We start from the raw sequence: 142,919 nt of genomic DNA, 5'->3' as shown, positions 1-142,919 counted from the left end.
TATTGGATATCACTCTTTTGGTAGTTTCAGATGTGATCAGATGGTGAGAAATTAGTATACTGCCCTATACCTAGATATACAAAGAATTAGTAGCTATAAACACCTGAATAAACAAAACTCCACTTGGACAAACATAATTGTACACCCAAAACATTTACTGAGGTATCTCTGCTTCCTAATAGTAGTGGGAGATGTCACATTACCCACCAGAGGGAGCTCATACAGTCAAATGTAAGGGTATCTTTTACAGACTTAAACTAATGAGAGCTATTTAAAAGGTTATAAACAGATTTAAGCACATTTTTAGCAGTTAATGCATAGCTGGATGTAATTTATATTAGGTAGGAACTTTAATATGTTTTTTTTTTCTTGAAAGAATAGTCCTTTTTTGAAATTATTTCAAAAATAAGTGTTCATATACTTCTTGGTGCAGATGACTTCATAATGAGGTACTGTTTCATATATGAGTAGTGGGCTTTTTTTTCTAATTAGACACACAACCAGGGAATGAGCTCCCTGAATAACCCTAATATTTAGAACAGTATTTATAGGAGTTTGTTTGAATGTGCCTCTGTCTTCCATGAATATTAACACTTGCCTTGTATTATTTTGTATGGACATCTAATCAGCAAAACTATATACTGATGTACTTGCATAACATGAATACAAAAGGGTCTGACCACAAGACAGTCAAGGTTTTTAGCAGGTAATGTTTTTAAATGATGCATTTGCTTCTGACTACTCTTAAAAATTCAGATCGGTGGACTTATTCCAGCTATCCGAGCACAGCAGAGGAGTGTGAAAAGCAAGAGTCAAAGGATCAAGCTGGGGCGAGCACTGCAATGCAGTGGCTGTGGAGGAAGTCTGTAGGCACAGGGCAATCTGGGTTGTGTGCTGAGATGTGTCATACACTTGTAGGAAAGTCACAAGACAGAGGTGGAAGTTTTGCGATCACGGAACATTACATCACTATTCCTTCGTGTGGGTAATTGGGGATCTAGTTAATAAAAGCACCAAACCCTACCTGCGTGATGAAAGCAGCAAAAGCCCATTAGTGGGGATGCATTTCTTTCAGTACTGAAGTGCTCTAGCTTCAGTGTAGTTTTCACTATACATAGGCTATTTATCAAGGCTGTAATTTATTTATCTTTAATGCAAATACAGCAGCTGGCATGGTATTGGGCTCAATGATCCTTATGGGTCCCTTCCAACTTGAGATATTCTATGATGATTCTATGATTAGGACAAGAGTCATATACTGATGCTGGTTATTCCTCTTTCTGTAGAGGAACCATCTGCAATGCTGTGAGCATCTTTATTGCAGTATAGCTCTGTTGATACTAGACATATTAGACAAAAACATAACTTTAATGAAGTAAATATTCCAGTACAGAATGTTTGCATAGACTAGGCTTGGAAAAGCCTTGGGAAACCTCCAAACAAAAGCTTCTTAATGTTGAGCTAAGGACAACAGCCTATACATGTCACTGGTGCAAGCCATAAAAAGCGAGAAAGCAAGCAGTTAAGGCACACAGCTCACTCACCAGTTCCTCTTCCTAGCTCTAACTACTTCCTTTCCATCACTTACAGTTCTCATATCACTTTAGTCATCCTGAGCACCCAAGGCACAGTCTGGCATCTGGCCACACATTTGTGACATCAGCACACACATCCTCATTTCATTTCCTTAATTTCTGTATTAAAATCTAATACAAAATTCAGACAAATCACTAAATCCACAGACCACCTGCTCTCATATTTTCCTAACCAGTTCAAAGAAAGCAAGCATACCTCATAGCCAGCACCTGCATGCTGGCAGAGTGCCTTGCTGCCGTATACCAGCACCGAATCGCAAACTTTGTACAACTGTAATGTTTGGAAACCATCTCAAGCACACGGCGATCATCAGACTACGTCACGAGATCACCAGTCAACTGGATCTGAGCTCTAGACTGATGCTGCCTACCCAGTAAGGGGTACAGATGCATGGGGTTGTGGTTGGGGCAGGGAGGGGATTAGAGGAACTGAGGTTTGGAAGGGGGAACTGATGATTGGTGTGTAGAAAAGCCGAGTGACTCATATGCTAAATCTTGTGCTTTCTACGGTGTAAACACCATACTGTGCAGTCTAGAAAGCCTGGGCTGAGGTTAACAGTCTTTTGTGAACGATTGTTATCTTTCATTCATGCAGGTATGAGTAACGCATGACATCCCTTGTAAGGAGCACTGAAGAACCTAGAGGTGACTGGCACTGTCCCAAGCAAGGTAGATTTTTTTTCATTCTTATAAAAGAATCGACTTCTTTGAATTTAAAATGCCTGTTCATGTCCCAGAGAAGCCCAGCAGGATGGACAATGGGGTCCAGCTTTTCAGTACCTGTTCGGTAATAGCCCTAGGCCTTCATTGCTGCAGACCTTCCAGGTCTGTCATGAAGACAGTTTCATCATGGGCTTTCCAAGGATGTTCACCGTATTATCCATGCATATACATGCCAGGACACTCTAACAGGAGGGAGAAGACCCTCAGGGCTGTGGGTGTGCACGTATGTCTGTGGAAGTCTGTGCATGGGAGAGAAGAGTCATGCCAGCACCCAGGTTTTGTCAACTCTCCTCGCAATCCTGCTGGCCAGGGCCGGCGCTCCCCCTGCTACATCGCTGCCTGGACCTAACGAACTTCCTTTCCCTGCAACCCTCTTCTTCGGTCATTGCACACCTTGCACCTTCCACGAGGAGAGAGGCAAGGCTCCTCCAGACAGCAGCATCCCCCGCTCCTCTAGACACTTCCATCTTGTGTGTTGAACAAGCAAAGAATTTCATGCAGGAAAAACCTCCAAGTGACTCCGTGACTAAGACGGCGACTAGCTCATTTCTGCAAGGTGGTCTGTGACTGGGGTCCGAGCAGCAAATGGACACGTGCCAGAGCTCCTCAACCACATAGCCCAAAGGAAGGCTGAGAACACACCTCTGCCTTGTACCCTTGCATATTTGTACCTGCTGTGAACAGTGTGCAATGCTCACAAAGGCCTAGATGGCAGTAACGCCTCGGGGGTGGGTGTGTGACACACTTCCAAGGATTATTAATTCACAAAACCAGCCAAAATAAAGATGATCCTGGAAAAGGAAACATTAAAAAAAAAGCTGCCAAACCCAAACCTGCAGGTCCTTATCTTCCAGACTTTTTTCAAGTGTAAAATCACCCTAGCCTTTGGCTGTTTCAAGACTGCATGAGTCATATCCTTGCTAACTGGAATACTTAAATTGAGCTTGTTCAGCATTTGTTATGATGGAAGGAAGTTAGTTTGTAATAATAGGAAATGGAAAGCACAGGGCTTGTTTTTTTAAACCCATGTACTTCACTGTTTTCTTAAGTGGTCTGAAGCAAATGCATTTGTCATTGTAGTGGCCTGCTTACTTTTACTAACCTGAATAACCTGGATAATAGCAGGAAATAACCTTTATCTGTGTAACAGAATGTACCTATGTAGCTGTATGCATTTAGCAACTTCTTTTGTCATCTGAGCCTTTCACATGTCTTTCCTTGCCTTCTGACCACTGGTGAATTGCCAGCAAGAGCCTCGGACTGTGCTGTTGTTTTGCTGAATGCAACTGCAGTTGTCACAGGCTGTAGTCAGAAGTTATAAAATTGAACATTTCGTTGGCAGTTGAACTCAAAAGCTGAAACTGGCTTCTAAGTTCTTGGGTGAAATACAATGTAAAAACATTATTTGAAATAATTGTATAAACCTCTTTTTTACAGTGCTATACTTACAATGGACCTAGCTAGCAGACCAATTTAAGGTCTCCTCTCCAGAAGGACACAAATCATAACTGTCTGTTTGGAAAATACAGCATAAATACGACAAACAAATGTTTTCTTAAGAACTTAATTTCAGCTATTAAGTCAGCGGAGCTATGCAGTTTGAAGTAATATCTAAAGAAAAATTCAGCATGTCAAAATTGGAGATTTATTGAATATGAACATGTTTATCATTATTATGCTCTTGATAAAAAAATCAAGAGATGTATGATAGATACAGCAGTTACCTCTCAGAAGGTTGTTCTAGCCATTCTTACTCTTTGCAACACTTGAATGATCTTCTGGGTTATATTGACTTTTCTGCATTTTAATTTCACTTGCTTATGAATATTTTTGGAAAATTCCATTTATCTACCTTCCTGTCTTTAGAATCCCATTTCGCTGCTATTTTTTCTTTAAAAAAAATGTTTTTGTGAGATACTTTAATTTTTCATCCTTGGTACTTCTATTTCAGTTTTACTCATTTGGATTGTGATGCAATTTCTCTGAGTCACTATTCTCAGGCACATAAGCATCCATGCTGGCAGGCAAATATATTGATACAAAGCAGTTATTTTTTACTTTCACCATAACTAAAAGTAAGAGGAAAAATTTGACTACAATTAGCCAGAGTCCGGATCAAATACAGATCTCTGACTTCAATTAGTTTGGGATGTTTTAAGAGTTCCATATTTAGCCAGACTGGTAGCTGGACCACACCACAGATTTGGTGTCTGTACACCTGTAAAAATGTTTTCTGAAGACTACCATACTGGTCAGTCTCTAGAGGTTAGAAAAGCCATATTCCCTGGCTACTCTCAAATCGCTGTGTGTCACAAACGATGCCCAGCTTTCCTTCTCCACATGACTTTGGCTCTTCCTCAGGTTTTTCTCAAAGAGTATGATCTGATATTATTCTGACATCTAAAACATAATGGCTGCACTTAAATAGAAAATTTAAAGGTGAACAAAGTTATCTATAAGTAAAGTTCTGCTGTCTGATCTATCTGCCTCCAAAGTCACTCTGCTAATGAAATAATTTTATGTACTTTGTGCAGTTTCCAATGAATTCACTGAAATCACCAGACTGGCTGTTTCCAAAGCTAGATAGAAAAATCTGTGACTAAATCAGCAAATTAATTTTTAAAACGACAATCTTGTTGTTCAAAACACATAAATACAGATAAAAAATATATATCTCAGATTATGCAGCATCCTGTGCTCAAAGCAAAATCCTGAAGTCTGTACAGGTTATGTTTCCCATCAGCGCAAAACTCGGACAAGGCTTTTCCGGCATTCCCAGGCTTGCTATCCTAAGTGCTTTTTATTCATTATGTTTTTTTCTCTTCAACTTTCACAAGATACAGTAAACACTGGACCCTCAGATAACAAAGAAAGAGGAATAAATACAGAGTTATACTGCCTGCAGAGCATCCCAGCAGAAAGCACATGCCTCAGAACGGGCGATTTCCCTTTGTGTCTCCGGAGTGGCCAGGCTAAGGGAGTAAGCAGTGCCCCTGCCCCTGTGGCTCAGGAGGAGAAGTGGAGACAAGGCTGTCTTCTCCCGCTACCTCCTCATACTCTCCTACTGCAGTGTCAACTGCTTGTAGTAATGCGGAGACTGTTTTCATCTGCAGGGAATACTGTAGGTAGTTATCACAGAGAAATAAAGGGCAGCTGTATTTTTTTGTCCCCTTTGCTGCTGGAATTACAGGGGAACAATTTGATGTCAAAAGACTTTCCCAGGAATTGTTCTGATTAACAGAAAATCCCATTTTTATAATAGATTAGTGATAATAATCAAAGCAAAAGTTCTGGCAGAAATCTTAAGTTCCCAGTTTTCAATTACTAAGACACATTTCAGTACTAATGACACATCAAGTTGAATTCCAACCTCATGAAGATGTAACAAGCTGCATCTGTGAAGCAGAGTTAAAAATACAGGGTGATTTAAGAACATTCAGAACATAAAATGGCTTTTCTGTATCCGCTTTTAATGAAAAAAATACTGTATGAATAGAAATGGAAGTATAACAAAGAATTTTCAGTTGATCTAGGAAAATACAGGGATAAATAGAGCAAGTAAAACTAACATTTTACTTCCAGGTCATTTGTATATCACGGAATTCCTGTCCCTACTTACAGCCATTTATGTTTCAAAACAGATGGGAAAATAAGAACAAAATATCCTCACAGTACTTTTACTGACATATTCTCCGTGGAAACTATGATGTGATACTCATATATTAATTTTTCATTTCTTGCATGCCAAAAAGTACAATAAAGAGACTTTCAAGCTATCTTTATGCTTGAGGAAGGAAAGGTTGATCTCATCTGCTTCCTTTTAATTTCATAACTTGCAAACTATTACTGCCAGTACTCTCATTTGATAAAAAATAATTATGTTACTTCAATTTTTAATGTGCAATGTCTCAGATTTTATACAACAACGTAAAGTCGACATGGAATAATGAAGTATAATTTTTACCAGTGAGGAAGATCTGTGTTAAGATAACTTCAAAACACTTTAGGCATGAGGAAAATAATTAAAAAAATCTTCACCATACTAAAATTAACATACATGTATTCCATATATTAACATTGTCCCTGCTGTATGCCTTAGTATGGTCCAAATTCCCAACACAGAGACTATTTATATCATTTTCTAGTGTGTCCATATCTTCTTAAATTGGAAGAAATATGTTTAGAAAGGAAACCTGATCTACTAGAACATATAATGAGGATAGATTAACTTCAATTATGTTACTTGAAATAAAATATCCATTATATAATGGATGAAATATCCATTATATTAAGCTACTGGCTGGCAAGCATTAAATCAAATATAGACTTCTACATACTCTGTATCTGTAGTAAAGTATTATAACATATTAAACAGACCTTTATTTTAAAATCTCTTTCCAGCACAGGACCAATCCTGTAGTAACTGCCTCACATAAGCTAGTTGCGAGTTATGAGGACCCCTGTCTTTTTTGGTACTGTATTCTGAGCTTTTCCAGTTGCTCTACACACTGCGTCTGGGCCAGCTTCAGTGTTCGGTTCTCCTCCGTCAGTTCTGCATACTCCTTCGCCAGCTGAGCAGCATCCATGCTTTCTTTTTCCACTTGTTCCAGCCTGGCAATCAGCTCCTTTCTGACAATTATGAAAAAAACCCAAAGATTAAAAATGGCAGCATGCAAAAATTTGTTGTCGTGTGTTAGGTTAAAGCTGAACTATAGGTGTTAACATGGTATTACTTGAGCTCTTGTGAAACAAAGACCTTGAAAATTAATTTGTTAGAGTCCTCCTTTTCCCTTTAAAAGATGAAGCTGCCAAAATCTCTGATAGGTTTGCTGTTCAGTGACCAAACCTGTAAAATGCTGTGGACCTTCAAGTATCTCTAACTTCAGTAAGAGTTGAATATGCAGTTCATAGGGGAGAATCAAGTTCTTGGAGACCACATGCTAATATTTTGCCTGAAGAATAACAAGTCATTTTTCTCTCAATACTAAACATGTCTGAAAGAGAGCCAGGGGGGGTTTTGCTCAGTTGGTTAGCTTTATCAGTAAATTCTGTGAAGTATGCCTGGTTTCCTTTTCTCTGCTACAAAGAAAAACGATTCTAGTAAATACTAGGCACATAAATCTGAACTACGTCTCTTGTTTCTATAATGTGTTTATGCTCAGACCTTAGCCCTACTGCTGAGGAAGAGTGATAGAGCTGCAAACCTGACCCCTCCTGGTCTTTTTAAGAGCAGACACAGGAGGATTCAAGCTATTGCTTCTTTCTGGAGTCACACAGTGCCCTGTATTCCCAGAGCTGGCCAGGAGCTGGAGTCTCCTGTACAGTATCAACTGAAATTACGTCAGCACAAGTTAAGATAAAAGAGCTTTTAAAACAAAACACACTGAAGGCATGAGTAACTCACAGGGTATCTAATCGCTCTCCACTTAGCTACCCAGCAGGCTAGCCTGGCCTCTGCTTTTTTCCCCCTTTAAGTCAAATCACTTATTCACCCCTGCTACAGGAAGTCTCTTCTAAAAGGTTCTTAGTTCTTCTGATCATTCTATCTCAGAGATTAGTTAATCTTTAACTGTTCATAGCCCTGTGACTTTATTTCTCAGTCATGTCAAAACAATGCTTGTAGATCATCAGTGGGAAGATGTAATGCCTTCAAAGTGGATAGCTTTTGCTGCAGTCTTTAAAGGAGCCCTCTTGTCAAGCTAGACCAGTGCTTTCAGACAGGAAATTCCTACAGATCAGTAACTCTATCGCCACAGGTCAGAGTATCCATGAAACGATAACATTTCAGTATTTGCTGATGGCTTACATTACTTACAGCTGCAAAACTACCACTTACAGCAGCAAAGCTGTAAGCACTGGGTTTTGAAAAACACTTCTGTGTGGCCTTCTTTTAGGATCGGTTTGATCTTCCTCTGTCTTTACTACAGCTTTCAGCGGTAGCAGTTTGCCCATGATTTAGCTGACTGTTTATGGTCACAGTAACTGCAGTTCAAGGAGACACAAGTTAGGAGAGACCGCCAGCACACTCATTTCTTCCAACTGTGTTTCCCATACAGAAAAACAGAAGGGAAGAATTAGCAGCCATTACAGCAATTTTAAATCATCCAGAAGTTGAAGTATATAGAAACCCTCCTGTAGCTAAATATGTTGGCTTTGTTTTATACCACTGAGCTAATGCATAGCAGCTATGCTGCAGCAAAGCCTCTTCTCTTCCCTTTCACCAGGTGAAAGGTATATTCAATCAGCTCTTCAAGAGAAAATATCAAGAGCATATTTTTGTTCAGCAGAATTCTCTTAACATTTGGCACAACAGAGTTGTAACAATTTTAAAAGCAGCAGGCCATTAACAAGTTCATTTCTCTTTGCTTGGGCCATGCTAGATCAACCAATTCTCAAATTGGCCAGGATGAACTGATCTTGCTAGACAGTTTGATATTCCAGCTCCTATTAATGGGACTATAGGCCACGAAGGAGTAATTGCATGTATGCTTTAAAGGGTGAGAAATGGATTTAGAGACAATGAGATTTTACAAGTCCAGCAGCCTTAATCACTTCAGTCTCTTAGGGCTTCCTCTAGAAGAATTTTGTCTCTTGGGACCAAAAGAGAGCTTCAGCAATATTTCTTTGCAGTTATTCTACTGGTGCAATGCCGGACTGAAGGATTAAATTAAGCTCTTTCAAATTACAGGCTGTTACTCAGAAGTGTTCCAAACAAATTAATTCAGAATCATTCTTTCATACTTTTCTTACACTTAACAAGGTTTTTAAAGGGAGATACAGTGAACACACTAATCAGTAATCAGCATCTTAAAAGCAGGTAAACCTTTTCCACAGGGACTTTTAGTAAGTGTAAAGGAAAGGTACTAACTACTCTATTCGGACTTGAGCCAGGAGTGGCACAGTGTGCAAACTCAGACAGCTCTATTAATGAATGTCAGTCCTGATTCGGTAAGATGAGGCTATGTGCAGGCATGGCTTTCATGCTGCTCTCCAGTAATACTCAAGCAACAGAGATAACTCTTTTGTCTCCTGGGATTTAGCTTTGCTATTAAACAAAATATAAATGCATTCAAATCAAAATATACTCATTGCTGTAGTCCACATTCTAGGGCCTCCCTCGCAGAAAACAGTTTCCTTGGACTGAGGGAGTAAAATTGCCCACTTCTGAGTCAGCAGAACCTACTTATTCCCTTCCCATCAGGATCAACACCTGTTTACAGGGTAGGGTGATGTTTCAGGCAAATACTGCCAGCCTGCCAGAGATCTAAAATTAGAGTACCAGGGAATTGCTAAATGTTATGAATGGTGTGGTTTATGAAGCTCACAAAAGGATAAGGACAGTAACTAACATTTGCTTCTGATCTAATCCAGGATTTGAACTTAGCTTCCAGAGGTTAAAGAACACCATACTAAGCTCTTGCACCATCTAGCCTTTGTTATGGATGCCTAATAAATACATCTAGCACTGTTTAATCTGTGTTTTCTGTTAATGGTTACCCTGAGTTTAAATATTAACAGCATTGATAAGGTATTTTCTAAAACGGTGCTGAGGTACTTGAAGCTTTGAGACAATCTGTAATGTATACTTTAAGTGTTCTTTTTTTCGGGATGGGTTTGGGTGGGAAGGGAAGTCAAATGTGATTTGCATCGTAAACCAATAAACCACAATCCACACCAGAGCAGGAGAAAAACCCAGTATGGTCTTAGGGAAATTATTTCTCTTGTCCTGGCTTTAATGACTGACCATGCAGATAACAGAAATCCTTTATAGTAACAGTCACAATGAATAGATACCAAGAAAAGTGACAGACGAAGCAGATAAACTATCTGGAGATTAAGTGTATTTGGAGATGGAGTGGACTCAAGGAAAACAGCTTCCACAGTGCAAAGAGGCAGACTTGACTTTCTCCTGTTGTGAACAACACATTCAGGATCATGCATCTGTGGTACTACCCATTTCTTCCCAGCTAACATGTACCTGTGTATTCTGGTGGCCATAAGGTCATTTACTCTTCCCATAGCTGACATGGCTTTCACGTCAGGAGGAATCGTGAGACCGTGCAAGGTAATTGCTGTCTGAGAAGACTGAACTTGCGTGTCCAAAGTCTACTAATTAATTTTTAAAACAATGAGACAGCCTTTTTTAATGTAAATGAAAATATGTCTCGGATGCCAGCACATAAAAGGTCCATAAAATATTCATCACTGCAATAGGGCAAGTTGAGGTTTCTCTTAGTATTAGAAAAGCTGTAAATTCCACTATTTGGCAAGCAACATGTATTTTGGATACATGTGAAATGATGAAAAATCAGGTCTAGAATGGGAAAATTATTAAGATAAAAGGTTGCCTGTATGGTTTACACCAATCTTTTTCTGCAGTACCTGAAAGTCTGAAGACTGCTTGTCTCAACAATGTCGTAAAAGACACTCCAGAAATAGCGTACCTGGAGAAGCCATCTGGACCTGAGACCTTAGAAACAGTCCTTTGGTCACAAGAGCATGCTAAAGTATACAGAAGGATCCCACAAAGTTAAGCAGACATCTCCACTGCATGTCTACTGTAATATGTGTGAAAGGAAGAAAAGAAATCATATCCATGGCAAAAAAAATTAGTGATCCTAAACCAGGTGGTGATCAAATGATATTTTCTGGAGAGTTATATTAGAATTGTCTGGGGGAGGAAAAAGAGAAAACCAGCCAGTGCTAAGAATATAAGATATAGCTAGCAACCATGGCAACTCTAATATTTAACTACATAATCCAGGGTCATTATCTAGTAATAGCAATATAACAAGTGCTCAAAATAACCAGCCATCCCATCCCTTTCACCCAAACTTAGATACCCAAAAACATCTGTTATGGAAATACATGTGTGTTTCTGGAACATAAATTAAATTACATTCTGTGACCTAAATGTGGTGTGTTCTCGCTTCCACACCCTTTTCTTCCTTTTCAATCCTGTCTTCCATTCCAGAGTGATTTTGTCCCTTGTACTAGATATTGCTGGCGTAAATGGGAAGGGTTAGAGTGAAGACAGCAAAGCAAGCTATGATTATTTATGTTATCAAAAAAATCTACACAATGTTCTTTTAAATTCTTTCGATTTCTTCCTTCCTTTTGTTTGTCTTCTTCCTGAGTAACTTCTTCTCCCTTTATTTGTTTTGTCCTTTGATTTTCCCTTTTTTGAATCTGCAGCCTCAGTTTCTCTCCCACATTTCCCATTTTCCTGTGAAATAGTTGTTGCCTTCTCTCACGCCCCCAGCCTAGCATATTCTCTTGCCATCTACATTGCATACAACAGAAATGAGCAAATAAGCTCTGCTCTTGCCTTGATGAAAAGCAACCCTCGTCGTTACACCACTGCCTTTCTATACTTCGGCCGTACTTGATCCTCACACTACAGTGAGAGACAAGTCAAGATAAGAAGAATCAAAAGCCTTTGAAAAGTTGCAAAAGAGTAAATGTTTTTTTGACTATTTTAAAAGAATGTTATTCAACTTTCTATTTCTTAAAGATGCCTCCTTTAGAAATATACTTGCATGTATTATTTCATCTATAAAAGGTTACACTGAACTTTGAAGGTTGGAATAAAAATTTAAAGTAGAATGAACACTATTCCAATTTTTGTTTTACTAAAAAGCTCCAATACCTGTACAGTCATTTATGTTAGGTTAACTTAACATTATTTCTTCCTTCTGACCAACAAATCAAAAATATTTGCTCAATTCATTTTCTGCTCTTTTCCTGACAATCATTGTCTTCAGTATTCTGTGTGCAGAGTGTACTACCAGTAGGCACCACAGGTGCACACACTGTGAGGTGAGACTTGACATTTTAATTCCACCAGTGAGTTGATCTGTGGAGAGGGATTTCAGAGCACTGGCAGGGTCCCATCCAACAGCACTTCTGGTTGCCTTTGGTAAAAATGTATGTTGAAGAACACTGCACAAATTTTTTGTTCCCATTACAAGGGATGAAACTCTATCTTTGTCCATTTTATAAAACCAATATTTAAAAGAAACTGACAATAGATAGTAGGTGTATTAGGGGATTGTGAATCTTTACTTCCTTACATTCAAATTCAAATGTAGAAGAAGATAAAGACACTTGCAAAAGGGGCAAATTTCAGAAAGCTGCAAACTCTATCTTTTCAATTTGATTGTAACTGCTTTTGAGGTTAAAATCTGTACATCTCATCAGACTTTTTAGAAAAGTCAAAGCATCCTCCCCTTCTGAGAATGGAATATTCAACATGCATGCCACACCAGCCATTGTAATCCACTGATCTTCTCTTCATTCAGCACATGCTACCCCATAAACTTCCTTTAACTTTCAAACTGTAACTGTTGAGAACATTTTTAGATATAAATCAGTGATCACTAAACCAAAACTCTCTTTTATGTCTTGCTTACTCCTTCACCTCCACACTTACACTCCCTTCCTATCTAGTTTTATATAAAAATCAAGGTTAATGTGTTCAGGTTGTATACGCTTACATGAGTGTACAGGTATATGTGTCCTAATAACTTTTTAATCCACCTTCCAATTTCAGCCAAACTTCATGTGCTGAAGAGGTCCCAATTAGTTTCTGGAAGGTTTTATAGAAACAAGCTGCTACCCAAAGGCGAAAGGCAGTATCATGAGACCTCCTCCAAAATACTAAAAAATGGAGAAGGTACCTGGAGGATGGAGTCATAAATAGTTCCCGTCTGGAGAAAAAAAAGCTTCTGTTGGCACTTGCAGCTTTTTAAACATCAAAATCAAATAACCACAGTGCACCAAGCTGCAGGAAATTAAGCATCTTCAATCCCAGTGCTTGTAGGATCACTTCTTCAGATTAAGAGATTTGGAAGGTGGTGAAAGGTGCTGCACTGATATTTGTCATGCTTAGCATTTCACAGCTACACAGCATGTGAATATCTAGGCCACAAATATGGAATTAGAAGGCACATAAGAATCACAATATCATTCTATATGCTGCCTTATTCAGCCACTCTTGTTTTAACATATATTTACTGGGGCATTAAATCTTCTATCCACAGAACAGATTCAGCAATGGTAGCAGTGGTGGAAGCTTCCTCACATTGTTTCACTGTTGACATCCACTGGTGGAATGAAGGAAAATGCCAGCCTGAAGCCCCTTAATTCATCCAGGATAACCACTGCTGAGAGCCTGACTTTTGGGCTCAGAGGTTGATCAGGATAGTTTTGAGCTAAGGTAAACAATTTTGTGCATTTAACTGCCATTCCCAAGGAGCAGAATATTTCTAATTCAGCTAGTACCACAGACTCCATAGGTAAACAAAATGGCTTTTTTTTTCCATTCTAGCAAATGCAAAAATATGTACACAAGTCTAGTTTTCAAGGGCTCCAAGTTTACTTTGTAAATGTGCATAACTGATTCAGGGATGTGTCAGTAAAAATAATGCATTTATATTAGTAGACTCTACAAACCAAATGATCTAAGGCTACCTTTTGAATTTATGCGTCTAAAGTTAAGTACTTAAACAACCATTTAATATTTTATATTCCATCTGGATTTTCAGAGAAGACAAACACACATGGTTTCCACTGAATTCACTTGGTTGCTAAATACACATGTAAGCAATCAAATTTGATAAATCATTGCAAAATTATTTGAATTAATTACCTTCTCTACATCTTTTTAAAAACACAAATTACTTTTGATTGGCCAAGTTTAATTAATGACAAATCAAATGCAAACACTGGGACAATGTAGTGTTAATCTCTTGTGGTTATTTTGTTGTCTTTTTTAACTTTTGCACCAGTCTGTCAGCAACGGAGTGCTATGCAGGTCCTACACTGGAAGGGGATTTGTAGTGGGAAACCTCAACTAGTTCCGACACTTTAGGCAACAACTAACTATTTTGTGCCTGTAGCCATCAACCTTGATAAAGACAAGTGTCACTTTCTTACCCTGCATAGTCTGGATTCAAGGACATCTTTGGCTATCTTGTAAGACTACAGGATTTCACCAGTTCCCCTCCCATCACTTTGCTTCTGCAGCTGAAGACTCCCATGGATGCAAAGTTGGCTGAACTGCATGGTCAGCTGTGTGAAGACTGCTATGAAACCGACACAGTGGTCCACCTTCTACTCAGAGCCCACTCTGCAACAGAGCTCTTTTTACCCCTGTTGCTATATTACAAGTGTTTCTGTTCAAGCAGGATCTGGAAGAATGATGGTGTGGTCTTAATTTGCACAAGTCTCAGAGATCAACACTTGAGGTAATTCCCTGAGGAAGACAACACTTCTTGAAGTCACCTTCCGTGTGAATGCAAAAATAAAAAAGCATTTGAAAGAGAAAGTTTACTTAGCAGTAACTGTTATTCCTCAGGGTTGGTTGTCTGTTAGAAACTTTCACTATTCACCTTCTTTTCTCTTTCTGAATTTGTTTAAGTTTCTTGTGGAAAGGGACCAAGAGTCATGGAGTGCACTTTGCCGTTTAACAGTCATGCAAAGATGACAAGGGTGTGAGTATAGACAAGAAAAAAAGTCTCCAGCTTATGCACTTTGGATATGAACACCTAAAATGTCAATGCACCTCACAGAAAAAATGTTTACTAATATTGTCAAGTACTCTAAACCTAACTCTAAACCTAACCTAATTATGTTCTTCATTAAAACATGTAAAGTTAAATGGAAAAAAATTTCCTAAAACTAAAAAGGGGACTCGCACCAGTTGAACTAGATTGTTATGTGACCTGGAGGCTGTCAATGAAGGTTTTAAGGGACATCTGTGTAACTGACGGCCCTGAACTATGACAACTCTGTGTCCTTAGTGGCCCCAGCTGATCCTATGGACCAATGGTCTAACTGTCGTGCTGTACTATGACTGTCAGGCAGATGGTATAAGGTCAGAAAATATCATGTGAAACCCCCATGTTTAAAACAGGATTTTACAAAGAGAATATACAACAGTAAATACTTCAGGAAAATTACTCACTTTCTTTCTTCCAGCAGAGCAATTTCTTTCTTGACCTCATGGTACTCTTCTGCTATTTTGCAGTGCTGTTTGTACACCTGCATAGATTCCTTAGAGTCATGACAAGGAGGCAGTGGCTTTAAGAAAATAATAAGAAAAAAAAATATATATGCTGCTTTTGAATGATACAATATTTATCATAATTCCTGTGGGAATATGTAAAGATTCCCATTCCCAACTGCAGGATACAGCCAAATATTCCTAGTGATAGCCTTTCATGGAAGGGAGAAAATCACTTCGCTGCATAAGAACATGCATAAACCTTCAAACCTTGTAAGGATTTTCAGAACTTTCCTTGTCAACTTTGCAAAGTATGCCTAAAGATTGTTCAAAAAAGATTTCTCCCTTACCTCCCTCTTTTTCAGCTACAGTGATATAGGAATGCTAAAGTCAGACCCATAAAATACACGAGCGTGTTTTCACTGCAGGAACTGCAGCCCTAAGCAGAAGGGTAATCTGAGTGCAAACAAGCTCTTATTCTCCAATTCTGCAAGATGAGAAGAAAAGACATGGAAAGCTATTGACTAAGCACTCTTTTTTTCATAGATGCAATGCTTATTCCAGTTTATTACTAAATGGGGCAGGACCATGAACTGGGACACTGGGGCTGATTCTGCTGGACTCAACAGGAGTTATACTGCTGACTCCAGTGAAGCCAAGATTTGACAACAGGTTCTATCTCAGAAATGCCTCAAGCTGTAAGTAGTTTGCTCAAGAACATACCCAGTTTTTCTGCATCTCTGTTTACTGTAGAAGAAGGGGATATACTTACTTAGCAGAAATGGTATGAGAGTTAAATCAGGTATATTTGCAAAGTGTTTCAAATTTCCATTAGAAGTGCAGGTGAGATTGAGAGTATAAGGATGACAACCATTAAAAAAAAAAAAATCAGATAAAAAAGACACAGTGAAGGCAAAAGCACTGTACCTCCTAAGCTAAATACCAACATTATTGCAGCAAGATTTTAATTTTTTTCAATGCACACTGGAGATAATAAATACGTTAAATAAAACCACTCTGTCCTGGGACTCCTGGTATAAATTTCAACCAAGATCTTGAAAATACAGTTTGGTTAAATGTCAGTGCTTTTTGTTCCTTATAAAGAATGCAATTTAGTTCAGACTTCAGGCTTGACTGTCACATTTTGGCTATAACACTTTCAGGAAGTGTAGTATTTTTAAGTTATTAGCCATGAAGCAATTGACTGTAAATGAACTCCAAATAGCATGCTTGAACCACCTGTTTGAAGCAAAAGGAAGCACTTAAAATAGTTCCTTTACTGTCCAGTTAAAGAACATCCAATTGCTTTTCACAATATAAGTAAATTATTTTTTATTTCTTGTTGTCCTACTTTGGCTCTTCTCTGTAGCATAATATTCCTTCAAAGTCATTGTTAGGAAAAGAAAAGCACAAGTCTTCAGACTTTTCCTATTTATGATCTTGTAAACCTTTGTTTTAGCTAAACTGGAAAGTTAAATTTTACTAAACATATTCAGAGACAAAAATTAAAAATATTTTTATCCAGGAGGCTGGGTAAGTTGGCTTCAGATATACCCCAATGAACAGACGTAACTAATGTATGGACCTTGCGAGTACTTGTAGACGGTATGTGGTTCTTCACTGAAATTTTAACACAGACACTCATTTTCCATGTTCTAAAAGTAAAAATGCTGTGGCAGAATTGCTTCATAGCATGTTGTTTCATTCTCTCTGAGCCTGGGGAATTTGGAAACCCGGGGAAAGGGCAGTCCATTACTTGATGAATCTGGTCCCTAGGAAAGGGCTTTTAATTACATTTCATTGTGGATGAGCAATAGGACCATTCATATAGCCACCGAAATAATAAGCATAAATTTAACAAGACAGAATATAGAAGTCTCAGTGCTCTAATCCAAGAATGCAAGGGTGAGCCAAAGTAGCATCTCTGGTATCTACCAGAGATCAGCAAACAACAAATGTGTCACAATAAAACAATTTTTAACAGTACCCAGGGGAAAGTCCCCAAACAGTGATACTTCAAAAGAAAAAAAACCTTCGCTTTTGCTTCCAACTTAGTTTCTGCAAATCTAGCTGTTTTAAACCAGTTTAAAAATTAAAGCAGCATTCAGTTTCTATATTCCAGCTTCCCACTCAAAAGATATATATAGAGAGCTAAAAATTATGTAGTTATGCTGAGACTTAGTATCTAATTCCCACTTAGAACCAGTTGGTGACTTTCAAACCCCTTCCTATCATTGTTTCCTCTTCAGTGTCCTTTTTTCTTACACTGATATTTTATCACTCAAAATAAACTGACAACAAAAGATACATTCAGTTTACTAATATTCTGTTCATACAATTCTTTTCGATCTTGTCTGATGCTATCAAGCACTATATCAAGAACTTTTAAAAAATTTTGAGTGTCTTTTTACTTTAAAATGTAAATTTGATTATGTTTTTATATGACTAGATGACCAGACAATTTGGTTTGCTCTTTTGTAATTTTGAAATTTCTAAGAAAGGTTTTGGAGATAGTACCTACAATGTCTATGAGTAATTTCTGGCCAGAAGGACATGAAACAGGCTTATGCATTCATTATTTAACAAACACCTCTGCTGCAATCACAAGAAAAAGTGGAGAGATACAAGCCTGGTCAGTTCTCTGCCACCCACCAGAAAATGCAAGCCAAAACAAAAGCACAGAGAAATTATTTTATCCATGTCTAACAGCCTACTTTTTTAACATAAACAAGAGTGCAAAGAATTAATGATACATCTGTTCCCACCAAGAGAAGCATTTTCAGAAGATGGCAGGGCAAACTCCTGAAAAACAAATGCAGCAACACAGGCAAAACTTGCTTGTTCCAAAGGGGTAACTCCAACTAGCCAGCAGACATTTACAGTATTAACATATTCTGCAGAAAAGAAAACAATAACAGAATAGTAACAGTTACTGGACTAGCCCATACTCATCTAAATGGGAACAGGAGGAACCTGCAAATTCAGAGAGTCCAGTCCCCTGCTGTCAGAAGCAAATCCTACAACTCACAGGCTTGCCCAGTTCTGTCTTAGAAAAACTGAAGTCCCCTGCCTCAGTTGTAAGACTGGTCCAGAGCCTCAACAAGGATTAGAAACATTTTTATCACTTCCAGTTTGGTTTTGTTGAAGACAGGTTTGTAAGTCTTTGATTGTGCCAGCACTACCTTTCATTCAAATGGTGGTTCTTTTTTCCTACCTGTTTTACCCGAGATGTACTTATAGAGGGCTGTCATATACTTTCTAAGACCTATGTCTTGGTAAAGCTGCATTCCTCTAAGCCGTCCTAGATGAAATTTCCATTTTCCCTAGCTTATTCAAGCAGACTTTCTCTGCTCCCCATTCCACCTGGCATGACGTTTTTGAATGCCTGTGGCCAGGCCATGGGAAGTGTTGCAGATGCTACCCTGATGGCATTCCCGTGGCAGAGAAGAAGAACTAGAATTCTCAGTAGAGAGCACTTTTCAACCGTGAAGCCTGTATCCTATTTTTTTGGTACGAGTTTGCTAGTTTACCCAGGTGACTAATTACAACAGACCTTAATAAAGTTCGACAAAGTATATATTTTTTTCACTCAGAAGCCAACAGCCATACTTTAATTTCTCCTTAGGACAGCCCGAACTTGTTACTTCATGAAGTATCTTGCCCATCCATAAATTAATATATATAAAAGCATAGCTGCTACATAAGCAAAAACCATTCCTGCCAAAGAAAGTTATATTTAATGGCAACAGTTGCTACTTTTAATCTTGCTTATTTCAGGCTTCAGTGTCATCCACCCTCATTTTCCTGTGCTGGCAAAATATGCGCACACAGCATCCCTGATTTTGTTCACAAAGCTAGTACAAAAGCTACAGCTTTCAGTCATACTAATGGTTTATCCTACTATGCCTGATTTTCAACAAGGTCTGATTTTTCCTTGTATTTTGTTGACTAACTCACTGTGACATTGACAAACAGAATCCAGCAAGTAGACATGAAGAGTTCCTGTTATAGGCTATTCTGTAGCTGCATATATGTATGTACATCTTTACAAGACATATGCACTGTTTATTTAGATTTTTTTGTTTGGAATCCAGATATGATAGATGTTGGAAGATGATATGCAAAGGCAGTTCATGAAGAAATAGAAAGCTGAGCTGTTCTGCCTGTTTTTCAAGATAGGTTGAAGGAGCTGTTCTAATTAAAATCTTTACTGGGGCACACAACAGGACAGTTTTCAGTAATTTTTTTGCTTTACTCACATGTCAAAGTGCGTTTTGCCTTACCATATGAATATCAGCATTCCATATCCACAAAAGTTGTATAGTTGATAGTGTCACCCAAGTGTTCAAAAACTTCAAAACAGTTTATTTTTTAATTCACCTTCATTTGTTTGCATTTACTTTTTGGTTCTACTGTGAAAAAAAATCAAAACTTTCTCCTGAAAAGGTTGAAGTTTGGAGAAAAAATTGTATCATGCAGTTTTGCCAGCTGAGCATGTGGACTCCTCTGGAAGGCAGTCTTTAGCACTAGTCTAAGTAAAGAGCGGTGTCTCACTTTTTGTAGATTTGGTAATTTTTAGCTAAACTATTCTGGAAAACCAGAAAGTTCAGTGCCAATATTTTGCACATGGCCTATGTTCACTATATGGCCTTGTGTACACCTCCATGATGGAAGAAATCACATTATTCCAAGCAAGAGTGATATCTGCACATTGCAGCTACTTTTTGTAGAGCAACTGGAACTTTTCAACCAGTTCCAGATATCTAGCCTAGGATATATCTAGTCTAGGATATATCTAGTTTAGTCTAGTTTTACTATGAAAGTAAGCAGTTCTCTTTCCTCCAAACAATTTGAGTCAACTGGATGAGAGCAACTGAGAGTTTTGCTCTCCTTTCCTGAGAGATTTTTCCATTCTTTCCTAACCTTAGTATGATGCTGTGACTTGTAAACATCCATGTCTTACATAATCTAATATAACATCATAGTTATCACAGCAGCATTACAGGAGACTTATCAAGTTCATAAGTAATCAGATCTAATTATAGAGTACCACAGTACTCTAGGAATTCTCTTGGAATTTAATACATATTAAAAAAATAGAGCATACCCTTTAAACACACAGTATACTTTTAAACTTTCTAAAATAATTTGTATGTGTCTAACAAGAGTCTTGGCAGTCAGCAGAAGCAATAGTTCTATTATTAAAGTTCCAGAGTAAACAAGGTTTCTGCTAAATGCTTGTATCACACATAACAAACTGTCCCTTTCATAATATTTTCATTGTTTTTTTGTATAGACATTTCTCACTAAAGCATGAAAAACTACCTCTTGAGTTAAAAAAATGATATTATAAATGCTTGGAGCCTTTTCTGGGTTGCAGCAATTTAACAGTCATCTAACTCCATTGATCTCAACAGATTACATAGTACAAATATGACATAAATGCCTCTCTCAAGCTCACGAATTCATGAGAAGTGATGATAAAGAATTACGGGACACTGTGTGCATCCGTATGTGACTTGTGTTCTTCCCTCTTCAGGATCAAACTACCGGCTGGAATAAAGAATTTGATGGAGAAGAGGGAGACGAACGGAGCAAGTCACAGGAAATGCTAGAACAGGACAGACAGCACACAGAGTAAAGCGGGTACTTAACACTAGATACCTTCCTCTGTATTCAGTGACCTAAACAAGGCGGCCTTGGATGCTGATGTAGGTGTCTAAATATAGCAGATGATAACCCGTAGTAGAGTGTCTGTCAGAGGGGCCACCACCCACTATGCAGTTAATCAAGGAAGGGCCTTCCAAGGCCCAGTCCAGCTTTTACACAGGGCAAAGGCTAATGTTTCCTAATAACAAACCGAGAAACGTAGCAAGCCTACCCTCGCTGCACTACCCACCACATTGCTTACATGAGGCCGGGGGGGAAATGACACTGAAGCCCAAATAAGTGCTTTTTCCTCATTCAAAGTGTTGTTCATCAGTGGGAAGCAAATAATTTCCAACACTGCAAACAAAAGGAATTGAAAAAAAGAAGTTTACCAATATAAGCTTTGTTTCACTGGTAGCATATCAGGAACTTCTTTGTAGTTTTTTTTTTTATATTAAAGCTGCAAAAGAGACCAGGCTTTTGCTGCATATGGCTTAAACTACTCTGTTCTTATATGCAGGGCTTTTGTGTCTAGTTGACCATACATTAATATTTTTTTTAAGTAAAAAAAAAACCCAACCAACAAAAGCAAAAATTTAAGTTAGAGAACTGATATTATTTTCTTACAAATTGCTTCTTGGAATTTCCTCCTCTCAGAGTAGGAGAAAAATGTAACATTCAAAAAGGTCTTGGAAAACACAACATTTTTGGTCTGAACCTAGCTAGTAGAGCAGAACACCAGACTGATCATTTCTATTCTTCAGAAAGAACCTGTAACTTCCAACTAGGATCATCCTCTAGTAAAAGTCCTTACAGAGAATTAGCTATTTGCAGTTAGTCTCCTAGAAATACCTTTTCTCCAGCCAATCCTACCTTTACCTCTGTAAAGTTGGCGCCGGTGCTTGAACAGCAGGGTTTATTACCCTGTCAGGGGGAGGCTGCACTGAACTTTGCCCTGCCATCGGATACCAGTGTCCAGGGAGTAGGTATGGTAGGATCGTGGTAGGAAAAGTGGGAACACTAGGTAATTCTGCTCAAACAGCCAAGTTGTCTGCCAGGGCCTAACATAGAAGGACAAGGGCTTGAAGCCTAAAACAGAGGTGCAAATTGCTTGGTACTCAGCCTGTGGTCTGCTGCCTGCATGCATAAAATTCTAAGGCTCTGATTTTCCAAGTCACTCGGTGAACTCACATAGCTTTTAAGCTGCTTTCAAAATCCAACCTGAAGATCAGCTAATTTGGCTTTTTGTTTGTTTTGTTTTGTTTTTAAAACATGTTTCAAAATTTTCCTTTGTATGTTTGAAACCTGGAAAATTATAACTTTTTTTTTTTTTTTTTTAAGTGTCTATTATTATATAGCCACCTACTCTGCATTTATAGTTTGCTTCTTTAAATAAAATACAAATGCTTTTGACTATATTTATGGCATGGTGATAAAAATCTTGTTGCTTTAGATGTGATATTTTTATTATGAAAATATGTACCAGCATTCTTACAAATTCAAGCATTTGAGGCTGCTATGCCACAGTCCATTGAAGGGTTCGTTTGCATGACACTTCATGTGTGCTGGTTTATGCTAGCTAACTTTGGGATAGAGAAAAGCATTGATGGAATGACAAGGGACACCACCATTCGGTACTTCTGCAGATCCTGGTGAAGCCCATGTTGTAGTTTGCTTCTGTAATACAGGAGGTACCTGTTTCAAAGATGGTATGGTTACATTAACATAAATTGCAACCACATGCTATACGGGAGTGACACACCCTTAGCAGTTCGGATTATGGCAATTTTAAAAAGAAATCAATAAGAAAATGTAACTAGCTAAATTATAACTTTATTACAGTTATTGCTTGTTTGACATTTAAAGTAGTATAAACGTAATGTAATTGCATTAAGTAGTTATAACTTTAAGCTGTGATCCAGATTGACAAAAGCAAGGAAATTCAAGTTTGCATTGCCAAAGCTAAATGCACTGTTATCTCTGCATCAGCTCAGAACCCATGTTGACTTAACTGCCTCTAGTTGAAAGGCATAAAGGCATCTAAATATAAATAAGCACATAAGCTTGAAAAGCTAAAGGATGAAGCACTACCACTAACTTCATACTTCTGAGTGGTTGAGTCAGCCAGAGAGTCCTCATAAGTTATCTTTTCAACTACCACAATATTACCAAACAGAGTTTCTGAAGGATAATAAAAAGAACATTATCTGAATCAAAGCCTTTGATTGTTCCTTTGAATTTGTTATCATATGGAGGTCATGAGAGTAAAGGAAGGTTCTCTTGAAAAAAATGTCAGGGACTTAACAGACCAAGAGGGTGTACTTAGTGGAATTGCTCTAGTGTGTACTTAAAAAACTTTTACTGAAGGGCTATCATTTATCCAGCAGACTTGAATGCTTCCAGAGGAGCAATTTCAGTCTATCGTGAAATTACATATTTAGAGTACATTGTATGTTCCAGAAATGGGTCATAAAAGTGCTAATAAAAAAATCATCACTTGGCCTGTAAAGTACCTACATCTAACACTAGTAATTTTGTTTTTATGTACTACCAGCAGTAATGATAATCATACTTTGCTCTTTTAGAGCAGTCTTCATCCACTGATCTCAACGATCTTTAATAAAAAAAAGGTAAAAATTATTAATCTCATTTCAGAGATGAGCAGAAGAATGAAGCAACTCCTCCAGGATCACACAATGTGTCACTGACAGAGTTGAAAACAGAATTCAGGTTCTTTACTTTCAATTCAGTGCTTTAGCCATGAAATGATATTGCTTTTCTCAAATTGAATTCTTCCGAGGGAAAAAAATATCAATCGTCTTCACTGCACTGGAAGATCAGTGGAATAAAAAGGCCAACATACTACCCTGTTCTTTCAGCCCAAATCTTAAGTTGCTATTCATTCCTTTAATCTTTCCTAGTTACGCCTATGGAACTTGCCCCTATTCTCAGGATTAGAGAGATAGAGCAAGAAGAGTCTCTGTCATCCTCAGTTCCTTCCCCAGTCATCCTTTTGATGAGAGCAGCAGGAGAGAAAAGTCAGTCCTTTAAGTCAGCAGCCCTCCAGTGTTGTCTCACTAGTTGATGGGGACAGGAAGGATGACATCATTGGACAACATGGTCTGCTAATGCCTTTCTCAATTTACACTCAGGAAACAACTGCCTTCATATTGAAATATCAGAGGAAGTCTAAATGCTCCTGGGAAACAGATAATCTGAAGTAGTTTACAAAAGCCAACAAACACTCCAGAACTGCTACAGAGGAAAGGGAAATAATCCCTGGATACAGAACTGGCTCTGTGCCTGGTGAGCCGCAGAGTTGCCATCAACTGCCATCTGATTATCCAGTATATCGGGGCTCCATTGCGCTATGCTGACAAATCGGACCAGTCACAAAAGGTTTCACCACTTGTAGCCTGTGCTGACTGCAGACACCTGCTAGGGCAACCATTAGGGTTGCTGGCTGTGCAGCATGAACTAGAGTAACTTTGAGGAGGCTCTCATCAATCCTGATGACTGGCTTTAGTTACGTAAGATTAGAGATAAGATGGCACTACAAAATACACCTTTACGTTCTCTTGGAATGTGCCAGAGAAAGCCGATTATACTGGTTTTACCACAGCCTGTAGGCATAAGAATATAAGAGCTGGCTCATTCCTTCTCCTGTCAAAACCACAGAACTCTTCATTGCAGTGCAGCAGTACGTGCTGTGTTTTGCACAGGAATTGCAAAAAAAAATTTAAAAAGCTGGTGAGATTGTTAAAATAGTAATTTCCCTGCAATTGATTAAAAATGCCAAATCAATTTTCCCGCAGATCTTGAAAAGACAATGTTTTCTTCTATGGAAATGTACAGTTTTGTTAAATGTTAATAGGTTAGAGAAGCACCACTGAAAACTTTCACTTTAGTGTAACAACCAGAGATTTTTTATCATAACAAATACAGTGAATGTGAAGCAGAACTGTAGTAAAAAAAAAGTTACCTGCAGCTGCTGATCTAGTTCTGGAAAAGCCAAAGGGAAATTTTCAGAGGAAGCATCATCTAAAAGGTAAACATGATGTTAAAAGTCAATGTCTACCAAAAAGAGCATTTCAAATGATCTGTTTAATATAGTTCTACATTGCATATATTCACAATAATATCAGGGTCCTGCAACCACCTCCGCATCTGCTTATCTTTCTACACTTGAGATCCCTTAATAGACTCCTTGAAAATACTAGTGGGTTGGCAATAAGAAAATGTTTAGGTGCTGGAAAGACAGAAAGCCTATTTTGTATTGCAGTAATTAAGAAACAAAACAAAGCCAGTTAGCACAGTAGAATGTGACAACTTAATAAATCCAAACAATTTTTCTTCCTGAGCTCTCCATTACACTGCAAAGTAAAGAACCTTCTTACTACCGAAGAGTTCATTACTTGAATGAAGGGAAAGATAACTTCCCCATCACAATACAATGACTTACCAGGGCTAAACCAAGAATAATAAAAACCTTTTCTCCCATCACTCAAAGGCAACCACAAGAACACACAAACCAGCCTGGCAACCCTGGAACTAGAAGACTGTTACCTACACAGACGTGATAGAACGGGAAAGACACCACAAATTTCTCAATACTGCAAAGAAATGCCTTTGCCCTAACCTGTAGATAACAATCTTTATGGCCTACAGTTAGTTCATTCATGACAACAAGCCAAACTGTGTCTTTATTTATTTCTTTATTTTTAGTACAAGCTTCAGCAAAGGTGGGACAGGCTGTGCAAGTTACGTCAGTGTTGTGATGTGGACACCTGCCCACTAGTAGCTGGACTGAGATCAGAAATATGAATCATACTTGGTAGCGTCACAGCTAGCCACTGCAATATTTCTTTCTCAGTGACTTTCACACTATCAGTTTTGCATTGGATTGTGATGACTGTTTATGCATCTTACTACAGGTTACCGGAGGTGAAGAGAGGGTTACTATTAGCTAGCTTACAGAGTCAGTTATTTGTAATGTGTCAAAATTAAACAAGGATGGCTCTCATAGGAGAAAATTGCTAACATAGGTCAGATCTGCAACCTGCTCTGTGCTGGCAGAGTTGTATGCTACAACAGAACCCCAACAAAATTAAAAGGACCACATATCAAAGCAGGATTCTGAATATACTTTAACAGTACAGACTAGGATTTAAATTATTTGTCAAATATTTGTTATCCCTTTATCCTTCCCTCAGTGGTACCATAGCAAAGTAGGTTAGAGAAAAAAAGTAAAATAAGTCACCTTATCTTGTGAAGAATAAACATACTGGCTAACATATGGTCAGAGCCTTACTTTAACTAATAGAGTTAGAGGTAGGCATCTCTAGGAAGGGGTGCCCAGAGAAGAAAAAAAATAGTGATACAGAGGGCAAAAGCAAATGCTGTTGAACTTCCTCAGGAAACAAAGTGAAGTTCTATATTTTCATCGGGTAGGGGTCTTGCCAGTATTATCAAAAAGTCATACCCGTCTGTCCATGTTCCCCCCCAGCTTCATTTTTCACACCATGTCCCAAACATGCCCATTCTGGAAAATAATTAAATAGCTTTAATTGTATAGAATTCTATCACACTGATATGCAGCTGTTTACCTTTAATTTGCTGTTGCTTTCTTGTACAATATTTAAAAATAGACTAATATTCTAAAAGAAGAAAGATGAATCACATAGCAAGGCTAAGAGGAAGGACGGAATAGGACTCAGTGCGACTAGGGGTACAGCTGCTCTACAAATATTTGGCTGAATAGCTGTTAAATATTCTGACAGAGATATTGGACCAGAGTCGTGGACAGCAGTTAAGCTGCTATTTGTTTTGACAATTCCAGCAGTACAATCTTTGGTACAGTAGCTTTAAGGAGAGACCTCAAACATTTTTAACTTAAGAAAAACAAAGCAAAAGCAACCCCAAGAATTTTAAAGAAGCATCAACCAATATTTAATTTTTCACTGCATCAGATCTTAATAATAAAACAAAATTAATGCAGTGTTGGAATATTAGAAAATATATTGGATTATCTTCAGAAAAGAACCAGTAAAGAAAAGATTGGAAATACTTTAAAAAGGATGGAATAGAGAAAGAAATTACTATAGAGGAAATCCTTTCAATAAACAGATGTTCCCTGCTTATTTTTTGAACTCAAGTGACTGAGTCAATGGTACTAAAAATAGAACATATTGGTATCCTAACCATTATGGCATACCATAGTACATTTTATAATGGGCCTGCCCTAGCATCTATTGAACAGCTGCTAGGTTTTTATTTAGTTATGCTAGTTTAAAACTTGTTTAAATCATCATCTGATATATAGAACATCTTCGAGAAAAGTTGGGGACTCCAGTGGTTTGAAATTTTTCTGAGTTTCTAATTCTCTTAGGCTCCTCTGACATTTTCAGCTGAAGTATTTAGTTTACAAAAATTAACAGAAATCCTCACAGCTAACTGCAATCTTGTTTTCCACAAGAAGAACAACAAAAAACTTTACCCACAGCTTCCAATGAAATAAACTACTGCATCAGGTCAGTCTGAATTTCACTGTTGTCAAAGTAACAACCACAACAACAACAAAAATCACTTGGTAAAAACTAAACACATTTAGATTTCACACAAGGGGAAAGCAAATGACATCAGCCATTTGCCTCCTAAATTTTTTTTTAATATGTTTTCAGAAAGTCAAGAGAAAAGATAAAAACTTGCATTTTCTTCCAAAAGAATCACTATTGCCCTTACAAGCCTGAATACTGGGTGTTACAGAGGAGATCAAACAAAATCACATTGGCTTCTAGCCTTAAAAATCTATGACTCTGAAAACCAGAAACATTGAAAGTGTCTGAAATGTCAAAGAAAATGTTCTGAAGATCAAAACACTCTCCTAACTATCTCCTTATCTGTCTGTATTTGTTCTTTTCTATTCTACATCTTCCTAACCAGACAATAGAATTCAGAAATATCTCTTTTTCTCCTTTTCTCAATTTATTATCAATATTTAATGAATGCCTAGATTGTTACAGGGAATCACGGATATAATCAAAGACCACCTTTATAATAGTTAGTGGCTTTTCAGTGCCACAAAACCCTGAAAATTATTAGGCTGATTCTTCACCAGATACAAACAGCATCTCACGCCTGTGGTTACTATTTTACTGCTCCCTTCCCTGTCACTCATAAAGAAAAAGGACTTATAATTCAAGCTGGTTGTTGAAAACACATTTTGTTTAAAAATAAAAAATTAAAAACTCAGACACTGCAACTTGCTGTACCTGAAAATGAGTCAAGATTCTGGTCAAAAGACAACAAGAAAGGAGGAAAAACATACACGTGAATGTCATGGCCACCCCAGCAAACTCAACAGCTCTAACTTGTGATGTGAAGGAGTCCGATCAGGGACTCTGTCACAGCCACCGAAGTTAAAGTATCTGTTGCATGATTTCTAAATGAGTAGCACTTCCTGATTTCCCATAGATCCCGAAACTAATTTTGAAGGTCTATATTTAAAAGTGCACTAAAAGTAAAGACCTGTACCCTGATTACGAGATGAACTCTCCGCACACACAGCTGATGTTTTTTTAACCAAAGACTTGGTTCATGTGTATGGAATAGTTTGACTTTCATGGTTGTTTCATCAGGTTCATACATACGCTTTGCTTGTTGCTGAAAACTGTGATTATAACAGAGAGAATCTTAATGGAGGGTCTCTGGGGAAATCACTTCCTCCTTTTGCTTTCCATCACTTGAGCTAAGACAAAGTACCCTCTATGTCAGAGCCAGCTCTCTAACCATTCCTACAGCAAAACTAACAGCATAACAAAAGAACAATCTCCCAAAGCATGCTGCCCAGCCAACGCACCTTCATGCTGAAATGGTGCAATAGGCAGCTTTGTGTAAGGACAGCAAGGCTAAGCTGCTCAGCCTTCGCTGCCCAGGTGAGCTCTTGTCTATCTGCTGACAGCACCTACTAATACAAACGTGAGGTGGGCTTCTGCTGTGTGGTACAGAGATCCACACAAGCCATCTGATTTAGAAAGCTGAACTGTATTAAGACTGATTGTCTTCATACAAAAGGCTTACTACTTATCAGTGATGTCTTGATGCATTCGGTCCCCTGGTACATGCTAACGTTGAACATTTAAGAATGAATCATGCTTTCTGGAAAAATTCACTTATTTAATCATGTTCTGGCCTTCTGGAGATTCCAATAGCCCAGACCTCCATCCTGTAGACAGACAAGCAAAATCCCTCACACTTCGCTGTCTGACTGACAGAATGTCCAGTACAATGAATATAATACCCCAGTCTCTTCCTATATGACTGCTCCATTCAGCTGAACTGTGGGCTATGGGCAATAGTTAATGAATAAATACTTCAAGAACAACATCTGATTTACTTGCGGTATAAACTCACAAATTACAGTTTCTCTGGGATCTTCACAAAGATAGACAGAAATAGAACATAAAAATGTAAATGTGTTGAAAGCACAATAAGGTTGCTAAATCAAGCACTCGAAATTTAGGAAATGCCAATCACAGCTCTGCTTCCTTGAGTGACTGAGTTATGATCCAGTCTTTAATTATACAATCAGGTACTATTTTTTTCTCCTACATGCGTGGGCAAGTGTATTCAGAACTCTTCCTCCTAAACTAAAGAATTAAATTGGTAACATAAGTAGGCTGTTATCCTGTAAGTGGATCAGCCCTTACACAGGAAAAGTGCTCAAACTCAACTGCAAGCTCTGCAACTCACAGTGGGACAACACTGGCAAACTGCATCGGGGTCCAGCCTTGGCCCTAGGAGGGCAGTGAGATCCAGCAGATCCAGCCCTGATTACTGACAGACATTCATAGACTCATCAAATTTGTCCTGGAAGGCTGTGTGGCTAAGTGACTGCGACTTGGCAGTGCTGCGTGAAGCTCCCAGGCTTCTATTCACAGCCCTGCCTGACATGACCTTACACAACCTCGCAGTTACCTCACTCATAAAATAGTGGGGAATGGTCACTGCCTGACCCAAGAATAGGCTATGAAGGCTTGCTCGATAATAAGAGTCGTGGACCTCCCAATAATAGAAATGGCCCATAACAGAAGAGATAGGAGCAAACCCCTCCTACTCCATATACCTTCACCTAAGCCTAAAGCTTCCCCTGATGAATGCACAGCCACTATCTATTGGAGGGTATCTCACCTAAGTTCCTGTCTAATTTCCAAAAGATCAAGCCACTTACTTGTAGGTTGGGTGTACTTTTAGAAAACCAGCTTTGTAAATTTTAGCCATATATGTTAGCAATTCCCACTGGTTTTCAACCAATACATGCTGGAAAGCCTCTGTTGCCATTACAACTAGAATGAGGACGGAGTAGGGATTTGAAGGTTGCTACTGAAGAAGCAACCATTGCAAAACAGTCTTCCATGATTAACTAAAAAAGCAAAAAATTCTTCATGGTCACTAGGATAACAAAGGCATAAAGAGGAGTAAAATAAGTCATTTGCTATGCTTGCAAAACTATTACACTGTTCCACTGTCTGCCAGTTTCATTAGAAGATGTATGTTTTGCCTTTGTTATCAGTGATTTTTCTGGAGAGTGCTATCAGAGGTAGACTAATTTCAAACAAAAGAAATTACTAATTTCAAACCCAGTCATTTATCACCACATGTCACTAGCAGAACTTTTCAGCTAGATTCAAGCTTTTATTCTAGGAGGGAAGATGAAGCAATGTTTACCTATAAACCTTCCTTTAGAACTATTACACAGAACAAATCCACTTGCCTAAATTTAATAAAGTTCCTGTTAAAATCATTGTATCTTAATATGTTCAGTAAATAAGAGTGGTACAAATTAGGACATATCAAATTTCATTGGTTTAATTAAATTCATGTTGATAAACTACAGTAAACTTTCTATTTGGGAACAGTTATTTAAATTTTGGAACACCATATTCAGTTCAACTTGCATTAGTTTCCAAATGATATAAGATAGGCTGAAATAATATGTTTCAAATTCATTAATTTAACCAGGTACCTTAAGTCAAACTGGTGCAATACGGTGTGCAGACACACCCTGGAAAACCTGTGTTTGATGCCAGCTTAGTGAACTTGAGTAAAAGAGACAAACATAGATATCTATATATACAGGAATAAGAGATACACAATAAAACTGTCTTCTTATATTGCACCCGCTGATGGACTGCTCCTGAGACTTTTAAGGAACTGGTTAGCCTACTTTCACATTAAAAATACTGCACAAAGCAGGCCAGGATTTCAGTCATCAGGTGTTGACTGACAAATACTGTAACAATTAAATTATTTCTTGTACACTCAGGATAAGCCAGCTCCGGTCTTGTAGCTCAGTTAACACAAAGTAATCTCTTCTCATGAGTTGAGAGCAGTTTCTCCTTTCACTGCTCCTCACACCCAGTGCTTGGTTACAATCCTAGCCAGTGAGATAATCACCACCCAGAAGAAACATTCCGTTTCCCCTTTTTATATCTACTTATGCTGTCAGTTCCTCCTAGTAAGCAGTTGTCCAGCCCCCGGAAGGAGAATGCAGCCTTTCTTGGTGAAATCTGTCACTGTGACCTTTCAAGTGAGGTAAAATTTAAGGAAAAGCTTAAATCAGATTCCCTCACCACTTAGCCCTGGTGAAGAACTTTTTGTATACATAACCCAGCAGTACACAAGCCTCACCTGATGCTCTACTATCACACTTACAGCAGGTAACTCCTGTTTGAACTGAAAACAAATATCCTTGTCAAGGAGAAAAAAAGATTCAAGAAATATAAAAAAATAAGGAGGGGGGGAAAAAGCGCCAAGTATAGAATACCTAAAGGTCTACCTGTTAAATGTTTTTGCAGCTCATCTTAAAAGAAAAAGTTCTAGATACTTATTTGTATTCTCTTGATTCAACTGTGGTTTGCTGGAAATTTTCAAACCTGATGAAAGTTTATTTCCTTTGCTTTCTTTAAACATATCGAATATAATAACCATGTTCAGGCTTATCACTAAGAGGAAGAGTGGAATTCTTGTGACATGGTAAAATGGTGTGCTGGTTTAGACCTGCTGGTAGCCCTCAAGGGGATGTGATGCAGAGAACATGGCACTCACTTTACTGGTTGCTATTTAGTTTTCTAGTACTCACAGAGATTCTGGATTGCCTACTTCAGGAACACTTGTATATATACATTAAAGGACTCAAAATTAAGGAAAAGTTTAACAAAATGTAGCAAAAAAAGATTAACTTTCTGTAACTGAGTTTATTTCTCTAAATGTTAAGAGAGAGGCTGGAATTATTAGCAGGATAGAAAAGTAAAAAATAAAATATGATGCAATGTTAAGGAAGCTAGGCTTCCTGCCTTTCATGTCCTCTTCTTCCAAGCTATTCACAACCTTGTCATTTCCTACTGCCATCTCTTGTCACAAACCACTCTACACTCCTTGATTTTCCCATGGTCTCAGCTTTCCCTGACTTGTTTTCAGTGTCTCACATAAGCATTCTTTTTCTGTAATTTGTAAGAGCACTCCCCTTTCTTTTATATCTCTCTTCAAGACCTACCTTTGCCATAATTCCTGTAAGAAATTTACCATGTTACTATATCTTGAGAGATGAGAATGATTCCTTATTGCTTTCTGTGATAATAATGTAATTACCAGATTATTTTAACTTGTGAAAAAGGGCACATAGATAGCCACATGTGCTTCTTTATATTCCTTGTCCCCATCTTTCTGTGTCAATCAACGTTATGAGCTGAAAATTATGCAATAATGTATGAAGATGTTTGTTTTTAAATTCCCTTGCTTAGGGAATGAGATTCTATTTCAGGCTTGTAGCTGCCAATTAATATTACACGACGATTAGCTAGGAAAGGTAATGCATATTCTAAAATATTTTTAAAATGAGAAAATTGTAGTCAAGCTGAGAGTCTATTCACAAAAAGCTCAGGAAGCAGCCTCACACATTATCCTACAATGCATACCGTCCCATAAAGCACTCATCAGCAGTGGGTTTCAGTTATGCTTATCAGAGATCCTTATATTTCATGCCATAAACACATCTCAACCCTGACTCCAGGCACTCACCTTTAGCAACAGCACAGCCAGCTTTTTTGGGGATGCTTCCCAGCTTCTGATTTACTTCATTTCATTCTGACTTCTACCATTTGGCAACAGCTCTCTAGACCTTAATATCTAAGGTGCAAACTAATAATATTCATCTATTTCAAAGGCCAAATGGTCCATGAATGTACAGGGTATGTTTGGGGAAATTAATGCTCTATCAGCACTAGCTAACAGGATAAACGTCAATGAGATTTCTGCCGGTTTCTCAGATGCTATGTGGGCATCCGTTTCCTGAAATCTTTCACCAAGCTGGGCATGTGTGGCACTTTCCAACCTTCCTGCTGAAAGGAAAGTCTCTTCTTGTTCTACTCTCATCCTCAGTACAAAATATCATTTCACTTTTCTGGTTTTAAAATTCCCTAAAATCAGACATACTGCATATGCAGATAAATTGGATGATAGTTAATTATAGTGCTAAGTATATTCCACAAACCACTAAAAGAAAGCTAAGATCTAAACTGTCAGTCTAGTGGTTTTAGTCTAACGAAATTGTTAATGGAAACATTAAAAGTTATCAGACAGGAAAACTGATCACATGCTATCACTCAGGAAAAAAATCCACCCATAACACTGCTCTTCATTTGATATTGTAAACACTGGTAAGAACATGTGAAATTTAAAAGCAATTATTTCATTGTGGTTTACTCCATAAATTAAACTGTACCTGGGGAGTCACTCAGGCTGAAGGCAATTCGTACTGGCTTATCAGCAGGTACCCTGGCGGTGGTGATCATGTGGGCACTTGAGTCAATGCTTTTACTTGTTTGTTCCAGCTGCAATAATACAAACAATACATTTATTACAGAGCATGTGACACCATTCAACAAATGAGTTTTAATGCCTTTCATGCATTCACAGCTACCTTTCTCATTCTAGCTAAGCAACGTTTAGAATCAAAGTCAAAGGAGCGCCATTTCGCTTTTCCATTTAAAAAGGATTTAAGTGAAATTCAGTGCAGAGACTGCCCTTCTTCTGCTATTTACAGATTAGAAAGAACAGTGGCAAAGGAAGCTTCCCCTCTCCTCACCTGCTTGCTCCCCGCCATTGCCCCTTCAGCAAGCCTTGACTCGTGGCAATGCTGCCTGGTTCTGAAGGTGAAGAAGGAAGAAGGGGTGGGGAGTTGAGAGTAACATGACCCCAAGCCTGCCATGTGATTGGAAACGTGCACACCACTCCACATGGTGTCGACCAGGAGGCACCCATCCTCCTACCTTCCACCCATGCTCCCCCAGTCACACTGTCCCTGGTAGTCACACACTCAATGGTCAGAAAGTTACTAGGTCTCCAAACCTTGGTGGTGATTCTTCAGTGGAACTCTGTGCACGTGTAGGGGTCTGTCTGCATGGGTTTGACTCCCGGATTGGGACCTTACTCAGTCCTCGGTCTTTCTTCTGAGACCACCAATTCCAAAAAGTGGTTTCAGTGAGATGAAACCCTGTCTGTTAAGAAAACTGCTAGTTCATTTCAAGCAGGACACTAGAGAATCGTTAGGCAACAAAAGAATTAGCTACTACTGATCCGTAATGGTGTAATTAAAGCATCTCTGAACACTCAAAAGTTGTACTCAGAGTTCTACTATGTATATTTAACCTTTTGAATGAATAGTTTTGGTTAAACTCTATTGAATAGAAGAACGCAAACTTAATCTCCTTGTATATCAAGCACAAAGCTGCTAAAATTCACAGATATTAAACTTCTGATTGGCTCCATGTGTGGAGAACATGAAGTCAGTGGGACTTCATGCATGCAAAAGATCTGCCCATAAAGAAATTATTTTAGGACTGAAGCCTGTGCTATCCAGAGTGCATTGTATCCATACCAACTATGTGTACAATTATGAGAGTAGCTTTTAAATTACCATAAAAACTCCTCAGTCAATTAGAAAACAAATTCTTCAGGAAAATACAATGAATTTACTAAAAGTTGTACCACATGTCAGTAGACAACGCAGCATTTAGCTAGTGAAAACATAAGCCAGTTTTCTAAGCCAATAGTCTTGCAGTTTTTCAGTAAAGAAGCTATTGTATTGCACGGAAATCTCACCAACTCATTCTAATTTACACTTAATTATTTGGCAGTCTCAGAAAGTCAATAGAACAGAACAATATTTCAGAATTATAATCTTCCATGGTGATGCACAAGTGAATCAAACACTTCCCTGGCATCACTGCCTTGCAATCAGTGGAAGAGAACCAAATTTGTATCTGGCCCACTAATTTCAGCATTTATTTTTTATTTGCTTTGTCTGGCTTAATATTTAGCTAGCAGAGTGATATGGTTACTCTGTAGCAATGCTACACAAGACATTGTTACTTGAAATGCAAAATCTTTTCTTAAAATAATAACAAATAATCTAAAATTATTACTTTGACTAAATCTTATTTGGAGCTCAGAGTGTCTCTTTCTACTAATACATGAACAATATCAGGGATCGTTCTTTATTCCCCATTACTGAGAATCAAGACACACAAAAATTGAACTGATATCTATTGGGCAGAGATGCAGAAAAGTCACCTAAATTGCCATGGTGTATGTTTTTGGACTCAGGAAAAGATCCTTGCAGACAAGTGAAACATTCTATTTTGAAGTGCATTGATCCAACTAAATAATTTTTACTGTCTGAGCATTATTGATCTCTTTTTTTCCCCCAGACCCTCACTTTATAAGAAACTTCTGAGACATCTCATTGTTTTTGAATAAATAAGAGACCTACTAATCCAAAATCCTTTATCATATTTCCTTTCCATACCTCCCAATAAAAGGTAAAGCAAAAAAAAAAAAAAAAAAAAAGAAGAGATTTTAAGTGATAAGCACATCCTTGAAACAAGGCTGTTCATCATTCTGTGTTGTTGGTACACATTCCCCTGACATCTGCTTACTATCTCAAGCGGTCTTCCACATAAGAGTATACTTAACATTTTGTATCATAGCCTAAGAAATTAAAATGATGCATTCTGCTAGAGGATTTAAAGTTGCCATAACAATATTGCTAGGAGTAAATCTGTTGTTTTATCCCAGTCACATACTCTGTGGTCTGTGATGTCTTTAAATTACCTCTTTTACCCACCTACTATGTGAGGGCAAAAATCAATACCCCTTCAATAAGCAACGGTGAATTCTATCATACCACAAAAGAGTGTTTTCATTTTATTCCAATCCATGAAAAGAAATCTCATCTTTATACACAGCAATTACCCTGCTATCCATTTTTTTTATATTGCATTTATCCCTGCACTCCTTTTTGTGCAGAATCCTCAAGATTTTCATCACAAAAAGCAATCAAAGAGAACAGAGAGGGATGGAAGCAGCCTGTGTGCAAACAGGGCGATACAGGAGACACACACTGACTGCCCCCAGTTCCCCACCTGCTTTCTCCATGCATGAAGAACAATATCTCTGTAGACAGAGATGAGGGTGAGTGGGCAACCTGGAATTTAATGAGCTTTAATGAGCAGCTCTCTTCTTCACAACAATTGCCTATAGAACTGGCTGCTGTTTCTCCATAAAAAATCTGCAGCAGAACTCAGATTAAGTGCTGTTACAGCTCTATCAATTTAGTTCAGTTTTCACACCTGTTGCCTTACCTCACTTAGCGGAGTGTCTGCACTTGTATAATCCAGGGCCAGCCACTGCCTTGGCTTGTCGTTGCCTTTATGGAGTAAAGCTTCAATAAAAGAAAAGGCTGCACCTGCTGCATAGCAACAAACTGACAAGGTCTGAGAAGCTGAGACAGCTGTCAGGGCAACATGCTGCTACCTGCACTTCCCATAGGCTTTGCTGTCCCAAAAGATCACCCTTTTCCGCTTTTCTCCACAATTCCGCTTTTCCTTCCTCTCCTTGCCAGTGACGAGGGATTATGATGCTGTCATGCTTCAGGGAGGAAAAAATCCTTCTGTCACAGGCATTATTAAGCAGCAAACTGTGGCGAGCCCAAGATTTTTAATTCATTAGTCCTGGCAAACCTAAAATACAAACAGACTTGCTTCATAGGACAGGAATGTTTTCAGCATGACCCAATCAGTGTCTGTGTCTATTCCAGCAAACTGGCAAAGATAGCATGACTCCAGTCAGCAAAAATGTCTGCAGCTCCAATCAGCTTGGGCTGACACTGCCAACTTGGACTGGCTACAAGCGAACTATCAAATGATAGCAGCAACTATCAAAGCTAACAATAAGGGATGGGCTTGGTGTGTTAGGCTTGGTTCATGTTGGCTTTGGTCAAGCCGGGCTTGTCTAATAGCAGATGATAGCTCTGCACTTCGGAGGAGGCAACGGCAAATTTTCAGAATGTGTACGCTGTGAAAGCAGATGTATTTATAGATGAGCTGATGATGGCAGTGATAGCTGAAGCTGACTAAATCAGAGATATGACTGAACTCAGAGGATTTCCTAGTGTGATTTTGGATAGCTTTTGTCAGTTTTGAAACCACAGGCAAGCAATTAATAGATAAACCTTGAAGTATCACAAGAAAGATTAATTTCTTCAGCTTAAACTTTTATTTTCTGTAGCTGTGTCATGCACATGTACTGCCTACATGATTTCTTTGATTGACTGCTATCACAGTCATTAGAACAAATGGAGAAAAGTAGAGAACAGTTATGGAATGATTATACAGAACCTTGATATTTATTGTTCTGTGCTTGAAAAGGGGGTTCTCCTCCTTTTATATTTCAAAATGTATTTTGAAGGTATATTTTATATTTTTAATTCCAAATGGGAAAGGTTTCTCTAACTCAGATATCCTGCACAGGCACAGGGCTAGATTTCTCTTGGCTCAGCTGAGATATGGAGAGGTTGCAGGACAGACAGAGACGTGAAAGTCTGAAGCCAAATTTTCATCCTTCCTCACTCTCTCACCTTCTGGCCCTAGCCCAGGATTGATCTAATCAGTGCAAATCTCAGGAAGCCAGTGGTTGCCCTTGTGGCCTCAAAAGACCTTTTTCATACTTTGAAATGACTAAACTGCAAAGAAATTCTACCCACACTGCCTTTCTCCCAGCAATGACCTGGGAGGGTATCAGACAGCTACACCATTAGTTAGGTAACTGGAGAGGTCGTCTTCTTAACTGCAGTGTGGTTTCAGAGCAGACTATGGGCTCTGGTTCAAAGACTTTGTGAAAAGCAGGACTGCACCTCTGACCGTGCTGACCATTTTCTCTTCTCTTGATGTGTTTCTGGAAAGACTGAGGGTTCCTCCCTATATGTCTCCTTTGGAAGGGGAGGGAGAGAGATTTGTCTCTGATCACAACCATTATTGCAAAAATAACATTCTACAGCTCAATACCATCAGCGGTTGATATTGATCTCCAGTTACAGGTCCAATTACTGTGAAAGTATTTGTTTGAAGATACAGAAAATCCTGGCTCCAGTGAAGTCACTAAACAGTTTCCATGGAGCCAGGGAAGTCACTAAACAGTTTCCATGGAGCCAGGGTTTCCCCCAAATGGTAAGATCCTCTTCTGCTTTGTATGGACAGATGGTATTTAGATGATATGAGTGCCTTCATTACATGCCACTACAGTAAAGCCTAAAAAAGGCTCTCTATGTAAAATCTTTAGACATGCAAAATCTTCAATAGCCATGACAGCAAGGGTCTTGGACAGAAATGATGTCTGAATAGCCCAGGGATAGTTTTTCCAGATGGCTCTGACACCACATTTCCAGACTGACACTTCAGTTGTACTCAGTTTAAATAGTATGTGCATTTGCAAATGGAGTTCATCATCATTTTATGTTTTGTATCCATTGTATACTTGTTTTTTAAATGTCAGTGTTTCTAGTTAATCTGTATTATTATACACACTTTACATAAGAAGGTGGAATCACCTGTACTTCACTTAATATGCACACTCCTTTTCTAGGGAGTGTGCTGCTTCTGAAAGCTGTGAATCATGTACTAAGATACCAAAACTGCACAAACCAAAAGGCCCCTGATTTGCATTTAAATATCAGTTCCGTGCTTTACACAATGATTAGTCACCTGAAACTACTATTATATGGAAGATAGCATATTTTTAAAATGTGAGAATATTATAGCACTCTGTATATAGAACATTGAATCTGAAGCATCAGGATGAATGATTCGACTGTAGTCATTTTATCATCTATTTATTATTGGGGCTATGGTGTTAAAACTCTCAACACTATGGATTTAAACAGCACATTTTAAAAGGTTCTCTAAATTAGTTTATAACAGTAAACTAGGGAAGATCTCAATTTTAAACAACAAACTGAAGTCCAGGATACTTCACTTCTGTGACTTGCTCAAATTAATAGCCAAAGGCACTGTAAATTTTGGGTACAGATAAATTCCACTTGTCTTATTCACTAAGTAGGTGAATAAAATCGGTGTATCTAAGAAAATTACTCTCCCATTTATTGCAACACAAAGAATACTTCTTATTAAGAGGCTGCACATACACCTTACAGTCACCTCTGTGAAAATTATGGAATGCTGGTAACTCCAGTTTTTTTGTGCAGGAGCACAGCCTGTCCTGCTTTCTTTCCAGGATAAACTTAGTCATCAGATACCTGGTACCCAAGCAAAATTCTTTCAATCCTGTATCACATTATGAAACTGGTGATATGCTAGAAGAGGATATCATGTTTTATTCATCAAAAACACCTTAAAGGAACATACTCTATAGTAGGAACACTGGGACTTTCTGATATTCAGTAGTAGAAACATCCAAATTTGTAACAATTTTTAGGATGAAGTATCAGTTATTCTACAGATGTAAAAAAAAGCCAATATCTGCTATCTAATAAAACACCTGTTGCCTACCCTTTTTTAGCTGTGCTACTTTCAATTCATCTCAGTTTCCTAGTATAAGTAGTATTTTAGTAGCATATGACCTCATTCTTGCTAAAATGGTGTTTCACAGATTGCCAGTCACCATTTAAAAATACACTTTAAATATTCTAGCATATGGAAGATGTTCCAAGAAGAAATTTAAAAAAAAAATAAAAATGCTTTGCCTAAAACTGCACACCGAGCAAAAGCTTCATTTTATAGATTCCTCTAAGAACAAACAGAGTCCCATTTTTGACAATTTCTGATGAACTTGTTTCTGCAGCAAAATTTGTTAAAAATTCCACTGTGGGAGGAATTTGGTCCCCTTTACTGACATTGGGGCTGATCAGGGTAAAGCTGATCCATACTACAGAGAATTGATTTTGAAAGCATAAACATTGGTGAGTCACATCCTTTAACTCCACTTTACCTGTAGAAATTCCAATATCACTTGGATTGCATGGCTCAGAATTTGCCAAATATTAAAAGCTAGATGGTACATTCCATTTGTCTGCCATGGTAATTGAATAAGTGCCCTCACACCAGCCACAAAAATAGAATTTCTTTGTTGACCTGATCTCTTCTGGCAGTCCGTAAGGAGAACCATTGCAAGTCTGCATGGAACTGGATAGAGAAGTGGTTTTTACTACAGCAGCAGTTATCCTAGTTGCGATCAGAAGAACATCCAATAGAATGTAATCAAATCACAATTTTCCCAGCCAGAAATCCAGAACCAGAGAAGAATACTTCATTCCTGTCTTTCAGATAATGGAAAGGTATAGATCAAATATACATTATTTAGTCTTGTCGCACCTCACTCACAACATAACATCCCAAGTCCTGACAAGTGAAGCAGTCAACAGAGCACTTCATTACTGTTCTTAGATACTACCTCCAGCCTCCTTGCCTAGGTAGTATTTTAGCACAGGCAAAATAATGCAATCTCCCCCAAGCTCTACACTCACAAATGGCTGAACGCTATCAGATTAAACTAAGTTATTAAAACCAGCATGAAACATACATTGAGCACTGGCTTAAAAAATAGTACATAAGAAACTTTATAAATAATGGCAAAATGATATGCAATAGCTGAATTCAGTTATACAGTTCATACAGACCTAATGAAGGAGATTATTGCAGAGAAATTAAAAAATTGGCTCAGTCGAGGTAATATGGATTTACAGGAGTTGATTCAACAATTTTTACACCTGCCTTAAGAACATTGGGAAATAACTGCATCTTGAATCATTTGAAAATCTGACTGGTGAAAAACTCCATCGCTTCTACAGCAAATTCTAGACAGAAATCATGGGAAGCTAATTCCACTGAGAGGAGGAAAACTGAAGCCTTTGAGATATGATGCTGCCAAAGACCCTTGTGTATCTCTTGCATGGAAAACAAGATGAAAGCTGAAGTTAGAAATATTACTGGAAAAGCTTCATTATTGTCAGAAATTAACAGGTGCAAACTTAGACACTTCACTCACATAAGTGCAGAGATGGAAATAACCTTTAGAAACTAATTAAGGGAAGAATAATGGTGGGTCATCTCAACAGGGTATGGTGAAGGAGGATATGGATAGACAGTGTGCAGCAACTCACTGGGACATCAGCAGCCGAATGTTCAAAGCTAGCACTGGCTAACTGGAAACACCAGCACTTTCTTGCAAGCACTCAAACACAAATGCATCAATTTTGCTTACCAACTGTACCACTAAACCACATCCAACTGTCCTAGGATAGAAAGATAATTCTCTCATATCCATGTAAAAGTGGAGTAATCACTCCATTTCAACTGCACTTGCCATTCCATAAGGGAATGCTTAGCTTACCTTACTTAAGAACTTACCTGAAGAGGATACTACAAGATATTACAGCCTCACTTGTTGATGATGGCTGAGGTCATCATGCTCTCATGGATACACACACAAGACTTTCAAGTCAACACAATCTTTCATGAAGCTTTGCTGGTCTAAGGAAGAAATCAGCATCCAGAAGCATGTGGCAAAATCCCCAGCAGCAGCTGGTATTCTGCCCTTACTTGAAACCTCACTGCTGGTTCAGCACCAAAACTGCCTTAGTTAACAGTGCCAGCTGCAAACATAAAGGAGAAGTTTAGAAACAATAAATGCTAGAATATTTATTAGCAAAAATTTCCCATTAGTAATGCAGCTTATAATAGTCCAGGAAGTCTTCACACCTCCTCCAGACATTTATCTTCCCTCCCTTCCTGAAGAGAAAACATATGATACTATAACCAGCAAAAGCAGAGCAGACAGTTCAGCAGTGCAGTAGATGTATCAGGCACATGACTATCACACAATGACAGAATGTGTGTACATTAGTTTATCTTGTTCTGTAGAATGAACTACATTAAACAAGAAATCATTATGGTTACAAAGTAAAAAACTGTCAGACTTATGACCTGCCTCCCTATTTACAGTTGGTTTGGAACTCTTGTGCATCTCTGATAAGGTCTTTAACGATGGATGCTCATGCCACTTTCCCCCATGAACCCAAATTCAGCCAAAATTGCTTGTTCCAATGAAAGATATTATATTTTTATAAACTAGGAAAAAAAAAAAAAAGACTTTGGCAGATAAAGTACACAAGACAATTTCAAAGGCCATCTTACTGAGGGACAGCTCCTGCCCAGAAAACAAGACTCTACCAATTTTCTGTTGGGACACTGACAAGACAAAGTAGGGTAGGACAGTAAACTGCTTCTTTTTCAGAGGGGAAGAAGAGCACTTGAACTTTGGTCATCCTAAATGATTACCCATGCCCCTGAAGCTGACTGCAAGTGAAGGGCCAAGCACTACCATTTTGTCATTATTAATGTCACACTCTTCCTCTTATGACAGGACTTTAATAAGGAAGAAGCAGATATTCACGTGATCTAATATACAGGACTAAGCCAGTGATATTAATACTCTAGAATATTCCCGTATTAAGTCACCCACACAATATTGTTTAAGTGCAATACTGACAGGAAAGACTTGATATTATCTAATTAGCATTAGTTAAGATGACATATTGCTTCTAGAAACGACATAATATTGATATTTCTCACAAGAAAGAAATGCAAAGAGGCTCTGCCATCAGTTTCTCACTAAAAAAAACCCTAACAAAATACCCAACTTTTTTGTATGATTTTGAGTACTCCTCAGGAGAGAATTCCAATGGTTTTATCACTTAAACTGAAACATGTCTGCTACAGGATTTTTGACAGATTGGCAGTAATGACTCTCAAACATTTTGGTTACCTTTGAAAACCCGTAATTCCAGACAACATTGAATAAGCACTAATTTGTTAGTCACACCTACTCTATATCATGAATAGCAGCAGCAGCTTACAGAGAAACCTGCTCTTCAATGCTGCCCCTTAGAGGACACATTTGAGAAATTCATCCATCTCATGTCACCCTTTGAAGACAGAACAAGAACTGGATCAAAATAGTATAATGTTGCACCATGTGCAACCTATTGACTATTTTGTTACTGACTGTTCACCAGTATGGCATATGGTAAAACTCCTTAATCACTTTAAGAAATTGCTTTTGCTACAGCTATTTTTGTCAAAAAACAACCTTGTTTCCCCATATCACGTTCATGCAAGCCCCTAATGACATCCTGGTTTCGATTCTATGATTTTCCTTATGTGGTCATCCACAATTATCCAAGAACAAAATCAAATCTCCAAACTAAACCTGTACTTAATCTTTTTTAATGTCTTTTTTTCCCCTTTCTTTTAAAGCTCTGTTGGCAATACCAGCTAATTGTTTTAACACCATAAACTATATGCAGGATGCTGCAGCTCCTGCTTGAGCTCTCTAAATCCTGATTCTCATGTGAGAGTGACAGGAATGCCACCTTCACAGAGAGGCAGCAGGGAATACTGATCTTTAAATTATCTGAACTACAGGCTCCTAATAAAAATGTTTAAGATTCTCATCTTGTAAAATACAACATCTCTATCTATGTGTGAAGCTTCATCATACCCTGAATACCTTTCCTTTAGATAAGCAGTTAGATCTTAATGTCAGGTGACTGTCCATTTCGGAGGAAATGTTATGAAACATAAGACTGCAGTCTCAAGTAGCCGTCAATGGCATCATAAGAAAAGCTGTAAGATATGTGGGGCAGCACATACATTTTTTGGGGAAAATTGTACATTCCGGGTTACAGTTTAGTTCATCAACTTGTCTGCCACTTGATTATTGCAAGTCTTCAAACACAGTGCAAAATTAGAAAATTACTATTGAAATACCTAAAATGAAAATCACTCCCATTCCATTCACTTAGCTTCTACAGTTTTACAGCCATAAATAATTGACAGTGTTTTAAAATGAACAAAGCTAACTATTAATAAAGCCACAATTCTTGAAATCTTAAATGCAGTAATACAGTGCTGCTTACTAGAACTGGTTTGTTTGTATTGCCACAGCTTCGTGGTTGATGACGTTTCAATTTTAAAGCATTGCTCTCAAAAGTTACAAAACCCATGGCATATAGACATGACAGACTGCTTTTGAATTTTAAAAATGCAAAAAAGTATGAAAAAGAAAACTGTTTCAAATATTTGTTCTCTTAAAACTTTTTTACAAGCCATAATTTGCCATAATGATTACAAAACAGTGAAAATTGAGAAACATTGTCTAATTTCACATGCTGATGAAACACCTTTTTTTAAAGTTTTGAATATCCAAATATAAGGTTTTTTCTAGTCATCTTCACACTACCACTCACAGATTTCACCATAACCTCACTTAAGCCTCCTGAACCCAAAAAAACAGACACAAAAAGTTAAAGCAGTAGCTTCCTATGAGACTGTAAGTTGTTATGCAGAGGATTCATTCTTTTCTCCAAGACTTCAGGGAGGAACACTGAAAGCACGTATCTAGAATCCTTTAACACAGGCAACTAGAGAAAGATGCACAACTGAAAACAGCCTTTTCTTTAGAACTGCTGAGAAGTCTGCAGGATTGCTGCTGGGGCATTTGGAACCTTTTGGAACCACATATCATACAACAGGAAAAAAACTGTAATCCCACTTGTTCTAAAAGTTCCCTTATTTTCACCCTGTTGACAGTCCTGGGATAATTTATTATAACTACTAAGTCTGACCATAGATTAGCTGAATAAGCCACATCATTACTAGTAATTTAACCTATATCATCAGTGGGTAAAATCATAAGAATTTAATTTTTTTTTTTTTTTTAACAGTAAAATACTGTACATGACACTCGTAAAAGCATACACTCTGTATTTCACTGTTTCAGCTCGGATTGTGATTCTAGTATGTAAAATCTATTATTAGCTCTAAAATTTGTAATCCTTTTTAAGTCTCATCAGATCAGAGCATTTTCTTTTGTAGTTCTCCTGTACATGCCAGTGGTAACAGAAATTCAAGATTGAAGACAAATTGCTAGTTAGACTGTATCGTAGACGATTGGAGTCATGGAGGCACAATGAAGTACCCCACTAAGTGTGAGAGTTCAAATTTCAGGGATACTGAAGTCTTGAAAAGCAGGTATCAAACCACTGATAAGAGCAAAGGGAGTTACACTTGTGTTTTCAAAAGCATTATAAATGGAATCACACACTGCTGAATGACTGCTTTGGGTTTCTTGTCTTTCCCCAAGATATCTTTCTGAACCCTATTCCACTGTATTTTTTTGAGTTTGTGCACAAAGCAAGTCTAATTGTCACATGTCTGCTTTTATTAATAAAGCAAATTAAGTTCAAATGAAGCAAAACCACAGCAGTATGGTTTGGAATGCTGTACACTCTGCCTTCCACCACTCCTTTCTGTGAAGGTGGTGTCTTCTGGGCCAACCTATCCAAAGCCTTTGTAAGTGATTAAACAAGACAGCTGCTCTCTCTGTTTCTGCAGGTGCTGGGAACATAGATGATCCCATCCTAAACCCACAACATGCTGATGTTCAAAGTAAGAGAGTGGTGATATGGCTTGCTGCCACATATTGTCCCACTTCAAGCACTGGTTTAATGTCTTCTGCTGTCTCTTTGCCAGCTGGCTGACAACAAGGACATCTGTTAGTGGATCAGAATAACTGATGTGATGCTGTAATATGTGGTTTGGACCATTTTCATGCAAGCAAATGATTAGTAGAGAATCTGTTGTGAATCTCACACATGGCTTGCTGATGCCCATATTTTAGTCAATAGAACTCAGAACCTGAACCATAAAGATGCATAACAAACATTTAGACATTCAATTCACTGTACTATGTTAAAAAAAATAAAATCATAGAAATGAAGAAGCTCAAATGCAACACAGATAAAATCTATTCTTTGCTAAGCAATGAACACCTAGCCTGCAGAGTTGGTAAGGTAAGCAGTACCATCAATGAAAAACAGTTGGGACAATTATTCTTCAAAAGCAAAAAGGGCAGAGATTTCTTTACTGCTCAATTACTCTTTCAAGAATTTTAACCCCAATACAGGGTTTGGAATTAAATCTGGCTGATAGCCGACAACAAAAATTACTGATACTGCTGAGTCAGGGATGTGGTGTGGCCACCTTCACCTTGGAACTTCGATGTCTGGTAACATCCTTTTTCTTCCCTCAGCCTAGTTCTCTCATTCTGGTTTCACTCATTCGTTGTGTAGTATGGAAAGCATCGGAGATCAAATACTTAGCAAATACACGCAAATCTGAGTGAACAAAGTAATCCTGTATTTTGGTAGCTTTACATATTGTCGTAGCACAGTACAAACATTAGTTCCTGATGATTAAATGTACATTAGGGTGATTTTCTTATTAAATAAACCTCCAGGACATTAATTTTTCTTTTGTTGTATGTATTACAACACCAGTACATTCACAATTACCTGTTTTAAAGTTGTTTATTACAAAATGTTCTCTGCTTATTCTTTATATGTAAAGTGTGCTGCATGCTTAAATGATACTTTGGTAAATGTCCATAATTATTTTATTCATACATATATATTACTTTATTTTTCTCTACTGTGGAATTTAAATAGCAATGGTAGTCTTCAACTTAACAGGTTTTTTAGGCAGTAGGTGATGTGTCTACTGTTCAGACATAAGAACACACTTCTGGAATTTAGCATGCAATACTGGGAACAAGTCCTGTGCGATCGTCCCAATTTTTGGCATGAATCCATCCTATGGCCTTTGGCTCTTACTACACTGTGGCATGATTCCCTTATTTGTACAGTGTGGTATAGTATCTCCTGCTTTGCAGAGGTGCACAGCATTTATTCTTTAACATTTCTTTAAACACTTCAAGAATCACATAGGAAAGACCATGCATTACTGTGCGAGCTATGATCCTTAGTTACAGCTAGGAAGGTTATGCAGTGCAGAAATGAGGTGTGCAAAGGTGTCTTTGGAATTCTTTTGATTCACAACCAAGCACGGATTCAGGCCAATTTCCAAGCTGCTGGCAGATATATGGGGCTGACAGAGTAGCCAGAAAATAATGGGACACACAGTAGTTCCCCAGGTCATGCTGGTGGGTCATGCTCTGTGCTCTGCAGACCCTGGGCCTGATTCAGCAACAGGTGGGCCACAAAACTCCCACTGACCTGAATTCTGGAGAATTAAGGGATTTCTTAACAGGTGACACATGATTAAGAACCCTAAAATTAATCCCCAAATAAGAATGGGGACAATGTGAGAAACAAATTTTTTAGTTCCTTGGACAAGGTCTTTAAAATTATTTGAGTAGAGAAACAAAGTATTAAAAATTGTAAAAACCTCTGTCTTTGTCCTGAAGATCTAGTACTTATTGTTTCTAGTTTAGACCATTCTTAGAAAATTGCAAATTGGGCATCCACATCAAGGCATGGCACAGTGAAGAAAGAAGACCCACAGATCTCAGTGGCCCAGGTGCCAACCAATATAAGTTGTGGTCTTGATCTCAGAACCCTACCTTTTAGCCACAAATTTTTTTTAGTGTTTGCAGAGCTGAAAGAAGTGCAAATCAGGTGTGGTAGCAGCTTTTTTTCCAGGAGTCTGCAGACAGTTGTTATTTATTTTACTCTTCATGACTTCCTTTGGGTGCTATTTCTGCAGAAGTCTTCATCTCTTCAATGCTGAGCCTGCCACCCTCTTCCACTTTTCTAATTACAGCCTAAAATTGCTATTTCCTTCACTCAGCAGTTTGATGTTCTCCAAGTTTCCACATCCATATAGGTACTGATAAATTCTTCCCACCCCAACAAGAACAGAAGAACTTTCAAAACCAGTTGGCTTGTATTTGCAGGCTCCTATGCACTCCACTGGAAAAAAGTTCCCATATTACCACTTTGAAAACTGAAGAGAGATGTTTCTCTAGCCTTTACCTGATACTGGATTTGACCTCATATAAAACAGAACTCACCATCTAGAAGACATGTCAGTTTTGCTCAATTATGCTTGCTTTCTTATGACATCAAAACCAGAAAGACCTCAACAATTTTGCTTTCTCTCATGAAGTAGAGGCTCTTGAATTGTATTTTGGTCTGTACTGTATCAGTGTCACAGCATGATTTTATACCTTGATTGTATTTGCAATACAAAAACAATACATACAGCATCGATTCTTTTCTGAGATTATCATCTTTTCCAATCTTGTTTGTTCAGAGGAACCTCTGAACTCTTGCTACTTGTGCAGTTAGAATCAAACATACTGGATCCTTAACTGAGCTGGGGACTGTCACCACTATTTTAATATGTCAACATTTTCAAACAATTTAATCTACTGATCCCATGCAAAGGCAATAGTGCTCTAAAATCCCCAGAAGTGCTTTCCAGTGACTCAAGCTAACTGGATTAGCTATAGCAGAAAGCACATACACTGAGGTAAGAATACACAAATGGTAAGAAAATCTTGCTTTCCTGTCTGGTTTGCAATCCTCTGCACCAGCAAGTGAGATAAGCCTGGGATGAGGGTAGCATTTAACCCAGGAGCTGTGGACCAATGACCTAAGAAGTACTTAGTTGATTAGAAGTACTCCAGTTGATGAGAGTGCTCCTTCTCATTATGTCACAAGTGAGATAAGCACAATTTGGGAAAAGCTGAGGTAACTGCTGCTGCTGTTACTAAGAGAATTATGTTCACCCTGAATGTTCAGCCCTATGTGGTTCACAATTCTCTGTTTCAGGTATAAGCATGATTCTCTGCAAACTAGGTATGGTCCTCAGGCTTCCCTCAAGATGCCACTCACGTTTTTTCATTGGCCAGATGTCAGTGCTGTTGGACAAACACAGTCAGATGTTACAACTTCAGCAGATGATACTTTTCTATCCCTTCTTTTCCAATTGCTCAGGTTCCCACTGCTGAATAAGCAAACAGAAATTAACATTCTGTCCTTTCTATGAACTTCTGAAGATCTTGTTAAAATTTTGCCATCCTAGAATTTGACAAACATGTGCCTACAGATAAGATGGGGATTTCCATATGTACAGTAATAGATTTTGGCTGGTGAAAGGGCAGCCAACTGCCAATAGCCAACCCTCTGACCTTTGGATGGTCTTTTAGGATGGCAATGTCTGTGCAGAATTTAAATGGTGTAGACGAGTAGCTAAAAAAAGATCAAGGCCAAGTCAAAGTCATGATTAGCCAGTAAGTACCAAGTAACTCCTGATTATAACAGAAAGAGATGTTTTAGTGATTGTTTAATACAGATTAATATATATGCATATTGTATATATTCATAATCACAAACATACATACGTATTTTAGCTTTAGTGGTATTCTGACTTTAAAAAATGTAGCTAGCATAAACTTCAGTAAAAGCACTGTACCAACAGGGCAGTTCCAGAAATATTTGAAGATAGCATAAGGCAGCACTGCCACACAGAGACTGCTGCCCTGTCTCCCTTCATCTTCCCTTGTGCCAGGTCAAGGTTTTGCACAGCCATGTAGTGAGCTGGAAAGCTGAAAGCTGGCCGGGCTTCTTTTGGGTTAGTCTTAATGCAGATCTCTTCCCTAATCTGGTTCATCGCACAGGCGCACAAATGTTTGGCAAGAGAGGATTTGAGAGAAGGGGAAGGAAAATGCATAGGTGAAACAAGCAGCCAGAGATAGGGCTGCCTTTGTGTTCACTGTCCTTGATTAACATACTGGTCCTGGAGTGTGGAACTGAGCAACACTGACTTTTTGACTCTGCAATATTATGAGTAGAAACAAACATGGGTAAATTTACTTCTCCAAGCAAAATCAACACTTAGAAAGAAGCCTAAACTGGAGTGAACCGGACAGCTGAAGTGCTGAATAAGAAGAGTTGAATCTTTCACCCCCAAATTGCTTATTTTACTCAAGCAGAGTTCACTTAACCAGAAGCACCGTACAATGCTGCGATGGTTACTGTTGGCCTGTGTGAGCTGACTTTGCTTTTTGCTGTAGTTCCAACATTATGCCAGCTACATTTCCTGTATATAATCACTTGAGAGATTAATTAAATAACAGCATTTTAATTATTCAAGACTCAGAACGGGAATGTCACCTTCTTAGTAGGATGAATGCTCACAAGGTTAACACACCACATTGCCAGGCAATAATAACCCTTGATGTAATTTCTGAGCTAACATTTACTAAGTTTCTCACAAAGTGAGTGCTTTGGAGAGGCCATCCCTGAAAAATCAGAGAACATAGTTCAGAAGTTATGAAAAGATAAAAATTCAGCCTTTCTTGTTGGGGAAAGGTTATAATGAATGTAAACTTGAGAAGTGTTTGTAATAGCAAAATTCCATTTCTTTAGCATTCTACATACTATTGCCTTGACCCTTCTGTTATTTGTCTTGGTGAAAATCAAGAAAGGAGAATAATACCAATGTATACCAATGAGCTCAGAAACATTTTTAATACAAATCAATACTGTTTGGGGCATCATAATTTAAGTCCAGGTTGGCAATCCACCTAGGCAAGTGATAGGATCCTACAGGAAAAAGCCATGAGCTTCCTAGTTGAAGACTGCAAAATTTCCAGGAAGCCATTTCATCATTTATCATTCTATTTCCCATCTGGAAAAAAACCGTACTCATGTTAAGTCCTGCAACAATGAGGTAGCTACATCCAGGTGATGGCATTGAGAATGCAAAATATACGGTAAAAAAATGACAAAACTTTTAAGTGTTGATGAATCACTATAGACTTGACTTAGGTCATGCAGGGTATTAGTCACAGAGAGTTGAAACGCATCCTGCAGTGACTGATCAGCAGTCTAACCACTTGAACCATCTTTCCTTTCTGCACTAAAATGAGTGTCTCTGACTAGAATGTATTCCACTATTGATATACTGCCCATGACTTCATGCTCATGACTATGAAAAGTCTTCTGCATTGACTTGGGAGTAAGTACCTCCTTTGATGTCTGTGGCTAACAATAGATTACAGAAGTTGCTTTATAAAATACAGTTTCTGGTGTCTTGGCTGTAGAACAAGATGAACATTTCCTTCTTTCCTAGCTGCACTGTGGTGCGGATACATTGGAAGAGAGAAGAGAAGGATAAATGGTGTTATGCCCCTACGTCAAACCCCAGCACTTCCATTTGGAAGTGCCCACACTCTTGGTCATGATAGTCAGGGCTGAATAGCTTCCGTCTTCTGCTGCAGGTGGCATCTGCCTCTAAGCACTTCTAGCAAAACTGCATACAGATTTTTTTAAGTTCATTCACAGGGTGCTTTATTTAGCTTTTCTTTCTACCACCACTCTTTTTTATACTGCCATGATGTGTTACAAGTTAAAACTGATTGAATTTTAACAATTATAGGATGGTAAAACTAAACCAAGTGTGTCCTCTTGAGGTTGCTTAAGCAACACATATTAAGTGATTTAATTAGCCTTGCAGGCAGCCTATCTGTGATGCAGAGGTGGAGCAGCTCAGCCTCTGCTGGGTTTCAGGCTCAGATACCACGTGGCCTAAAAGCAGCAGTATTATTTCTAGGGCCTTGAAGTTCTTGTCTTGAATCAGTATGTTTGATTTTGTGTGGCACAGAAGCAAAGTTAATAAGTTACCAAACCTAAAGCAGCTCCATATAAAAGCACCTCCACTGTCTCCTGGCTGGATCCTGAGCTGATCTCTCTCAGCTGTTTGTAGAGATGTCAAGGTGAACTCTTCAGCATGTCCTGTAGCATGTGTATGACTTGAGATTACCCTGGATAATGAGGACTTGACTGTACTTAAGTCTTCCTATCAGTACATTTTGCTTCCATTTGAACAAGTCAGGTATGTGCTAAATGCAATACCCAACTGGAGTCTGCAAAGTTTTATGACCAGTTTTTGCCATCCGTGGCAACGAAGGCTCTTCACTGTTTCTGGGACATGTATCACTAAATGTACTCAGAGAAATGCCTGGGAGACAGTATGCTGAACTTGACGGTGAAAGAAAGACTGTGAAGAAGCCAACACCAGCCACCGCCACATACTGCTCATCGCTTTACTACACAGACAACGACTCATAGGAAAGGCCACCACCACTCGGCACCCCTGACAAAAAGAGGTGGTGAGTTGCACATAGTACAACGAATCAAGTAATGCTATCCCACCCCTTCCAGAAAAACATGAACTGGGCTCTTTTCCTTTTAAATAAACGACATAAATGTTACATAAATACTGTAAAAGTGAGATTAACCATCGACTTTGGTTGGTTTTGTTTACCGAAAGCAAAACGCACAGTCACAGGACAAGCCAGTCACCCCTCAAGCTAGCAAGCTCTAAATGCTTCCCGTCCTACCAATCTTCACTCTCTTTTCGAAACTCGGAGGCCTATACCCGGCGGTCAGGCTGCCGGCTAGGCGGCCTGCTGGCGGGCTCAGCCGGGACTGCGGGGAAAGGAAGATGTCAGGCGAGGCGGTGTTTCACGGGACGCGGCTTTGAGGGAACCCTCCCGGCTGACGAGCAGGGCGCCGCCCGATCCCAGAGCCGAAGCCCGCGCGCCGCCCGCCGCCTGTTCTGAGGAGAAGCAGGAACACCGCCGGCCGCCGTCTCCCTGCGCCCCGCCCCGCTATCGACCTTCCCTGGGCGCAACTCGTCTAGCCTGCGGCCAGCGAGGCTGCCTCATCGCGCCTGCGCGGCCCCCTCCTCCCGTCGTCTCCGGCGCAGCGCGGCGCGGCCCGGTTCGGTGCGGTGCTTGGCCGGTGCGGAGCGGAGCGGAGATGGCGCTGCACGTCCCCAAGGCTCCGGGCTTCGCTCAGATGCTTAAGGAGGGGGCGAAGGTGAGCGTGGTGCCAGGCAGGCGCTCTTGCCTCCGGAAGATGGGGTGGGGAGGGGGGAAGTCTCAGCGCGGCGGCTCGGGGAAGGTTCTGGAAGGCCGCCGGGGCCGGGGCCTCACGCTCCCCGCCCCCCGGCTTTGGTGGCGCCCGGCTTCGGGCCGTTGCGGGGATCCGCCCCGCGCCGCCGCTCAGCGCGCGGGCCCGGGGCGGCGGAGAGAGGAGGGCGGCGCCTGGCGCACGCGGCCTTCGAGAAGGCTCCGCCGGGGCCGGCGCCCACGTTGCCCGCGCCCGTCGGCGCGGCCCCCGGTTCTCGTCGGCGCGGGGGGCGCTGCGTGGGTTCCCGGGGGCCGGCGCTCCCCCCCGAGCTGTGTGCCCGGCTCGTGCCTCGGCTGTGAGGCGATGTCGGGGAGGCGTTTCGTTCGGAGGCCGCCTGTAGGCCGTGGTGGGCAAAACGCGGCCGGGCCCTGTGGGTTTAGCTGTTCAGATGCGTGTCCCCCGCCTGTTCTGTAGGTTCCTGGACGCCTTCTCTGCTGCCGGGCCGCTGAGAAAAGTGCCTCGGCCAGCGCTCGTTGTATTTAACATTAACGTAATGAAGATTTTGATAGTAGGCAAGTGCTGTGCCTGATGGAAGCTTTCTTTGAAAAAGTGGACAGAAAGCAAGCAAGGCGGTTTTTTTTTTTTAATTGCATGGGAAAATAAATGGAAGAAAGTTTGTGATTGCTGCTAGTTAATAGAAAGGACAGTGAAGTTAGCAACTCAGAAAGCCCTGTTTTGGGGTTTTTTTTTTCTTTTTTTCTTTTTTCAGAATCTTCCTTGGGAGACAAGGAGTGGCACATGTCAGGGGCAGGGGGAGAGCAGGGAAACAAAGCAGCCTAGATGCTGGTTCTCTAATAGAGAATTCAAGGCCAGAATAGCAAGAGCAGACTTTTACAAAACAAGGAAGCAGGTGGCATTTTGAGATGTTTGTTTTGCCTTTAGAGATTATATATTGTTAGAGAGTACTTTTGTCCGTTCTCTTTATGGGCCACACACTACGTTTTACCCTGCCTTTTCTGAGGATCTCTCCTTTTCTTAAGGCTTCCAAACTGGAGCCAGGCTGATCAGCTTCGCAAACACAAATATTTTATGAATCGTTCTGCTTCTGAATTTTCAAATCGAACATGTTTGAATGTACAAGTGAGTTAAATGAATTTTGTGGAATACAGAGTTGTGAATAAAGAAGCTTGTACAAAAACACATGCTTACAAAACCCTTGCCTCTCTTCAATCTGGTATTGGTTATTTTCTGTTTCCCTTTGGCATGCCACTAACTTTTTTGGAAGACTTAAGAGATGCAAACTTTTGAAAATTGAGTCACTGTTCAAATTCTCTGTTCAGAAGCTTATCGTGCCTGCTGAGCTGCCTAGTTGAGAAGGAGTACACAGTAGTTCTTTTCTCACTGTCTTTGGGTAAGGTTTAGTTTCTGTTTAAACTTTAAGTGAAATACCAAATCTAAATTAATCAAAAACTTTCATGGACTCAGTAAATTATTCATGCTTTGATGAGAAATGACTAGTTTGTCCCTTTCTTTTTTGTTAGAAAGCCTATTTCTGAGCAGAACTTTTTTCTTTTTAGCATTATTCAGGACTAGAAGAAGCTGTCTATAGGAACATCCAGGCATGCAAAGAACTTGCTCAAACCACCCGTACAGCTTATGGACCAAATGGTAAATAAATCCTAAAATTATTGTAGTGGTTTTGAGCAAAATGTTATGTTTGAAGGCTAAACCTACCTTGACTGTTTGTTTGAAGAAGCAACGGTTTGTTTCTTGAGGAGACACATTGGACTTGCTCTAGAACTCTAAATATAGTCTTTGTGGCTATACAGATCAGACTTTGGTTAGATCAGACTTAGCTATTGAGTTATGCATAATGTATCTGCCTTTGCCAGGTTTTTGTACTAGTTACTGTGTCCTCCTTGCTGTCTTACTGCTATATGGAAGACCCGCAAAAATTAAGGGAAAGAAAATAACTTGGTAGATAGTCATAACGAACGTAACCATATTGTGTCTGGTCAGATATACCAAAACAAAAGGTGTTCTCCAGCATCAGTTAATTAAATGATATACTAATATTTTTGAAGAGAAAACAGCTTATTCAGAAACTATTGTTTTCTCCTTAATGTAACATGCACCAAAGTGTAATTTTGTAAAAATCTTTTAGGTTCTTAAATTATAAATAGGGCTAGGGTTTTAATGTGTGAGATGTACCTGAAAGTTATGAAATGGTATCTGTGTACAAAGTGATGTTTGCCTAATGAATGATTTTTAATTTTTTTTTTCCTCTCGTTAGGAATGAACAAAATGGTTATCAATCACCTGGAGAAGCTTTTTGTTACAAATGATGCTGCTACTATCTTGAGAGAGCTGGAGGTAAGTTTTCTTGCTCCAGAAGATGTCAGTTGTGAACTAGTGTTTCTGTTCATGGGCTGCTATGGTTGTGAATGTTAATAAAGAAATACATGTCACCCTGTCAGATAATTTACATATGTCATTTTGTAAATAATTTACATTTTTCACTGCATTTGAGTAAAGTCAATGAGCTATATCCACAGTGAGGAGTAGAAAACTTTTTGTAAAGCAACATTAAGTAGTTGCAGGAGATGCTTAATAATTGCCTACTTTTTTTTCCCCCCAAACCAGTGTAGATTTAGAAGAGGGTTTGTCTAGACAATACAGTGTTTGGAAAACTCTGAAATAGCTGTTGTGTTAATCTCCTAGTGTTGGTGGTTGCCACTTTCTCCTGTCTGCTTAGAATACATTAACTGGATTTAAGAAGCTTGAGGATATAGCAGCATCTTCCTGTGAATACAGTAAAAGTGTGGAAAGACTGACCTGTCCTAATCTTTTCTATCAAATTCATATTTTTATCACAACACAAATAATATTTTACTGAATTCTGTACTTACTGATAGAAATAATGTAACCATTTCCTTACTTAATGCGTTGTGTTAGTGTCTGGTATAAGTAGAATAGTGGTGGAAGTCTCAGTTCTGTTTTTAAAAAATTATTTGCGGACTAGTTACTTAATCTAACTAGTCTTGCATGTTACTTTCTGGGATAAAATGACAGTTGCTTTAGTTATATGCAAGAATACAGCATTTTTAGTGCATTTCTTTTGAAAGAAAGGGAAAGCAGTGCAATCTTTAAGCAGAAAAACCACTAGGATTAAACTGTGCTTTAGACGTCTATTTTGCATGTCACACATGAATTCAGGTTGGAGATCTTAACTTCAGGCAGCTTTCCTGTTGCAGAGCTTGATTATGAAGCCACTGCATCCTTTAAAAATAGCATAGAACCAGTATCAAGGATGCCTAATTCATGTTGTAGGGGGAATGTTCAGTTCTCTGAGTTTATTTTTTTCATAATATTTGTACTTTTGCTTGTTAGGGAAGTTAGCCAATTAAGATAAGATAATCTGTGGTGCTTTCTTTTCCAATTTTTTGCATTCTTAGTATCTCTAGATACAATTTGAAATAAAAGAGCTTATACTGGATGCAGAGGAAAAACCTGGAACTGTAGTCTAGGTGGGATATTAGTAACTAAGATGTGTAACTTCTTTTAAAGGTCCAGCATCCTGCTGCAAAAATGCTTGTGATGGCTTCCCACATGCAAGAGCAAGAAGTTGGAGATGGAACAAACTTTGTCCTTGTTTTTGCTGGAGTTCTTCTGGAGTTAGCAGAAGACCTTCTGAGGATGGGGTTATCAGTCTCGGAGGCAAGTTATATTGTTACTACAATTCACATCGCTTGAATTCAGATTGCCACTGGTCAGTATTCTTGCATCATGTTATGAATTGTCTGCTTCCTTCTGAACTGTTTTAGTGATGTATGGAAGAACAGTATATGTTTTGCTGCTTGTGATTGCTTGCTTCCTTGTAAGCTTTTGCATTTGTTAGTGTTTTATGGCCCTTTGAGAAGGAGATGGAAGCAGTATGAATGCATAGTGAAATAGTGTAGTGAATATTTATTGTTTGCTGCACAGGTGATTGAAGGATATGAAAAGGCTTGCAAGAAAGCCCTAGAAATTCTTCCAGATTTGGTGTGCTGTTCTGCAAAGAACCTTCGAGATGTTGAAGAAGTGGCATCTTTGTTGCACACTTCAGTGATGAGCAAACAATATGGCAATGAACGTTTTTTGGCAAAACTTATTGCTCAGGCCTGTGGTAAGTGGACAAGAATAGATGAGTGCATGCATCTAAAAAACTGAGTAAGTTTGCTTATGATAATTACTAATGTCTTCATGGAAGATAAAAGGTATGGTTGGTTTACCAGGTTGAATTGGATGGAAAGCTTTAGCCTCTGAAATGAGTATAACCTTCTTTCTCGTTTTGAACTCTTTGTTGGCATTGTGGCTCAGGAAAGGTCTGTGTTTTCTACTAAACATTTATAGAACTAGCTTTCTAGTCTTCTTAAAGCAGAACCCCATCTTTCTTCCTCTTCTTTATCATTTGGAAGATGTATTACACTTCAGGTAAGCTGTTACTAGTCTCAGCCACAGAACAATGGAAGCAGGACTGTAGTTGTGTTGTTTCCTCCATTTAGTTTTCCAAGAAAATACTTTCATGTCTAGTTTAAGTGTTTTTTCAAAGTATTCTGGGTCAGACTTCGCTCTTGAAGGTAAATGGATATTTGGACTTAGATAATTGAGCAGCCTGAATAGATATTGCTTTCTGATTACTACATTGTAAAAACAAAATTTCTGTTTCTCTTGATGCAGGTTATTAGCAGATTATAACTGCCTTAAATTTAGGCAGGCATCTCAAACCATTACATTTTAGTACTTCAGAAAAACTGCAGGCATTATTTATGGTGGTGGTGTTCTACTTTATTCATTAAGTAATACAAATTCATTATTTTTGTTTTTTTCTTTTTCTTTCTTTGTTCACCAAACAGTTTCTATTCTTCCTGATTCTGGTCATTTCAACGTTGATAATATCAGAGTGTGCAAAATTGTGGTAAGTTAGCAAGTAGTTAGCTTTGCTGTATTATTAAGGTAAACAGTTCAATGAAAGTTAATTTTTAGATCTTTAAATTTTGAAAGTGTCTTTTCTATTCTAATCTCTGTTGTGGCATGCGTTTATGTTCCTTGTTTAGTGCTGAGTAGCAGCTTTCAGAAACAAAAATCATTAATATTGAAAGTTTACCCTAAATCAGATACATGAACTTAAATTATACACAGGGATGTTGATTTTGTTATAGAACCAGTCATAAGATTAGGCTAAGGTGCAGGCTGCCGGAAATGTAGCGGTCTAATCTTGCATTCTTTTTGTCAGGCCTCAGTATGGTTTGTAGGTCTGGAACAAGTTTATATGTAGTATGAATTTCCCCCTGTGTTTTTTACTCTCTAGTAAATAAATAACAAGTTGAGCACAGCAAATGAATGTCACAGGCCTTAATCTGGACCACCAACTAATCTTAAAATGGGAACCTGTAAGACAATGTTTGATGTTGCTAAGTCAGCTTAAGTCTTATTTCTTTATGCTGCCGTGAAAGTAAGGACTGCTTTTCATAAAGGGTAATGCAAATTTCTGACAGTAAATGATCATATTATTGATATGATATATTCCCCCATTCCATTTCTTTCCCTTCAGGGTGCTGGTATCTCTGCTTCCTCAGTACTTCATGGCATGGTTTTTAAAAAAGAAACTGAAGGAGATGTTACTTCTGTCAAAGATGCAAAAATAGCTGTGTATTCCTGCCCTTTTGATGGTATGATAACTGAAACTAAGGTATGTTAAAGCTCAAAATAAATTAGATAGCTATTTATGCTCATGTGCTCTTATTTTTAGACTTAACTATAAATATTCTTGACACTTGGTGATTGAGATATTTTTGTTAATATTGAGTTCACTAGTTTAAAAAAGTTGATAGAAAACGTCTGAACCTAATTTTGCTATACAGGGTTTTTGGGGTTGGGGAGTTGTTACTGGTTTTGTTGGGTTATTTGAGCCAAACTATGTGATAGAATGTCTGAACCTCAGGGTTGTCTAGAAATGCTAGAATTGCCCTTTTTTGGACTTGTTTTACCCTATTGCCTGGGAAGGGTGGCAGTAGTATTAAAAATAAGATGACTTGAGGTTTATGGACAGGTTGGGAAACAAAATAATTTGTCAAAAACTGTTAGGCATGTAGTTAATGCTGAATTGTTAACAGTGTATGTGTTTTACTAGGGCACTGTACTTATAAAGAATGCTGAAGAACTGATGAATTTCAGTAAGGGAGAAGAAAATCTAATGGATTTGCAAGTCAAAGCTATTGCTGATAGTGGTGCAAATGTAGTAGTAACAGGTGGCAAAGTGGCAGACATGGCACTTCATTATGCCAACAAATACAATCTTATGTTAGTCAGGTAAGTACTAGAAGAGCATAAAAGCATCTGATCTACCAGGTTTATGAAATGTACTTGCCATATTGTCTTTTGCCTCTCAAGTGAATTGGAAAGAAATTATTGCAGACTATTTGGTTTTCTAGTGGATCAAAACCTAAGCTGTGATTTGGTTGTTTCATAGCTTATGTTTCTTGATAGTATTTCACCTTTATATAGACAGCTAATTGGGGAGTTACTTGTGTATGTGATACTGTTATTCTGGTTTAAGTGCCTTTATAACACAACTGAAATCAAGAATATCAAAATTTGTGGATCTAGTAAAGAGGGATGTGGCTTCAAAGGCATGTAAGACTAAACCATAATGGTTCCCTCCTGGTGACAGTTCTCATGTGATGTTTTAGCAATGATGAGATATGCCTCTGTGCATCACTAATGTATTGATGGATGGAAGAACTAATTCTTAATACTTTTCTGTCATTTTTGTGGACCTTGAATCTTCTTGTCTATAAATAAGGCATGTTTGTACATCCTTGAATTATATTCTGCACAACATAAAGTCCAATTACTAGCAGCAGCTCTCAGGTCTCACACAAATTAGTGGTGCTTTATTGAAAGCTGTAACTTTATTGGTGGTGTCCAAAAAGTTTGAACTTTGGAAATGGAGCATGATACTGTAATCTCTTGCATAACAAAGAAGGATCATTTTGGAGGTGTTGTAAACATTAGTTCAAGTCTTATGCACTAGAAGATGAAGTTTGATAATTTCCATGTATTTGAACTACTTACTTGTTTTTAGATTCTTAGAAAATAGTATTTGCATAGCTTCCCTGAAAATAGAAAATTATAACTTGAAAAAAATAGATGAGTGGATTTTATAACTTGATGCAGTAAATTTTGATAGAGTCATTAGTTTACAAAATGCTTCCAGGTTAAGAGAATGTTTAATCATATGTTAACATTTATTCTGGAAACTTGCTTTTAAAGGTTGAATTCAAAGTGGGATCTGAGAAGATTGTGCAAAACTGTTGGTGCAACAGCCCTACCCAGACTGGTATGGACTTTTCAAATGAGGAGCAGAAGGGAGAGAGAGCTGATGAGCATGTTCATCTCTTAACTCTTGTTTTTCTTTCCAGACTCCCCCTACTCTAGAAGAAATGGGTCACTGCGATAGTGTATATTTGTCAGAGGTTGGGGATACGCAAGTTGTTGTGTTTAAGCATGGTACGTATGTTCTTTAGAACTCCTAATGCTACTGTTCTAGAAGTGTGATGTTCATATGTGTTTTACATCTAACAACCTTAATTTAGTAATGCACATGTCTGTCTGAACAGAAAAGGAGGATGGTGCCATTTCTACTATACTCATTCGTGGGTCTACAGACAATCTGATGGATGACATAGAGAGAGCAGTGGATGATGGTGTAAATACTTTCAAAGTACTCACAAGGGTAAGTAACTAGAACACTTCAGTTATCAAAACTGAGCTATGGATCAGTTTGAAGCAAGACTCAGACTTGCTTTGTGCTCATTCGCTACAAAGGCTGTAGCAGATATTTACATTGTTAGCTGGAGCCCTTTTGAGGTGTAGAGGGCTGTGTAGAGAAGGTAGCTGCCGACATCCTTGTGAATACAATGTACATAAAAGAAGGTGCTCAGCATATACTGCATGCAATTTTCCAGTAATGAGGCGAGTTCTTGAAGATAGATTAGTTCTACCACTTTGTAATGATAGTTAGCTCTTTGTTGACTATTTACTTAAATGTTTTGTAATGTTCCTTGGAAACCAGGCACAGAAAAAAAGCCAGATAGCTTTGTTTGTCACTGGGGATCAGGAGGAACTGACTGGTTGTCACCAATGAACCAGCAATTTAGTTTGCAAGACACGCTTCCTCCGCATACTACAGAGACACTTTATAGATGGAAGAATTCAGTTTTTCAGAGTTTTTTCTGAACAGCTTTTGTGGACTTGAATACTCTTTCTTCCTTTTTCATTTTTTTTTAATTTTATTTTTTTATTTAAATGCAGAAGGAAATCTTTGTGTATTTACTCAGAAGGTGGCATGCAAAAAATGTTAAACTTTCATTTGACGCTTAATGTCCTGTACATGCCAACATGTGCACATTGATTTAGAGTACAGAAACAGCCATAGACACTGCGTTTGATTGTCTCCAGGAGTTGTCCTAACTTCTGATGTATGATGATTACTTTTCTTTTTAAAAGACTGGGAGTTCTTAAGTGATGTTGGTTTGCCAAAGGATATACAAAATGCTTAATTGAAGAACAAAACAAAACAAAAACACTCAACACCTCGTGATACATATTGACATATTAAACTTAGTGTAGAGTAGATTGGTTTCCTGCATATTTCCCAACAAGGTAATGGAAAAAGTGAGAAAATCTAGGAGTTCTATTATTAGTAAGCAAAGAGCTGAAATTACGTTTTTTAAAACTAACAAACAAAAAAACTCAGACACAAACCCCACTGCATTTTTTTTTTTTTTTTATTTTTTTTTTACAAAAGAAGCTATTTTTCTTCAAAGACATTTGGAATGAATGAGTAAATTCTGGTGAATTTCTCTTACAATGCATGTTTGTTCTGAAGCAGATTCTTAGTAAGTCTGCATGGAATAAAGTTCTATTGTCTACTTCTTGATAGAGGATATAAATTCTAGAAAGTAAAAATTGATGTGATGCTTTAAGCAAAACTTTGCATTTTGGGATGGTCTGTTCACAGGATAAACGTCTTGTTCCTGGAGGTGGTGCAACAGAGATTGAATTAGCCAAGCAGATCACATCTTATGGAGAGGTATAGCAAATGGGCTTTTTGACTTTTTATATACACAAACATATGTACTTAAATATATATGTGACTTACAAAAATATATACATATTATTTTATATCGGAATACGTATGTGTATTAATGCATATAAATAAATAAAAAATGTGGGGGGAAATACCTCCCTAAGGTTTTTGAAATGCTGACGTGGTTTTCAACTTCACTTTAGACTTGTCCTGGGCTTGACCAGTATGCCATCAAGAAGTTTGCTGAGGCGTTTGAAGCCATTCCTCGAGCACTGGCAGAAAACTCTGGAGTAAAGGCTAATGAGGTCATCTCCAAACTTTATGCTGTGCATCAGGAAGGGAATAAAAATGTTGGATTTGATATTGAGGTAAATAGTCTCTCACATTAGTTGGTGCTCTGCAGTACAGGGTTATATTTAAACATAATTGTATCAGTATGAAGTATTTATGGATTAATTGAAATCACTGAAGCTCTGTGTTGCACAGTCTAGAAGAATAACTTCTTAGAATTGTATTACCAAAGTGGGTTTTTTTCATCAGTAAGCAGTTAAATTCAATGTAGTATAGTGGCCTTATGTAGGAGGTAAAGTGAGATACTGAGCTAACGTGTGATGGAGAGTAAGCCTTTAGTAATTACTTATTTTGTCTACCTGCTAATGGATTAGGATTGAAGGTTTTCTGAAGAGAGATGAGATCAGAAGAGTGATAATTTGTTCTAAATGCGTAACCTTCAAAACCCAATAACTTGCTAGGTAGAAGCCTGAGAAAGTTTTGAATAATGTTTTTCCCCCGTCTGATAGGCTGAAGCTGCTGCTGTGAAGGATATGTTGGAAGCTGGTGTATTAGACACATACCTTGGAAAATCCTGGGGTATCAAGCTAGCTACAAATGCAGCAGTAACTGTCCTGAGGGTAGATCAGGTAAGCTTACAAGTAACTTGGGTGCTGAACTGAAACCTTTAACTCAGCTTGCAGAACACTAATGCAAAATATGTGAATCTTCTAGGCATGTAAGGCATAAAAATAGGATACTTGAAAACGTGGTTTGTTTCTTTCCGAAAGCCAGGAAGCAGTTTGTTCAAGAGCTCGTAATGTTGCAATGTTGCTGCTTCCATGGGAGCCCTATTAATGTTTCTTTTGATAGTTGATACTTGTATCCAGAAAGTTATCCTAACTTCCCTAGGAGCAAGATTTAACACAAGAAACTTTCTCTCGTATATTGTTTTGACATGAAAAATCAAACTTTTAGGAAAAGCAGAGGTTATAATTTTAATGACAAATCTTAACTTTATATATCTTGTGGAACTTTAGCAAAAACGTATTTGCATGTAAAATTTCTGTAGATTATTATGGCAAAAACAGCAGGCGGTCCAAAAGCCCCTAAGCAACAAGGACATTGGGATAAGGATGACTGGAAAGATGAGCCTGAAAAATAGTATGCAGTAAGCTCTGTTTCTCTAGCAGAGAGGTATCTGTGTATGTGAGTGCATGCATGAGTATATTGACAAGCATATGGCAGATGATATCTTTCTTGCGGACATGTAGTGCTGCTGTCTTACATGTGCTTGTTGCTACCTTTTGTATTTGTGCCTTTGCTAACGAATTTTACACCTAAAACTAAATTTTCATTGAAGGGATCACAAGCGCAGTTTTAGTTTTACCTTACTTGTCACTATAGCAAGTGCAGAAAACAAGCCTTTAACATGGTAGGACTATTGGACTTTATGCTTTTTGAAGTGTGATGTTTAGACTCAGTAATTCAGAACAATAGCTCTGATAATTCTGCTTTCTGTAGTGTGCATCCTGTAAACCAGTCACTCATTAGCCTATTTAAGCACTCACTTTATGTAGACTAACTGAAGTCTTAATCTGCATGCAAAAATTAGGTAAAAGCCTTTTTTTTTGGCTCAGCTTCTGCCATTTTCAAGAAAAAATAATTAATTTGTGAATATCTCAGTTAGATGGGTAATAATATTTATTGGCTTAGGTTCAGAGTAGGGAAACTGCATGAATTTAGTGAATGTTGACAGTCAGCATCATAGGGCTGGAGTAAGAGTCTGATTCTAACCTTATCTTTTTCTACTTCCCTACTATCTTCAAGATCATTATGGCAAAACCAGCTGGTGGCCCTAAACCTCCATCAGGAAGGAAAGACTGGGATGAAGACCAAAATGACTGAACAATTTAACTGTACTTCTTAAGTGACATGATTATGTGAGTTTTTTAATATTGCAGTTGGAGCCTGTCACAATGTTTTGCTCTATTGCCTTTAAGTTATGAATTGTGTCCAATGGAGTGCAGAACTTCAAATAAATGTACTCACTGTTAAAATGTTAACTGTCATTTTATTTGGACTTAGCGTGACATGGTTGTTCCCAGTATGTGAATAATGCAGGTGCATGTGTGGGGATGACAGTGTGTGGGTGTGGGAGGCTGACCTTGGCTAGCTGCCAGATGCCCATTACTTACCAGGATGGAGTCAGAAAGTAAGTTGAAAAAGCTGACAGGTCGAGATAAAGACAGGGAGGTCACTTGCTAGTTACTGTCACAGGCAAAATGAATTCAACACGTGGAAAATTAATTTATTGCCAATTAAAAATAGTTGGAGGGTGAGAAACAAGAACAAAAACTAAAACGCCTTGTTCATCTCCCCTTCTTCCCAGGCTCAGCTGTACTCCTTCATTCCGGACTCCTCTACCACTTCCACTACCGCATGGTGCAGGGAATGGGGGTCGTGGTCAGTCCATAACAGCTCCTCTCTGCTGCTCCTTCTTATGCATGCTTTTCCCCTCCCACAGGGTACCGACCTTCATGAGCTGCTTCAGCATCAGCCTCCTCTGTGGGTTATAGTCCATCAGGAACAACTGCTTCTGTGTGGTCCTCCCTGGGCTGCAGTTTCTGGCAGGAAAACCTGCTCCAGTCTGGGTTCCTTGCCACAGGCTGCAGCTTCCTTCAAGGCACACATCCACCTGCTTTGGCCTGGGGGTTTCCACAGCTGCAGTGTGGAGGTCCAGCAGGGTCATCTCCATGACCTGCAGGGGCCAACCTGTTCCAGTGTGGTCTCTCCAGGAGATCCCTGCTGGGGCACCTCCTCCCCCTCTTCCCCTCGGTGCCCGCAGGGCTGTTTCTCACACTTTTCCCCTCACAGCCGGGCAGCGTTTTGCCCTTTCTTACACAGGCTTTCCCCATGGCTCTGCTGTGGTGGCTGTGGGGCTCAGCTGTGCCCTGTGGTGGGTGGGTTGGAGCCGGCTGGAACCAGCTGTGTCTGGCTCAGGGCAGCCCTGGCCTCTCCTCACAGAGGCCGCCCTGCAGCCCCTGCTGCCAGTGCCTGGGCAACTTACAGCCAGTACAGTGGATGAAGGAGCTCATAACCTCAGGAAACCATAATCTAACTGTTGCAGCTTTTTGTGCTCTTAATTGTGCTCCTTACCCAATATCAAGTGTAAAAAGTCAAATGAATATTGGAAGTAATTAAGTATGGCACCAGGTCTGTAGTCTACAGACTATGAATGCCTACATTCATTTTTGTGACATGCATCTATTTCACCCTCACCCTTCAAGAGTCTCCATGCTCTCAAAATGGCAGCCTGACAACAGTGAACTGCATCTCATTCTAATGGCCTTAAAAATAAACAAGCAGTGATAGCTAGCATGATGCAGAGTGCTGGAATCTTTCAGCTGAAGCCCCTGTTAAGATTCCTCTTGGAAAGTAAACAGCTTGTGTGTCTCAGAGTAGCTGGAAAGGAGAACTGCACTTGAAATTCAAGCCACTTCAATAATTAATCCTTTTATTACGCTTGCCAGTGCTACTCTATTTCACAGCCAAAAGGGAGTGGAAGGCTAAATCAAGTTGGGAACTATCTTATGCCTAAATAAGGCTGTCATACAACAGCTACACTAATGCTCACTTTATAGTCAGTTGCTGGTGTGGCTGAAAAATAAACTCAGCAAGTTTTCAGAAGGATTGGCATACTGATATAGTCAGCTGCACAAGTGCTACTGCTGATGACTGTAAGGAAGGGTAACAAGAACACATAAGACTGCCCATTTTCTTAGTAAGGTTGTTGTGAAAAATGCACTGAATGTAAGCAGCTGCTGCTGTAGCATGGAGGAGCCAAGATTTTATTTATTTGTATGAAACACAATGTGAAGTCTAGCCTGTGGAGAGAACGTGAAAGTTACAAGTCATTGTGGGACTAGTTTTCTTGCCCCTCTACTGCAGAAAGGGAGAGCAAGCTGAGTGCTCAGCCTTGCCAAAATACCCACATAAGGTTCCTATGCAAAATTCCTAGAGAGTCTGCAAACTGAGGGCTCCTCTATTGGACATAAACCAACAGTGGAAAGAGAGCTGATGCTGAATTTGTCTCACCTCTAAGATGTGTAGGAAGAAACAGCTTCTTATGCTTGGAACCCTGTCCTAAAATACACATGGAACAGATGATAGCCAAGATAACTATAGTTCAAAATCATAGCTGGTCCCTTTAGAGCAAAAGAGCTGCTAAGATGTATAGCACTTGCAGGAAACTAAAAGTAGTGGTTGCTTGTCTGGGCTAACATACAATTATGCAAGAGAAGCTCAAAGCTGTAATTCTGAAAAAAAAAAACCCAACCAAAACCAAAACCCCAACCTTTTATTTAGTGAAAACACTGGAAAAAAGTATAAGTTAACCATTTTTCAGTGTGTCTTAAGAAGCATAAAGTATATTCCTGCAGTTGTATACAGTAGCTCCAACATTTAACAACATAATTTGTGAATCTTTGCTTTCTTTCAGACCACTTGAAGATGGCTGCACATAAAAGAAGGCTTCTCAGATGAGTTACAGCAGTCGCTCATAGAACAGGAGATAGGCTTGTGAGCTCAGCACTTTTGATGCAGACACAGCTTGTACATGGGTATCACTGATGTGGAACCACTGCCCATTTACTGGTTCAGTTTCTAAAGCTGTGAAAATAAGAATTTAGGAGTAAAAGTTATTACAAAGAACTGAAGCAATCAATCCTGTTACTGTTCTTCAATAAGAAATAACTTGTAAAATATTTCTTATTATTATTTACCTTGAGGAGATTGTCCTCGAAGGACAAGATCAGAGAGATGGTTGTTCATACTTCTCATTTTAGCATAAGCAGTGTAGTGCCCAGACCTCATTGTTCCACTATGTTCAACAACTCCATAGAGAGAGTACAGTACTTCTGTATTCCCTTCAGCCACATTCTATACAAGCAAAAATTTAGGTATTCAGGTATGGGGTTTTAAACAAGGCTAGAATGTAAACTCTTCACTTTGCTTTGCTTTGTTTGCTGATGAAAGGGAAGCTGGTCATTACAGATTCATGCAAGCACTACAGCTATGAACAGGGGAAGTACGCTTACTCAACTACAAGTTGCGCTTGCGAGTTATCCTGTATTATCACACAAAATAACTGAAGCTTGACAAGTGTTCTGCAAAGATTCTGCTGAGCAGCTTAACTGTGAAAGCACATTAGACATGGGAAGGGAGAATCTGTTTTTCCACTTACTTTACATTTAGCTGTACAGAAAGGAGCCAAGTCTATCACTTCTGGAAACTTGATATGCCTGTTAACCTTCCTTAGATTAAAACCAGCCTTAAAGAGACAAAGTAGAGGAAAACCCCATAATGTTAAAATGTAGCATATTAAAAGCATGCTTAGTTAGTGCATGTTTCAGGTTAAAGTTTCAACAATACAAAATTAGTTTTACATGACACAAAATTAGAAAAAAGCAACTCTCCCTTCCCCCCTCCTTCCCCCAATGCCCAAGGTTTTCCAGCATTACCTCCTTGCCCTCGTGTGCTGCACTGGAGCACAAGTTAAGACAGCTCTTCAACTTGTTTTTATGGTAACTTAATGGTAGCAGAAGTGGGAAAAGAACCAGCTCTAATGTACTTATATAACTACAAGGACATCTTTTGGTTCTCAGATACTGTAATATGCCTGAGGATCTGATTTTATATCATCAAAACTGATGTCACTTCTACTCCCCACTTATTCAAATAATCTCCCAGTATCAAACTGGAAAAACAAAAGGAGATGATGACAAATGTTATTTTCTTAATCATGTTACTATCTCTTGGAATAGGCTACACATTTCCATTTTCTCTGTGAAATTGTTTTTCATCTACTTAGAGCCACCTCCCTTATCTTTCAAGTATTTTGACAAAAATAGGGAACAGCTTTAAATTTAGAAGAGGCAATACCGTCTCCCATCCCAATTCCTCTCCTCTTTCCTTCTTGAAAAGCTAAAGCCCTAAATTAAAATTTTTCCTACAACTTGGAAAAAAGGTAGGCCACTTTACTTTGGTGTCTATAAATAAGACTTAAGTTGCATTGCTTTCCATTCATCACTTTCCCCACACTCACCCTCCCAGTAAGGCTTAGAATCCTCTCTTTTCCAGTTCTACTGACCTATTTGTTACATTCATTTAGTAAGGGACCCTATTCTATCTGTACTGAAATTTAAGAGTCCACAAACTGCTGTAGTAGCAGGAAACAATGCCAAGATACTGCTGAATATGCTAAGTGATAACAATAACGAGGGAATGTATAGCAAATAAGCTCAAGGAACAGTGTCTTCCAGATAACTAATGGAATATTCTTTCAGGAAAACACACTCCAACTCCTCAAAGGCCACAAAACCCAACACTGTGCACCAATGCCTTCCAAACCTTGGGAAAACAAACCAAAACCAGAACAGGCTTATAGGAAATGAAAATATGCTAACATTAGTTCTAAATTAAGCTAGTACTATGTGCATACATACATATTAAACTGATACTATACACATACACATTTTTGCAATATCAGCCTGGTACTTACCTGTTGAAACCTCTTTAAGTGAAGAGTTAAAATTGGAGGAGCAAGAGAGATTAACATCTGCTTTTTGGCATTAGTATAAACATACTTCTTTTCACCTGCAGAAAAGAGAAAACATCAATGATTAACATGTAAATGAATGTTACAGGAAGAATTTGTTTAATTTTCACTGTTTACACTGCTAGAACGTCATCTACTACAACTGAGAAACTGAATATTCCCCTTTGTAACATCACGTTAAATGATGAACTGTACAACAGCTGCCATCTTGCAGATCCTGTATCACAAAAGTAACTGCTCACACCATGCCTGAGCAGTGTCAGCACAAGCAGTGCTTGTTCTCTACAACTCTCACAATCAGAAATTGCACGCAGCTTTTATTGGCCTTTTCAGCAAACACCAACATGATTTCCCTGTGACTGTCATAGCAGAATTTTCACATTTGAGGAAAGAACAGAAGTCACCTACTAAACAGTTACTCCCTACAATCATCCACATAATGATATTTTAGACTGAAATGCCCTTTCCCTCCCTCCAAACACACTTGCTCACTCTTCTTTTTGCAGTCCTGCAGTATTTGTACCCAACCTTGCAAGCCTACTATGCTGCTCAATTAAGAACTTTTATTAATCTGTGTGAAAGAGGTTCTCACAATCTACCCACTGAATACTAGTTCCACTTTAGGGACATTCCCCCCCTTACCCACCCAAGCAGCAGATAGGGACATATTTAAAGTTTTCTTTTAAAAGGTAATTTGTCATACTTTTTACGTTCTTCTTTGGTCCATAATGTCTTTGTGTACATACATCACAGAGTAGTTTATTGGTCTCAGTAAGCTTTTCATTACGGGTAAATTGATACAAACAGTGATGGATTGAACCTTCTTCGGGGTTCAGACCTTCCCTGTTTGCAAGAGTACAAAATGCTGTTTCTGGATCTTCAGTTGATACTTCACATGTCTTGACAGGAACAGTCTGAAGGTCATCTAAGGTACTTGTATCAGATTCATCATTGGCACCCAAGTGTAGTTCTGAAAAGTCAGTAGCAAGCTCTTCCTCATCTTTATTTTCATCATCCTCATCTTTCAAAGATAGGTTGTCAAGGCCATTGACAAACTTCATAGGAGAATCTAATCCTTCCATAGGGAGATCCATGAGAGACTCACTTTCTATACACTCTTGTTCTGGCTTTCCTCTATTTTCATGCATGCTCTGAACTTCTGTACTACTTCCCTGTACACTCAAGTCTTTTTGAGTTAAGCAGTGATCTCTGCCATCATTTGATGATTCCTCTTCTCTCTTCCTATCAGGAGTTTCAGAGTTAATTTCTGCCTCTGATTCTTGGTTATACTCGATGTCTTTTTCTGATTGTTCAGTTGCACAGATATCTGTTAAGCGAAGCACCTTTCCTTGAAGTTTTTGCTGGCGGCGCTGGCTCTGCAAATTGGAATACATAATATACAAAAATACAAAAACCAGAGCAAGTTTACATGATATTTAGCAATTCTTACAATTACTTTATCAAAATTTTTGTAGCATGCCAGAGATGCAAAGGGTGGGAGGGGGGGGCAAAATCTGTGATTTGATGATCAGAGGTGATCACAATTCAACCAATACTGAATTTATCCTCACTCAGATATAGTTCCCAGTGCTCCTTGTATTTTGAAGATACTGTGTAACAACTAACAATTTCCTTTGTATCTCCTGATACTTTCTTATGTCAGTATTCTAAAGTTTTGCAAATATTCTTGCAATCAATGACTAGAGAACAGCTGGCTGATACAAATTAATACTACTTCAGACAGGCAACAAAAATTCCACATTCCTATGGATATTACCTTATTCCTAGCACAGCAACTCTTAACAGAACATGTAACATTTTAATAGCAAAGATGCAGATAAAATAGGTCTTTTCAGTTGTGCATTTGAGTGAGGAGAAATTTTGAGCTGTCTCCTCTTTCATCTAAACCAAGGAAGCAGAAAGAATTTGTTTTACCAGAAGTTGCAAGCACTTCAGTAATAAGAGTGAAATACTTATCAAAACCAACCTTAGCTTGTTTTTTGGCCTGTTTCTTTGCTTTTTTCTGAAGGTGCTTACTTGTACCAGGGGGCTCATCTCTCTGCTTAAGATAACAGTCATTGTTTTTGTCCTCTTCATCTTCAGATTCCTTTTCTTTGTTTTTTTTAATGTTTCTCTCATTTGTGATTTTTACTTTCTGGAAAAAAAAAAAAAAGCAAGCCACAAAACAACTACAGAAGTAGAGATGTTACTGTCCTGAGTATTAAAATATTATTCCAGAGAAAACTGCAGGGATGAAATGTTATGTGAGTTTTCAGCTCAAGATATAACATTCTAGTAACTGTAACATACAACTAACTCATTTATGCCACCCCAATGTTTACAAAAGAGGTGTCTCACTCCAGAGGGAGTCCACATGAAACAATCACTTGCAGAAAGAAACAGTATGAAAAAGGAAGACTATCAAGGGCCAAATTCTGAACCTGTAAAGGGGCAACATTACCTTTGGCTCTAACAGATGTAAATCTCATTAAATGCACTGAATAGTAACATTTTACACAAGTGGAGACATTTTCATTTGAACTGCCTGCCACAGAATTTGTTTGCTTCTGCTAAAATGAAATCTGTTTGCTGCAGGAGACACACGATCCCTTTGGCTGAGGGGTTTTCATTTCCATATTTACTCAGTAGCTTTTGTGTGAGCAGTGCTATGTAACAAATCTGAAATATTACATATGCAGACTATCAATAGGAAACACAAAGCAAATAAAGTATTTTGAGTGTCTAGGGATCGATCAAATAAATTAATATTGATCAAATAAGTATTCACACACTATCCTACCGTTTCGTAACTTTATTCAATAACCTGAGTATTATGAGAAGTATTCTTGCACTCAATGCAGAAAAATGGATGAAAAAAGTAAAAAAAAAAATAAAATAAAGGATTCTAGCAACCACTAGACACCCATCACTGTCATGCAATTTAGTTCAGTTTTACAACAGTGAAGATGAATTGGGAAACATTGTTCTTTGCAACTCAGTCTTCTACAATAGTGAGACAACACTGGAACATACTAGATTATTCCCCAAGCCAATCTCTACATTAGAAACATTAACTGACAAAGCAGGAAGATCACAAACAGACTACCAGTAATTTTCCAGAGACAATTTATGAGCCACAACTTACAGGAATGACTCATGAAAATCTTATTCTGTATCTTTCTGGGCAAATTTATAATTTTAACTTTCAAAAGAGACATTTAGAAGGATGCATAAATCCATTCCCTAGTGATTATATAATAAAGGTGTTTTCATATAAGCAAACAAAAACTAAGCCAAAAAGCAAGCATGTACAATTTCTTACCTGATCATCTAGTACAGGAAGTGACAAATCAAGGAAAGACTCGTGGACCAAGGATACCTTTAAATGAATATTCAAGAGACCAATTTAATTTTCTTTGGAAGTGACTGGCTTGCTGTCAATAGGTTTATTTGCATGTAGCCTTGTTTGCATTCAGTGCATGCTTTCACTTGTGCATACAAACGTAAACCACAGGTAATCTACCTTCACAAACAGCTATCCCTGACCAAAATCTAGCAGTCATATTACCACAGAAATAATTTACAAATTACAGTTTTCTAGTGGCCCAGAATGTGAGAACCCAACTTAGGGCCTATAAGATTGACATCTGCGATCAGTCAGGAGATTCATCTAGCCCACTCACTAATACCCTTACTTACTTCATTCTCAAGATGCATTATCCCAATAGTGCCTTCTTGCTTAACTATTTTCCTGGCAATCCCGCGGTCATTGCAGCGTGGGAAAGGGAAAGTACTGCATCCAGTAAGAGTTCCTGCTTTCTCTCAGGACTTAAACAACTGTCTGAAGCTAAAAAACAAGCACCAACTTTGTACAGGTGCCCTACAAACAAAACCAATTTCCTCAAGTTATATTTTCAGTGTAGCACATGGTCTGAATTTAAACTTGTTCTTTATCTTCTAACCTAATCATCTGACGAAAAAGGAAAGGACCCTCAGCAGCACACTGCTGGTAGCAGAACAATTCATTCACTCTACAATTTGTAGCACTGGAAGGTGTTTACTAGGAATCTGAGAGTGAATTCCTCTGGCAGAGGCAGCTTGCTGTTGCTGACCTCTTTTTCTGGAAGGCTTCTGAAAGGAACTGAAAGATTAACTTTATAACATACAGGAAGAAAGATTCCAGCCATACCATGCCCCTCTGAAAAGTATGCAGCCAGTCAACTCTTAGAAGTATATTAACTGAAGCAAACCTCTCCAGTTTCATTTATGTCTCCATATAGTTACTTTGGGGTTCTCCTGCAGATTACATAAAATTATACTCTAGGCTATTCAAAGCAGGTAGTTTACTTACGGTTCTGCATTCCTCACACATAATTGTACTGGTTAATTCTCCACCAAAGATTCGATCTACAACGCTTTGTATTCCCTTTTTCTTTTCATATTCTGAGAATTGACAAAGTGTATAGTAAAGTTAATAATATTATATATAATATCCTGGCAACCAATTTAGTTATGGCATACCAAATTAAAAAAAGAAAGAGAATACAGTATGCAAGATGTATGATGTAATGCGTTGGCCTGTTGTGGTTTCCTCAGGAAGTACAGCAAGATTCTTAAATTAAGATTTGTTTGTATATCAAAGGAATGGGGACAAAAACACATTTGCAGAAGACAGCTTGACTGAACCAACACCTTTACCTAGTTTCTCAAACGCATTTCCCTATTTTCTCAGAAGTACTGCATCCAGTAAGAGTTCCTGCTTTCTCTCAGGACTTAAACAACTGTCTGAAGCTAAAAAACAAGCACCAACTTTGTACAGGTGCCCTACAAACAAAACCAATTTCCTCAAGTTATATTTTCAGTGTAGCACATGATCTGAATTTAAACTTGTTCTTCATCTTCCAACCTAAGTCATGTTGAAAACTTTAAAAATTCTTTTGTTCACCGTTTGTTTTTTTTAATACCACTGTTAAGTAACAATGGACTATTAGGACTGAATAAATCATTACATTCATGTGCTAATATTTTTTACATAATATTTCAATGATTAAACACTACCCAAACATATTTTAATGTATAATGTCTAGAGAATCAACCCTCTCTTTCACTGTTAAGAAGGAAATGCCACCAAGTTCAGTAAGACATTTAAATAAACAGACTAACCCATTGAGCCTTATATTCTAGATACACACATATTCAACAGAAGGCATAAAGTTGTACACTTAAACATTTATCTTTTAATTGATATTATTACTTTGTGTACTTCAATGACACAGAAAATTTTAAATTATCACAACATCAGTAACATGTATTTTACCTTTAATTTTCTTTTTAAGTTCTTCTTCATTTTGTTTGTTAGAGTCAGTCAGCGCCTTCAGTATTCCAACACTTACTTGCTGGAATTTTCAAAACAAATACACACTGTAAAATTTCCTAAACTAATTCAGTTAACTAGTTCATTTTACAAAATGTTTCAAATGGAAGAAAAAGTTTAATCTTCACCAATTAAGAGAATCAATACAAACAACACAAACACCTGTAGAGATACAAAGTAGTTCCTGTGGATATTAAAAAAATAATCAACCAAGAAACAAGCTCGCAACCGTAATGTTGCAATTAGTATGTACGAAAAAAATCAGTCTAAGGATGAAATACTTCCCCAAATTAAAACTGGCAAAAAAAAAAAGAAAAAAGGAATTTCTACAAGTGAACTTTCAGGCATTTCAGAAATTAAGACAAAAGGACAATCTTTAGGGTGACTACACATACTCCAAACCCACTTTTTCTGTAGAAGTTTTGAACAAGTCAATCTATTTCTGAAGGACAACAGACATTTATATCAGAAGTGTTGAATTAACTGAAGACATTTAGAGCAAGCAAAATTGAATCCTTCTACTTAATTTTACTAGAAAAGCATAAAGAATTACCAGTACACTGCTTTCCAAAAAGGCAGAAAATATTATTACCTTAGAAACCTAAACAATGTGTGCAATATATATAAGACACATAGGCCACAAACAAACTTCTCTCTTTGAACAGTTTTGTTAAATGAAAACAGTAATGCCTGTGATTGCTCCTTTACAACCCCACTGCTTACAGGCTGCCCAGTTTTATAGCTTTGTTGCTAATCTGCTTCAAGTAAGTGCTATGGGCAGCATAAACCACTCTACAGGGGTTAACTTATCTCAGAAAGAACGATCTTTCTCCCTTCAGCAGAGGAGAAAGTCTTGGTCTGGGGCATGTAGCAGAAATGTATGTGCAACTATGAAATTAGCACTCACTTGGATTTCTTCTGCTCTCATTCCATCAAGTAAGTAACGAAGCAATTCATGACTGTCTTGCTGCTGATAACCTTTAAATCGTATTGCTCTGTTAAATGAGACAATAATTGTAAAGTATAACTGAACTTAGAGATAGACAAAGTAAAAACAATTCATACCAGACACAAAACCACAAAATCTCAAGCAAGTATGTATATAAAAGCAACAAGTGTCTAAGATGGTATTTTCCAAAAATACGAAGCTAGCTAATCAGAACGTCACTGAGTATCTTTAATTTTACTTCTATTCATTTATATTTTGCTCTTTATCCTCTTCTTTCAAAACTTGTTAAGTATTATACAAATTTTATATGCTGTGATGTGAGCTCAAGGAAAAATAAAAGGGAGAAAACTGACCTTCTTTTTAAACAACTAAAACTTTTTTCATACTCACTAATGACATGCAATTGTACAGATACTCACTTTTTACAAACCTGAGCAAAAAGTTCCTTAGGAGTGACTACCCCTTTTTTTGTCTCCTGCATTTCTGTCAGGAACTGATACATGGCTAATGTCAAAGGACCTGGTTGATCTAGTTTTATCAGCTGAGGTTCCTGTTTTAAACAAAAGCAACAAAGTTGTTTTGCCTTAATTTGGTGACAGACATTCTGGAGTAAGTTTTTCCTTATCTAAAACACTTCTTGAAAACATTATTATAAAATAGAATACACAAAATTCCAAAATGGCAAAAACAATCAACACATGGTTTCTCATGAGATGATGCCAAAATGTTGGGCTAAGAATCATTAATTATTTATTGCTTAGTTGCAACTCTGCATTTCTTGCTTTTATTAGAAAAAACCCCACCAATTTCTTAAAATGCACAACCCTTCTTTCCCATCCAAATCCCTAACTATAATGACAAGTGCATTATTTAAGCTAGTGCTGCAGACATGCTCTAGTTTCCTATTTTGCATTGAGACAACTGAGACCATAGCAAAAGTTACACATTTTCATCCTTTAAATAACTTAATCATAATGTAAATACTCCTTTGATGACAACTAATAGTTAAGAGTATTGAATCACTGCTCTTTTACTTTGAAAGAAAGACCTCCGTTGACTTCAGAAGTAGCTTTATGGTGAAGTTCCCACTGATTTTACATCTTAATCTTGTTAGTGTTTAGCTGAAACAGCTTTAAAATTCAGAGATGAATATTGCTTCTTTCTTTAACAGATTGGAAGGGCAGGGAGAAACATTATGAAGGTCAAAGCATACATACCATGAATAACTCAGGTGATTCAATCTTAACTGTTGTGCCACGCATTTTAGCTTCTTTAAGCAGCTCCCTCAGGACTGGAGTTTGTGATAAATTCTGTAGGACAGAAAAGAGAGAAAAAGATTGGTAACTAGGGAACAAGAAGGGCAGGTGAGTTCCACTGGTCATGGAATTTGTAGCAACCAGACTAGCAGCAATTTATTTTTCCCAAACACAGAACTAGAATGGTAACTACCATTCTGGAAATTCTAACACAGTTAACATTTAAAGGTGCATTCCATACAGCAAACATGACTTCCAAGTGTCCTCTCTATGTATTGCTTTAGATTGCAGAAACCCTAAATGTACTATTCTACAGAGTGATCTTTTGGCAGTCTGTTTACTAGTGTCTGTTTCTAAAATCAAGCATATTTGCTTAGTTTAAAACATGTTTAAAAAAAATTGAAAAATCAAAGTTTACTAAAACCTCCAAATACAGTGGGAATTTTGTTCAAGTAAAGCTTCAGTATCAAGAGCCAAAGAGCACAAGATTACATGCGAGTTTTAATACACATGAAAGAGCAAGTTTATTCTCTCCAAACACCTCTTAGCCGAGCAAGACACACAAGATGGCAATGCAATATGCTCATCCTGTTAATAATTTACTTTTATTTGATTTCCTGTTGCTGACAGAGACATTTTTGTTTCAGTAAACACCCACAGTCTTTGGGTATTAATCTCTTATATTTCAAGAGGTCAGCAAGGGTGACGTGCCAGACTATTTCATTTTTTTAACTAAATTAGGAAGTTGGCATGCTTAATCTACATCAGTGAAAGACACTGTCCCTCAAAGACAAGGCAGTTTGTTACATTTTCCCTTAGAGCATGTCTGAACCTGCAGCTCCATTTCTTCATACTTCTCTGGGCCAACACACTATTTTTAGAAAGAACCCATCATTCTTGGCAGACAAAAATAACATTCTAATTGGGTCATTGTAAAATACTGGGGGCGGGGTTTTTGTGGAGTCATTTGTTGGGGTTTTTGTTACTCAAAGGTTTTTTTAAGAGCAGCAGTAACTACCATACCTGCATCACTGCATTAAAGAAACATGTATTCCCCAAGTTACTAAGTCCCTTCACAGCCACTTGCGAATTAGTACTTGGATGAGAATTCTCTTCTTTAAGTGAGACTTCCTTTTCTTGCTCATTTTTGCTGTCTTTCTCTACTTTTTTATTTTCAAATTCTTTGTTCTCTTCTTGTTTTTCTACTGAAATGAAAAAAAATACATATTAACCCAGTAACAGGAAATGGGATAGGAAAGTTATTATAGGCAGCAGTAATCTACAATGTTTAAAACTTAAATGTATGATAATTAGTTCTGTAACTGTATAAATGTAACGCCACCAGTTTAGGTTCTTCAACTGTCCAGGTAACAGGAGTTAAAAAATAAACAAACCAAACCACCACCAACAATGAAATAATCAAGAAACCCCTGAAATGCCATTTCAGATCAGCACACAAGTTAAACATGCCAACTGGCCCACAAGCCATTCATGCCAACAACCTCTGAAGCTCTGCACGTGTTATCTGAAATTTCATTCCTGTTGCAAAACCACCTATGTTAGGACTTTATACAACAAGAGGGCATCTGAGATAATATTCCTTTTGACATGGCACTATTGAAATGAAATGCACAGGCCTCCCACTGTCAAAGCATTCTCATGTTCATTTCATGAACCTAAACACATGAAACTGGAAGGTTTATATTCTTCAAGACACATTAAAGACACTTTCCCCAAAATTACTTTGGTGTATACCTCAAACTTTCGATGACCTGTTTAATAAAACTGTAAGGGAATTCCAGGTAATTTTCAGAATAACACCCACACTGGTTAACACCCACACTTGTTCTGCCAGTTTGGCAGTCTATTATTGATTAGATTTCTGATAAAGAGGGCTGTGAGCCAAGGATAACTCTAGAATAAAGTAACACCAGCTCAGAGGAAGCAAGGAAAACAGACAATACAATCTTTGCAGGTGGACAAGAAACAGATGGATGGACAACAGATGGAACACCTGAAACAGACAACCGCACCCAGGTATTCATCTGTTTTCCTGTTCAAACCTGAGAAGAAAATTTTGGCAACCAGTATGAAATTCAAATATCGGATGTAGAGAAACTACATATCTGGGAAAGACTGACCAAAACCACTCAAAGATTCTGGTCCCTGTGGGAAAACCTCAGCTGCTTCAAGAACAAATATTCAGAGACAGCCCCTTGGCATTGCTGGATGGTTATGATTTATTTCCCAAGGAGGCTATGATTTCACCCAAGTGTAGGATGGTGTTGGCATTTTTTATAGCTATGAGTTACAGCATTTATTTTGATATGCAAATTATTCCAAGTTTTCCAGTGGAAATGCCTTGTATAAAAACAGTTTTGCCATTGTGGAAACAGGGGGTTTTACTGGGTTTGTTTCATTTTAAACAACCATGTTTTGCAGATAGACTGCAGGCTGAACACGCTGTTTTAAATGCACTGCAACTACCTATACTAAATGTACAGACCCAGCAGACAAATCTTCTTGTGTACTCCTTCCATTAGGAGATGTGCTGCAACAGCTGGAGACTTAGTCATTCCAGCTGATACATTCACAAATACCTACAAAAATACTTAAAAAGAAAATCAGATCAAATGATCCTTAAGCAGTGACAATTCTCCTTCAGATCAAGACAAACCAAGCAATACTGATGACTAAACACAGCACTTCCAAGTACTGAAAGTCAATTCCTTACTCACAGAACAACTGAACGTCACATTTAAAAAAAACCAGTCACATTAAAATTTTATTTTTTTCCTCCTATTTCTGTATTTCTGGTCTGTAAAAGTTTAGAGGACACTGAGCAAAATCCTGGTCCAATTAGGTCCACGGGCTAGGACATGTGCTATCAGAATTCTGGCAAGGGCGGGGGGGGGGGGGGGGGGGGGGGGGGGGGGGGGGGGGGGGGGGGGGGGGGGGGGGGGGGGGGGGGGGGGGGGGGGGGGGGGGGGGGGGGGGGGGAAAAAAAAAAAAAGGGAGGAAATCAGCTTTTTACTTTACCATAAGGTGCTCCAAAAGTTAAATCTAATTTAGTGTGCCTTCTAAATTTACAGTACTGTCTCCTACATTTAAAGGATTTTCTGAATTATGGTATGTATACTATAATTACTTACCTGTACATGATGAGTCAATACAAACTTGTTTTCTAACATAATCCACAATCTGGCCCAATCGGGTTGAAGTGCTATATGGAACTTCATTATCGCATATGTAGCACCTGCCTCCGCCCCCCCCCCCCCCCCCAAAGAAAAACAATTAATTTTTTTCCTATTGTTTAAAAATCCTAAACTCTTTGCTTGTTTGATGCAATTCATTACACAAAGTTACAAAACTACAAGTTTTATTTTAAGATTTAGAAGAGTTCAATCTATTCCTGATCAAGAAAATAAGAAGTTTAAAAATTATCTTTACTAAATGATTTGGGTGACTGGAGGTTGCAATTTACAAATATAAATTAGACTCTTAAAAGATGTGCTTAGAAATCTTGTTGCAAGAAAAATAAATGCAGGAAAATTTTACCAAAATCAAGAAACTAAGATATCAGGCCCTAAATAATTACTTACAAATGTTATGGCATGGGAAAATATTCTGAGAATTCCAGCCAAGCAAGTACTTCGTTATATTTAAATTGGATAAGAAATAAATCAGTGTCCTCCATTAATCCTGCACACTTTTATTTGCTCTTCTGCTGCTGATAGAAACATATTTGTTTCTTTACGAGCAAAGAAGCACGTGGTTAGGCCACTAATCTCTTTTAAACAAAATTTTGAGAGAAGCTGCCATGATAAAGGCTCAAGTAAAAGTAAAATTCTGACAGAACACATACAGCTGAAGGAGAGTTCTATGTATTGATTTTGTAGTTCTGCCCAATCAGCTCTTTGAAGAGGTAACAAAAGGTATTGAAGAGAATACTTCTGCACTTTGAAACACAGCAATTACAGTTCTTAGGCACAAATGCATTTAGCAGATTTCACAGTTACGGTAAGTCAGGCTCTATTTTCTGATATGAAAAGCAGCAAAAGCCTATAGCAAAGTGCTTCCTTAAATTTCCAGCATCCCTGGAATTAGCTGCAATTTTCACATTTCTTCATGTCTCATTAAAAGAATCGGCTTGACTTTTGGATCCCTAAGTATGTATTTTTTGTCTGTCTGGTTAATTATAAAAATAGTCATTCTCACTCCTGGAATAACAAACGAGTTACTTCTATGGGCCATTTTAACATCATAACCTTTCATCCCTCAAAAATTTTGTAAGTAACCTTCAAGGAATCAAGGGATTAGAAAAAGTTTTTCAGTGATGGCTGTTTGACTAGTGGGGGAAAAACGTTAAGTATATCCAACTGCTATGTCATACCAGTACTGAAAACGCATACAATAGCAATTGTAAACCCAAACCAGCAGAACTTAATGAATTACTAGAACTCTCCTCTTTCTCCAGGTTCAAAATGTTTCTTTCAACTGTTTACAGGTACTATTCAAATCCAATTTCAACCACATATGCATGCACACCATAGAGAGATTTATTCATACATTCATAGCATTAACAAATTCTGATCAAAACTGCTTTTGCTTTTATATACTAGGCCCACTGTGAAATACAGTTCTTGATTGTAGGTTTGATTTATAACAATAATTTATACCCAATATATCAATCTCTGAATAATTTCTTGTGCAAGTTTGTACAACCAAGAGATTCTAGAAGGAAACAAAACATCTTGCTTAGAGAATGTCCTCTCATTCTCAAGTACTTAGATTTAAAAGTTATGTAAGTTTTAGAACAGAAAAAGTAAAGCACTCGCTTCAAAACCGTATTTTTAACACAAATTTAAATTCACAAAAAGAAGTTTACTACTTCATTAGTAATACATGTTATTAATAATGTCCATTTCCATTCTAGAGTTCAATAAAAATACTGATCATTACACATGAAAGTGCTAAATATGGCTAAATAAAGAGATAATGTTATATAAAATGAACATAATGACAAATAATAAGTTTAAAAAGGTTACTAAGAAAAATTAAAACTCTAAGTCAGGCACAGTATTTCTGTAGAACACAGTTTAGAAAATTAAGGTTCCCCCTTATATAGTAATGCACTATTCCTTTTAAGAGAAGGAAATACAACCAGGGAGATGGAATTTGTATTGATTGATCCAGTAGCATCTTGTAATTCTACAGCTGTGCTTCTTAACTATACATATAGTTTTAAGAAGCCATATTTATTGAGAAAATAAAAATAATTAAATTTGTCACTGTGTGCACATCAGAAAGGAGCTTCTCCTAAGGCTGAAAATTAAGATTTAGAGCTACATATCAACATTAGTTTCCATGTGTCAGTATTATGACCAAGCAAAAGCAGTAAAATATGAAGTCAACAGCATTTGCTAGCTGGTCAATTTCAACTTCAATTATGAAAAGTTTCTAGTTACAAATATTACAAGAAAGTAATACTTATTCAGCAAATCTCAGCAAAGACTGCTGGGATTTTTGTGTGTGGAAATGCTTCATATACATCTAGAGATAAATCCTAGAATTCACAGAGAAAAGAAAACACAAATTACATCCCAGCCTCTGTTGCCCTCTAGCTCTATCTTATAACTGTTGCCTGACAAACTCACCACACACTCCAGTTGTCCAAACTGAGAACCAAACAATGGGGATCTGATCTTGGCGTTGCATAATGCTTTAAAGCGTGCTGTTCTTGAGAATTTCTGCCACAGCCCTATAAAGTCAATAACCAGAAGCGTCACAAAATCCAGTTGACTATCAATGAAACAAAGTCAGAGTATAAACAAAGTATTAAAATGAGAACTGTTTAATTATGTTAACTAAGTAGGATAAACAGATGGGTCGCTATTTCAAGACACTTATTTCTGCAGAGAGAAAGGTAACTTACTGGGTGCAGAATAACCATAAAGTTGCTCAGGGACTGAACATCTAATTTATAAATTCCAGTTTGAACAGCTTGAAGAACGAAACAGAACAAAAACCTCTTCACCATGCAGAGTTCTAAGTTTAATAAACTAATGTGACCGTAAGACCTTTTTGTAAAAATCACAAATTAGGAACATTAACATAAATTTTTATTTTCTTAGCAAAATAATTTGGACTTTCTAGGAGAGTAAGTCCTCAAGATTGTGTTTTAGCCTTAAGTCTGCTAAATGCCTTTGTGCCAAGCTGCTAAGTACTTCATCTGCAATTCAGAGCAGACATTCTTTAATCACACTAAAATACACAAAATCATTTATGTAGCACCACCTTTAAAATAAAAAAGTGATAAGAGTTTAATCAGAAGCTCTCTTGTTCCACTATATTGAGGCACTGAAAGATATTGAGACAAATCAACAACAAAACAAGAGATACCCTGTGGCCACATTTTAGACATAACCATATCGAAGGGCTTTCATCAGTCTCCTCCTCGGATTTCTCTTGTGTCTTATTGTCTGCCTTGCAGTCCTGACAAACACGCCATTCCACGTTCAGCAGTGCCTTTTTCAGATGACCTTGTTCCAGTCCTTTACGAATATGCTTGCACACAGGTGCTACAAAATAAAAAGCATAAGGATATAGGCATCATCACAAATGCAGATGTCTTTAGGCTTCAGAGACACAGGCAGCAATCCAGAAGCTAGGATAGCCTTTCTAGAGTCAAAGAAACATTGACAATTTACCACATATATCAGAAAGAAACCCTTATTACCCCCATTCACAATCCAGGGATATTGTTGCTGCATCCTTAATTACTGCATTACTAAAAAAAAAAGAAAAAAAAACAACAAAAAACCCCAAAGTATCACTCAAATCTACATCTAGTCAGAGGAGTTGACAAAACCTTTGGATACAAACCTACCTACTGTGCCAGGCTGTGGGCTTCTATTATTGTGGCGTTACGATTCCCACACCTCCCAGGGAGCAGCCACAGCCCACTGCCACGGTTCCCAGTCACCAAGGCAGCACCTGGCTGGCCTATAAAAGTGGAGATTATGGAGGTTACGCTTCCAGCTGAGCTGCCTCAGTGAAAGTATGCAGCAGACTATGATAAAAACGAATGGCAGAGTCATCCTACCTACACCATTATCACTTTGCACTACAATACTACACCCTACTTGGAGCTGCACCTTCTGGGCCTGGTGTGAACTCTTATCTATTTAACCAAACTCTGCTAAGAATTGTTACACGGAGAACAGGCATCTGTTGCTATGAGCTACTATCAGGAGTTTGTCTTATTTCTTTTTTAATTTTTAAGTTTGTTGGTTACACCAACACTTGAGCAAAGAGAAGCTGCCTCTAAGCTTAAGTCATGTACAGAGAAATTGTGATTGACAGACAACGCATACACAAACTGATTCAAGTTCTTGCAAATAAAAAATGAAGGAACATAATTTTTTTTTTTAACCGTGTAGGTTTCCAAGACATTTATCATCAGCAGCCTACAGTTCTTCACTATTTGCAGTTACAAACGTCTAAATTTGCAAATACAGGGTCAAATATCTGACATACAAAGAATTACCTCAAAAGTCGAAAAGCACAGAGTAAAACCCATGCTAAAAGAAAAACACTGTATGTACTTAATATGTTAAAAAAAAAAATTACATTTTTCTGAAACTACTGTTGAGAAGAATTATATAGTTGTTTATAGAATTCAACTGTCTTAAGCCCTTTGCTACAGAGATATTTTTACTGCTCAGGTAGCATAACAGCCCTGACTTTGTCTTTGTTGAGGACTATATGCTAGATTACAGCCTCAAGATAGCAAACTTTTCTTGGATGAGCTGAAACCGGTCAAAAGTTTTGTACCTACAGTTCTGTTTCTGTCCAAGACTATAGGATTTTACCACAGTACAAATGCTAGCCAAGGAGAGCCAAATACGGATATTTTGATGCATTATTTCAGCCTTTTTAAAAAACACAAGCTTCATCTACAACTTCAAAACTGTTTTTTAAATAAACCTTTTGTATATTGGCTGCTTCTATACAGTGGAATTATTCACTATGATCAGTCTTGGTTTACATTTGTGGCTTTACAGGACTTCGTCAGGGTAAGCTAGCCTATTTTAAGCCACAGAAGCGTGATGCCATCAGCAACTTCACCATAACTGATTTTTTTTTGCTGGAGAAAAGTGAGGAACAGTCACAGCAGATATTGATCTTGACTCCAGAAAAAAACAAACAAAACCCCTAAAAGCAGCTAAAAAGCCATAGGAGACAGAAGCTACCACAAGACCAGGACAAGCAGGAAACCAAAGTAGAATAGAATTGGATTTAAGATAAACAGGCCATCACACTGAGCCTCTCGGCTAAAACTGCAAGTGCTCTTTCTTCCAGCTAAATTAGCATGGCTCAACTTGTTTCCCCGGTCAGGATCAACAAAAAAGATGGGAAAGACAGAATCTGTGACCTGGTAGACAAGGCGGTAGAAGAGAATGCTATGCAGCACAAGGAAACACAAGAGCTAGAATAACCAGGGTAAACAAGATAACAAAATTTCAAAACAGGGGTGAGATCCAGCTAGAATGATAACACTAACAATTTGGGATTTTCTCTAAAGGAATCGAAGGCAAGGAAGAAAAAAAGGTTTTAAGGGAAAAGCACTATGACTAGAGAGCTGAGGTGTCCAGGGCTGGTATCAAGTTAGTTGCTAGTGTAAAGACAAGTGGCTTCACAGAAATATTTTAATCACAATCTTTTTTTGCTGGAGTGAGAACCTTCTGCAACAAAATCTGCATTAGGAAAATGCTACTTAAACTTATCACGACAAGCTTAGCAGCTCACTCTACTAACCCTTCCTATTCTGAGGAATTTTATATGATTCAACACAATCTGTGTACCAGTAAAGAACTGTGTGTCTGAGTTTCCTGAAAACCAGAAAATAATGCTGGTTTTCAAGACAGGATTATTATTTTCTAGCATACTTAGAAAAGTAGCAACATGAATATTTCTTGGTAGACTTCAGTTTCAATTATACGAACACACACTTTGTAAATGAGACTTCAAAGTCAGTGACTAGTATAAAGGCCTTCTAACATTAATGAATTTGCAAGGCCTCTGTGAGGTTAAAACAAATATTAGGACCACAGACTTCTCTGAGGACACATACCCACATACTCCATATCCAGAGTCTCGTCAGACTGTGCAGTTTTGCCTTTGATGCGTTTCTTTCCCATATTTGTAGTCTGTTAATTTTTCTTACATGCAACAGTGACCTAGCAAAGAGAAACAGTAAATTAGAAAGTGGGTTTTGGTTTTACTTCTTCATTGCTTAACAATGAATTATTTCTATGGCTGAGATGTCCCTTGAGATGAATTAACTTGTTTTAATTTCACATTTTCAAAAGAAAATAAATTAATTATACATTAACATGAAACAATTGTAACTGTTGTAGAGGCAAGATCACAGTGTGAATTATAAAAACCAAATGATCTAAAATCTTAAATCAAAAGCGTTGCACAAAAGAACAAGATGGAAAACTGAAGCATCAAAAATCCTATAAAACCTTAGGACTTGTACTAACTAGTAACACAGAGATTTTTTGGAAAAAGAATTTTCTTTGTCCCATTTAAATCTTCAAGTTTTTTGCAATTACAGTCTTTCAGTTTTCCTTACTGCAAATTCTTTGTATCTTTGATGAAGTCCGACACATGCAAATATGCTAATATATCGGAAAAAATACAGACAATGGGAGTTCTGATTTTTCAGTTTCTTCACTGGGGGAGATTTATCATCAACTTCCCAACATACCAAGCAAATAATTCAGATAGGGTCTGATATTTGGTATGCCTGTAAACCCTTCTAGACAAGAGTGATCTATCACTACAGAGTCCTAAACCAAGTGCTTGCCTTCAGAAAGTTGGCTACTGCACATACGGTAGGACATTTTTAGCTTCTAGTCTGTAGCCCCTGTAAGGCCCTGTGCCTTATTGCACGAAAGATCAGGTAAAGTAAAAAAACTGACATGTGCTGTACAATGAAAACGTGCAAGCTGAAAGGGTTCAAAATCAAGTCTCTGCAGTCTTAGGCAGTCTTTGCAGACTGGCCTAACCCTGCTGTCCATCCTTCACACAAACATGTTAGCACAGCGCTAAACCTGACTTGTAACATTCGTCCTTTCAAAACCATTTCTTAGCTCATGCTCAGCAGCACACCAGCCACAGAGAACAGCTGCCCACTTGCAGCTGTCACAGCCAAAAAACGAAGCCAGCCCACGAGAATCAGAGAGAAACTAAGGTGGGAAAAGTTTAGGTGTGATACCCAGGCAGGCCTTTTTGTATGAAAAACCTTTTTGAAGCATGCTTTTAGGACAGATTACCCAGTCATTAAATGACAGGTAGGCAGCCACTTCATTAAGAATGGAATTACCAACTTTTGCAACTTAGCGTTCAATCTGTTCACAAAAAGAAATGACGGTTCATCCAACAAACTCCCTCCACAGCTCATTTTTCCACAACAGGCTACAATATTTTATGAACAACTCTAAACTGTTAAAATCCTTGTTAAAGTGACTTTGCTCCTGCCAGGAAAGCAGGCCAGCACGAACACATGGAGCTGTTAATTTAAGCCACGCTGTGTCTGGACAGACTTGTCTGACAGGCTCTTCACCAGCCTTTTTCACGGAACGGCCCACGCGAGGAAACGCGCTGCGGAGCCCAACAGCCAAAGCAATGAAACAACCGTTGTATTTACTTTTTTTTTTTTTTTTTTTTTTTAAAAGTAAGAAAGAGCCGTCCGCAAACGACCGAGAGTGCACCTGCGTCCCACGGAGACCCGGGAAAAACGCCCGCACAGGCTACGCCTGCGAAACCACCGGGGCGCGGCGGGCGCCCGCCCGCCCCAGGCAGCCGGCCGGGCCCCAGAGGCTCCGCCGGACACCCGTGGCCGGCGGGGAGCCCACGCTCCCCGTCCCGCGGGCAGCGGCGGGGAGCAGGTGCGCCCCGGGGCTCGGCACAGCCCGGCCGGGCGCTCGGCTCGGCGCGTCTCGCCCCCCCGCCCCGGGCCGCCCCACTCACCCCGTCCCGCGGGCCGCGCCGGGCCGGGCCTAGCCGCGCCGCCCACGTGCTCCCCGGCCCCGCCGCTCACGCACTCGCCCACCGCCGCGCTGCCCCGCCCCGCCCCGCCTGCTTCCGATTGGCCCGCGCCCGCCTCCCGCGCCTTCACTGACAGGCGCCGCAGGCAATAGGGAAAGCCGAGCGTCCCGGCCCTGCGGAGCGCCGGAGGAGTGAGAGAGAGTCCCGGGGTGGGGGAAGGAGGACGGCCGCGGCGGTAGGAGCGCGACGACAGGACCGGGGTGCTTCCGTCCCTCACCTGCCGCTGCCGCGGGGCGGACAGCTCGGCGGCGCATGGCTCCGTCTCGGAGCAGCCCGACAACTTCACCTCATCCCCAGGCGGCTGGGCGACCGCCACCGGCTGCCATCCGCGCTTCCGGCGCGTTGCATTGTGGGGCCGTGAGGGCACGGCGGAGGGGAAGGGCGGTGAGGGGCACGGGCACGGGGACGTGTCGGCGCATGCGCGGGCACCTGGCGCCTCCCCGCTCCGCCCCCGGTGAGGGGAGGGGGAGCTGCCACCGGCCGGGCCCGGGGGCCGGGGCCGGGCCCGACGGGTGAGCGGAGGCTCCCCACGGGTGAGCGGAGGCTCTCCGAGCGTGCTGACGTCCACCTCCGCGGCCGCCAGAGCAGCAGAGGCCGCCGCGCTCCGGGTGTGCGGCCCCGTGAGAGAGAACTTGGTTTGGTGACCCGCCGCCAACCGCATCCTGTCCCGCCTCAGGTCAATGGAAACCTCGCGGGCTGTCGCAGGGTTCCTTCGTGCTCCCAACTGCCCGACGAATACCAGTTCGTTTTTGATGGGCTTGGTTAACAAGGAAGGGTTCGCGTGATTTCCGTGGGGGTGGTTAGTGAACCTTGTCCCATATTCAAGCCCTGGTTTTCTTCCCCGATTTCCTCTTTGCTTAGGGAACAACAGAAATGAGTAACCGAGAAGAAGCTGAGATACAACTTTCAGAACTAGATTTGCTCTCTAGCATGTTTCCTTATGAGGAAGAGTTTGTGGTGACTGACCAGCTGGCTGTAGCAGAACTGAAACACTATGCTGAAAACGAGTCTGCAGAGATGCCATCTTCAAAAGTTCAGTTTGTACTGAATGTAAAACCAGAGGTCACCAATGCCTCTATGGTATCATAAACACCTTTCTATTTTTTTTGTTGTTTTGTGGGATTTTAGGGCTTACTTGAACTGAACATTTGCTCATTTGTTTTTAGGTGGAATTCTCCATGGCCTGTGCTTTACCATTCAAGTATCCAACTGTTCTACCAGAAATTACTGTGAGGTATGGCATTAAAAGTACAGCTAATAAAAACATTTAGAAGCTATGGTGTACTACATAAATACAGTTATAATAGGAAAAAGCAGTCCTTTTTTGATAGTTTACTGTCAAATTAAGCCAGATGGACAACAGTGTTGAAGAAAAACAAATCTGCAAGGTTATGATTTCTCTGGTGTCCTCAGCAAATAAGTGAGAAAAATGGGAAAAGTGTGGAGGCATGCCATCTTCTGTACAGAGGGGTTACATGTAGATACTGTTCATAGGTCTGATGCTCAAGAAGGGAGACTGTTGTCCGTTTTGACAAGGCTTAACACTAAGTAAAGGAGTGAAAAGTTACTCAATGGTCTTATTCTTCCCTTGTCAAAATGCTGTTACTCCCAGGCTCCTGTTATTTTTTATTGGAACATTTCTGTTTAAAGAAGTAGCCTTGAGTATTACAGGAAATTAGTTCAGCCACCGTATGTACTTTTCAAATACCTTTTCCTTGATTTGGATTTACAAATTGGCAGTACTATATGTGAACTCAAGAGTTAGCACACCAATTGAATGCTAATTAAGACCTTCTTATAGCTAATATGACTTAAATATCAATAGCAAGTGCCTACCATCTAAATATGGCCTGATTTTTTTGGCAGCTTGAAGTAAAACTGTTTGAAAGACATGCTAAATCATAAGCATATTCCAACTGCATTTGTATTTTGCTTTTTTTTTTTAGGTCATCGGCATTAAGCCGCTCTCAGCAGATTCACCTGAACTCTGATCTAAAAACGTATTTGATGCAAAACTCCAGTGGTGAGCCCTGCATGTTGAGTGCAAGGGAATGGGTTAAAGACCATGCAGCTGCTTACATCGGCAAAGAGCGTTTGTCTTCCTCAGTGACAACATCAAATGCCATGCAGTCAGAAGACAACACGTTCACTCGATTGTGGATCTACAGTCACCACATTTACAACAAGCAAAAAAGAAAGAATATTATTGACTGGGCCAAGGAGCTCGCTCTGTCAGGGTTTTGCATGCCAGGGAAACCAGGTGTTGTTTGCGTAGAAGGTCTACAAAGTAGTTGTGAAGAGTTCTGGTCAAGGTTAGTTTTTCTTTGTGCTTAAATGCCTTTAATAGTTAGACTATTACATTTTTCGTGTTGTGTATGTGGCCAGAAGGTGGGAAACCCAACCACATTCCAACCTGTAAAGGTCTGTGAAGTATTCGTGTTCATCATAATGTATTTACAACTCTGAATATCCACTGTACTGTTGGTTGCAGCAAAGCTACTAGTACCGCACGGTGCACATTTATTTCTGTTTTATCTTCCTCTGTCTTTCACTTGTATAGCAATGGACTGCAGTACCCCAGTCGTGTTAGATATGCATGCTGTTATATTGCTTTCCATTCATGTTTTATTCTGCTCCCATCATTTAAACTTCTGGGTGGTGCAGACAAAATGAACATTGTCATTTGGTTATAACAGCTAAGAGAGTACGAGAATATGAGAATTCTTAGCACAGGCAAGGCAGAAGTGAGCACTGAAATTGAAACCACATCTTCATGAATTACTTTGTGAGGAATAAGGTTAAGGTTTTTGTTGAATCCTCAGGAGATACAATGAAACAAGCTCCTGCTTATGGGAGTGTTTGCATGTGAGCAGTATTTCTATGACCAGCTAGGGAACCATTATCTCTGTCAAGATATATGTACAAATGGAATTTATTGACTTCTGTGATAATAGCTATTTCATAGTATTTTCTCAAACAGTCTTTATTTTATAGATAGATTCATATTTCTCTATTTGCTTTCAGGGTAAGAAGATTAACGTGGAAAAGAATTCTCATTCGGCACAGAGAAGATGTTTCTTTGGAAGGTGGAGGGCATGCTGAGATTCAGAAACAAAGAAAGTTCTCCACTTTGGAAGAAAAATGTTTTGATGCACATGGTGCCAGAGGAAATCATATGGATTTGGGGCAGTTATATCATTTTTTAGAAGAAAAAGGATGTGCTGACATTTTTCAAATGTACTTTGGGGTTGAAGGGCATTGAAGGGATTGAAGATCACCACAGGTCCAAGTGCCTTCATTTGTAGGTTAATCGGTGTTACAGATCCTTAGCTGTTCTGCAACAGTTGATTGGAGAGGGAATTAATAATTTGTGATTTATATGATGAATCCAATTTTCAATGAAAACAAATATCCAGTGAAATCCTGAATAATGAAAATGACTTTCTGGTTTTAAGGACATTTAGGGTATCTACCTAACTAATTACAATGAGAGCGAATATGTTTGATAACCTACCGGGCAGTTAGAGAATTATAGATGAATGAATAGATGGAATTATTGTGAATGAATGTGTGAATAAGAAGAGACAAAAATGAAGAGTGAATATCTCAGGAGAGGAAATGTGATGTTTACATTATTTGTTACTGTTTACATACATTACATGAAGACTTTTTTGTAACAGTCTTTTCTTCTACTTCCTACCTGAAAGTATTTTAAGTGCTGAGATTCATGTTTTATTTAGAAAAAAATAAAAAGGGAGGGAGCAAGTTCACAAAAGCCTTCTTCGCGCAGACAGGATGAGCTAGGATGCCTACTCTGAGGCGTAAGAATTTTCCACAGGTAAAAGCGTGTATGCAGGTAAGAGAGATGCTGTGGTGCCTCCACCACATCTGTAGCTGAGGACCAGTGTACTGGTCCTGTACACTGCAAGCTGTAGTGTGTTTACTCATGTAAAAGCAGAAGCTTGCCAAGGATTGGGCTCCCTCACAGTGCACTCCAAACCAGTAGAACAATCCTCATCCCACTGAGTTCGCAAACTGGCAGGCTGCTAATCTAAGGTGCGTTACGCGGCGTATGCTTTTGAGTCCTTTTTCAACAAATTTGTATCAACAAATGCTAGTCTGTTTTTTTGCGTATGGGTTCGGTATGTAAATGGTCACACGTGTCATAAAAAGCAGACCTCGGTTGCTTCTGATGTTGGTTAAGTACTTTTGTGTAGATCCGGGGAGGTTCCCGTCTCCGGCGGGGACTCGGGCACCCTTTGCGGTGATGGCATTCCACCAGCGCAGATCCGCCCCTGCCAGAAGCCCTGCCAAGCCGTGACCCCTTGTGCGAGCACAGCAATACCGCGGCTTAATGAAGGGCCCACGGCCCGCGCTTCCCGTCTCCGCGCTGCAAGCTCTGGTGACGGGTACAAGGCTTACGGCTCGCTCAGCCGGAATGACACCGACGTTACGCTTCACCACGACGCGCTGGCGATTACTTAACCCGTTTGCGCTTTTCCTCCCGAGGACGCGGGTCCCCCCACACCGTGCCCGCCGCCGCCTGCAGCCCCCCCGCCACGGGCTGAGGGGGGCGCCCCGCGCCCGGCCCCGCCCTCCGGAAGTGCCGCCTTCCCCCGCCCCGGCCGGGCGCCTCCTCTTTCACGGCCGGTGCCCGCCGCCACCGCCGCCGCCGCCGCCATGGGGGGCAAAAACAAGCAGCGAACCAAGGGCAACCTGAGGGTAAGCGGGCCCCGGGTCCCGCGCCGCCTCCGCCGATGGCTCCGGCGGGGCCGGCTAGGCGGCGCGGCCCGGGAGGGCGGCGGGGCCCGGGCCCAGGCCTGGGCCTTGGGGTCGGGGCTTCCGGCAGCGGCGGGCGGGTGGAGGCCGCCCTTCCTCTCCCGGTGCCGTGGGAAGGGGGCTGTGGGCTGCCGAAGCCCCTCTCCCCGCTCGGAGGCGGCGTTGCCTTCGGGCCCGGTTGCAGTAGCTGGGGCCGGGGCCGCCGCCGGGCTTCGGGGGCGACTGTTGGCCTGGGCCGGTGCCTTGGCGGGGGGAGTGTGGCTGCAAGTTCCTGGGGCGTTTGTACGCGTTTTGCAGAGAGGGGCGAGGGTGTAACTGCGAACCGGAGAGGGGCGAGGGTGGTGTAAGTTCGGCAAGGTACCGGTGGGTACATTTAGTGTGTTTTTCTGTGGAGAGTCTTAGAGTACATCTGTTGTGGTGTCTCCGTCTTGCCACCGGGCCTGAAGTGGTGTGACATCTGTCATATATGGTGCTTGCTCAGGATGGGAGAATTGTGGGTGAAGCGTTGTGTTCAGGTTATGCAATTCTTACAACTCTTCTCCTTCGCGTGTATTTAGAGAAGGCTAGGGAACACAAAGAAGCGTGTCCTTATAGGTGAGGTTTCACGTGCAGAAAAAACAACTGCAGATTACTGTAGATATAGTAGTCAGGTAAAATGTGGCTTATCAGAAGAGTATGGTGAACTTCATCAAGCTGTCATTACTTAAAAAAAATGCAACAAACTCGCATAACTGCAACTGTCATTAGGAAATAAAAGGTATTTGGACTATAAGGTGTCACAGAGAACATTAAAGCATCAGTCAATTTTGGGGTAGTCTTTTCAAAAGAGTGTGGTTGAAATAAACACGAGCCGCTGATATGATGAGCAAGGTGTTGACTTAACTGGGGCAAACTAGAAGAAATGCTGCACTCCAAAACACTCACTGTTGTATTAATGGAGTGGTATTATACTGTATTACATACATACCCTTTTGCTCCATTTCTCTAAATGCTTCTCAGCCCCTTTGTTGCTGGTAGCATCCTTTGTTTTGTGTATGTTCTTATTTTTCCCAACGATACAAAGAACATTCCTCCGGAGCTGTATTGGTCCATATGCAATAACATGAGAAGAACTAGTAAAAACAGAAGTAGTGAAGGAGGGTAAATGGTTTCTTATTAAATTGTTCACTTACAGAAGGACTTTTCTGTTATGCTTTTTTGTACATGTATAAAACCAATAGAACTCTCTGTAAGTATTCATGGATTATGAGAAAACCGGGGATGCTGACTCTAAAGAGAAGAATAATCTTCTAGGTCAAACTTCTATGTTTAAAGCATGTTTTTTTTCTGAGACTTTGTTTTAAATAGAAGGTTAATGATACAATATAAATAGGATCATTATTTCAAATGCATGATGTGTACAAAATAAAGTGACTGAAATAGGTAACTGACTTAGGTCCCTGTTTTTTTGTCAGCCTTCTAGCAGTGGCCGAGCTGCGGAGCTCCTCGCCAAAGAACGTGGAACAGTGCCTGGGTTTATTGGCTTTGGAACATCTCAGAGTGATCTAGGATACATTCCTGCAGTTCAAGGAGCAGAGGAAATAGACAGCCTTGTGGATGCTGACTTTCGAATGGTGTTGCGAAAACTTTCTAAAAGGGATATCACAACAAAATTAAAAGTAGGTGTACCCTTTGTCCCTCATAAAAAATTTTTATTGGATAACTACATTTTTGTTAAGGATGGGGGAGGAATATATCAAGGTAGCTAGTACTAATTTCATATTGATAAATTTGCTAGAACTGCAATCCAGAAGGTATCTTGGAGGACTTACAAGAAGGTCCATCATGCAGTGCTGATGGAGCATTCATAAAATTAACTCTATAGATGCTCAGCTGCAAGAAATGAATTGGTTTTTGAAAAAGGGAGTTGAAATGTTTGATAGAAGCTGGTAAATTGCAGAACATATCTGTCTGACTTCTTAAATCATGCACTTGATGTCTTGATTTTAGGCTATGCAAGAGTTTGGAACAAAGTGCAAGGAAAGAGAAGTGGAAGTAGTTAAAGGTGTTCTTCCTTACTGGCCAAGAATTTATTGTAAAATCTCACTAGTAAGTATTAAAGTATTAAAATTAAAAACTACTCTGGATACTTCCTGTGAAAACCTCTAAGGCAGTCTTTATTGATATATCTGACTTTGTTGGAATTACTGGCTTGTTCTAGGAAAAACATGAAGTTGAAGGAAAGTAGTGTTCTTTATTGTGGAGGTGTTTCAGTATTGGCAGTAAGTGGAATCTTGAACTGTTAATGCCTGGGCTGTACTTGCTGGATGGAGGTAGCTCTTTGTTAGACCTTTATGTTAAAAAGATGACAAGATATTTCTTCTCATGAAAAGTTCTTTTATGTGGATTCCGGAACAGCTAAAGAGAATGTACTGTTCAGTTAACATAATAATAAATCTTTTTGATCTATGACTAATATCTGACCAGACTTAATATTACAACCCGCCACCCCCCCCCGCCCTGACGTGAAAAGGCCACGTGTAGCCAGATAACCCATAGTTTTCTGATATATTTACTGATATATTTAATACATCTCCAAACATTCTGGACTAGCTACTGTTGGAAATGTGATATTGGACAAAATGAATCACTATTCTGATCCGTTAGAGCAATTCCAAGTACGTATTTCAGAAGCCAGGAGCACAGAAAGTCATGATGTTGTAAATTCATACACAAATAATGGATAGCGATGCACAGTTTGTGTAGGTTTATGGTCGTTTTAATCCAAAAATTGTCTTCAGAGCTTTCTGTTTCTCTTGCCTCTTGTCGTTCTGTTAAATGCTTGTATGAAATAGAAACTGTAGTTAGGGATATCAGGAAAAGGTTACAATTTTGAATGTACAACACACTGGGAATAGAGTGCTGCTAAGTTAGGACTCTCCCCTCATCTAGGGATATGAAGACTTTTTTGTCATTGTTGTTGGATATTTTCAAATCTATATAGCCCAATTCATTGTGAAAATGGCTGAACTGAGAGACAGCTTTTTTTTTTTTGTCATCACTTCTGCTTTGAAGTACCTGGCATCAAAGGTACATTTCTTAAAACAATGAACCTTTTTTTTTGTCTTTTTTTTTTTTTTTTTTAACAGGATCATGATCGCCGTGTTCGAGAAGCAACTCAGCAATCTTTTGAGCAACTGATTCTTAAAGTAAAGAAACACTTAGCTCCTTACTTAAAAAGTATCATGGGATACTGGCTGGTTGCTCAATGTGACACTTACTCCCCTGCTGCTTCTGCTGCAAAAGTAGCTTTTGAAAAAGCTTTTCCTTCCGGCAAACAACCTGAAGCCTTAGTATTCTGTAAAGATGAAATTCTTAATGTGAGTTTATACTTCTGTATTTCTTTAAGGGTTTGTGTTGAGTATATGTCAACTTGTAATAAAAGTTTAAACTCCTTCTGTCCCCATCTATTCTTCAAGGTTAATTTTCTTTCTTCCCTGAAACTTCGCTCCTGCTAATGTGAAGAGAAGACTGAGGCAAAGACATATCCTCTATTTTTTTTACTTCCGGTTAGAATGACTGGAACGAGAGGAATGAATATGAAGTGAATTTTCTATGTAATGATGCTCAGTCATCACGTAATTTTGCTGACAGGTAGAACAGAATAATGATGCTGGAGTAGTTTTGCTGCAGTGGTAAAGGATTAAAGAATGCTGAGCAGTGTTTCAGAGAGCCTCTACAAGTCTAGTTCTGATCAAAGTTAATGCTCTTCTGCCAGTCATATATGAAACTGAATTGGCTGAATTTAAAAAGGTAAAAGTTTGCTGGCCTATCATATGCAAACTTAACCATTTTGTTTCATCTCAGTTTGGCTTCTTTTTACCAGAAGTTGGCATAGGACTGCAACTTACAAAGTATTATGAAGTCTTGATTCAAACAGTACCACAGCTACTAATGTTCAGCAGGCGTCAATTAAATTTTGTTCTTGTTCATTAGAATGTCTAAAATGTGTTTAAAAGACTTGACTCAGAGGTTGTGAAGTATTATTGTAGAGCTGTTTCTGAATTAATGTATAAACTATATTATTCACATATAAATTTTGATTCTCGTGTATATATGTATGTAATTTTTTTTTCCTGTAGGTACTTCAAGATCACCTTCTGAAAGAAACACCTGATACGCTCAGTGACCCCCAGTATGTTAGCCTGCTTTAATGTATATGGTTTAAGTCTTGGTCTGTATTGGGCTTTCTGTCCTTGGAGGTAGTGGCTTTAGTTTTGTTTCAAGAGACAGAAATTTGAGTCCAAATACCAGCAGCTTTCTTTGGGACTAAAGCATAAATGCTTTTGAAAGTGTTATCAGTTGTGTAATTCTTATTTCAGCTCTTTTAGGAGTAGCATTTTTGAATAGCTGGAAGATGAGATGACTTGAAAATCTCTTTTTTTCTAGCACTTTATAATGTAATTTGGGAGTGTTAGAAGCTATGGAAAGTTTACATATTTACATTGCTGGCATCTGAAAGCAAAAGAAGAACACGGAAAAAGTGAAGACAGTTTAGAAGAGCTTGAAAAGCCTACTGATTTATTTATGGTTCACTTTAATTTTGTTTTGTTTTGTTTTCTTCTGTTTTCTGAGAACTGTACCAGAGGAAGAAAGGGAAGCCAAATTTTTCCGGATTCTGACCTGTTCCTTGTTAGCTTTAAAAAAGTTGCTTAGCATGTTGCCAAAGAGAGAGATGCATTCATTGGAGGAAAAGTTAATGCCACTTCTGTCCCAAAACAAATTTTGGAAATATGGCAAACACAATGTACCACAGGTGACTTTTTAATTTCTTCTTTATTTTGGTTGGTTTTAGTTAAAGATAATACACTGAACCTAAGCAAGTATTAATTACTTGTATTCTACAAGAATGAACTTTGTACTTCACTGAATTATGTTTGCAACAGCCTTCAGGTTTCTAGGCCTTAAATAGACAGTATTGCTCTAACATTTGTCAGATACACTAATTTGTTATTTCCATGTCACCGTCCTCTACTTGGCAATCTGCTGTCATTTCAAATTCATGTAAAAGATACAAACTGTGTCAGCTTACTGCATGTAGTCTTAGTGCTTTTGCATTTTCATTTTTTTAAAACCATTTTTTTGGTCTTTGGTCTGCTAAGACCAATAGTGCATGGAGTGATGAATTGATTCTGGTAGTATTTTGTTAAGTTTTAAGGTGCATTTTGGAAAACATCCCTTTTGAGAAGTATATTAAAATAGTTGATAACCATTTTATCAATAAACAAATTACTTTAATATTTTAAACAGGCTTATCAAATAATTTCTTTATTTTCTTCATTTTTAATAATATTTAAGCCTTTGCTGATGTGGTAATATGTGGGGACCGTGTGCTGTAAGTTACAGGGGCTTTAAAAGGAATGTTATGAACTACACATAGTGTAGTTGACAGAGTGTTGTCATTTGACTAAAATTTTGTTTTTTCTGTGGCCTATGTCAGGTTCGCTCAGCTTTCTTTGAGCTGGCTTCTGCTTTATGCCAGTACTTGCCTGAGCTGGTAAAAGCTGAAGCACCAAGAGTTTGCCCTGCTGTTCTTCTCAGCATTGATGACAGTGATGCAGTGGTGTGTCCTGCTCTTTGGGAAGCTGTACTTTATGCTATCACCACTATTGAGGTAATGTGGGAAATGGAAGGGGCAGATATTTTACTTGAATTTAACTTTTGACCAAGTGCCATTGTTCTCTGTATAGAATTAGGAAGAACAGCTTGACTGGGTTTTCTTTATGATTGATTAATAACATGAACTTAACAATGCTACATGCTCCTTCTTCCTCCTTAGGGTTTCACTGTAACTTTCAAATATATGGTGTCCAGCATGCCTGAAAATCAGAGTTGTTTTGTAAGTTTAATTAAATTAACCTGAATCCCTTTGATTAAATATAGTTACTAATAAGTAAAATAATACTTAAAACTTTTTTCTTGGTTCAAAATGGTTACAAAAATAACCTGCAGTGCATTTTTGGTTTGTTTGTTTCCCCTTCTAAATTAATGCTTGGTTCTACAAATTTATTTTTTTTTAAAGTGAAATACCAGCTTTGAATTTATTAGCGGGTTGAGTGGTGTTGCCATAGACAGGGATGTTTTGAGGGTTTATTGCTGCAGATCTCTTTTGTAGCTGCTGGTATAAACTGTTTAACAGTTCATGGGGAAAAAAAAATAATCTTTGTTCAGCTTGCTAAAATATAGGTATCTGGAACTATGATAAATCAGATCAGATGACAAAAACTTTGTGGTGTGTGGGAAAATTTCAAGGTGTTTTGTAATCATCAGAAGATATTTGAGGGGAGTTTTGAAGTTAGTGATGCTTCTAAAGTTGGGATTTTGAAATCATTGGTTATTCTTGATAATAAGAACTCAGAATTAAATACAGGACCAGTTACAATAATGATTTTTATGAAGCATTGTCCTGGTTTTGGCTGGGATAGATTTAATTTTCTTCCTAGTAGCTGGTATAGTGCCATGTTTTAGGTTCAGTATGAGAAGAATGTTGATAACACACTGATGTTTTCAGTTGTTGCTCAGTAGTGTTTATACTATAAAGTCAAGGATTTTTCAGCTTCTCATGCCCAGCCAGCAAGAAGGCCAGAGGGGCACAAGAAGTTGGGAGGGGACACAGCCAGGGCAGCTGACCCAAATTGGCCAAAGGGGTATTCCATACCATGTGGCATCATGCCTAGTATATAAACTGGGAGGATTGCTGCTCAGGAACTAACTGGGCATCGGTCGGTGAGTGGTGAGCAATTGCATTGTGCATCACTTGTTTTGTATATTCCAATCCTTTTATTATTATTATTGTCATTTTACTATTGTCATTATTATAATTGTTAGTTTCTTCCTTTCTGTTCTATTGAACTGTTCTATTGAACTGTTCTTGTCTCAACCCACGAGTTTTACTTCTTTTCCTGATTCTCTCCCCCATCCCACTGGGTGGTGGGGAGTGAGCGAGCAGCTGTGTGGTGCTTTGTTCCTGGCTGGGGTTAAACCATGACAATTATCCTTAAAGCAGTAGTAAAGAGAAGCCTTCAATTGCAGTTTGCTAACAAGGAAGGTCTGTTGATTTTAAACAATACAGAAACAGTTTTATCATATTAACTTCTTAAATTCACAAGCTGAAATAGGGAGAAAGTGATTTTTAAAAATACTGGCAAGTGAATTTTAAATTTTACAATAACTTGTTTCAGGCACAACATAGGGAGTTAGATTAAAAGTCTAGCTTGGGAGTTCTTCCAAGGCAACATACTATTATTTAATTTACAATAAATGTATTTCTTTCTGTAGGACTGTTGGAGTCATGTAAATGCCAAAAAGGGAGTTCTACCAAAGCTATGGACAGTGCTTCGAGAAGGTGGACGAGGACTAGCTACTGTTATATACCCAAATCTCTTGCCGTTCATTAGCAAGGTACCTCCTGGCATTGCAGAGCCAAAGCTGGAATATTTCAGAACTTTTTTCAGCTCTATAATTCAAGGGTATGAACAACCAATTTTTTATTTTTTTTTTTTTTTTGCAATCAGTCTCTCTTACATTTGGAAATAGGTGAATTAATCTTGTTTAAGCATTTAAAGTATTTAAGTAACGTATCATTTGGCTTGAGGATATTTAAATACACATTAATTGTTTATTTAAGAAAAGACTATTTTCACTGTGATATTTGAAAATCTTATTTTTAAAATATTTTTAAATATCCAAAGCTAGAGTTAGTCCTTTGTGGCTGTCTCCCTGTGTTCTTAAACCTTAAGCCTTCTTTTTGATTTTATTACCTCTTCCTTACCTAAAGCATTCTTACGGGGTTTTTTTGTGTCAAAGTTTCATGTTTATTCCATGATAAGTTATAAAATGGGAAATAATATAAAATTAAGAATGGCTTTAAAGATATCATCTTCTTGTCACCAGTGTGTAATTATTACAGAGATTATTGGGGATTAGCATTGTGATTGTGAAATTTCCTATATGCAGGAACTTTAATTCTTGTGATACTGATTTTTAAAGGATTGAAACTGCTATCATTTTTTTGCCTTTAAAATACATCAAAACCACCTTTCTATCAAATCTCATTTAAATAGATGCATGTGCATTGTGTACTCAAAAGCATAGATAAGGTATTTTATAAAGCACTAAAATGTAACTTATTTAAACAAAACCCAATTCTCAATTGATGTTGGTGTGGCCGTTAGCAGAGCTCTTGAAGAAGAGATTTATGTATGGGCTGGTTTTGAAAAGTGTATAGAATTTTATTACAAGTAGTAAAGTGGTTGTAATATTTGTGTGGTAATTTGTGTGGTCTAACTTTCATTAAAAAGCAAATGAATCACAGTTGTTCAGACTCAAAGTGGCTGTGTTGAAACTGTCTTTTGGTGGCTTTTTGTTTTAGTTTTTTTTTTCTTTTTTCTGTAATGACAGAAAGTGACACTTGCTAAACCTCTGTGGTGTGTGTAGAAAATTGCAAAGGAGTTTTGACAAACAGCTGAAACAGTAAACAGTATACATGACTGCATATGTTTCCTGTCTTTATATAGATATTTTTTTTATGAATGCTAAAACTAGATAAAAAAGTTACTTTAATATTAGTTATATTAAATGCCTAGAATTATTGTTTTGACCCTTTAAATATATTCTACTGAAATTGTTTTGATCTCCACTCCTATCAATGATTCTGTATTCTCCATATTGGTGTTTTCTGGATGAGAACAACATAACCAAGGTAACATTTGTTACGCACATACTGAGTTTCTCAGTAGCATAGATGACTGAGTGTGCCCTCCCTCCAATGTTGCCTTTCAATAGGTTGTCAAGTGAGCGAGCAATAGCCAGCCCTTCAGAAAGTTCAGCAATTATAACTGCATTTATGGAATGTCTGCGCTTTGTCATACTACAGAATCTAGGTGAAGAAGATGACCAAAGACAAATTCATCAAATGCTTATATATGACCAGGTATTTGTTAGAAATACTCAATGTTGTTCTGTGTAAACTGAATAGTTCAAAGTTAAGGAAAAATGTAAATTTCTGTAAGGATTTACTTCTCTGTTGGAAGTTTTACTAGATTTTATGGAAAAAATAATGTTACTGAATTCAGTCAATTTTTTCCTTCCTATAATACCATCCTTTTCATTGTGCAGTTTAAATTGTGTATTTTTATTAAGTGTTCAAGCATGAGTAATTCTGATGTTTTTGGAATTGCTTCCAGAAGGTTTTTCAAAATTATAGCATTTTCTGGTATTATAAAGAATAAAATGATCATCTAGTTGGATCACTGTTCTTTAATAATCTTTTTGTCTTTATAGCTAATTCCTCTTACCGATGCTGTACTTAAGGAGCCCAGGTTACAAAATGGACCGCTATTTTATCAAATAGCAGAAACACTGAGCTGCTGGGAAGCTAAAGCAGAACTCTCCAATGATAACGGCACTGATGAAGTTTTCAAAAAACTGTTGTCAGAGTTTTGGGGCCATCTTTTAAAAATGTGTGTACTTCATGTCGATACGTTGGATGCTGATGAGAAATCGCTATTTGCCATATCTAGTATGCTAGAAATTCTTCAGAATCCAAAGCGTGCTACAAAACCAAACAGAAAATCTCTAAAAATCAGATTTAGAGATGAGGATGAATCTGAAAGAAACACAGAGAATGGAAGGCTCACAGAAGTGAGAAATACTGACTCTGAAATGCAGGCTGATTTGTGCCATAGTTCGCTTCTAAGGAAAGAACCTTTGGAGAATTTAGTCTGCAACCTTGCTGAACTGAGTATTGTGTATGTCAATGAACAGAAGTCAGAACAGCATTTGAAATTTCTCTCTGCCCTGCTCAACTGTTTTTCTTCAAACAGAGTTTTTCAGGTACTTTTAGAGCAGCGAAATGATGCAAGCTCTGCTCAAGCTGAATCCCAAAATGAAATGAAAGGTCATCATGAAAGTCCATCTGTACAATTTCTGTATGTGAATTTAATAACTTGGCTGAAAGAAGATTGGAGGAAAGACACCCATTTTCTGGTTGATGTTTTGTACAGTGTGCTTAACTGTTGCAATAGTAATGATGAAAGGAAAATAATTCTTGATGATTTAACAAAGGTATGGCTCGTACATTTTGTTACTAGTTTTTATCAAAGTGACTACTATTTTTTGTGGGCTGTGATTGGTTAATAATTTTATGTTGGGGCTGTGCAATGGAAGATGCTCTATGTGAACTTGGACAGGTTCAGCATAAGGAAGGTAAATTTAGGAAAGGTTGATATGACAGTGGGGTGGAAGGTTATAACATAAGTCCCTTTCTACATGGTACAAATTTTAAAAAAAGTAACATCAGGATTTCTCTGTTCTTGCTTCTTTATACAGTGTGCTTTTATACTAGTCATTGGTGGCCTTTCTTATAAATACAGTCCCTTATTGATCTGTGTGGTAGAGAGAGACTTGGAAGCCAAAAATAATTTAATCAATAACTTTGTTACTGAAACTTATCAACTTCTGCTTATCCCCTGCAGAAAATAAAGTTGTAAAACAAACAGTTAAAATGGCATTAAATACTTCTTATTCGGCAAAGAATTTTTTAAAATTGTGGAATTTTGTTTTCCTTTTCAGATGGATCTGAAATGGATTATTTTTCTCCAGATAATTCAAAAGGTACCTCTTAAAAGACTTTTTTTTGTTCTTGTTTTGCATAGTTTTAGCTTTGAGAGTTACATGCGTTTGACTTTTTTTATTTTAAGTAGCAACAACTTCCATAGTTTGAAGATCTTGTAGTAATAGTTTCAGAGTGTTGTCTGTTTTAACAGCATTTAAACCTGCATTTAAATTTGGGGACAGTCTTAAGTGAAATGATGATGCCAAACCAAAAGCATCTTTGTCCCCTCTATTTTTGGTCTGTTTGCTCTTTGAGCCAGAGGGATTCCTGATTTGTTTCTGCTCATCCCCTCTAAGCTAGAGAGAATGGAGTTGGGTATTAGACCAGTAATCTAAAATGATTATTTGTATCATCACGCTTACATCGTGTGACAAGTAAAAGACAGTAATACCATTTTTTCACATGGGATGTAGAGAGACTGACATTTAAGCGATTGCCTGGGATAAAATATGAAGTGTATTACAGATTTTTGGACAAGAATTCATAGTGCTTTATTTACAATCCAGTGTGTTGACCATAGTATCTTTCCTCACAGATACTGTATATTTTAGGAATCCTTAGTTTTTATGATTTTGGAGCTTATAATGGCTTATCACTAAAATAATGTTTTTCTGATTTATGACCTTCCATTTCTTTTTGGAGAAATTCAGGTGTTGTAAATAGCTTTTATCTTGTAAATAGATTTTATTTCAGCTAACCTGGTCATCCAAAACTTATCTTTCTAACTCCAGTGTAGGCATTCCCTGGGCTCTGTAGTTGGAGAAAAGGACAGAGAAGAGCTTTCAGAAGATGACTTGTTTTACTCTAAAGTAGAGGTCTGACCTAGCCATAATTTAATATCTCTGACCAAAAAGAAAGTTGAAAGGATTGTTGTAGACATAAACACCTAGAGACTTACTGTTTATGACAGGTTATATGATTCCCACTCTGTGTGTGCAAGTTTGACATATTAATCTGATGCTTAGTTAGTAATAAAAGTTAATACCCTCAAAAGATTATTAGAATTATTTCCTTGTGAATTCAGGCATGCTCAAGCACAACAAAACTTTCCTTAGTCTCTGACTGGCTGAAAGGAGATACACTTGGAGAAAGACTTGTAATGCTGGCAGATGATCTGTGTCACCTGGGTTTAAAACCTATGGCAGCCTCATCAGAATCACCCTCTTCAGAAAGGTGGACGCTCCTGAGCTTAGTGTTGTCACAACACATTAAAAATGGTAAGCATATTTATTCCTTGGAGTTTGTGAAGTGTAAATACCGCACGTGCGCTTTGTGGAAGGTTGAAAGGAATTTGAGATCTTCCAGAATACTTAATTTGTATCAATTTGTAACATCTAGGCTTTCTTCTGTGCTGTTTGTGGGGGTTTTTTTGTTGGTTTTGTTTGTTGTTTTTTGTGGTTCTTTTTGGCAGGGACACACACACACCTGTGTGTATGTCTTTTTTTTTTATTACCTGAGCCAATTAACCATGTCCAGTTTAATTTTGTAAACACTAACTTGCAGCAGCGACATTGCAATTCTTTTGGTCTGTGTTGCTAAACGAAAGTCAGTTTAAAGAACTGATTCACATTTCTGAGTCTGGAAAACTTAAGTTTGATTTATTAGCTGATGTGCTGTAAAAGAATATTAATTTTTAAATGATACCATCTGAAATTTACCTTCAAAACTAGAATATACAAAAATCAATGGTTATGGACCTATCTGTGCATTGGTAATGCCTTGTTACGAGGCCTGTTAATTGCTTTGAGCTATTTTCAGTTAGATTCATGTATTTAAAAAAAAACCAAACGTGTGCACTCATGCTGTATATGTAATCTAGTTTTTATTAATAACATCCTATTTCATTTCCTCCTTGCATTTTGTGGTATCTGTGATACAGGCTTCTAGTGGAGTTCAATTTTCTTGATGTTTTCCATGTAAACTTGTCATTTGTGTTTTGTTAAACTTAGCATTTGCTTTGATCCCTGAGGTAACATACTTCAGTTTATCTGAATGCTGGGCACTTTTGTGGTGCTTTCAAGTTTCAAATAGGCACACAACAAGTTGACTGCAGTGGATGTTCATAGATAGTACATCCCGAAGGTGTTGTAAGATTGTTATTTCTGTTACTGGAACTTTTGATGTAGAGGAGCATCAGGAAAAACTGTTCCAGAGAGAGTTCAACAAACTTCCTTGCTTGTGAGTCAGGGGTGTCCTAGGGCTGACTGTCCAGTGACTGCTTTTTGGCTCTAGAACTGGAGCTATTGTTGAGCTCATTTTGTGCTGGGTGCTGTGTGACCTGCTCTTAGGCATGTTGGATGAAGTCCAAGAGACCTTCAGGAGCTATGGTAGTTCTTGACTTAGTGATTTAGGCCAAAGTGGAGTATGTGGACTTTCAAAAAGATTTTTTTGTGATATCTCTCATCTAAGTTTCTCAAGGTAAACTCAGAGTGAATGGAAGGGCCTTTCATGGATCAGTAACCTAACTGATGATAGCAATTAAAGGGGAAAAAGGATAAATACTGAAAAGATAATTGTTTCTGATAAATTATTCAGAGTAATCAAAACTGAAACTTCACAGAGCCGTAGCAGTGTGTTGTGATACAAAATGATTAACTGATGTAATTACAAATGAAATTCAAACCCAATAAATACCAGAAGTATACATGGGAAAAACACAGTTGTGACTGTATCTATTCAATGATAGGCTCTGAGCTGTTAAAACTCAGAAGAGATCTTTAGTCATTGTGATCGTTCCCTGTAAGTGACATGTTGGTGCTCAGCCATAAAAAAGGAATACAGGTGGTTAGGAACTGCTGTGAAAAGAACAGAGGACAAATGAAAATTATTATGGCACTGGTGTGTCACTATCTTGAATACTGCCTGTAGTTCTGGTCACTGCAATGTTCTTGTTCACCTAAGTACTTTTGAAAAAAAAGTGTGATAGTATTAGAATATGCCCAAAGAAAGATGGTTAGGCAAATACTGTGGCTTCTGCTTGTAGAGGCAATAAAACAGACTAGAATTTTTCAGCTAGCAATGGAAATGATTGGGGATGTATTTGTGGTAGAGAGCTATAAAATCATAATTTGTATGGAAAAAGCAAATAGGAAGAAGTCTTTCTGTGTTTCTTTGAATGGAAGAGCCTGAGGTTGCTTACAGATGTTGAGATAGCAAGCTTGAGGAAATTTCATAATTAAATAATGGAACTTATTGCCACAAGAGTGGAGTTTGAGGATAAATGGGATTAACCTACTTGGATCCAGTGAGGAAGGGACTAAGCATATTCATGGAAGATTGGTCTGATTGGGTTAATTATATGCAATGGTCTAGGTGTAATCTCTGGCTCACAATTGATTGCCAGAAGCTAGGAAGGCATAAAAGGGGAGGGATCACTCGGGACTTGCTCTATTTTATATAGCTTTTGTCAAAGCTGCTTCAGCTGGTTTAGAGAAGGGATGCTTGGCAATGTGAAATTTTGGCTTGGTGATCCTAGATGGTTGTGGAATAAGAAAAAAAGTTTAGGTATACATTAGACTGAAACTACTTTGCACTTTATTTTGCATTCAAAATTAGTAAATAAGAAAAAAATCGGTACCTATTAACGTCTTTGATCATGTTTAACAAGTAATCAAAGCACACTGTCCTTTTCCTCTCCCCAATAGAATCTTTGATTGGTGAAACTTTTGTTGAAAAGATTATTGATAAACTTCAAGCAGCTCTGTCTAAAGCTAAGGATCTTTCTGAAGCTGGAAATACTGAACCATCAGTATCTTTCATCTGTGATGTAGCCTCAAGCTTTTTCAGCTCAGTTAAAGGGTGTTTACTGATGCCATCCTCAGAAGATTTGCTGCTTACCATCTTCCAATTGTGTGCTCAGAGGCAGGATGCTATGCACTTAACAGGTAATTTGGAAAAAACTTCAGCCAAACTTTTTTGTAGTTGGTGATTACATTTAAGTTATTCTTCATGAAACAGATTCAAGTATATAATAGAATATTGAGTTCAAAGACATTGAGCACGTGCAGCTGTAACTGATATGAAAATTTATGCTTTAATTTATAATGCCATTAGTTACTACAGCACATCAAGTCCTGGATGTCTTTACAAGGATTTTAAGCTTTTTTGATGTTAGTATCCCTGTGCTTCAGCTGTCTTTGAGGCTGTGATATTCCACACTTTCAGGGGTGTTACATAAATTTTTTAAGTACAAAGAATGAGCTTTTTTTAATTATTTTTTTTGTTGTTCATTCTGCAGTGTGCGAATCCTATAAAAATGTGTGCCATCACTTCATTAAAGATACATCTGTTTGTTCTGGAACTATTTATATTGGTCAAGTTGCTGTGGCAAATTGTGACCCATTCTTCTTCTCCACCAGTGTCTCATTTTGAGACTGAGAACCTGACTTACATTCTTTGAATGCAGAATTTGAGAGTGATAAATTAGTATACGCATTTACCGACATAGATACAAAGGAGGAAATGTTGCAGTGTTGTTGTAAAAGTGAAGTAGGACAACACTAGCCTGAAAACCACGGCTGCTTTGCAAATGGCTATTGATGTTGTGAATGATCAGTATTTCAGTATTTTAAAAAGTTCTGCAGTTTTGAAGACCATATGGACATATTGTAGTAGACAACAGGAACATCACTCTTATTCTCAAATAAATATTACCTGTGTGTCAGCATTAATTTAAAATTGCTTTACAACAAGAAACTTGTATATTTGCCCTTGGTAGTTACTGCATGTAACCACATAGAGAATTCTTTTCCTGGCCTAGGACCTTTAGGTGTGATCGTTGCTGTATGCTGTAGGTTGTGATTTGAGTTTACCTGTTTGTGGTGGTTTTGCTTGTCTGTTTGTTTTTTTGTTGTTTTTTTCTTTTCTTTTCCCTACAATAGATTTACTTGTATGTAAATTAAAACACACTTGGATGTCTGGTGTAAGCTCACTTGTGCGTCAACTTCGGAGTATGCAGAAACAGAGTACCTTTTTGCATAAATCTGCACTGTGGGTCAAGAATCAAATTCAGTCTTCCTCTTTGGATGTTAAAAGGTAGTTGTGATGTACATGCCCTTTCATAATATGTTGTTCTCCAAAACAAACTAAGATCAGTGCTATACTACTCTTTATTTAATTGTCATCTGTGTTACTGAGAGTTTTTCAGTCTGTCAGAGGAGGGAACTGTGGCATAGAGCATAACTTCTTAAAGCGCCATTAGCATAGCACCTATATAGCATTGCTACAATGTATGTAGCATTGTATCAACGTAAAATAAAGCAGCTTGCTTTTATTGGATAGTGCCAAACTTGTTTTCAGTGTTTTCTCCTTTTCTCAGCCTTCAGGTTTTGATCTCTGCAGTTAGTGATTTGTTGTCTAAGCTTATGGAAGCTGATGGACAGTCTGGATATCTTGTGGGAGCTTACGTTGAGCATGTCATGCCAAACAAAACTGAGTGGGGGAAATTGCGCGAGTCTCTATCCACTGAGGTATGAAAATGGTAATGGACTTGCACGTGGTAGTCGATCTTACCTCAAGGCTCTGTCCTGTAGGGTAATAGGCATTCTTTATTTTGACATGGCACTGCAGTTATGAATACGTGTATGTCTGTGTTAAAGGTTCTTTTCAGCCTCTGTCCATGACAGAGGACAAAATCTGTCTTTATGGACCCATCCAGTACTACTGGAGAAAATAAAAAGTTATGGAATTACCCTTTTCTGCATGGAACACCAGCAAATTACTTTACAATGGAGGAATTTTTGTCTGACAGTATACACGTTATGCAGGTGTTCTTATCTTTTAAGTTAATTCTTCTGTAAGATTTATTTTGTGAAAGACACTGATATCTGCAGAGGAACGTGGTATCTGATCAACAAAATGCTGACATACATGGAGTGGAAAGTGGGGAAGGACATAAATTTCCTGTCCAACCACCAATCTTCATTAACCTTAGTATTTCTTGTAAAATATATAGAGTTCTAAAGATACATATTTATTTCTGAGGGAGCAATGCAGTTTCAAGTTACTGCTGTACATTTAGGTTTTTTTAATATGCTGGAGTGGGTGGTCCTCAGCATTGTGCTTTTGGTGTTAATTTGTATGTTTCATGGTTGTTTCTTTTAATAATTCTGAATTTTCAAGGTTAAACAGATCATAGCTCTTCTATGCATCATTAGAATGTCAATTATTTGTTCATACTCTTTTTATGCATGTATTACAGTGGATGCACAAACCTCTTTTGGAAGGAAGGCTTAGTATGAATTGTGAACCTTTGCGATCATGTGTTAAGCTGTGTGGCACAACTAAACTTCCAGGCCATTTGTGTACTTCAGCCTTATTAAGTAAAATGGTGCTACTTGTATTGGAAAATGGTATAGTCCATGGAAGTGATGATGCCGAAAGAAAGAAAATTGATAATATAAGTAAGTTACAATGATAAAACTTAAAGGAATTTCATTTTGTAGTAGTTGTAAATTAATCTGAACTGGTAATCATAAATGAATAGTTAGTTTGACATATAGGTATAAGAAGTCATCCTTTTACCTTTTGTTGTTGGGTTTTGTTTTTTGTTTTGGTTTTTTTTTTTCCCTTCAGTTCTCCTTTAAAAGTATAAGTATGTACAGGCATAGCATTTATATTTCTAGGACCTTTTGTGATTATATACATGCTATCTCAACAGAACTTTGAATTTGGAGAAGTTTGAATTTATGTTGAACTTTAAAGTTGTTCATTGCCAAAACATGTGGTGCATTGGTATGAGTGGGCAATATAGGCACGGTATGTATCCATGCCATCAAATAAATGTCCTGAGTGTTTAGCCATAATGTAAAGATATTTTGAGGCAGCAATTTTTCTTAATTCCACCAGGAGGAATATTGTTTTCTTTTATTTATAGAATGCTGAAATTTAGAGCCAGCACTATCAAATTAACAATTTTATCTCCAAAAGTCTCACCATGATGAGAAGTGTAATTGTTCAGTGTAGGTCTTTGTAAGCTAATGAAGAAACCACATGCTAACTATTAGCATCAAATTTGTTAGTTTTTTTTTTTCCTGGACTTAGATCTTGATTGCTTTGTCTGCAATAAATATATATCTTTAAAAAGAAAAAAAAATAATAGAGAGGAGTTAGAGTTCCTGTCATGCTTGATTCGCTTTAAAATTTCCTGAACATCTAGAATAGATTATTGTAGCTTTTTCTTCTCTTGTATTTTATGATGCAATAGCAGCTATCCAATTCATGCTCTGGAGCACCTGAGATTGTGTGTAAATATCATCTTTTTAATGCATTAAAAAGAACTTGTTTAAAAAAAACAAACAAAAAACCTTGACCTGAAACTTCTTGTTTATGTACTGAATATATTTATCAGTTGTTTGTAAGCAAAAATTTTGTTGTGTAATTAGTTGCAGAACTGTTGTACTCATTACAATGGATTGAAGAATTGGAGAATCCTCCTCATCTGCTTCTGGAATATCATCATATGTTGGAAGAAATGCACATCACATATGAGAAGTTCAGTACACTTAATAATACAACTAGCCTTCAGCAAACAATATTTGAGAGGTATGTAAGAACAAGTAAAACAACCCTTAACACTGTCTTCATATTTTGCATGGTATTAAGTGCCACCATATTTCCTTATGTGCATTGATTCAAATTTAATCCAAACACTCTTGTTGTGAACTCTACATCTGTATATATTAACCAGGGTATTTCTTCTTCTTTGAAGATCAGAGGAACATGGAAGACTCTGGTCCTTAACCATGGCTAAAGTGATTCGTGTGGAAAATACTGTATCCTGTGAGAAGAAACAACTTTTTAAGACAACAGACGGGTATTGCGATACTGCTGCCTATAAGCTTTTAGTTTGTTGCAAATGTTAATAATGTTAAATGATACCGATTCTGATGAATGACAACCAAAGATTGAAAATTTGGTAATATATTTGTATGGTATGTAAAAGTGAGACTTAGTTTAGCGTGTGGGACTGGCTATGTCGTAGGATATTAGATCATTATGAACCAGTTGACATTTTGTTTACAGTTAATTTTTTGGGTTTGTTTCGTTCTTGATGTTTTGCTTGTGTGAATAGGTTTCTGCCATTAACAGAGGGCAGATTGCATACACTTCAGTGTCTATCACCTTTTTTAACTGAAGAAGAAAAGAAAGAACTTGTCTTCCACTGTGTGGCCAAACTTATGACATGCACACAGACAGAGCTTTCCAGCACTGATGGTGAGTATGTTCTTACCTCAGTCCAATTCATTAGAATTTAAGAACATTCTTTTATAATAATGTTTGCTTTTAGAGAAAATATGTTATCTATAATATTATCTTTCTTCCTAGAAAGAAATGTCTTCTCAGTTTGCATATTTCTTCTAGACTGTTTGGTGTAGCATTTTTCTGTCTTAAGGAAGTACAAGCTATACTGCCTGATACAAAACTAGAACTAAAGGATTTAGGCTGATATTGTTAAAAGAATTTTGATATTGCCATACTTCTTGTTTGGTCTATCTTAAACACATCTGTAAATATCAAAGTTTTCAATTCATCATTTAGGCTTTACACAGCATGCAAAAATGTTACTATTATCAACTGGAAGTGTCCTGTTTTTCTTTAGATGCTTTAGCAAGAAATCTTTCACAGTTTATGTATAATTTTTTGAGTAGTTCTTGCAGTGCGTGGGCTACAGTGTGCCGAGTCAGAACAGCTGTACATATACTTCCAGCAGCTTTTGAGAAATTACTTAGAGGTGATTGAGATGAGTTCTAATATTGCTTTGAATATCCTTCAGAAAACCTTTTCATTTTCACAAACTTTTTGCTTTTCAAGAAAATTCTTGGACATGCTCACACACAGTCCTTCTATATGTTTGAATTAGATGCTGTTTAAAAGAAAGAACTTTCTTCTTGGTACTGCTTTTGTGCTTTCTTGCACATGCTTTTATTGATCAGTCTATATATAAACTTGATATTTGATTTTGTATTTTTTAACAGGACTGTGCTTACTTAAATTGAAAAAAAACTATCTTTGGTGACTTTAAACTGTGGACATCTGTCCCTTGGCAGCGTCCTCAGATATTCAGATGAGTTCTTCAAATGGATGTCTTCAAAGTGTGAAAATTTTCAGTGTTGATGTCATGCAGCAATTGAGAGGAATCTTGAATCTTTCTACTGTGGTAGTTTACCTAACTCTTACTCTTTGGACTTAGTTAATCTTTCCCAGCTGAGTGAACTGGTGAACCAACCAAATGCATCTGAAACTTCAAACAGAAAATGGGAAAAAGAATCCTCATTCCTCCCCTGCTGTGGAGTGCTTTTGTTTGTAATCCTGGTCTGCATTTTCCTTTCTGCCACTTCTCATTTTCTTAGGGATTCCTGAGCAGACAATATACACCCAAACTTTCCCATTAAGTGTGATGTAGGTTGTAGGCTTACCATTCAAGTTTTGATTCCTCCCCCCCCCTCCCCCCCGCCTTGCCCCCAGATCAGGAAAGTGCTGGTAAAGTTCTTGTAGATCATTGCACTGCCGCTTGAGTAAAGTGGCTTTCTTGTTTGGTTGGTTTTTGCTATGCATATATGGTACTTTAACTCAATTCTTTGTCATCATGCTTGTAAGAAACGTTCTTGTTCACCAAGAAATCTAGATACATGCAGTTTTCCTTAAAAATGGAAAACAGTACTAATGCAATAGTAGTACTTCACTCTGAAAGTAAAAATTAACACTCTTAAAATAATATTAGAATTAACAACTGACAGTTACATTTACTTAATTACCTGTCCAAATAATTGCTTAGCAAACTACATTTTTAGCACCACAAATAGATTTCAACCTTACCTTGTATTTTTCCTTTTTGTTAATTGTATAAACCAACAATTAATCTTATAGGAGTTTTTTGTTGGTTTGAGGGTTCTTTTTTGTTGGTGGTTTTTTTTTTTTTTTCTTTTAAGTTTGGGTTGCATACAGTATTTTTGATTTCACAATGTCATCTCTGGATTAAGTGTTCAAAGAAGAAAACTTGGGTATTATCCAAACTGTCTTATGATATTAATGTTATGTTTAAATACAATGATCCAGCCAACTGACACACATTCTTATGTTTGTTTTGTCTTGATAATTAAGACCTATGATAACTTTATTATGTTATAGGAGCGTTTGGGTGTCTTTCCATTTTGAATTCCTGCTTGAATGATAGAAGTATTGATTGTGGTCATCTACTACCTGGAATACTAAAAATCATAATGTCTTGGAAAAATGATAATGAGGACAGCTTTCTCTTTAGCTGGTGGGTGCAACTTTGAGATAATTTAACTTTTTTTTTAATTTCTAAAAAAAACACTTTAAAAATACAGGGTAGTTATTAACTCAAACAAAATCAATTTGTAAGTTACAATCACCATCCACTGCTCTAATGTTACGTTTTTAAGCCTTTGTAGAACCACATCCCTCAGTTTAATATATCTGTCTTTTAAGTATCTAATATCTTATACTGAAGAAAATTACCCAGGTGGTTGAAGGCTGGGAAACTAGGAGCTTTCTTAATGCATCTAGATGTCAGTTGTTTTCAAAAGCATTCAGAACTGACCAACTTTTGTTGGTGTTGCTGGATATTCAATTCCAAATTCCGATTACCATTTAGGTAGCAGAAAGAAAACTTGGATACCAAACTTAGATGTGTGTTTTTTAAAATTCTGGACCTGAAAATATAACTTCGAAAGCTTCCAGCAAGGAGTGAAAATATACTGAGGTACATTTGTCTTCGAGTATGGTGAGAAAAACCCAGGCATCAAAGTCTCAAAATAATGTACACAATTTGGACACTAGAGGGAAATTAGTAACTTAAATGATTATTTTTCTTGCATTGATTTAGTTAAAATTGCTGAATTTCATAGTTTATATAAGTATATTACTTGAGCAAATATGTAAATTATACAATTTTAGGAATCCATATAACATGCAAATGAGCAAGTAGCTTTGTTAATCTGTTTTGTACCTGTTAACTGGCTTATTCAGACTTAGCAGCTACTGTGGTATTCTAACTTTGAAAAACCGAATATCAAAAGCACATGGGGCAGAGCCTGGTGCAAGACTAATTTGTCCAAAGAGGAGGATTGAAGGCAAGAATATAAATACTCGTGTGTACAGCATGAAGATATGTAAACTTTAGTTGTATTTATATTACAGCAATCTGAAAGAAACAAGTGCTCAGTTGCTTGGTTTCAACATAGAGATGATCCGTTACCTTCCCTTGCTGTTGAAGTATTCCACAGCTCCTTTGGCCGATAATGAATGGGACTTTATCATGTGCTCCATGCTGGCTTGGTTAGAGGTAATATGAAAGAGACTATTACTAATCATTGCATTGCAGCTTTTAATAGGATATTCCTGATGCCCACTGAACTTACTGGACTGATGCAGGGGAGGGCTAAAAAAATAGGCTACAAAATAACTAGATTTTTATAATCTTACTGGGCTGTCTGATTGACATTTCATCCTAAATGTTTGAAAGCTTTATGTTAAAAGTTCACCTATCTGTTTACAAAGTGAAATGCTGGATATCAGGACAATACAGTAAAATAAGAAGCTATGCCACATAGCAATTAAATTTGAACAAAGATGCATGAGGATTGCCAAGAGGAATGGAAATCAGAGTGTTCCTAATGGTTCTTTGTTAGATTTTAGAACACAATGGTCTGAACAGTTTTAACTTTGTTTCATTTAATGTGTGTGTTAACTTTCTAGTACTTTAGAGTAATGATCAATATTAATAGCTTGGTACTCAGCATTTCAAAGACAACTTATTTTAAAAAGCATCTCGATCAAAATATGGAACTAAGAAAATAAACTCTACCTACCACATGAGTGCTAATGTTGTATCTTCACTTTTGATGTACTTACCTTTTTAGATTATTCCCTGCATATGGCAGGGACATAGTCAGCTTAGCAAAAATTTGACACAGTGTTAAAAAGAATTGCACACAAATCCTGTTTTCATCACGCTTTGACAAAGGTCATGTGTGGCTTTAAAGCACAAGCAATACTATATATCCTATTTATTTTTGTATAATAGATAAATAAAAAAATATAAAAAGATGAAATTACCTCACTCTTGAGGTAATATGATGTTTAGTAATGGCATTGGTAATTGGAGAATAATTTTCAAATACATCTGCAGTAGGTCTCTATATTGAAAAATAATATCCCTTTAAGACTAAAGTCTAACATGACATAAAAATTAACTGGATAAAAAGCAGTATCTGCTTTTTAAGATCTAATTGATCACATGAAACATCAAAATTATATTCTAACAATGTTAGAAAAAAGTCAGAGTGAACAGTTGACTACTTTATTAATCAAAGATACAGAATCTCTCACCCTGTAGCTACTTTTTTTATTTTTTTTTTTTTTTTATTATAGTGCCCTCTGTCACCACACACTTATAAGGGCAGGCTGGAAACTTCCATGTGGCCTTTCTTGGTCTCAGGATTAATCTTCTTACTTATGTTGTATGTGCCTCAAAACTGTTGTTTTGTTTTTTTTTATTATTATTATTTAAAAAAAACCCCAAACACCAGACAACAAACTTGTGTGAAAAACTTGTTGTATAGATTAAGTGCTTGGGAATATTTTTAATATTTAATGATATTCCTTTTTGGGAAAAACTAGTAAGATTAAAAATAAAAAGAAGGACCTGTGTTGGGGGAGAAAAAATATTCTCCTGATAGCGCCTTTGATAATATTCCAGTTCCCAATAGTGTACTGTCAATTTCCTTTCACAGTTTGGCAATAAAAGTATGACATTGGTATGGCTTTTATGTTTGGGAGAGAAAAGTGAGAGCACTTCACGTACCAATTTTGGCTCACTTGGCTGCACAAGTGCTACAGATAAGCTACAGCTGTGTACATTTCTATTTGAATCCACTTGGTGGCAGTTTCTTTCTGTCGTCATAAAGAAGGTCATATAAGGGGCAATCCAGGACTCTAAATGTTGGTGAGACTTGGAAATTCATTTCACTAAGTCTTTCTAAAGTGCAGATTACATTTTTAAACTTTTTTTTTTTTTTCCTCCAGGGAGTCCCCCAAGTAATTTTAAAATGGTCTTAGCAATTGAGTCTTCTTTGAAATTACACTTTCTGGTATAGACAGGGAATGTGAAACAGATACTTTAAAGCAAATTTATGGTTAAGAAATCTTCCTCTTATTTTTTCCTCCTAGACAACAAGTGAAAACCGTTCGCTTTATCATGTCCCGCTTGTGCAGATTTTTGCTTGTGTCAGTTGTGACTTGGCATCGGCTCTTAGTGCTTACTTTGAAGCTGCAGCTCCTGAAACTACTGAAAACCTTCCTGTGAACTTGATCAGTGAATGGAAAGAATTCTTTTCTGAGGGAATTCACAATTTGCTATTACCTCTGTTGGTGAAAGTCACAGGCAAGTATATGGCAAGGAGGGTAACAGTGCTACCTGCCAGGCTATTCTGAAATACAACTTGACAGGCTGTGTTTTTGATTTTATAGGAATATTATGTCAACATAGTTTATAAAATCTCACTTTTTTGAACACTTACATGCTAATTAGTAAAGTAATTGCACTTAACATTGTGATTCTTAAGATTAGATGGATTCTGAAAAGCGCAGTCTGAGTTGTTCCTAGTAATGGTTGTTTATATCATCCATACATTCTGTATCACAGCTTGTCTTTCTCTATTTTAAATAGGAGAAACCAAAAACGCTTCTGAAGGCCCTTTTCAGAACTCTGTGTTAACGTCTTTGGGCGAAGCTCTAACTTACATCTCGAAGGACCAGTTGTTGAACCATAAATTGCCAGCAAAGTTTGTTGCAGGCCAGAAAACAAATCTTCCAGATAAACTCCAGACTCTACTAAATACATTATCTCCATTGTTGCTTTTCCGGTCTAGACCCATACAGATTTCTGTCTACCACATGTTGTATAAGTAAGAATGAAAAAAATTTTCACTTCTCTCACCTCTTACCCCCTCTGGTGGTTTGGAGTGGGTTTTTTGGTTGGGTTTTTTTGGGGGGGAGGGTGATGGGTGTTTTTTTTTTTTTTAAAATGTGCTGTAGAACATGCGCTTATAGATATATGTTTAGCAAAGTCATGTTCCATTACAGGAGAAAATCCTTAACAGGGCAGTTTGTGTTTTGTATTGGAGGACATTATATAAAGCTATGAATGGCAAATTTAATTGTAAAAGTAGACTGAGAAATTTTACCACAGTATGTGAAGATATAATTTTATTTTCTCTACCATAGTTACATAGCTATCATATCATAACTATAAAGCTATTTATTTTTAGCTCCTATTTGAACACTCGTAGAATCCTAAAATGTAAACTGAAATATTCCAGGTTTGATCTGGGTCTGACAGTATTATTAAATAATATAACCTTTTTATTTTTACTAATTTAGATAAGAAAGTGAATAAAAATGTGTAGTATTCTTGTGAGCTTTTTGGATATCTCTAATTCCAAAAGAGAGAATACAGAATTTGAAAAATAGTATGTGCATCTGAGTGCTCAAAATGCAGATTGTGACACAGCTGGCTTAAGCATAAGAAGCTAACATTATCTTTCACATATTGCAACTTCATGCCTTAGTATAGCTTTATTCTGATAGAGAAGTTTATTTTAGCATGACTCAAGAAGTGTAAAAGGTCTGGAAAAGAACCGAGCAAGGCTACGTGCTTGTTGGCTGTCATTCAGGAACCATTGGTGCACTAGTGACAAGTCTCTTAAAGATTCTGTATTGTTATTAAGGAATAATTGCCATTATTTTATTGCTTATCATCAATGTTGACATTGATAAGCAAAGAACTATGCATCAGATATATTAAAATTGTAAAAATTAAATCTGATTTCTTTTCCATATTTATACAGATTAATGCCTGAATTGCCTAAATTTGACGATGAAGATCTCAAATCTTATGGTGACGAAGAGGAGGAATCAGCATTGTGTGTATTTTTTTCCTCATGTTTTTTTACAACTGTTTTCCATATTTTTAAAATGTGTTATAAGACTTGAGATCTGCAGCAGAGTAGTCGTCTATCAGGAGATGTTAAAAGAAAAAAAAAATGACATGGCTATGACACTAGGGTCATAAATATTGAAAATATTCAATGTAATTGGTTAAATCTGCCTTTGTGCTAAAACTGGAAACAGTATGTGCAATTGTTTTCTAGTACAGTTACTAGAATAAGTGCAACATACATGCTTTATATTGTAAAACCTTGACAGATTTTTGCTGGACTGCTGTATTCAGAATGTGTCCAGCTGAACAGTGTCTTGAGCCTCCAAAATTGACCTGGGTGTTTTATACAGCTTGAACCTGATAAACAGTTTGAAGACTGAATACGGTAACCATTTAAGAAATGAAAATTTGTTTTACCTCAGCCCAATGATTAATATCTTTCTTTACTCTGGAGCTGCAAAAGGCTTTTAAATCCCAAACCAACGCATTAAGTGATTAGGAGATCCATTGTTCAGTTGCTCCTTTGTTGGTGTGTCTTGACAAACAGCAAGCAAACCAGTTGTCCATGATGTAGGTTAAATCACCTCAGACATAGACCACTTTTAGATTAAGTGATCAGCATTCAGTTTATATCTGTCTTGAAAGAGGTAAAACCACCAACTGTCCCTTTCAGGGGAAAAAAAAATAAATCTTAAAATCTAGCACTAATGTGTGAATTTGAAAGTAAATTTTCTTGTAATAAAAGGCCCCTTTTATGTTCTACGTACATGGCTTTACTAACGTGACTTTTCTAGGAAAGCTGTAAATGTAAATTTAATTAATGCTCTGCTCGAGTTTTGAGTTTACTATGCCAGATAACATTTTTCCATAGATCACCTCCAGCAGCTCTTATGTCTGTCCTGGCCACTCAAGAACTCTTGCTAGAAAACATACTGGAATGCATTCCAGTTGGAGAATTTGCAGTTATTCAGCCCCTGAGCGATGAGTTCTGCCTTGTCCTCGGATATCTTCTCACTTGGAAGTTAACATTAGCTTTCTTCAAAGCAGCTTCTTCTCAGGTATATGCTCAGAGTCTTTTCCTTTTAACTGAATTTCTTAACATACTTATTTGGTTTTGAATCTTGGAAGTTTCGTCCAGCCTTTTTATTCTTTTAATTACATATCTTCCTACCTCTTGTTTTTGTCTAATTCGTGGGATTCTGAAAGCATCAATAGACTTAGATTTCTGCACTGCAGTAGTTAAGGATGGTAGTATTAAGAGTAATAAAGAACTAAGATCCATTAATAGATTCTTTCTTGCATTTTCAAACAAGCTTGCTACATTTTATGATCTTCTGATCATTCAAAATGGTGCAGAGAACTAAATCACTCATCTAAACACTTGTTCTGAATGACAGTCTTGCTTTTCTTCCTTTAAAGAAGATATTTGTATTATTTACAGAGTAAGCTATATTTAAGTCTCATCTGTATTGTGTGCTTTTTTTTTTTTTTTTTTTTTTTTTTGTGTAACACTATCAGCTGCGAGTTCTCTACTCACAATACCTTAAAAGAACTAAAAGCTTGAATAAATTGCTTTATCACTTGTTCAGGCTTATGCCTGAAAACCCTGTCTCTTCTGGGCCAACTTCAGAAGTTCCATATATAGACACAAAAACCTTCTTTACGGAAGAGCTTCATCTAGATGTCAAAGGTTAGTAAAAATTGTATTTGTGCATTTGAGAGAGTTTTGGTATTGCTGAAGTTTAAATATGCTTTTCTGCTTAAAAATACATATTTAGAAAATCTTAAATCTTATAAAACAGACACACACACACACACAGACAAATACATACATATGTTTAAAAATCTTTTGCTAACACTCCCCATTTGAAGCATAACCAAAATTGAAATGTTTATCAGAAAAATCAAGAAACAAAAAACAAAACAGGAAATGCTTAGATTATACCCTTAAGGCAGAAAGAATACATTGCTACCTCCTGAATCCTGAATGTATGCAAAGATTACAAAATATTAAAAATTTGTGACCTATTCTGGGACTTCTCCATTGCCTCTAGACATTATGTTTTTTATGCTAGAAGGTATTTTTTTTCTCCTTTTATTATAATACATAAATAAAACCAAATTAAAAATATATTTTAATGTATTTTTTAAATGTTTGAGATGTGAAATTGTGTTGTTTCATCATCCTGTTCAGAAGACCCAGTTAATCAACCATAATGAGACACGATATGCTGGTTTTTTTAGCTGAGAAATATGAAAAAGAGAATGTTTTTAAAGTTACTTCACTGAAATTGTCATTTTATGTACTTTTATAGATGTAAACAAGGATAGTGAGTTTCCATTTCTTAATTTTTTTGCTTGAACATCACTGTGTGTTGCAGAACAATTTATCTGGATGACAGTAAGAATTACTAACACAACATCCCAAGGGAAAGATTTCCCTTATCTCTTTATGCACTTCTACAGAACACTGCAACCTCAAACGTGCTCCAAACATCTTACTGTTTGCTCACTGCAAAGTGAGCATTTTCTAATTTCTAGAACGTAAAACTATTCTTGTTTTCTGTTAGTCCACATAGAGTTCATATCTATATTAGAAGATGAATTTCCAGTTGTGAAGTATTAGCCTAAGAAACAAAGAAACTGGACTGATGGAGAAAGGCGGATTGAAACAAGCACTTATAGTAGCAAATATAGAAGGAGCATGTACATGAAGTTCCAGTTAGCACAGTTACGTTGGTATTAAAATTTTTGTATGTGGTGTGGAGGAACCAACATTTGTCACTAATGTGTTAAGAGTATTTCAACATCGTTTCTTTTCTAGGGACAGGAGTCCTGTCATCTCAGATTCCGCACTTGGCCTGCTCTGTCTACCACATAACACTGAAAGACTTGCCAGCCATGGTCAGGCTTTGGTGGAATAGCTGTGAGAAACGTGTCTTCAATGTTGTAGATAAATTTACAAGCAAATATGTCAGCAGCGTGCTTTCTTCACAGGAAATAACTTCTGTTCAGAATAGCACACAGTTACTTAGTGGCATGATGGTTAGTAAGACTTTTTAAGCTTTTCTTTATTTACTTCAGTGTTTTTGTAAACATTTTGAGAAACATTACTTCTTGGAACCAGACTGTAATACAGTGTTTTATATGATTGCATTTTTGTTGTTCTAAATGACTGATGAAAACATAATGTAGCTTGGTATTGATATATTGATGTTTATTAATATTCTTTCTGCAAAAAAAATAGAAAAGAATGGGGTTTATGATGTTGGAGAAGTTGAGGTGGTATGTGGAAGATACTGCTGTCAATATACTTTCTGGTTTATTAAAAAATTTGATCAATCAGTAGATTGAAAAATGGCTGGTAATGTCTTTTTGGTTTGCCAAGATATGAGTGGATTTTTGTTTTCTTTAAGTGTTTTCCTGGTCCAAGAAAATTATTTAGTGTGTGTAGTAAAGTATTTATGGCTTTTATTTATTTATACACACACACACATATATATATATATAAAAAAAAAAAAAGACTGGAGATGGTGTATATGTCTGGAGTTTTTTAATATGTACATTTTTTTTCATAGGTAAAAGCTCGGTCTGCAGCACGGGAAGTCATTGCTACCTATTCAGTTGAAGATATATTTATTGAACTAATAATACAGCTTCCATCAAATTACCCACTGGGTTCCATAACAGTTGAGAGTGGAAAGAGGGTTGGTGTGGCTGTACAGCAATGGCGCAATTGGATGCTACAGTTAAGCACATATCTTACACATCAGGTGTGTTTAGAGAAAGCCCCTAGTTTTGAAAACTTAGAGTCTTGATAATAGAAAAATGCAGTATTATTTAGATCCGTATAGTGGATCTCATCAGTAGATCTCAAAGGACTTCATAAAATTGGTCACTGTTACCATTTGCTTTTCTCCAGCTGCTGAAACAGGTAAAATTATCAGCCTAACAAGTCCTGTTAAATCCATAGCCAAAGTTGAAAATTTAGATGTCAAGACGTGGGCCAGTGTTTGCCCCATGTGGCAATGCCATCTCTAACTATTAATTTGGACTGCACCGCCCTCCCAAAAACCCACCCAAACAAACCAAAAACCGACTAAAACCCAGGATATTAAATTCTCTAAAAGATTGGTGGTTGCTGAAGTTGCATCATCTGTGGCTAGAACAAAACAAAACAGTGACTGAAAACTTTAAATTCCCCTTTTAAGTGCTGCTAAGTGCATTCTTTACATTGTGATGAATGCTTGCATTTTTGTAGATTAGAGTATCATCTGTATTTCGTGTTTTGGCTTTATAAATTATTCACTGCATATATTGTATGTAACTTCAGACTGTAAAGCCTTCAGGCTTTGTTTCCTTTGTGTGCTTGTGAATAACAGTAAGAATATTCTGAAGGAATTCTACAGTATTAACAGCTCTTTTCCCTCTGTTAGAATGGAAGTATTATGGATGGCTTATCTTTGTGGAAAAATAATGTGGATAAACGTTTTGAGGGCATTGAAGATTGCATGATCTGTTTTTCAGTCATTCATGGTTCCAACTATTCTCTTCCTAAAAAAGCTTGCAGAACATGCAAGAAAAAGTTTCATTCAGCTTGCTTGGTAAGTACCTAGACTAAATCTTTTTAAATAGGCAAAATACCTATTTACAGTTTGAACCAGGAACTTCTATTGTAATACTAGCAATTCTCCATTATGTCACTAGAGTATCTGGGATTAACTGAACTCATAAATTATTTGCATGGATTTTGTCCTAAGCTGTAAGGGCATGTAGTGAGAGAGGGGTTGCTACACTTCACAGATAATATCTGTTTTGTGTTCACTAAGACATAAGCCATTACATCTATGTAGGGTGTGGCAACAGCATCTTGTTGTTATCAGCTCAGATACGGGAATAGAAAAGGTTAAATTTAATTTATGCAGCATGCTTTCAAGTAAACCATGCTGATCTGGATAATTAACATTTAACTATATCCAAGTCATCATAGGCATTGGTTGTATGGTTACAGAGTATACTGAACAGGTTGGCATCTGTATGGCTGTACAGTGAAGAAATTACTGCTGCTTTAAAAACACTAGCTTTTCATTCTAAAATGAGACTGGATGAGAATTCCTGTGTGTTAGGTTTTTTAGAATAAAACTTCAGTAGTGTGTGTGTGTGTATGTGTGTGTGTGTAATATCTGTGTATGTATATACATATATATGTATACATACCCTTTCCACTTGTGGTTTTTTTACTGTTTCTTGTTGGTTTGTTGTTTGGTTTTTTTAAAGTATAGTTAATGTTTTGGTAGTTATATTCATTGGCAAATAATGGTTATTATTGGTGATAAACCAGTGTTCCTGATGCTCAGCTTGCATTTGTATATTAAACAATTGTATTTCTCTTTCAGTACAAATGGTTCACATCCAGCAACAAGTCCACCTGTCCACTCTGTCGAGAGACATTTTTCTGAAATAAAACGGTCTTTCTTCTTTCTGTGAGTGAAGATATAAATGAAGAGGAGACAATAAACTGTATGTTGAAAGAAGCTAACTACTTGGAAGTAATGTCAGTTACTTTAAATGCTTGACTAGTGGGATATGACACATATTTACCTCTGGACTGTTTTTTGTAAGTTTGAAGATTCTTCTTTGATATAAAGAAATATATAAGAATAATTTATTTAAATTTGTATATTTTTAAAGATACTGAGATATATTAAAAACTCAGAAATAATGCAGAATTATATCTGAAAAGTGGTGTTTAAGCCACAGTGTAGTTGATTAAAACCTCTTATTTTAGGTATATTCTAACGTGGTGTTACGCGCTTAACCCAGGTCATGCCTCTTAACAGGTGAATTTAACATAGGTGGTATAAAGACTTGATTTCTGATTGTAGTGCGTTCATAGTAGTTCCTCTTATGGGGAAAAAAAGAATGTTGCTGCTGTTAGACATTAAGACATGGAACTAGGGCGATAACCTTCTGTTAAAGCATAAAATTTAAACATAGCATGCTCTAAGTTAACATGTTTATAAACTGAGCTTTCACCTTTAACAGTCTCATTTTCCCAAAACCCCTCAGCCATCCAGCACCCTAAAACCATGAAAACTCAGAAGCCCAAGTAAGTAGAGAGAGCACAATCATTCCTGCATGACAATGAAAAACACTACCTATTTATTGCTGATTGGCTTTTAAAGAGAAGGCATACTCACTGATCAGTTCTTGTTTTCATTATTTCAGTTAACGTCTTCGTTAGCTGGCAAATTAACTATCACTGAATGTATGTTGTACTTCCACGGTCCCATAATAATAATGACTGTAAGTGAACATGACAGATGTATCAAAATTTAATAGTCTTCAACTATACATTTTTTTCATGCTTTTTATTTTTTTAACAGCAGTAGCATACTAATATATTCTAACTTGGATGGTATTTGTGGTGGATTTCTTTGAAAAGTAAATAAAAGGGAGGGAATAAATGAATTTTGTCAGTCTCTGTAGTCTCTTCCTCTGTGTGATAAACTTTCAGAAATTAATAGTATAAATTTTCAGATGCTGAGTTTATAGCATAGTCACTTGGCTGTACCTCAACAGCTATTTTCTTTTTTTTTTTTTTTTTTAGATTCTGTTTGTTTTCTCAAAGTTGGTCCATTTTGAGGTGACAGCTCTAGAAATTATTTTTAGCTGTTGATAACTTGAGTCTGTATTTTTAACAGGTAACACTGGGTTTCCAGAGGAGAAATTTCTTGACATTTTTTGAGAAAGAGAGAATGGAAATTATTTAAAAATGGTATTGAAAAGGCCTAGCTGAAAACACAGATTAAGGAGCAAGCCGTATTGTTTCCTAGCTACTGATACTAAAACTCCAGGATTGTTTCCATTGCATCACTTTTATTATTCTAAATTACTTCTTTGCAAGTTCAATAACTGATTTGAAGGCCAGTTGTGGTTAACCAGGTATTGCTTGAAAAGAACCATCTTAAACTCTTCTAGCAGACCTTAACTTGCAAATTGTCTATTAGGAACAGCCATGTGAAGAGCTTTTGTTTTGGTTCTGCTAGAACAAAGAAGTGCAGGCACTTGCAAAGCAGCAGTATGTCTTTCAACACTGGTACTTGCTGACAGAGTAGTGCCTAGGGGTCTGGGCGAGCAGAATTTTTGCTTTCTTCCTGGTAAGTTTGACACTGCATAGAAAGTCTGTACTTGCCTGTGGCCTATTCTCATGCATATTGAATGCAGGAGTATGCTTCCCAAAACTCTTCAGAAAGCATTGCTTTCTTTAGTCTTGTAGAAGGGAATAGGTGTGCCCTGGGAAATGCTAAGTGTATGTATGTGCAGGATGATGGGAGCATAATAGGAATCACTTCGTACAGAACTCACCTGTGTTCTTAATTGGATTGCATTTTGACAAGTGCTTCCACTAAAGTTGCAGCAGACAGCTGAAGCCAGGAGAATTGACTCATGATTTATTAAAGTGGGCGCATATAATTTCCTTGTCTAAATATCCAGTTGTTAGGTAGTCTAGTGCAATTGTTCTTTGTTGAAAGCATGTTGGTTTATTACACTTTTTGTTCTGATTTTCATTATTCCGTCCTTTATAATTTAAAACTGCATACACTGTTGAGCATTGTGATCTACTGTGACAAATGACTGCCTTTTTTATCTCTGATTACCTCTTTTAAAACTAATTCTTTAGTTATAACTAAAAGTTACACAGATTTAATTAAAACTTCCTTTTGATAAACCTGTAGTTTTGATTCTATTGCATGTTTGACTAAATCTTAAAATCTTATTTGATGTTACTACTTTTGCTCAGCAACCTAACTTTGTTAGCCAAAATGGTTAACAACATAAAACTTATGGTGGTCTAAGGATGACAGCATTTTGATTCATTCAAACAGCCCTGCAGCTATGATTATAACCTCAAAAACTATGATTCTACATCCAGTGGGATGGGGGAGAAAATCAGAAAACAAAAAGTAAACCTCGTGGGTTGAGATAAGAATGGTTTAATAGAACAGAGAAGAAGAAACTAATAATGATAACACTAATAAAATAACAACAGTCGTAATAAAAGGATTGGAATGTACAAATGATGCGCAGGGCAATTGCTCACCACCCGCCGACCAACACCCAGCTAGTCCCCGAGCGGCGATTCCCTGCCCCCACTTCCCAGTTCCTATACTAGATGGGATGTCCCATGGTATGGAATACACCGTTGGCCAGTTTGAATCAGGTGCTCTGGCTCTGTCCTGTGCCAACTCCTTGTGCCCCTCCAGCTTTCTTGCTGGCTGGGCATGAGAAGCTGAAAAATCCTTGACTTTAGACTAAACACTACTGAGCAACAACTGAAAACATCAGTGTGTTATCAACATTCTTCTCATACTGAACTCAAAACACAGCACTGTACCAGCTACTAGGAAGACAGGTAACTCTATCCTAGCTGAAACCAGGACACCTCTTCTTACAGTTTTGTAGGGGAAAACTAACAACAACAAAAAAAGTGTGGCTTGGCAAAAAGGTCTGCCATCAAGTCAAAAAGGGTCTAGAAGTAGGAAGCAGTCAAATTTGAAATATGACTTCTCAGAATTGACTAGTTGGTAAGCTGCAAGAACAAAACTTTGCTTAAACTCTTCAGTGGAAAACTGTGGGAACGCGTTATTTCACAGACGGCCACAAAGTTTCCTCAATTTCTCAACTTTGACATTCCTTAGACAAGTTATGCAGAAGGTAAGAATCAACAATGGCCTGAGTCTAGCCTCAGTTTAATCAATGAAATGCATTTTTTTTTTTAGCCTCAGTAGTTTCAAGTACTAGAATTTCTTGTATATAGTAAAGATGTTAAGTAACATCCTTAACATGACTGCATCTTCCCTTTAAACCTTCCTACTGTACATTTCTGTTCACATTCATGTTTATCTATATAAAAACAAAGACAGGAAGGTTACTGAAGGGGATGCATTAGATGTGGTTGAATTGCAGTGTTGCACTTCACTGGTTGTCTAAGCTAGGGAATGGCGACTCTTGGGATGTAAAACAATCAGCACTGCACACTTCCTGCAAACCTACCCTTTTTGTATTTTCTTCAGGACGGTATAAAGAACAACTCTTATGCCAGACCAATGTAAGTTGACTTTTGACCAGTAAGAGTCAAAAGTAGCTTCCCACATTCCTTTGCAGTAAAATACCTCAGATCGTCTAGCTAGGTTTGCAGTCATGTGTTTCTGCTCACAGTGCCTCCACTTCTTATGTGTTATTCTGCCTCTCCAAAGGCTTGTTTTTTTTCAAGCTCCTAGGCAAGTTTTTTTGGGTGGTCAGCTCAAAACATGGAAGAATTTTTAATGTTTGTGCAAGCTAGAGAATTACAGTCATAAGTTTAGTTCTGAAGTCTCAAATGGAGTAGTCTTTTCAGTACATCCTACAAGAAAACCCCTGTGACCTTAGTCCTCATAGAGGAGCTAGCTAATGGTTTATAACATCACTTGACACAAACCTTTAAAGGTCAGTTTCTTTGAAAGCATTCTCCCAGACAGCACTGCTGGTGCTGCATACTAGACTGTCTACTTTTGTGCTGCATGTGAGCAAAACATCTTCCTCACAGGACTGTGCCCACCACACAGCACAGGTCTCAATGCCACTGGGCCAACGCTGTATCAGAACCTTCTGTGGGCACTGGGAGGGGGAGGAGGCTGCAGAGGAAAGCTCTTTGTTGGGATCTGGTGGTCAGGAAATAGCTTCCTATTTTAGATAGTGATTTTGAGGGAGGACTTTTATTCCACTTTTCTACTTACAGTCATTGCTTTCAGCTACCCAGTAACTAGCCTTTTTAGTAACATCTCATATGCTTTTTTTCCCTCCTTAATATCTTTCCATGGATGAGAACTCTTCATCTAATCTACAGTACTCCATAGTAGTACCCTCCTTGTAAAATGGCATAAAAGAGAGCACAGTCACCACAATGTTGCCTAGAAGACTGCAGGAGAGTAATAGCTTGCCTTTGTCCCAGCTCTTGAGATAAACTTACTGCATCTTTGTATTCAGAAGTATGCTGTTTCCTTACAATAGAAACAAACTCAAGTAATTGTGCCTTAGATGTGTAAAGTGCCTGATATTACATCAAAATGAGTAACACTGATTCCAAGTATTCATTTGATATAGACTAGCTCTTAAAACAGGAAGAAGTCTATCAAGTACATTATTTTAATAAGCCACAATGACAAATACACAAGTACGTATTTATAGACGAAAAGGTCTTTAGTGCTTAAGTGCAAATGCAACAAGGTAGGGTATTCCAGTTTCCCCACAACTGTCCTGAGAAAGCCAGAAGACAACTGTGCCTCTGGCAGCAGGTAAGAGCTAGTTAACACCCAGAATAATCATAATAAATACAGAGTCTTGCTTAGTTTCACTGCAGTAGTCAGTAACTGAGGATACCCCTTAAGAAGATGAAAATCTTGGCTTAAAAATTGATTTGACAGCTTCAGTACTCTGTTCAACCTTCTGCGTGCCTAGTATCTGGAATGGTAAGAGCAGTTATCAAGACTTCCTAAATTTGAGGATAGTAAGCATCTCTTGTCCAGCTTGCCTGGAAAGTACTCGTGTGCCTTCTAAGCCACCTTTCTTCATTGTTTCCAGAATTTCATCTGTAATTTAAAGTGCAGTGTTACAACTGAGTTTACATAGAAATCAGCTATAAAAGGCAGTGCTAATTATCCACCAAACATAAGCTATAAAGCAAAGATTATAAACTGTATCCTCTTTCAGACAGTAGCTTTTATGCAAAGTAGCCTTCTACCAGGAACAAATAAAGTTTACAGTTTACTAACTGAAGTTCTGTATTGTGGTATTGCTTATAGCAATGAACAATTCAGTTATAAAGCTAACTTGTAGGAGAAACTGAAATTTGTAGTACCATCTCCCAAAAGCTGCCTATCAACGAGGTGTGATCTTCTTGAAACTACTTGGTAATGTATAGCCATTAATTATTAGATCAGAAGGAGCAAGTCTGAATCTTTTCTCTACACATGTCAAAATGAAAGACATCCCATTTCCAACCAAAGGCTTTTGCCTTTTAAGTTTACAACACCATTCTCTTTCATGAGAAGGGTTGGCCTGGCTTTGTTACTTGGTTCAGAAGATGTACAGTCACCTTTCAGACTTAGAACTCGAGTCTTGCAGAGCTGCTAGCGTCAGCACCTAGATATTACCATTTTCTAAACTAGCTTAGGGAGTCCTTAGTTTTGGTACGTTTGCTTCTATTTTTTGGTTTAGCTCACCATACACGGGATGCACAAGGCATAAATTCAGAAAAAGGATTCCAAGAGGCATGAAGTTATGTAAAAGTCCCTCTGTAGATTAGACACCCCCACAAACTTAAAAGATGAGAAACACAGGACTTCACAGAGATGCCATGGTTTGTATGAAGCATGCAGATACACTCTAGCCTTCTACAGCATTTCTAAATAATGACCTAGAACACCTATATGAACTTCAATACATGCTGTCAATCTTCAATTAGTTGCTATTGTCACGTTAGATTCAACTGATGTTATGTATTACTTTTTCTTGTTTACTTAAGTCTGATAACCTAGAGAACATTGCTATGATCAATATTTTGTTTAATACAGTGTTAAATCTGGTTTGACACATTTAAGGATCCAAAGAAAGTGACCACCTGGATTATTTTCTTTAATTGTGACCAAGTAGAATAATCCTCCTGGTGAAAGTAGGTCTGGTACTAATGGAAAAACTCTATCCATTACTTCTCTGCCCTTTCTGCCACCAGCCCAGGATGCCTCTATTCCACGGCCTTCCACCTAGGAAGAATGAAGGCAAATATTGTCATAATACAGAATGATAGAAGTGTCAGAGAAACATCACCATAATCTCTAACTTTTGGCATCTGCCATAAGAAATCTGACAACTTTGATTCAGCAGATTAGTTTATGCAATAAAATTACTTCAAGACTACTTCCTACATGATGAACACACTACTTTTGTTTCAAATTCTATTCTTAAACTGAATTAAAAGAGCTACATTTTGTCATGTGCTTTGTATGTATTTTCTTGTAATGTTTCATGAGTTTGTTTGCCAAGTGGAAGGTGTCCAGAAAACTGTTTAAGTGTTCATTGATCAAATTCTGAGAGTAGGAGTCTGCAGAAGCAGAGGATATTTATTTTGCAGGGAACAAATACATTTTCCATTGAATGTCTTCTATAAGAACACCTTAGCATGCCTAACAAAAGTCTTACATGGTTTATACTCGATGGAGAAACTAGGTATTGAGAAGCAGCAGCTAGCAATCCTTATTCCCATGTAGTCTTTTAAGCATCACTAAAGCAGTGCTGGTCCTACAACATCCTTTACAATTTCAAAAAAAAACCCTGGACTTTTCAGACCAGAGCTTATTGGAGTTACCACCTCTCCTATGACAGTAGAAATGCCATTTTTATTGTGTATTTCAAATGTTTCCTACCTCTTCAGAAGGTGTTACCACGTATGGTGGATTAAATAGCAGTAGATCAACCTTCCCATTTAATCTTGGAGACAGTCCTTTGACCTATGGATGAAGTTCATGATTCTTTTGTTGTTGTGTTTGTCATTTGGGTTTTTTTTAAACATAAAGAATGCAAACATTTTGTAAAAATACAGTTACATAGTACTGGATGTTCTGAGCATTTCAGCCTGACTCAGGAATACTAAGCTTGACTTTCCATGTGCAAGAAGAAGGACCCGTGCATAACAGAACAATTTCAATAGTCTTTAGACTGTTATGTACGAGCAAGAGGCACACAAAGGTAGTACCTTATTCTTTCTCAGTTCAGAATTTAAGTTAGATATAAAGAATTTTGCATTTATCATCAGTTAACATTTGTTACCCCAAATGGCCAATCTGTAACAACCACCGTTCGGTTCCCAAGTACAAGCACTTGTTCATCCATTTTAGATCACATTTATTGTTGCCTATCTTCATCATCTTTTATAAACATATATATTCAGGGCATTTTAAATATGTTGCTAAAGAGATGAGAAACTTGGCTTTGTCCATACCAAATTTTGTAAGAAAAAGTAACAACATCCACAGTTCCTAATTAAATCAGAAAGAGCTGAAAACCAAGAACTGCATAGCATTAGAGGAAGGGCTACGATAACGTCAGGTCAGTGCCGGGTTCCTTGTGCAGCATTTTCCAAACTACATCATCTGGTTTTTTTAAACCAATTGAATGAGTTTTTAAAGCTTAAATTTGCATTTTAGAGTAGTTTGCTTTTCCCTTCTTTCAGAAACACTTTGGCATTCTGTTGTTTTCTTTTTGTCATCCATGCTTATTAAGAGAATGTTTGTTCTAGACTTCATGGTTACTTTTCAGTATCTCTAATAAGTATTAAAAAATTACAAAAACTATGAAGATATTATTGAAACATCTAACTTACCAAGTCAGTAATGACTGGCTGAAGGTGAACATTGTTAAGAAGAGCTGTCTCCAGTGTACAGTAAGCTGCCATGGGGTTGATATCTGTACATCTAAAAGCAAAATACTACAAAGTGTAAGTAACTGGCTACTGTATCTGGAAGTTTAACCCTGTGAACCACATGCTAATTTATGTACTCTCAACGAAGATATCTTTTCCAGCATCCTTTACTTGCAAGTAAATAACAGAAAACAGCCAGTGAATTATAATGTATCAGCAACTTAACCATTCAACACTACACTGGAAGATTTAATGACTGACTGAAAGCTGAAGCATAGGATTTCTTTTTCAACACTAGCTCTGCATAAGCAGATATGCATACAAGTCTCTAATAAAATTGAGTTACTGCCAACACCCAGGTAGCTAATATTATGTCATCAGACCTCAGTAAGACTAGTCAGTGGCTAAAATTTAGGATTCAAACCAGCAAACACAAGTGTAAGTTTAGCAATTTGTCTAAGAAGTAGGAAGATGGAATTCTAGTTGTGCCACTACTTCATTGTTACACAACCTGAAGTAAATAGTTCAGGCTTTCTTTGCTTTGATTTCTACAGCTATAGAATTGAGCTAATATTTCTTTGTGAAAAGAATAGTTTTTAAAACGAGAAAATGAAAAGTATATATGTGAAGGCCAAGTATTTATTATTGCATGCAACAGTTTAAGTGCTATTATACTTACATGTACAGTGCACTGGATCCAATAATGGAAGAAGCTAGAAATGTTGAAACCACACCAGACCCAGATCCTATTTCAAGGCAGATCTCAACCCTAACGAGAGAAAACTTTGGATGACTTGTTTGTAATGTATAAGAGCGCCTGCAACAGACACAGAATCGGTCAAGACAGGATTATGAAACCTGCTGCCCTTCTCCCAAAGACACTCAAACACTTGCTGGTCCTACGGCCCTCAAAGCCCACGCTGTGTTGTCCGTTCCGTGATGGCTGCCAGGCCTACTGGTGCCCATACAGACAATTCCTGGTTATCACAAGCCACTTTGGGAAACATTTATGTTTCTCCCGTGCCTAACATGAACGTTTCCATTAACTGCACGGCCTCGGCATGCTGCACAGGCAACATTTCTACAGCACCTACTGCACGTTTATTGCAGCAAGACTGAACTCAACAGAAGTTACGGAAGATCACCACGAAGCCAGGGAAGGAAAGCAGGACTCGAGTGCAGAATGCCTCGGGAGAGTTTCAGCCGGCTCCGCACGAACAGCAGCGGCAGGCAATTTCGGAATAAAACCACTCGTCAGATGAGCTCCTTCGGCGATTTCTAGAGCGGTTATAGTCACGCAGACACACTTCGGCCCGGGAGACGACAGCCACCGACACCGGGCAGCGACCTGCGCAGCCGTGCGCCTCCCGCAGCTTCTGCGGGGCCGGGACGCCGCCGTTTTGCCGCCCGCCGCCGCGCTGCTGCCGCCGCCGCCGCCCCCACCGGGGCGGGCATCGGCCCTCCGCGCCGCTGCGGGCGCAGCTCCCCGGGGTGCCACCGCGGCCGAGGAGCAGGGGCCGACGCCGCCCCCGGGAAGAGCCGCGGGCCCGGCCCCGCCGCGCTCCCCTCAGCCCGCCGCCCGCGGGGGCGGCCCGGGGGGGGGGGTGGGGTGTGGAAGGCCTCCGCCCGCCCCGCTGGCGGCGGGAAGGCGCCACCCAGCTCCCTCCGGGGCCCGACACCCGGCTACCGGCCGCTCGGGGGCCTGCGGCCCCGGCGGCGGGACGCTCCGTCGCGGGGCTCGGCGCCCCCTCCCCCGCGTGCCCTCCCCGCCGCGCCTACCGAGCCTGCCTGAGGCGGGCCGCGTCCCGCTCCAGAGCGTCCAGCAGCAGGAAGGTGTCCTCGGCCGGCTCGTACACATCCCGGAAGGGCCCCTGCGGCCCCACGTGCTCGTACCGCGGGGTAGGGAGCGGCGGCGGAGCCGCCATCGCTTCCCGCGGCGCGCATGCGCGGGCACGCCCGCCCCGCGCTGCCGCGCCGCGGCAGAGGGTGGGGGCGACGCTCTGACGCCGCGAGAGGAAAGCGGGTGCCTGCGGGGTGGGCGGGGGGGGGGCGGGGCAGGGGAGCGCCGCGGCACTCGCGCCACTGATACCGCCAATGGGAGCGCGCCGGCTTGGCCCCGCCCCGAACGCGGGTCTAACGGCTGTTGGCCACGCCTTAGGGCGGTGGCGGCGTCGGCGGCGTCGATGTTGGCGAAATTCAGACGGTAAGTTCCAGTGAAAACCGCCGTTCTCAGTGGAATTCCGACGTCGGGTTTCATCATGCTGAGGCAATTGGTCCAACGTTAAAAGTCTTCTCTAAATCCGCGTAAGTGTGCAGAGCGATCCCTGCAGTGGGCGGCCTGGCCGGCCGTCCCTGAAGACTGATGTGACAGGGACCTGCTACTCCGGCTTTTGTGTCAGTATTTTTGTGTCAGCTTCCCAAATCGATTGCTTTTCCATCATGAGAAGTAACCACCTCTGCGTGGTGAGTTAGCAGGAAGCCAAAGAGAAGAGGTGCTGAGGAGGTCTCTAAGTGGCAATCCTACAGCAAAGCACACGGGAAAGACTGATGTTGATGCTCCACTTAAATGAAGCTCTTCTTTCCAGTTACGAAAGAATATGTTTCTGTGATTCTTTGCCAGCAACACTTGACAGCATCGTTGGGTCCAACTCTGTGAACTCCAGAATTCAAAGAAAAATGAGGCTCTGCAAAACTAAGAATTGAGGGGAAGTTTCAGGGCACAGATCAGATTAATAATTTGCTCTACACAACAAAACACAAATGAGCAAACGAATTCTGATCAAAAGCAGGAGAGACAGGTGTACGAGTTCTAATTCCCACAAAACATCTGTGTTCAATTACTAATACACTGAACACTCAAATTCTGAGAGTGAGATGCATGTCTAGGTCAATGAAGGAAAAGGGTGATGTTAATAAAGAGGCCAGAATCTTAAACCATTATTTTTATAAGAATTTCAAAGAACATCAGTTTGGGGAAAGGAATTAAAAAAAAAAAAAAAAATAGAACAAATAATCCAGTAGATTAATCTTTGTTGACTTAAGTGCATTTAAGGGTTGAGGTGTGTCTTGTTTGCTAGCCTCCATTTTTGGCTCTGGAACTAGGGAAAGATAACCAATTCCCATTTTTCACTTGCAACTGTAAATGGTCTCTGTAAAACAGAGGGTATCTTCCATTCCTACAGAACAACTACTCAGTTTTTGAGAAGCTCATTCATAAATGCAGCTAACTCATTTTGAAGCTAGGTTTATCCTGTTTATTTCTGTATCTACCATAGATCAGCTTTGCATAGGAATATAGGAAAACACAGAAAGGGAGTTCCTGCTTCATGGGAGCATCTCATCCTTTACCCTCTGCTGCAAAGAAGTGTGAAATAGATACTTTGTCCTAAAAGTTCATAGTTTGTCTATTCCACATACCCGCGTGAGGGACAAAATTATGTCATCAATATACTCAGTCCCTGCAGTACCAAGAAATTTCTTTGGGTAAATTCTCTTAGAGAAAGGACTATGCCTGCACACTGGAGACAAAAAAAGAGCAGCAAAAGCTGAATTTCTGTGACTTACAGCAGGGGCCAGTTCCATTCTCACTACAGATGTGGTGACTGGTGTTACCTGGCCCAAGTGTTGGACACCAGCTCACCAGCAAGGTATCTGGAAGATTTAGCTGAAGATTCAGTATTAGTGCACCCTGCCTTGAAGATTCAGTATTAGTGCACCCTGCCTTACATCTGCTTTTAGCTGTGGACCACCTTCAACGTTTCCAAGTAAAATCAACACGCTACTCTTTAGCCCCGAAGCCAATGCCTTTTGAAGTAGCCAACAGAAATTATGGAGAATCATAAGTAACATACCAGAAATACATGCAAAGAATTATTATGAGTCAGTAGTAAGCAAGTGTCCTTTACTTCCAATCTTTTGGGTTAAGTCAATGCAATCAGATATCCAGAGATTAATTATCAGAGATCTAAAGATGAGCTTTTTAACTCAAGGATCATTTTTGTCCTGTCACAGAAATGAAACCATCAAGCTTTATCTTAAAACAGTTTAGCTTTCTTGCTCCACTGCCTAGCATGTAAAGCAATTCTAGAAACTAAGAAGTTCAGAAAACTTCAATTTCCAGTGTGAATTTATTCATGGACCTTATCTGGTACTAGTGTTACCTTTTAGTTTAGAATGTTATTTTCTCTTAATTTGTTCCCCCATATGAAGTGTTGTCGTAATCTATCTCAACCTTCATTTCACCAACAAAATTAACCGTTGTTGTCGGGGGATGCAACAAGTCTACGGAATTCCTGACAGTTCAAGAACAGCGCGACCTTGAGCAGCTTGTAGTATATCCTTGAGAAGTCTGGAAAGATCCAAGAAGACCAGTACGAAAACAAGATAGTGATAAGAAGAACCGTCCTGACAAACTCACCCATCATGAGTTGTTAGTTACTAACTAAGCCAATCATATACTAACACATACTCTGGAGAAGGGGATAAAAAGGTGTGTTAGAACAATAAAGTAGCCATTTTGCGTGATCTATTACTTGTCGTGTCCATCTCTACCGCGACAAATGGTGACCCCGATGCGCCTGAGCGAACAGATCATCTAACGGCAATAAATCCAGCACTAGAGAGAAGTATACCAGCGGCGACGAGAGCTGCGAAAGAGTATACCGGCAGTGACAAAAGCTGCGGAGACGGAGCCCGGTGAAGCTGAGAGCAGTGGAATCTGCCTGGTCCGGACCTGAGCCTAGACACCTAATAAGGTGAGCCACTGGGGACTAAACTGTTAGAATGGGGCAGCAATTAACAAAAGAAAAGGAGACGATTTTGTCTACCTGGAAAGCCCTATCAAAAAGAAAAGGGGTTAAAAACCCCAGAACAAAGCCTGAAACGGATTTTAATACAGTGTAAGGTGCAAGGCTTTACAGCCACAACAGTTACTGCATTCAGTGTGGATGCATGGCAAGCAGTGGGCTGGAAAATGTTTGATGAGATCTCTAAAGGACAGAAAGAGCTCTGTAAATTGACGATCGTATGGCATCTATTACGTGAGACCCTGAAGGAATGGAAAGCAGAATGTGATGCAAAAGATCAGCAAAAGAAAGATGAGAAATCAGAAAATGTTATCAATGAAAAAGTTTCTGCTCAAGTAACAGCTGCGGCCGATGCTGCAATATCAGCAGTTGCGGGCAGAAAACCCCTCATGAGCAAAATCAGATCATACCCTTATTCCCCTCCTCCTCCTACGCCATTAATTACTTTACCGGGCGATGAGGGGCCCTCCTCACCTACTGGTGCAGCGGCAGAAGGGGTGACTCCATCAGCCCCCCCCAAAGAGAAAAATGTGGCGATTAACACTTGAGCCAGAAAGCGAGGGCCATAACGAAAGCCAGGGCCGTACTGAAAGTGAGGGCCGAAAGGATGGTGAGACTCAAACCGAATGTGAGGGCCACACGGAAAATGAGAGCAAAAATGAGGCTGAGGCAGATGCGATCCCTGCAGCTCGCAGATAAAACCATACCAAAAGAACCCCTGCCATGGATTCTCCCTCCGTCCACAGTAACTGTGGTCCCGAGATCCCCTGATCAATTTTAGGAAGGAGTTAGAAGATATGCTGCCGACTCCAGCAACTGGGATCTAGTAGAACGCCTCAGCCGTGCTCTTAACACCTGCATTTCTAAAGCCTCTAGATAATGCAGCAGAAGCTCCTGTTACATTTCCTGTTTTCAAAGCTACTGCAGGCACCAACCGGCACGATGAGCACAATCCCATAGGCTGGAGAGTAGTGCAGGATTTGCAGAATAAAGTACAAAAATTTGGAATCAATTCTCCTTAGGTAATGCAACTTATTCGTATAATTAGCACAGATCTGCTGTGTCCATATGATATTATGCGTCTAGCACAAGTGCTGTTTCAGCCCGTACAATTGCAAGTATTTCAATCCACCTGGAGGCAGATGGCACGCGCGGCGGCGCTGCATAATTCACGACTGCCACAGGGTGACCCGAGATTAGGCCTTGGAGAGGATGCTTTGCTTGGTGAAGGGCAGTATAGTAACCCTCAGCTACAGGCTACATGGCCTCCGCTGGCTCTCGAACAAGCACGAAATATAGGCCTTATGGCAATAAAGCGAACCATGGATGTGGCAGCTCCGAAGCAAAAATACATCACTAATCCGCCAAGGCCCCACAGAACCCTTTTTACAATTTGTAGAAAAAATATCTGCTGCCCTGGAAAAACAGGTAGAAGATGAGGTCTTAAGACAAATGCTATGCAAACAGTTGGTAAAAGATAATGCTAATGACGACTGTCAAAAGATCATACAGGCTCTGCCAGGGGATCCTTCTGTCCCTGACATGGTAGCTGCATGTTCTAAAGTTGGGACACTGGCACACACAGTGACCACCATAGCCAATGCTATGAGAAATTCTGGAAAGTGCTCTGGGTGTGGCAGTGAAGGGCACATCACGGTAACTTCTCCACACAAAACATCACCAGGTAAACAACCGGTGCACCACTCACCGGAGATTACTTGCAAGAAATGTGGGAAATTAGGACACTTTGCAAAACAATGTCATTCCAAATTTCATGCTAATGTACAGCCGCTACAGGAAAACCACAAAATGAGTGTGAGAGGGCGTGCAAGGAGAACAAATCCCCTCCCGACAGCCGGCCAATTCCTCTCTGCGAACAATTGTCAGCTGCAACAGCTGGCTTAGCAGGGTTGGATGTATCCACCGCCGACACAGTAACTCTAGCCACGAAAGACATCGTTAAGGTCCCTCTTAATGCAAGGTGTCCTATAGGATGGGGACTGAGTGCATTGCTACCGGGAAGATCAGGTAGCACATTGAATGGAATAATCGTGCATGTGGGAGTTATTGATGCTGCTTTAACAGGTCAAATTTGCGCGATGATTTCAACCCCCTACCCACCAGTACCAATCCCTAAAGGTACTCGCATTGCTCAACTTGTTCCTTTTTCGAGTTCTATTTCAAAAGCAGAACAGCGACTGCGATGCGATGGAGGCTTCGGCTCCACGGGACCCCCTCAGGTCTGCTGGTCTCAGACTGTCTCATCATCCTGACCACATATGACGTGCACACTGTCGAATCACGGAAGATCTCCGACTACAGTAAGGCTTGCAGGGCTCCTGGACACCGGAGCTGATGTGACTATTATTGCCGATTATCTGTGGCCGTCTACCTGGCCAACAGAGGAGGCTGGTATGGGAGTAGTGGGGCTGGGAGGATCCACACGTGCAAAGATAGCAGCCACTCCAGTTCCGATTGCCAATCCTGAGGGCCAACAAGCAGTTATTAAACCATATGTGATGGCAGCTCCCCTCAGTTTATGGGGGAGGGATTGCTTGTCGCAGTGGGGGGTGAGAATTATCACAGATTTTTAACGGGGGCCACTGTGCTGCAGGGTGTTAGACAACCCATGCTTGTTTTAACTTGGTTAACAAATAACCCTGTGTGGGTGGATCAGTGGCCCCTACCAATTGAAAAAATTAAAGGCCCTGCAAGAATTGGTAGCAGAACAACTAGCTGCCGGACACACTGAACCATCTCACAGTCTGTGGAATGCTCCAGTGTTTGTGAAAAAAAAAAAAAAAAAAATCAGGAAAATGGCAATTTTTGCATGACCTGTGGCAAGTCAATGCTGTCATGGCCACAATGGGGACCCTGCAACCAGGCATGCCTTCACCTGCCATGATCCCTCAAGATTGGGAAATCATTGTCATGGACCTTAAGGGTTGGTTTTTTTTACAATTCCACTAGCTTCCCAAGACAAAAAAAAAAAAAAAAAAAAAAAATTAAAAAATTTTTGCATTCTCTGTGCCTTCTATCAATCATGCAGAACTGGCAAAAAGATATCAATGGAGAGTTCTGCCGCAGGGCATGAAAAATTCACCAACCACTTGTCAATTGTGTGTTGCACAAGCTCTGTCACCTGTACGGGAAAAATTCCCTACTAGTTATAGTTATCAATATATGGATGACATTCTGTTAGCGTCAGACAACAAGGAGCAGTTGAATGGCATGAAAAATTTGGCCACGAATTTGCTACAACAATATGAGTTAGTTATTGCCCCTGAAAAAGAGCAAAAAATAGCACCCTGGAAATATTTGGGAATGACAATTACAAATAAGCAGGTTGTGCCCCAACCTGTGAAACTTAACCCTGCAGTTAAGACACTCAGTGATGTACAGAAATTAATGGGATCCTTGAACTGGATCAGGCCCTATCTTGGACTGACCAATTCGCAGTTACAACCTCTATTAGACTTATTAAAAAATTCCGATGATCCAACAGAACCCAGAATATTGAATAAGGAAGCGTTAAATGTAATTCACAGGGTGGAACAATGTATACACAAGAAATTTGTTTCTCAAATTGATCTGTCTCAATTGGTACAATTCTTTGTACTAATTGACAAAACTGTGCCATTTGGTGCTTTAGTGCAGTGGAATTCTGAGTGGGATGTCCCATTACATATTTTAGAATGGATGTTTTTGTCATTTCTGGCCACGAAAAACTGCTCCTGGCTTGTTTGAACTTATTGCTGATGTAATCATAAAAGCCAGAAAACGATGTGTAGAACTAACATGACGTGATCCAGCTACTATTGTTTTACCTGTTCAAAATTGGTACTTTGAATGGTGTCTGGCAAACAATTACAAGCTGCAAGTGGCTATGGCGGGTTTTCAAGGACAGATCTCGTATCATCTACCGTCGCACCCGCTCCTGAAATTTGCTTGAGAAATACCATTTGGTCAGAAAAGCTTAAGCCAGCCGGAACCTGTGAAAGGCCCTACTGTCTTCACAGATGGTTCTGGAAAAACAGGTAAAGCAGCAGTAGTATGGTATGAAAACAACAACTGGAACAGCAAAGTAGTGTATCAAAATGGTTCTCCACAAATAGTAGAGCTGCGTGCACATGGCACACTGAAGCAGCAGCTTCAAAAACAAAAAGGGGGAATGATTGGGGAACCACCACAGGCATGTTTAGATAACGTGGTTTATGTTCTTAGCTTTCTCTATTATGGGGATAATTCTTCTCTACCTCCTTTTTTCAACACTTCTCTTTTTTCAACACAGAATTTACAAAGAGGCATCAAAGTACACATTAAAGATTTAGTTACTGGTCAGTGGAGTGGACCATGTGAGCTGTTAACCTGGGGGCGAGGTTATGCTTGTGTTTCTACCGATACAGGCCCACAATGGACTCCCGCTTGATTTGAATGACCATCATCATCTGGAACATCCCAGAGGGTGCGGCAATATGAATACCACCTCAACCAAAAACTAAGTGTAGGTCACCTTGACCAATATAACAGGTCAAGATTCTCCGTGCATTGCAACCGCATCACAAAGCCCATAAACCAATAGAGAGGATGACTATGACTCATGCAGCGCGCCTGGCCAGCGAGCGCATGCGTCATAGGTTGCAAATGAGGCGGATTTTTGGCACCCGCTGGCCACGTGTGCTGAAATCCGTTCCTCTACAAATGTATAAATACCGGGATTTTCCGAAGAGCATCGGACTGATGTACGGCAAGGCCATCGTTGCCTCCGTGGGGACGCCCACATAAAGCTGGCACCTACCGATTGCTGGGCTGAATTTGCGGAGCAAGACAGCACGAGAATGTACAGATGGTTCATCTACCTCACAGTCCTCGGATGGACGTAGGCATGGATACCACCGCAAACCAAAGAAAACATCTGGATGACCCTGGCTGACGTGACTGGACAAGATTTCTTATACCTTAGTACAACAACACCAAGCAATCCCTTTTTCACAGGTTTAATCACTGACATCGACAAAATTTAAGAACTTATTGATGGAGACCCCTGTGCAGCAGGTCATGGACTCAGTGGATGGGAATGCCTGGTTTTCACGGATCGGGCATTAACCCTCATTGCCACCCCAGGAATCACAAATTCTGGGGTCCCTGAATACAGACTGGTGTAGTATTATCAGATTTACTGCTAGACATTGATAGTGTCAGACATGCTACGCTATAAAATAGAGCTGCAATTGATTTCTTGCTTTTAGCACAAGGACAAAGATGTTCGAGGGTTGGGGATTGTCTGGATGGTTGATATCTCTGCTCAAGACTGTGGGGGTAGTGATCTTGATTGTGATAACTATGCTTCTAATGTTGCCCTGTCTTTTCGGCCTTCTGCAAAGGGCCCTGCAGAGGGCAGCCGGGATGATATTTTTAGCACAAATACAAAAAGGGGGAATTGTGGGGGGATGCAACAAGTCTACGGAATTCCTGACAGTTCGAGAACAGCGTGACCTTGAGCAGCTTGTAGTATATCCTTGAGAAGTCTGGAAAGATCCAAGAAGACCAGTACGAAAACAAGATAGTGATAAGAAGAACCGTCCTGACAAACTCACCAATCATGAATTGTTAGTTACTAACTAAGCCAATCATATACTAACACATACTCTGGAGAAGGGGATAAAAAGGTATGTTAGAACAATAAAGTAGCCATTTTGCGTGATCTATTACTTGTCGTGTCCATCTCTACCGCGACACGTTGTTGCCTCCTAATTTATGTCCTTATCGTGCTGTTTCGTGAACCTGTTCTGATAGGAGTTATTCTGTCTTTCAACACGGTACCCGCATACAGGCTAAATGAGATCTTAGCCTGTGAGAAGATATTAATGGTTTCCTTTACTGGAAATCCCTTGGCTGATGCTGAGTAGGATTATCATGTTTGTGTCAGGATGGCAGGTTCTGACAGAGGTTAACATTAATCTGTCTGCTCTTCCTCAATTACCTCCATCATCGGTGGAGCATGATAGGCTGCTTCAGGGGGCAGTAGTGAGCAGGAGCCTGGCTGGAGACAATATCTGTTTTTTAAATGCAAAAGAAAACCTGGTAGATACTCCTTCATTTCATCTGTCTTCCCAATGATTTGCTGCTGCACCAGAGGAACAAGTACTTGTAAACCATATTAAGCTTGCATAAAATTCCATTACTTTGGCAAAATAAAGTCACGTTAAGAGACAGAATTTTGCACTGTGTCCATATTAGGAAAATTAATTCTTTGGATGTATTTTTTTAATCGCTACAGGTGGTCAGGCTTTGGAGTGCAGTAGAAGAAATGACCTCACCATCTTCAGCTGTACTGGTTATTATTTTTGGCTGCTTCATCCTTCATGAAATCTGGTTAATTATTATTGGGGGTTTTTTAATACTTATAAGTCTTTCTGGGTGAATTT

At 38.6% G+C, this 142,919-nt stretch overlaps 6 protein-coding genes across 20 annotated transcripts; 3 read left to right on the top strand and 3 right to left on the bottom strand.

The window, feature by feature from the left end:
- Nucleotides 1–3,039: 3,039 nt before the first annotated feature.
- MAP3K7CL (MAP3K7 C-terminal like) lies at nt 3,040–38,343 on the bottom strand. Its single transcript, XM_049834733.1, has 6 exons — nt 38,232–38,343; nt 36,675–36,823; nt 33,755–33,863; nt 24,956–25,014; nt 15,286–15,401; nt 3,040–6,947 (listed from the first exon to the last, which is right to left on the bottom strand). The coding sequence occupies exons 1-6, from the start codon at nt 38,341–38,343 to the stop codon at nt 6,767–6,769; spliced, it is 726 nt and encodes a 241-aa protein (XP_049690690.1). The 3' UTR covers nt 3,040–6,766.
- A 14,583-nt stretch (nt 38,344–52,926) lies between these two features.
- CCT8 (chaperonin containing TCP1 subunit 8) lies at nt 52,927–64,576 on the top strand. 2 transcript variants are annotated; one of them, XM_049835132.1, is made up of 16 exons: nt 52,927–53,074; nt 54,685–54,775; nt 55,401–55,480; nt 56,675–56,824; nt 57,092–57,272; nt 58,003–58,064; nt 58,701–58,838; nt 59,280–59,458; nt 60,422–60,488; nt 60,571–60,658; nt 60,769–60,884; nt 62,172–62,243; nt 62,444–62,608; nt 63,041–63,160; nt 63,583–63,681; nt 64,341–64,576. In XM_049835132.1, the coding sequence occupies exons 1-15, from the start codon at nt 53,015–53,017 to the stop codon at nt 63,673–63,675; spliced, it is 1,662 nt and encodes a 553-aa protein (XP_049691089.1). In that variant the 5' UTR covers nt 52,927–53,014; the 3' UTR covers nt 63,676–63,681; nt 64,341–64,576. The 2 variants fall into 2 exon arrangements, with proteins under 2 accessions (XP_049691089.1, XP_049691090.1); XM_049835133.1 differs by lacking the exon at nt 63,583–63,681.
- Nucleotides 64,577–66,849: 2,273 nt separating this feature from the next.
- On the bottom strand, nt 66,850–88,231 carry USP16 (ubiquitin specific peptidase 16). 7 transcript variants are annotated; one of them, XM_049835120.1, is made up of 18 exons: nt 88,047–88,231; nt 85,845–85,950; nt 83,111–83,289; nt 82,366–82,469; nt 79,861–79,964; nt 77,732–77,913; nt 76,670–76,762; nt 75,872–76,002; nt 75,411–75,498; nt 74,447–74,525; nt 73,481–73,572; nt 72,452–72,508; nt 71,117–71,284; nt 69,833–70,505; nt 69,073–69,167; nt 67,756–67,842; nt 67,295–67,451; nt 66,850–67,181 (listed from the first exon to the last, which is right to left on the bottom strand). In XM_049835120.1, the coding sequence occupies exons 2-18, from the start codon at nt 85,909–85,911 to the stop codon at nt 67,057–67,059; spliced, it is 2,481 nt and encodes an 826-aa protein (XP_049691077.1). In that variant the 5' UTR covers nt 85,912–85,950; nt 88,047–88,231; the 3' UTR covers nt 66,850–67,056. The 7 variants fall into 7 exon arrangements, with proteins under 7 accessions (XP_049691077.1, XP_049691080.1, XP_049691078.1 ...); XM_049835123.1 differs by having other exon boundaries at nt 77,732–77,910; XM_049835121.1 differs by lacking the exon at nt 88,047–88,231 and adding an exon at nt 87,904–87,942.
- On the top strand, nt 87,935–92,022 carry RWDD2B (RWD domain containing 2B). Of its 6 annotated transcripts, none has more exons than XM_049835142.1 (5): nt 87,935–88,004; nt 88,691–88,909; nt 88,996–89,063; nt 89,776–90,141; nt 90,854–92,022. In XM_049835142.1, exons 2-5 carry the CDS (start codon nt 88,703–88,705, stop codon nt 91,089–91,091), a joined length of 879 nt encoding a protein of 292 aa, XP_049691099.1. In that variant the 5' UTR covers nt 87,935–88,004; nt 88,691–88,702; the 3' UTR covers nt 91,092–92,022. The 6 variants fall into 6 exon arrangements, with proteins under 6 accessions (XP_049691099.1, XP_049691094.1, XP_049691097.1 ...); XM_049835137.1 differs by having other exon boundaries at nt 87,943–87,960; XM_049835140.1 differs by lacking the exon at nt 87,935–88,004 and adding an exon at nt 88,301–88,505.
- A 422-nt stretch (nt 92,023–92,444) lies between these two features.
- On the top strand, nt 92,445–124,698 carry LTN1 (listerin E3 ubiquitin protein ligase 1). 2 transcript variants are annotated; one of them, XM_049834749.1, is made up of 30 exons: nt 92,445–92,551; nt 94,063–94,266; nt 94,598–94,696; nt 95,737–95,967; nt 96,730–96,782; nt 97,223–97,403; nt 98,088–98,261; nt 99,926–100,116; nt 101,432–101,579; nt 101,930–102,712; nt 103,220–103,261; nt 104,287–104,479; nt 106,907–107,146; nt 108,143–108,296; nt 108,580–108,730; nt 109,462–109,663; nt 110,645–110,804; nt 110,971–111,075; nt 111,334–111,476; nt 113,391–113,526; nt 114,426–114,570; nt 116,457–116,670; nt 116,956–117,193; nt 118,136–118,210; nt 119,099–119,285; nt 119,746–119,917; nt 121,052–121,272; nt 121,806–122,000; nt 122,664–122,831; nt 123,624–124,698. In XM_049834749.1, exons 1-30 carry the CDS (start codon nt 92,510–92,512, stop codon nt 123,684–123,686), a joined length of 5,310 nt encoding a protein of 1,769 aa, XP_049690706.1. In that variant the 5' UTR covers nt 92,445–92,509; the 3' UTR covers nt 123,687–124,698. The 2 variants fall into 2 exon arrangements, with proteins under 2 accessions (XP_049690706.1, XP_049690708.1); XM_049834751.1 differs by lacking the exons at nt 92,445–92,551; nt 94,063–94,266; nt 94,598–94,696; ... (2 more) ...; nt 97,223–97,403; nt 98,088–98,261 and adding an exon at nt 98,331–98,486.
- A 1,506-nt stretch (nt 124,699–126,204) lies between these two features.
- On the bottom strand, nt 126,205–133,630 carry N6AMT1 (N-6 adenine-specific DNA methyltransferase 1). 2 transcript variants are annotated; one of them, XM_049834752.1, is made up of 6 exons: nt 133,466–133,630; nt 132,366–132,455; nt 131,648–131,738; nt 130,692–130,775; nt 129,890–130,031; nt 126,205–128,858 (listed from the first exon to the last, which is right to left on the bottom strand). In XM_049834752.1, the coding sequence occupies exons 1-6, from the start codon at nt 133,609–133,611 to the stop codon at nt 128,752–128,754; spliced, it is 660 nt and encodes a 219-aa protein (XP_049690709.1). In that variant the 5' UTR covers nt 133,612–133,630; the 3' UTR covers nt 126,205–128,751. The 2 variants fall into 2 exon arrangements, with proteins under 2 accessions (XP_049690709.1, XP_049690710.1); XM_049834753.1 differs by lacking the exon at nt 130,692–130,775.
- Nucleotides 133,631–142,919: the final 9,289 nt, after the last annotated feature.

This window comes from Accipiter gentilis, chromosome 32 (genome assembly GCF_929443795.1).
Source record: "Accipiter gentilis chromosome 32, bAccGen1.1, whole genome shotgun sequence".
NCBI classification, from domain to species: Eukaryota; Metazoa; Chordata; class Aves; order Accipitriformes; family Accipitridae; genus Astur; species Astur gentilis.
This window is presented reverse-complemented; position numbering and strand designations above follow the sequence as displayed.

Excerpts from the sequence above, each read along its gene's own strand:
- LTN1 (XM_049834749.1), top strand. The coding sequence starts at position 92,510 with ATGGGGGGCAAAAACAAGCAGCGAACCAAGGGCAACCTGAGG. Across the intron at positions 92,552-94,062 it reads GAACCAAGGGCAACCTGAGG|CCTTCTAGCAGTGGCCGAGC; the intron begins GTAAGCGGGCCC and ends TTTTTTTGTCAG. Across the intron at positions 111,076-111,333 it reads CTTTTTAAGACAACAGACGG|GTTTCTGCCATTAACAGAGG; the intron begins GTATTGCGATAC and ends TTGTGTGAATAG.
- USP16 (XM_049835120.1), bottom strand. The coding sequence starts at position 85,911 with ATGGGAAAGAAACGCATCAAAGGCAAAACTGCACAGTCTGACGAGACT. Across the intron at positions 73,573-74,446 it reads ACTTAAAAAGAAAATTAAAG|AATATGAAAAGAAAAAGGGA; the intron begins GTAAAATACATG and ends GTCAATTCTCAG. Across the intron at positions 69,168-69,832 it reads ACCAAAGAAGAACGTAAAAA|GTGAAAAGAAGTATGTTTAT; the intron begins GTATGACAAATT and ends TCTTTTCTGCAG.
- CCT8 (XM_049835132.1), top strand. The coding sequence starts at position 53,015 with ATGGCGCTGCACGTCCCCAAGGCTCCGGGCTTCGCTCAGATGCTTAAG. Across the intron at positions 56,825-57,091 it reads TGGGGTTATCAGTCTCGGAG|GTGATTGAAGGATATGAAAA; the intron begins GCAAGTTATATT and ends TTTGCTGCACAG. Across the intron at positions 63,161-63,582 it reads CTGTCCTGAGGGTAGATCAG|ATTATTATGGCAAAAACAGC; the intron begins GTAAGCTTACAA and ends AAATTTCTGTAG.
- RWDD2B (XM_049835142.1), top strand. The coding sequence starts at position 88,703 with ATGAGTAACCGAGAAGAAGCTGAGATACAACTTTCAGAACTAGATTTG. Across the intron at positions 88,910-88,995 it reads AGGTCACCAATGCCTCTATG|GTGGAATTCTCCATGGCCTG; the intron begins GTATCATAAACA and ends ATTTGTTTTTAG. Across the intron at positions 90,142-90,853 it reads TGTGAAGAGTTCTGGTCAAG|GGTAAGAAGATTAACGTGGA; the intron begins GTTAGTTTTTCT and ends ATTTGCTTTCAG.
- MAP3K7CL (XM_049834733.1), bottom strand. The coding sequence starts at position 38,343 with ATGGTTGTGATCAGAGACAAATCTCTCTCCCTCCCCTTCCAAAGGAGA. Across the intron at positions 33,864-36,674 it reads CAGACACTCCGCTAAGTGAG|CTGGAACAAACAAGTAAAAG; the intron begins GTAAGGCAACAG and ends GTATTATTGCAG. Across the intron at positions 15,402-24,955 it reads AACTAGATCAGCAGCTGCAG|CCACTGCCTCCTTGTCATGA; the intron begins GTAACTTTTTTT and ends ATTTTCTTAAAG.
- N6AMT1 (XM_049834752.1), bottom strand. The coding sequence starts at position 133,611 with ATGGCGGCTCCGCCGCCGCTCCCTACCCCGCGGTACGAGCACGTGGGG. Across the intron at positions 132,456-133,465 it reads GCCCGCCTCAGGCAGGCTCG|GGTTGAGATCTGCCTTGAAA; the intron begins GTAGGCGCGGCG and ends TTCTCTCGTTAG. Across the intron at positions 130,032-130,691 it reads TGGTAACACCTTCTGAAGAG|GTGGAAGGCCGTGGAATAGA; the intron begins GTAGGAAACATT and ends CATTCTTCCTAG.